This window comes from Notamacropus eugenii, chromosome 3, assembly GCF_028372415.1.
Source record: "Notamacropus eugenii isolate mMacEug1 chromosome 3, mMacEug1.pri_v2, whole genome shotgun sequence".
NCBI classification, from domain to species: domain Eukaryota; kingdom Metazoa; phylum Chordata; class Mammalia; order Diprotodontia; family Macropodidae; genus Notamacropus; species Notamacropus eugenii.
This window is the reverse complement of record NC_092874.1, coordinates 119,724,104-119,856,743: the sequence shown is the minus strand read 5'-3', so window position 1 is coordinate 119,856,743 and position 132,640 is coordinate 119,724,104. Positions and strand designations below refer to the sequence as shown.

The 132,640-nt window shown below is 41.3% G+C and overlaps 4 protein-coding genes across 17 annotated transcripts; 1 reads left to right on the top strand and 3 right to left on the bottom strand.

Annotated features, from left to right (window-relative positions):
• Positions 1-11,074: 11,074 nt before the first annotated feature.
• On the bottom strand, positions 11,075-38,936 carry CEP41 (centrosomal protein 41). The gene is given in 13 exon segments (XM_072652719.1): positions 11,075-13,486; positions 14,203-14,418; positions 14,773-14,887; positions 15,948-16,015; positions 16,426-16,577; positions 19,568-19,706; positions 21,238-21,307; positions 23,018-23,079; positions 27,611-27,658; positions 33,055-33,127; positions 33,129-33,166; positions 34,926-34,989; positions 38,816-38,936. Coding segments are annotated over 13 exon segments (1,263 nt in total). The 5' UTR covers positions 38,849-38,936; the 3' UTR covers positions 11,075-13,301.
• Positions 38,937-40,238: 1,302 nt separating this feature from the next.
• On the bottom strand, positions 40,239-43,423 carry LOC140531886 (uncharacterized). Its single transcript, XM_072650543.1, has 2 exons — positions 43,404-43,423; positions 40,239-41,693 (listed from the first exon to the last, which is right to left on the bottom strand). The coding sequence occupies exons 1-2, from the start codon at positions 43,421-43,423 to the stop codon at positions 41,189-41,191; spliced, it is 525 nt and encodes a 174-aa protein (XP_072506644.1). The 3' UTR covers positions 40,239-41,188.
• MEST (mesoderm specific transcript) lies at positions 41,329-88,735 on the top strand. 11 transcript variants are annotated; one of them, XM_072652731.1, is made up of 13 exons: positions 41,329-41,410; positions 47,876-48,030; positions 56,392-56,471; positions 58,289-58,366; positions 58,445-58,581; positions 59,264-59,322; positions 61,251-61,291; positions 61,990-62,028; positions 64,206-64,276; positions 64,689-64,790; positions 66,193-66,269; positions 67,253-67,316; positions 88,464-88,733. In XM_072652731.1, exons 2-13 carry the CDS (start codon positions 47,877-47,879, stop codon positions 88,645-88,647), a joined length of 1,086 nt encoding a protein of 361 aa, XP_072508832.1. In that variant the 5' UTR covers positions 41,329-41,410; position 47,876; the 3' UTR covers positions 88,648-88,733. The 11 variants fall into 11 exon arrangements, with proteins under 11 accessions (XP_072508832.1, XP_072508828.1, XP_072508822.1 ...); XM_072652721.1 differs by lacking the exon at positions 41,329-41,410 and adding an exon at positions 41,564-41,672 and having other exon boundaries at positions 58,475-58,581; positions 88,464-88,735; XM_072652730.1 differs by lacking the exon at positions 41,329-41,410 and adding an exon at positions 41,564-41,672.
• Positions 69,212-110,382, bottom strand: COPG2 (COPI coat complex subunit gamma 2). 4 transcript variants are annotated; one of them, XM_072652714.1, is made up of 24 exons: positions 110,251-110,382; positions 108,303-108,355; positions 107,633-107,713; positions 101,735-101,806; positions 99,043-99,122; positions 94,615-94,690; positions 91,447-91,539; positions 90,057-90,143; positions 87,594-87,751; positions 86,053-86,186; positions 85,450-85,517; positions 82,618-82,806; positions 81,608-81,703; positions 81,078-81,321; positions 79,942-80,017; positions 78,387-78,490; positions 77,649-77,774; positions 76,261-76,323; positions 74,992-75,131; positions 74,120-74,291; positions 72,194-72,291; positions 70,848-70,986; positions 70,502-70,600; positions 69,212-69,709 (listed from the first exon to the last, which is right to left on the bottom strand). In XM_072652714.1, the coding sequence occupies exons 1-24, from the start codon at positions 110,375-110,377 to the stop codon at positions 69,579-69,581; spliced, it is 2,706 nt and encodes a 901-aa protein (XP_072508815.1). In that variant the 5' UTR covers positions 110,378-110,382; the 3' UTR covers positions 69,212-69,578. The 4 variants fall into 4 exon arrangements, with proteins under 4 accessions (XP_072508815.1, XP_072508816.1, XP_072508819.1 ...); XM_072652715.1 differs by lacking the exon at positions 110,251-110,382 and adding an exon at positions 109,811-109,919; XM_072652718.1 differs by lacking the exon at positions 110,251-110,382 and adding an exon at positions 109,492-109,714.
• Positions 110,383-132,640: the final 22,258 nt, after the last annotated feature.

Sequence of the window (132,640 nt, the reverse complement as noted above, 5' to 3'; positions counted from 1 at the left end):
AAATCCAAAGTTCTTGAGAGAGACCTTGAGTGAGTCCTTGTATCACCTCTTCTGACCACCATGTGATCGCCTACCCCATGAGAGTTCTCCATAAAATAGTCTTTTTGGCAAGCTTACATTTTGCAGTTGAACAACATGGTCAGTCCATTGGAGTTGCGCTCTCTGATGCATAGTTTGAATGCTTGGCAGTTTAGTTTGAGCAAGGATCTCAGTGTTTGATACCTTATCCTGACAGGTGATGTTCAGAAACTCCCTAAGACAGTTCAAATGGAAGTGATTCGGTTTCCTGGCATGGCGCTGGTACACTGTCCATGTTTCACAAGCATACAACAATGAGGTCAGCACAACGGCTCTGTAGATTTTCAGTCTGGTAGTCAGTCTGATACCTCTTCTCTCCCAAACTTTTTTCGGAGCCTCCCAAACACTGAGCTAGCTCTGGCAATGGGTATGCCAACCTCATTGTCAATGTGTACATCCCTGGAAAGTACACTACCAAAATTTTGCAATCAAAACTAATCTAGTCAGCAAGATGCTATGCCTGCCAAAGGGAGTGAATGACAGAGTGAATGACAGGCTCATGACAATGAGACTGTCACTTGCAGGAAAACATCATGCCACCATCATCATGCCTATGCTCCCACCATGATGAACCCTGATTAGATCAAAGAAAAATTTTATGAAAACCTAGAGACCCTTATTGTCAATGTGCCAAAAGAGGACAAGCTTATAATTCTGGGTGATTTTAATGCTAGAATAGGCTCAGACTACCAGACTTGGCAGGGAGTCCTAGGGAGGAATGGAGTTGGAAATAGTAACAGCAACAGTCATTTACTACTGCTGAAGATTTGTGCATTGTGTGACTTTCTCATCACCAACATTGTTTTCCATTTACCTAAATGTGATAAGACTTCATGGATGCACCCTTGCAGCAAATATTGGCATCTGATAAACTATGCAAATGTAAGGAGAAGAGACAGACAAGATGTGAGAGTGACAAAGGCAATGTGTGGTGCAGAGTGCTGGACTAATCATAGACTTATCCTTTCCAAACTAAATATTTGCATTCATCAAAAGTGCCCCCTGCCAAGGCAAAATGACTACCAGAAGAATTAATGTCAACAAATTAGAGCTCTTCTCTGAGCATGAACAGTTTGTTACTAACTTGGAGGGAAAGTTGAGCCAACACACAGTTGACAACAGTGGAACAGAAAAGGAGTGGGCATCTTTCAGAGATTTGGTGTACAGCACTGTATTTGCTCATCTGGGTCAGAACATTCACAAAAACCAAGACTGGTTTGATGAAAACAATGGAAATCCAGAAACTGCTAAATGAAAAATGAGAACTCCACAGGACTTACCAGTAGGATAATTTATCCATCTCTAAGAAGGCAGCATTTAATTCCATCAAAAGTAAAGTACAAGCAAAGCTCAGAGGGATGCAGGATTCCTGGCTCAGTAAGAAGGCAGATGAAATTCAGTTTTATGCTGATAGTGACAATTCAATGAGATTTTATGATTCTCTGAAAGCTATACCCCATTGCCTGTATATCTTATTTCCTAGTTGCATGTAAAAACAATCTTTAACATTTGTTTTTAAAACTTGTTTCTAGGTTAGTTGTCTTTCCAATGAGATATTTCATACTCTCTTCTACTTTTTCATTCTTTTGGTTTTGTTTCATAACTTTTCATAAAGTCATTAACTTCCATTTGCTCCATTCTAATTTTTAAGGAATTATTTTCCTCAGTGAGCTTTTGGACCTCCTTTTCCATTTGGCCAATTCTGCTTTTAAGGTATTCTTTTACTTATTGGCTTTTGCCTCTTTTGCCATTTGGGTTAGTCCATTTTTCAAGGTCTTATTTTCTTCAGAATTTTTTGGGTCTCCTTTAGCAAGCTGTTGACTCATTTTTTCAAGATTTTCTTGTATCACTCTAATTTCTCTTCCCAAATTTTCTTCTACTTCTCTTACTTGATTTTCAAAATTCTTTTTGAGCTCTTCCATGGCCTGAGACCTATTCATGTTTTTCTTGGAGGCTTTGGATGCTGGAGCTTTGACTTTGTTGTCTTTTTATGGTTGTTTGTTTTGATCTTCCTTGTCACCAAGGTAAGATTTCCATAGTTTTTTTTTTTCTGCTGTTTGATCATTTTCCCAGCCAATTATTTGACTTTTTAGTTCTTTGTCAAGGTAGGACTCTGCTTCCCGTGTGGAGGGCATACTGTTCCAAAGTTCAGAGTTTTGTACAGTTGTTTTCAGAGATAATTCTAGGGACCTATAAATTTTCAGTTCTTCCAAGGTGGTGTGATCAAGGGAGAAGTGTTTACTCCTTTTTCCTGGTGTGTGCTCTGGTCTGTGAGTGACCACAAGCACTCTTTTCTGCCTTGGAACTGTGAGGAGGATTCCCTCTCCACCACCACAAACTTTGCCACACCAGCATTCTTCTTCACCCAAGGATGGCCACCCAGCACTCTGACTCAGATCCAGGCACTGTCAAAGTAAGAGAATCCTACCTCAGCCTCAGCAAAGTGATCCCTACAACCCCGCTGTGATCAGCCACTTGATCCCTGCACTGACTGTGGGCAGAGAGCTCCTGGAAGCAGCCACTGCTGCCACTGGTGCTGCCACTATTGCTCCAGGGCTGGGACTGGACCACTTCCTCTCTCACCCAGGTCCAACAGACCTTTCTTATTGATCTTCTAAGCTGTCTTTAGTGTTTGTGGGTTGAGAAGTTTGGAAACCATCATAGCTGCCAGTGATTCAGTGCCTTGAGGCCTGCTCCAATTTTGCTAGGGCCTGGTCTGTGCCATCATGGCCCATACAGGACTGTGCTCTTCTCTCAGACTGGTGCAACAGACCTTTACTGTCATCTTCCAGGCTGCATTGGGCTGGAAATTTGTTTCACTTTGTCATTTTGTTGGTTCTGTTGCTCTAGAATTTGTTTAGAGTAATTTTTTACAGGTATTTGGAGTTTGGGGGAGAGCTCAACCAAGTCCCTGCTTTCACTCTGCCATCTTGGCTCTGCCCCAGGATTACAACTTTTAAGAGCTGTTGTATACACCCACACCAAGCTGTTCACTTGGTCTCTGCAGTGGGACCTCACAGCATTGCTCAGCCACCATATTGCTAACAGCCACCCTTCTTAACTGCTCTACTTTTTGATGCATAAGATTATAGACCTAAGAGCTAGAAGGGACCTTAAAGGCTATTGCTTGGCACAAAATAGGCACTTAATGCATGCTTGTTGATTGGACATTCACTTGAAGACTAGCAAATAAACATAATCCATGGTAGAGGACACGAGCATCTTGAGATATGAAAGCTTGCTGACAGAAGAACTACTGTCTTTCGAACCTTTTAAAGTATAAGAACTAGAAAATAATTCTTTGAGGTTGATATTTTTAAAACCCCTACATGAAAAGTGTCAAAATTTACTCCTTTTCTTCACAACTGTTACATTCTATAATCAAAGGAGCTTCAGGCTAAGGGAGAGTTCCTATCTGCCTAACAATGTCTCAGTTGGGTTAGCAATGTGTTGAGAAATGGAATTAATTTACTTCTAATTTCACATCAGAATAATTCCATTTTTACATATTATAAACCCTCTCTCAGCTTGCAATTTAGGATTTTGTTTTATTTTTTTAAAAGACTTCATTTTGAGATGAGACAAGATAATCTACTTTTGGAGTTTGTGACTATGAGAAATTCTGCTGTTACTAGAATGAGGGATATTAAGAACCTTGAATGGCAAGAGATGTCGGTAAAGCTTCATGGTTAGTAAGGAGTTCAGCGCCCAGAGCCCTGGGCCCTAAATAATTCTTACTACCATACTTCCAGGATCTTTTTCTTTCTTTCTTTCCTTCCTTCCTTTCCTTCTTCCTTTCTCTCTCTCCCTCTTCCTTCCTTCCCTCCTTTCTTTTTCTTCCTTCTTTCCTTCCCTCCTTTCTTTTTCTTTCTCTCACATTTGCCTCAATCTAACCATTTTTTCATTTCATTTCATCCTAATTCTTGTCCTTATTCTGGATCTTGTAATCCTGTGAAATCTCTTTCTCCAACCCTAATTTGTTCCCCTAACCCCAAGGTACGATGGAATTTGTCTACAACAGCAATTAAAACAATTAAAATTAGGTCAGCTAGGTGGGGAAATGGATAGAGCACTTGACCTGGAATCAGGAATTCTTGAGTTCAAATGTGGCCTTGAACACTTACTAGCTGTGTGACCCCGGGCAAATCACTTAACCGGGATGGCCTCAGTTTCCTCATCTGTAAAATGATCTGGAGTAGGAAATGGCAAACCACTTCAATACTTCTGCCAAGAAAACCCCAAATGAGGTCAAGAAGAGTCAGACATGTCTGAGAGAATTGAACATCAAGCAGTATATAAGCAGACCACTACGTAGTCTACATAGTTGGCCCTCACTCCTTTTTGTGTACTGTCTTTTTGCCATTAGCTTGTTAAGTTCCTTGAGGGCAGGGACTTTGCTTGTATCCTCAGTAGTTAGAACACAGTAAGCACTAGCATAGATAGAGCAAGCGTTTAATAAATGCTCATTGTTTCGCATTACTTCTTCTTGAACACATTAGCAAAAAAAAATTTTAAATCCTGTTTAATTTTAATTAAATTCCTTTGTCTTTAGTGGAGCCATGTTAATTTGAGGGCAAAAGTTTGGGGAGGGGTATCTTTCCTTTTTTCCCCCCTATTTTGCACTGTGAAGAAATTGCTGCCATACACTCACTAGGTGGCACTGTGGGAGTGCCTACTGGTCAAATAAAGGCGTCAGAAAGACTTAACAGTATATACTGTCAATCACTCATTGACTCCATTTCCTATGTTACATTCTCTAGGCTCTTGCATAATCTGGAAGAATGTATGTCAATCAGTCCCTTGGCTCACATTCCATCCTACTACTGTGTCCTCCTTTCATGGTGTGTTGTCAATCAAAAGCCTCTAACCAAAGGTCATTATCTTAGCAAGAAATTTAACTGGATTAAATAAGAGGGTAGTAAAAGTAAAATCTTGTTCTCATGTAACACAAGACTATACATTCCAGCCCCTTCCAAAGGAATAAATGCCTTTTGGCTACAGCCCGTCTTTTTCTCATCTCCCAATCTGAAGCCAAGAGCTAACCTAGAGAGGAAGTTCAGTGTTGTGTTTTTAATTTGCTATTTTCTGGAACAGGATATGGATCGTGTTCCCAGAAACTGATGCCCACCTGTCATACATTTAATTCCAACAGTGGTAGAGGGATAGATTCAGCCCTGGTTGAAATTGCATCCCTCCAAATTCCTCTTTCACCTCTAAAGATCAACAAGCAAGCATGTGTATTCTGTATCCCTTTGCCCCACAGGTCCCATCAGTTTTGGCTAACTATGCGGAGGAAGTATCACCAACTGCCTTCCTCTTTGGCATTTCATTCCAGCTGGGTCATGTAGCCAAACTCCTGGCTACAAGGGCATTTGTAGTCAAAAGTAGGTTTGACTATATGGCCTCTGAGGTCCCTTCCAGTCCTTAGAGTCTGACAGAGAGAGCTGAAAGTGGGACAGTCATTGTGGAAATGGTAATGTTTCCAATTTGGAAATTATCCTTTCTGATGTCATCCCTGTCTTTTCCAGCTGCAGCTGGGTTTCACATGAAACCTTTTTATAGATTTGATTACTGATTTCACTTTGGGCATTTCATGTGCTGATGTTCCTCCGCTAGTATCCTCCCATCATTTCTTAGCCTGTTGTAATGGTTTGGGAAACAGCCTGGTGTAAATGATTGGCCAGAAGATCTCTCCTTAACTTTCCCGCAGGGGTTATGGGAAAGGCAGAATGATGTAATAAAGCTAGTGTTCTTCTTGAAAGTCAAGGTATCTGGGTTCAAAAGCCCAGTTCTGTTTACATGGTGTGCATATTTATAGCACACATGCATATATGTGAATACATATATGTATACATATACACATATGTACACACATAATGTCATAATTCATGTTGTCTCCCCCCTCCAGAATGTGAACTGCCTGAGGGCAGGACAATATTTTTGCCTTTGCATCCTAGCACTTAGCTGAGTCCTGGCACACAGCAGGTGCTTAGGAAATGTTAATTATTGTAACATTTATTAGCTGTGTGATTGGGGGCAAGTCAGTTAAGCTCTCCTGATCTGAGTTTTCTCATCTGTATAACAGGATTAATAATATTCGTACTACTTATGGTACCAATTGCTTGGTAAAATGCTACAGATAGGAATGATGAGGCTAATTTTATTTTGAACCTCCAAGGGGATTCCTTTTCCTATCGCCAGAGCATCAAGCATGATTTTCAGTACAGTTGCAGGGGGCATAAATTTTTATTTTATTCACAGTCTTGTATGTAGTATTTGATGGTGACTGTTCTCACAGTTTGGTTTGTGGATCACACAGATGAGCCACAAGGAATCGTCCGGGTGGTCCATGGACTGGTCTAAGGAGAAATGTTTTTACTGTGTCTGTACTTCTGTCTCCAGCATGAGTAAATGGGACCTGTAACATAACCCTAAGAAGGAAATGGCAAACCACTCCAGCATCTCTGCCAAGAAAATCCCAAATGGGATCATGAAGTTGGACACAACTGAAAAACAGCGTAGACAACATAGCACTGGTCTCTCAGCCAAAGTGTGCATTTCCTCTAATTTCTGAGGATCTCTCTGTGCGTGACGTTAAGTGGGGAACACGTGGAGATGTCTGCTGTGACTATAAGGTCCGTGGATTGAAGAAGTTTGAGAATCACCATTCTGTAAATGACTAAAATCTATCAAACTGTTATCATCATGATGACAATAATATTAGCTGGAATTTATATAACACTTTAAGGTTTATAAAGTGCTTTACATATAACTTCATTTAACCTGCACAGTCCTGCTATTGCTATCCCCATTTTACAAATGGAGGATCTGGGTCAGGGAAAGGTTAAGTGTCTTGCCCAAGGTCACACAGCTAGTGAACTTGGGTCTTCCTAACTCCAAGTCCAGTTCTCTGTCCAATGCACCACGAAAGCTTTCAGGGGACCAAGGGACTTTTAAATAATAGCAGTTGTGACAGGGCAGGCAATAGACCCTTCTTCAAAGCTTTCAAGGGATTATCCCTTTGGCAGATTGTGCTGTGGGCATTGCTTAGATCCGTCCCCAGGGACAGACCTCGCCAACCACAGATGAACTGAGAGGAGACTGAGAGTCCTCTGCTCACCACTTAGACTTTCACAAAGTTAATCAAATCATACTTTTGTAGAGTATTTGTGTGTTAACACACATGCAGTTCATAGCAATTTGTTTGCCCCTCTCTATCTCCACAGAAATCCCAGTACATGGTCATCTGCTACTTTGTACCCTGCAGACAAGGAGGTCCTTTGAAGTTACAACACTGATCTTAGAAAAGAAAAGACAAACGTAGATGAAACTGTGATGGTTTATTGCAGCGAACAGTTTGACCTATTAAAAAAGAACAACTTAATCACCAACCCCCCTCCCCCTCATTATCTAGTTAAGACAGCAATTTTTATTTTTAACTCATATTTTAGTAGGTGACCAATATACTCTTTTTATACCAAAAGCACTTGGGGACCCTGTCCTCTGAGACACTGGTCATCATATGCAGTGGGAAAGGGATTTTCTATTGTATAAATGTTTTGAAATGATGTTTGCCCTTTTGTCTGTGTGCTAGTACAAGAGATGGGCTGGAACCAAGGGCCACTAGAGAATGCGGAGGGGACATGAGCAAGGAGCTAATCAAGCACTTTATTCAACAATGTGGTCAGCTCCATCAAGGGAGGATGTGATCCCTCTTACCTGGGGATCTTAAAAATAACATAAACAATTTTCTGTGTGCTGTATTTCCAGTCTGCCAGGCTCAGGGATCTTATGGAAAAACAAACAGTAAAGAAGAGTGTGAAGACCCCCAGGAGGATACTAAAGGCATAAAATAGCTCTGGGATTGCCTCCTCGGGGTAACTGAAGATCTCTGAGGTCACTAATGTATCTCTTCCAAAAGTGTAAGGGGTGACCAAGACCCTTCACTTACTGTTACCATCATACGTGGTTGTCACACCATGATGCACTGGTTCAAACATGACATACATGTTCAAAAATGCTGCCTAGCTGCTTAGTGAATATGGTACCATGGGACTAGTAGATGGGGTAGAAGCATGGTCTTTGCCCCTTGAGGGCAGCAGAACCATAGAGAGAACGTGATCTTTAGTGGAAGCTCCATTTGTGTTGACTTGTGATCTCTTAATCGGTTGGTCAGTTAATATGTTGTTCAGTCCTACGTGACTCTTCGTGAACTACTGGGCTATATCATGTCTGTACTTTCCTCAGGATTTTCTTGGCAAAGTTACCGGAATGGTTTACCATTTTCTTCTCCAGTAAATTAGAGCAAAGAAAGGTTAAGTGACTTTCACATAGCTTGTAAATATCTGAGGCTGGACTGAACTTGGGTCCTCCTGACTCCAGGCCCCAGTGCTCTATCCACTAAGCCATCTAGCTAATGAGATAAGCATTTACTATGTGCCTACGTTTTAACAGTAGACTAGGCATGGGGTGTGTGTGGGGAGTTAACAAGAGGTACAGAAGATAAAGTCATGTTCATATCACTTATACTCTTAATTCAGGAGGAATTTTTAAAAGATGGATATTCTGACATTTATTGCTATAAAGTCATAACCATGCCAGTACTGTGCAATTCACATTTGGCATTGCAGGCTAAATCAGAGGCAGATGAGTTTTTGTCATCACACATTCTACGTTCAAACTGAACAGCATGCTGTTTAGGGGCACTGCAATGTTTTCCTCAATATTTACTATAATGCCAGGGCAATGTTACCATTCAGATTCATTTCAGCTGATAATTCCGAAGCATACAGCGCTAGCCTATTGCTTTCATATTAAAATTATATCCATTCATTAAAAATTAATTGCATTCCATCCAAGCACTTAAACTGTCCACATACTTAAACCAAGTTATAACTGACATGTTTCTGATGTTTCTTCAAAAACAATTAGAGCAGTTACATCCTTGACAGCATTTAGAAGAAAATGAAGACACACGATAACTTTTGGGAACATTTCATTAGTCGAGAAGTTAATTCTAAACAACTTGAATCCTCAAAATAGGGCAGAGTTTGCAATGGATTTTAATCTAGATGAATAGAAATGAACTCTTCTAAAGAGGTCATACAGACCATAATAAAAAGCCATACCTGCCCAATGTCCAAATTATTATGAAGCAGTAAGAGAAAAATCCACCTACATCATTCTTCCTAGTCAAGAGTTGAGTTCGTACATGGAAAGACAATATTTGTAACTCTTGAAACATTTCAGTATCTGGGTACTGGGTGGGAGTACACACACACACACACACATGCACACACGCACACATACATAGAGACAGAGTGCACAGAGTGAATTGAAGAGGATGGGATCATATCTTAAAAAAAAAAATGAAATCAAGCAGTGAGAGAGAAATATTGGGAGGAGAAAGGGAGAAGTTATATGGGGCAAATTATCTCTCATAAAAGAGGCAAGCAAAAGACTTATCAGTGGTTGGATAAAGAGGGGAGGCAAGAGAAAAACATGAGGTCTACTCTCATCACATTCCACTAAAGGAAAGAATATAATGCACACTCATTTTGATAGGAAAACCTATCTCATAATACAGGAGAGTGGGGGACAGGGGCACAAGCAGGGTGGGGGGGAGGATAGAGAGGAGGGCATGGGGAGAATACAATACGAGGTCGACACTCATGGGGAGGGAAAGGACCATAAGAAAACAGAAGTAATGGGGGACAGGATAGGATGGAGGGAAATATAGTTAGTCCTATACAACACAACTAGTATGGAAATCATGTGCAAAACTAAACAGATATGGCCTATATTGAATTGCCTGTCTTCCAAGGGGAAGGGGTGGAGAGGGAGGGAGCTAAAGAAGTTGGAACTCAAAGTGTTAGGACCAAATGTAATGTTCTTACCATGGGGTAACAAGAAATACAGGTTAAGGGGTCAAGAAAGCTATCTGGCCCTACAGGACAAAAGAGAAGATGGAGACAAGGGCAGGGAGGGAGGATAGAGGAGAGAGCAGATAGGTCACAGGGGCAATTAGAAAGCTTGGGTCTGAAGGGGGGGAGGGGATAAAAGGGGAGAAAATTTGTAACCCAAAATTGTGTGAAAATAAATGTTAAAAGTTAAATAAAAAAAAAAAAGAGTTGAGTTCGTTCCCAGCCCACAGTGGGATGTCTCTCCCAGAGAAAGGAAAGGGGTGCGTGTGGAGAGTTTGGCAGTATTTCTTCTGGTAGCCTAAAGAGACTTGAGAATTTTAGTTTGATCCAAAATAGCACCGTGGAAACAAACCCTGAGCATGTAATGAATGAATAAATATATTTATATATATATATTCTCTTTCAATTCTGATTTACTCCTACTCTGATTGTGGATAGTTAGGTGTGGCTTTTTTTAACTAAAAAAGAAAATAACAACTCCAGGTCTAGCTTTTGTTAAAAAACAAAATATGATGAAGAAGAAAGAAGGAAGGAAGGAAGAGGAAGAGGAGGAAGAGGGAAGAAGGAGAAAAAGGAGAAACGTAGGATAAAGTAAAGTACTGTGTTTTTATTTGTTTGTTTGTTTCACTTCCAATTTCACTTTAAAATTACCTAACCAGAAGGCTGAAACTCTGGGTATCACTTTTGCTCAGATGGAGTCATACTCATACTAAGTGCATACTGACAAAGCACCTTCCATCCACGGAGTTTCAATGACAGCTATGAACCACATGGCATATTAAAACACTGACCAAGACAAGTAATAATGAGCTTAAGGCTGCTCTCAGTGGGTGGGTGGGTGAAGGACCATGGTAAAGAGCCTGGAGCTCAGCTTAGTGGATGGGGCCTAAACACACTGGGCTAGCACTGAATCTGGGCTCACCTCTCTAAGCGAGTGCTCCTTTCTAAGCACTAAACAAAACGAAGTACTCCCTCAGATTGCATTAGTCTAATAAGGAAAAAAAAATCATCTCATCATATTGAACAAAGGAGGCTGATAGGTTACAGAATATCAATATCAAACAACAAATTAATTACTGTGCATTGTACTTTAATCTTCAAACAATCTTAATCACACAGAGTATCACTGATCAACTGAACAATAATATAGCACACCATTAAGCTAATGAGGAAACTATTAAAGAAAAACATTAAAAATGGTTGGAACATAGAATGAAAACTTGTCCAGAATGTCTGACAGTAACATTTAAGGTGCAAAATCAGCACAGATCTTCTGAGGCCCAGTTAAATTTAAAAGCCCTTACCAATAGGACCAGAGTACTATTACACCTACACAAAAATATTTATAAAATACATTCAACTCTGTAAATACCTCTGAAATTTAAAACATGCAGCAAACCTAAAAGGTTCTGTTAACATACTATAAAAATATGTACAGATAATAAAGTCTCCAATAATCTAGTGTCATGTGGTCATGGGAGCAAACAGGAAGACACTGATTGACTTTTCAAATGGGGGCAGGAAGGTAAGTAGAACTTCTGACTGGCCATTCTCAAATGGTAGAGTAGTGAGGGGATTTGTTCTGCAGCAAAATAGATTTTTTTTCTTAAAAATTATGTCAAGTGGCTGAAAATCTTGTCAATGCTTGTGACAAGCTGCTTTTCTCAACAGTACATAGGGCTAAAATAAATGTCTTTTTCTATCTGTGCCTTATAAACACTGCAGCATTTTGGCATCGGCTGAAAGGGCGAATGAGGATGTCAGACAACAAGTTTCTAGCAAAATATTGGCTGGATTTTAATAAGACAATTCATGAACATTTTTTCAAGCATGGCTTGACCCGGCCCCCTCCCCTCCCCTTCATAATGTCTTGGATTCCTAAACCCAGGAAAATGCTACTTTCAAGAAATGAAAACAAAGGACTACATTTTAGCAGACCCTAATCCAGATAAGCTGTTTTCTCACAGGCCTCTCTGAAATACTGTCTAACTGTTCATTTGATTCTCTTACCACTGAGGGCCGTGTCCCTGGGGAACTTGACTGTGAAGAGAAAAAAACAGAGGGTCAAGACAAAGCAATGCAAGGAAGACAATTTTTCATTTGGATTTTCAAAAATCACATTGCCATGACAATTATTTCTATATCAAAACTAAAGATTATAGGCCACAAACATTTTGGAATCCCTTACCTTTACCCAAAGTCTTCCTGACAGGCTAAAAGAACTGATTAGTCAATTAGTCAGTTACCGAGCAATTCAGTTAATATTGAATTAAAATTCCAGCCTAAATATAGCCAATACTCTCATAACTCCATAGTCAGAGGTCAATGATAAGAATGAAAAATATGGAAGGAATTGGACAGATTACACAATTCAACTAATACTGTATATTTGGGGCAGGAGGAAGGATGTGGGAGGGCACATAGGATGCAAGCAAGGACTGACAGGAGCTGAAGACTCCGACAAAGAAATACAACCCTTCCCTCTTCAGCCAGAAGCTCTAGCAGAAGAAAAAGTGGCGATGACTTCAAGTAGCCATATTTTCTACTGCCCTAACATGAACGAGCCTAGCAGGAGACTGACATTTAAACCCAATCAACCACTTGAGTTCTTATGCAGTAACAACTCCTCTGTGCTATAATGACTGAGCGCCATTACTAATGCCCACCATGAAGTGAAGAGACAAGTCTTAGGAAGTTCTCAGTGGTTATTCCACTCTGTCCTCAAATGGGCAGATCAATACCCATAGCCCCCAGCCCCCAGATTCATGGCAGGACCTGCATCCTGTGCTGGAAAGGTAGATTGAAAGGAAGTGGCCAACACCTGGTGTGGAGACAGATGGCAATATGGACTCTAAGAATCACTGGGAGCTCCTGGGACAACTCCTAAAGAAGTCATCTTGAAAGCTTGGTTGAAGATTCCTTCATAAAATCAAGAACAGTAGATGGCAAGAAAATATAGTTGGGAGCCACCAACCAGCGGATGAAAATGAAGCATTTACAATAGGAGGGGAAAAATGGGGATACAAATAAGCAGATTGGAGCACAATGAAAACAAAAGACACTAAAGAGAGTTCTTTTCCTATTTAAGTTGATGACTTCAATACTCTGTAAACAGCAGGGAAGACTCTAGAGCCTGTCATGCATCTCTATTTTCTGAGAGGGTCATTTGTTGACAGTCCTCCCCAAGGAGATCATCACATGTGTCACTGTCTGTCCTCTGAAGAAGTTTCTGAAAATTACCAACTTGGGAAGTGCTTAAGGGGTTCCCATAAATGGGAAATAATTTATTTGCCAAGGTCTTTACTTCCAGGGTTTGCTCTGAAGGTAGCCGCTGCTAAGGGAGCGGGGATTCAAGTTGCTGACGGTGTTCCCAGTAGACAGACTCTGACTGCTGCGGCCACTCGTAACCTTGGCATCCCTTCCAGAGGAACTACCACCTGTGACCTTGAGATCCCTCACAGAGGAGTTGCCACGGCTCAGTCGGCCTGGAAAGGAGAAGGAAGAGGCCACAGCTGAAAGCCTGAATCTGAGTACAGCGTGCTGCATAGACTCTTAAGTTAGTGAGGGCCTGAACCCATGGGATCAGGGCTCCACAGTCACCTTGCACTCCCTACTCCCAAAGGAAAGGAGAAAACAGACTAAGAGAAGACAAAGAAGGTAGTAAGAGGATGTGTAGAGAGTGCTCTAACGAGGAAGTAAAACGAAGTTAAAACCTCCCAAAAAAGGAGTCATTAGAAGGCCATTCTGTCTCTTTTCACTCTAACTCAAGACCTGCCTGAAGGATACACATCAAATGAAGCAGTTGAACAAGATGCCCTCTAGGGCCCCGTCCCAAATAGGGCCCCTCCATGATCTTAAGAGACACCTACTCTTGTTTCAAGAGGCATCTCTTGGCCTTTCCACCTGCGTTTTGGGACTGATTCTGGGTGGGGCTATTCCACCTTCCTGACACTGCTCTTCCTGAAACCCCCCTCCCCAAATCCTCTAAGAACCTACATGCTCTGTGAGAGATCAAGCTTTTCCAATATGAAGTCATATTCAATCCTGAAGTACTGTAAAGAGCAAAATGAGAAGAACCCCAGCTACTCCAGCAAACAGCTCATCTGAAGATCGAGGGAAGAAGTAAGATTTGGATGTTTCCTAAGATCATTCCTGGCCCAGCCATGTGTGTGTAGGGTGTGTGCACACATGCACATCTTACCAGGGGTTTCCAGGGGGCCTTGCTCTTCTCCCAGATAATGTTCTATCTTTCTTAGATCTTCTGGGGTCAATCTCCACTTGTTCTCAGCATACAGAGTCTGCACTCTAGGGCTGGATCGTTTTCGGGCAGACCCAGGAGCTGGGGCTTGCTGGCAGTTTGGTGGCAGTGACCCAGTAATCAGTCCCTCGGGGAATTTCTGGGCTAAGACTTTCAGACCTGGGTATAAATCGTTCAAGAAAAAGCACTTGGTATCACAGTACCATGGCAGTCCCTAGAAGAAATTTTACGGGCATTACAGAGCAGAGATGTTTCTCAACGGTTCCAGTATCAAATCAAATACCACCAGACAATGGAAGTTCTTTTTGGCAGTCAGAGGAATTCTAATATCCTTTCCCAGGCCCCAGTTCTTTTGTTCACTGGGCTTCAAGGCCATAGCAATGAGACTTGTAAGAAAATGCAATTCTCAGGGTCAGAGGAAAATGGAATATGGAGGCTTTCAAGGAGGTGTATACAAATATTGTTTGTAGGCCCCAGCAAGAAACTGAACCAAATCAAAACCACTCTGCTCACCTCCAGAGAGCATGAAGAGGTTCTCAAATCCTCGTTCGCACATGGTGGTGGCTGCTTGGCTGGCCAGCCTCTCATCATCATCATAGAGGATGATAATCTTGCCGTGGGCATTTTTCTAAGAGTCAGAGTAGTTAAGATTCTTACAGACTTTAGTGAGCATTTTCTAATTTTAAGTGGAAATCAACCAGACTGACCTCCCCAAAACGCATCAATTGAAAGAAATATTTTAACATCTGGATATTGTAAACAACATAGATTTCCAGGGGAACCTCAAAAAAAGCATCTAGAAAATCTATTTAAGAACCTATTCTGAAAAACCTGTTTCCTGTGAAGACACATTTACTGTAGCTATCTGATTTACTGAGTCATAGCAATCATTCAGGGAAAGGAGACAAGATCATGGCTAGTACTCTGTATCTGTGGTCCACAGTCCACAGCGCAAGATGCATCCTGAGCAAGTGCTGGCCTGGGAACTGGGGATTCAACCCTTTTCCTGACATGCTTCCTAGCTATTTCTCAAGTGAATTAAGTTCACCACCTTAGCAAGAAGCTCAATCTTCACTTAATGCCTTGGACTTAATGCTGGCTCTGAGCAGACACGAGATAACAGTTTTATAATTCTTCTTATCAATTAATCAATCAACAATTATTTATTAAACATCTGCTACATGCTAGGCACCATGCTAGGTTCTGGCAATGCAAGTACAAAGGATGAAACAAGCCCTCCTCATAAAAGAGCTAACATTCTAATGGGGGAGTATATGTCTATGAAGTAGGAAAAAGTGTTTTTGAAGAAAACAACAGGTTGTGAGGGTCAGTCTCTGTCAACACAGCAGTTGGTTTCACCCCTTAAAACATGTTTTTCTGCCTTATTGAGGGAAATTGTTTTGAAAACTATTCTGGGTTGGCTGCCAACGAAGCAGACATTTCCACCTGATTTTGTCCTGAACACAATCAAGAGTGGGGAACAGTAATTCTGCCTGGCACAACATAATCTGAAAGTATCTTGTGAAGACCCAGGAATCTCAAAAGCAGCAGAAACGACCTGAAATTCTTAAATCAATACTAATAGCAACCCCTCCAAGCCCCCACAGCAAGCCCTGGATGTTAATAACAATTACTTCTGACACAACCTGAAGCAATCATCTGGATCCTCAAGAGGCTCTGAAGGATACATACTCAAGAATATCATTTGAATAAGGATTCATGGTTCTAGACAAGGTGGCAATTGGATAACTGTAAGCTGCAATAAAAAGGGAGAAAAGGTTTAGGAAGTTAGTTATTTATCTGAGCACAGTTTAGACCCAGCTGTCTTCCTAGTCAGTTTAAAATTAAAATGCGAAATAGAAAAAATGCCTACTCCAAATTAGCAGGTAATGGACGCAAAACACTTCAGGGAAAGGAATATGATAAGCAAATTCTGAAACCTCCTCAGCTGTGCCCTAATTTACAAAAAAAAAAAAACAAGGCTCCCTGCCCTGAGCTCCTCTTTGGACCATAGGGAAAAATGAATCATACATTTCCTTATGTGCAATTTCCCACAATGTGAGTTTCTTAACTGCTGAGTGAGGGACATTTCAAAGCTTAACTACTGACAACATTAACAACCACATCTGTCCCCTGGACCATGTCACTGTGTGACTTCTTTCATACCTCCAACAATATGGCACTGATTGTAAGAATCTCTATCTCGGACATCTAGCAGCAGGAAGGGACAATCGGGATAAGGTTTATCTTTAGAGTTGGGCTCTGTTTTCTTCAGTGACTCTTTGTCTAGGTCCAGTTCTCCAACACCACTGATGACGCTGAGAAGGGAAAAACAGGCGGTGACCACTGGGGAGTCATTGGCTAAAGTCTCAAAGGCACTCCTTTAGCAGAGAGAGAGATGCTAAATGGCCTCTGGAGGGGGAAAAGGACAGGGCAGTCCAGAAGACTGTAGATTCCCATCCTCTCACCACCGCTGTCCTCAATATCACCACAAAGAGGAATGGGCATCTATGTGGCACCACTTACCTTCAAAGAATGTATGTTATGCCACCAGCGTGATGGGAGGGAACAGACCCTGAAGGGCACATGCTACCACCAGCAACAAGGGCAGCATTTGGAGAAAGAAATGGGAACAATTAATCCAATGGAATTCTGAAGACGTCAGCAAAAAGGAGTAAACAGAGAAGGAGGGGTGTTGAGAGGGAAGGAAAAAATTTTGTAAAAATATAGAAGAGTTTTTATATTTTTGTTCTGTATGACATCGTCTTCTACAAAGGTCTTGCTGTGATGCCTCATCAGGGTACAGAGGTGACCCTTGGTTCTGGGAGGGATTGCCAGGGAAGCCTCAGAGCTCTGGTGGTTCTTGCTAAGCTGGAAAGGAGATGAACGCAATGGACAATGTGCTGTGGCACTTGTTATTCTTGTGAGAGGAGTAGCCTCAATCTTTCAAAGGTATTCTTTCATGGAAGGTTGGTCACCAGAGCAACTGGTGAAATCTCACTTATACAGGGACTAAAAGCTGCGGGAGTGGTAGGAATCCCTAATTTCACAAACCACTGCAGCTTTAAAGTACTGTGAATATCAATAACCACAACAATCTTTTACGTATACATTTATGTGGTATTACCTCTGTATTTGTGTGTGGTCTGGCCAAGTCATATGTAAGTACTCAATATTTGCCACAGATATTTCTACCTAAGAGGTGGCAAGGCAACATAGTGTAGAGAGCGCGGGGCCTAGAGTCAGGAAGACCTGAGCTCCACTCTTGCCTCGGACACTGGCTGCGTGATCCTAGGCCAGTCACTTAACCTCTGTCTGCTTTATTTTCCCAAATATAAAACGGGGATCGTAAAACTGCACCTACTTTGTAGGGCTGTTGTGAGGATTAGATGAAATAAGAGTTGTAAAAGGCTCTTAGCACAGTGCCTGGCACATGACACATGTTTAATAAATGCTCTTTCCCTTCCTTCCCACTTCTTTTCATCATATGAGTAAAGAAATTCTACTTAGCATTCACATAGTGTGTCAAGATTTACAAAGCATTTTACAAATAGCATCTCATTTAGACTGAAACTCCAAAGTGTAAGGTACTTGTGAATCCAGAAAGAGCTGGGATGAGAATTTAAGACATCTCCATTAGGTTTTTCAGCCGAAGTCACAGTCACTACATCATGGGAAGAAAATCTCCCTTGAATGGTCTTTGAATCAATCCTTCAGGTAGCATGAATCAGTGTTCATGTCAGTGCTAGATTCACTTTGTAGCTTCTAATGACCAGATGCTCCAAGTAAAGGATAAGTACTGATATACTTCTTTTGAAACAAAACACAAGGATCATCAATTCCTTGGTGAGGCAGTGGGGTGTAGTTGCTGAGGGGTGGGGAGTGGAACTCAAAATCAGGAAGATATAGATTCAAATCCTGGCTTAGATGCTTACTAGCTGTTTAGGAACTAGCCAGGGAAGTCACTTCACCTCTGTTTGCCTGTTTCTTCATCTGTAAAATGATGGGATTGTACTTGCCCTCAGAAGTTCTTTTCAAATTCTATATCTATTATTCTATGATCCTAGGCAAACTAATAAGATCAATGTATCTATATTTCCCTTCTCATCTTATTGAATCAAAATTCCCACTAAAAATCCAAAAACCTTAAAGATGACATAGTAGTTATGCCTTCAAACACAGCATATGATACATGTTCAGTTGAATCAGCAGTGAACAAACATTCACAGAAAGGGGACTGTAATGCCACTGAACTCTGAGGGCTTATGGCCTCTTCCAATCAATGTTCATTTTTGTAATGGCAGCCGCAGGAACACTAACACCAGCTCTCATCAGTGCAACATTAATTTTCCTGGTCTTTTCACACATCTCATGTGATTTCTGAAATGACGCTGTGAGACTGGCAGATGGGGCAGGAAGTTCTGATTCAAATTTTTCAGAAGAAGCTCAGCTTTGGAAAGATTCAAGGTCACACAGCTAGGAAGTGTGAAGCCAGGATTAGAACAGAGGTTTTTGGGCTCTTAGTCCAGGATTCTTTCCTACCACACCACAGTGTCTCAGATGAAAATGAAGACTCATATTAGCATGATCATATGATGACACAATAAATCCATTATCACTAGGCCCTGTGTTTTTGTTGTTTATCTAAAAATCGAGGTGAGTTTGCACTGTTCCACCAAGAGGGGTCTGTCACCAACATCAAACACATGGTACACCTTCATGACACATGTGATCAGATTTAAGGCTGCCATGTCACAGGAAGATAAGGAAATCAGCATGTATTAAGCACTTCCTATGTGCCAGGCACTGTACAACATGCTTTAAAAACATTCTATCATCTGATCTTGTGAAGTGAATGCTGTTTTCACCCTATTTTGCAGGAGAGAAAACTGAGGCAGACAGAGGTAAAGTGACTTGCCCAGGATTACATTTTCAGTATCTGAGACTGGACTGAAATTTGGGTCTTCCTGACTCCAGGCTCAGTGCCTTCCACGACTCTACCTTGCATGCCTCAAGACAGATTTTAAATGACAAACCAAGAAGCTGCTAGAAACCGAATGGAAAATAGGCCTTGGAATTGAGTTTGACACCAGCTCAGTAGTGTTTACGGGCTGAAAGCTGCTGGCTGACCTGACTCACATTTTGATCAGGCAGGTGCCTGCAGGGCAAAGAGGGGAGGAACAGCCAGAGCTGTGTGCCCAGGCCCAGGCAGCAACCCTTTTCTTCCCCTCTATGAGCTGCAGGAAGCAGAGAGGCTGTGGAAAAGTTTTGGCCAAAGGTAGTGTAGTTGGTGGGAGGAGGGGGGTACCTTTGCAGCGTTGACCGACTTGATTCCCCAGTTCCTATGTTGCTAATGAAGTGGATCGGGCTGGGTGGCTTCTCAGTGGGGCTGCCTTTCCCATTGGTCTTGTCTTCAGCATTAGGAATAGCGAGGGCAGAATTATGATCTATGGAGAATAAAAGTGAGGACATACAGTCAGGTGCAACCTGCAGGTTCCTTGCCCCCTGGACAGCGGGCACCCAAATTGTACTTTCATAGCCACACAAGAGCCAACGTGAAATGGCACCTCCTGGACTTAGTCAGTATTTTTGAAACACCAAACACTACTCACACATCATGGTGTCCTACTTCCTCACAGACTGTTTTCAAAGAAACCTTCATTTCCTTTTACCTTATGTTCTTAGGCTATAATTTCAACATTGAGTTTTAGAACCAAACTTGGGGTTGCATATGTAACTGGAGTTAAAATTGGGCGTCACCCATATGAGGAGACTCCATCATACCTACCTCAACTACAAAGCAGTCTTTATTCCTTTGGAGTGAGTGAGACCCACTTGTTCAAGATAAATCTCTGCCCTTTTCAGAGTCTCTTCAGCCTTTCCAGGGAAATAATACAGAGTAGCACAAACCTAGTGTTTTCTATCAGCTCCTTAGGAAACCTGTTCATAGTCAACTTCCTGGCCTGCATCAGTCTTTAATAACTAAACTCTTTCCCAATAAAAAAGCAGTAGTTTGTTGGCTGCTCCAGGACACAGAGCAGAGATTTCAGTCCTCGGAAGGCACTTGTAGAAGGGTACAACTGATGGATTTTATTCTTTACTCTTCATTTGAGATAAAACATCCAGAACCTATTCTAAGGTAGAAATCTCCAAAAAGTACAGTTACAGAGAGTTTTAAAAGGCATTTAGAAAGAATTGTTAAGTTATCATTTAACACTTTTCTAAGAGTAGGAGGAGATCCTGATGTGAGAGACAACAAACGTTAAGTTTCCACAGAAGTTATTATTAGTTGATGAAGTCATCGAGAATAAGTCAGGTAATAAGAAGGCCAGCAGACTGCAGGTGGGCTCAGCCAAACGGGAGAGAGACAGCGTGGCCTTCACAAAGTTACAAAGTTTTTGATAAAGGAACCAAATCTACAGCTAGCTGGAACTAGCAAGAAAAATGACCTAGAATAACCTGGAGAATGCTTTTGCTTTACTGCGCTTGCCTAATGAACCTCATACATATAAGCAGACACACCCCACATAAAATTATCCCTCCATTTTCTGAACATGGGTCCTATGCTAAAGTATGTTTAGAAGCGGGGAGTCACACCAAGGGTGGTTACGTAATGGGCATGTAGAGAAGATGGTGACCTAATGGAGAACGGACCAATCTGTCTCCTGGTAGGAAGATCTGTCTTGAACTAACAGTATATATAGCTCACTGCACTTCTATAGTCAGTGGTCTTCCTTCCTAAAGCGGGGAGAGGAGGGGGTTTGAGCCTGCTTTTGGCCAAAGGTGTTCAATTCCTCTGCACTCTGCTGCAATAAATTTTCCTTGATACCTTATCAGTCTCAAGCATGTCTCTAACACCATTATAAACAAGCATGTCCTGGTCCAGAATCCCTAATAGCCTTATTACAACAGGGGGGGTCACTGGATGGGTGCTTTTCAGTCAAATGTTGCCCTAAGAGCCAGTCCCATTGTTTTTACCTTCTAGTCTTTGAATCTCTTCTGCTGTCACTTCTAGTGTTTGATCAGACAAGGATGCAACTTGGATGACCTAGCAGAAGAAGAATGAAACTTCTAAGTCCATCTGTTTAGACAGAGTTAAATTTATCTTTTGGAGCAGGTGGAGAAAGGGTCTGATATTAAACCACCCTCTTTGTTAAAAAAAATTCTCAATATCTTCAGGCTGAGACCAAATCCTAAATCCCTAACTCAGTTTTGTTGCCTCATTATGAGGTTCTAGGGATGGTTATTATACTTCATATTACACTTCAAATACCCGAGAATGATCCCTAACACACGAGTCTGACCATGCCACTCTCTCAATCAATAAGCTCCCATGGTTTCCTATTGACTATAGGTTCAAATACAAACATCTCAGTCTAGAATTTAAAGCTTTTCACAACCTGGCTCCAACGTGCTTTTTCTAGACTTACTCTATTCACACACATCATTTCCCTTTACACATGCTATGATCCAGGCAAGCTGGATTTTTCTCATCCAATCTTCCATCTCCCACCTCCAAACCTTTTCCCAGGCTTCTCCACCACCCTTACCCCATGCCTGCCATGTACTTCTTTCCTCATCTTTAACTCCTAGGTTGACCCTACTTCAAGGCTCATCTCCTACACGAAATCTTTCCTGATTTCTTCAATATGACCTTGTATTTTCCTATATTTTGTAAATACGCATACGTTTACATGTTTTCCCAATATAGTATCAGCTCCTTAAGTATAGGAACTGTTTCATTATTATCTTTTTATCTCTAAGACCAAGCCCAATGCCTGGCACTTAATGAATGACTTGTAATTAATTCAAACATTCCACAATAAACTTGAGACACCAAGGAAAGGGATTCCAAAGAAGCAGCACATAAGCAACTTTGCAATTATATTATTTTTTGCATTTTGACTCTAACATAATATTTGCAATGGCATGACAGGATTGCATTCAGTAAATATAATTAAGATTTGGCATTACAGTAAATATAGTTATTATAGTATTATTTGTTCTCACATTTAGCTTTAATTCAAAGATCTCAAAGCACTTTTCAGGCCTTAGCTCAACGGACCTGATAATCCGTACTCAAGAGTCCTATTTTCTCACTCAGGAGGCTGATTCATCCCCATTTTTCAGGCTGAAGAGTTAAGGCATAAAAAATGTAACTTATTGAAAGCGGCAAAACTTACACATGGTAGAAAAAAGAATAAAAAATCTTCACAAAATCAAGGACAATAAAGGAAAAGGCCTTCAGAAATCATCTAGCCTATCTTGATTTAGTAAGACAAATGTCTCATACCAGAGGTATTAAACATGCCAAACATGACCTAAACCAGATTAAGATGTAATTGAGAATTATCTGACAAAATGAACAAAGATACAATAAAACACAGATGACATCACATTTTAAAAACTAATTCAATATGCAGCCCACAGGGATCCATATGTATCAATTAGTGGTCCCTGTTCCTAAGACTTTGATACCACAGTTTTAAATCAACCATGGCAGAATTAGAGACCTAGATTTTAACTATTAACTCTAATGTGCAAGAAAAATGAAAACCTCAAACTCCAAATCAGGCCTCTTTCAAGTTAGAAAGTACAACATTGTACTTCACAAGGTAACAAAAGCAAAGATACAATTACATACACAATATGAAAAAAATGAGTCAGTTCTAGCATTAGATTCCAAATCTGAAAACTCATTTCATGACATTGTACAAACTAGTGATTTTAAAATCCAACAAAAGACAAGCAAACTCACCAACTGGGCAAAAGTTGTAACTTTCAGTCTCTTGAAAAGCTCATCTTTTTTGTACCTATAATCTGAAAAACAAGAATGAACAAGTATTTGGCTAAGTCAATTCTTTGCAGCCATCAAGGTATACCGGAGCACTGTTTCTCAATAAAGACAAGCTTATGAAGCCTGATAATTTAAATTAAATAGCCAAGATCTTAAGAGTGCAAACTCTGCCCATGAGATAGGGTATTATTTATAAATAGGTATTATTTTAAAGCAGCAACTGGTGCTTTGCCAGTATTGGTTTCTCTTATCTCTAATCCCACTTAAGAACCATAAAGGAAGTACCAATACAAATTAACAGGTCTCTTGACAGTTTTGAGCTCAGCAAGTCATAACTGAAAGGCTTATGTGTTTGTAATTTCATCAAATCAAACCAACTACATCCTTTATAGCAGAGTTTCAAGATCCCAAATTCAATCACAGCAAATCTAGCCCACTCCACATAAGTTTAGGTTGGCAAGATGCAGAGCAAACTCCTTTGGGACTTCTTTGATGAACACAGCCATCCTTGAAAGTTTTAAATGTTAAACTCTCCCCCTTTCATGAATTTTTTGCATTTGCCACTGACTCCTTAGACAAGACTGGAGGTCAGTTGAACAATTTCTAATTTTGGCTGGACCACAAATGGTGCATCAATTCAAGGCATAAACTAATAAAGAAGGATTAAAGCTATTTAAGATTATATACCTGGAATTATTAATGCTTCTCAGAGATGGTCTGAAAACCTAGCACAGACATAGCTACTAATATGCAAAAATAGGATACCTACTCTGTATAGAAAATTATAAGGCTAACAACCAGGAAATTATATTAAAAACTGTATTTTTGCTAAAATCTTAAAGCTATTTCTTACTGGAAACTAGAGAACCCTGGCTCCCAAACATCCTAAATGAGCAGTTGCTCCTGCAACTTAGTTTCCTATATTATAGACTAAAAAGTTAAGGTGTAGCCCCTTCTTGATTCAGCAACCTGAATAAAAACAAACTCTTAATTCTTGCCAGAACAGAGGTCCAAAAGGCTGGGCCTCTAAAAAAACACAAGTTACCAAACATACCACTGACTCAGCAAAATCACTGAGGTTAAGTCTTAGTATTGAAATCAATCTATAGAGAAAGTCAGTCACCAGAGCTTTTCAATTAGGTTGCACTGTGGCAGCAGAGATGCTCTTTGGGATGGTAACATAGTTTTGGAATGCTTCTTCCTCACATCCTGAATCCAAAGGACAAACAACTGAAATGTCCTTTAAAGTGAAATGATGATTGCGTCATCCAGAAAACTGACTCAGCCATCCATCCCTCAATGTTTGGCCTCAGAAAAAGAGAATTTTTAAAAACCATTTGCACTTTTTTAGTCAAAAGTACTAGAAAAAAATCATACCGACTTATTTGCATCCTGGCCACATACCTGGTTCTGGTTTAGAAGGACACCCGTCATTTGGACTTTCTGACATTATTACTCAGTTATAAGAGTGAGCTTAAATATTTGCAGTAAATTTAAAACAAAAAAAATTATAACTTGGAAAGCCCCACAACAGTCCGTCCTTCCAAGAGCGACCACAGCTTTAAAAATGGACCTGCTACTAATGTGGCTTCTCTCAAAACTCTGTGTTGAAGACAGATAAACCCACTTTCAGATAACATATCAAGTTTTGATTTTCCAGTAAGTTTGCATTCTAAGTCTGCTACTCTCAAGTTACTGGAAGCACAGGGAATTGATTGTCCGGGGTGTTTCACGCAGCATCCAACCAGTGTCATCTATCCATGAGAAATCAAGGAGAGGCTTTATAAAGAGCCAATAGACACAAAGTCCTTATTTTACCCAGGTACCACTGAAAGTATATTCAAATGACAAAGCGTTTTCTGTGCTTGGAGTGTTCAATTTGAGTTAGCTATTAGAAAAGGGAAATTAGACTCACAGTGGAAGGCTGAAATCAAAGGAAGCAACAGAACAAAGTTTGTGGTCGAGATAGCAACAGAAAGACGTGGCATTTCAAGTAATCGGAGTCAAATGATTAGTTCACAGTGTTGTGAAACGGTAATATTCTCCTCCCTTTCTACTCAAAAGAAAACCTCCAGTTCTAAAAGGGAAAAGTGAAGGAAACACCTTCCTAGACTTAGTTCCAAAAACAGATTTTAGAGTAATTCTAGTCAGGTAATCGGCACGAAGTGGTGTGGAACAAGGTGATATTTACCTCCTGTCTTACTAAAAGGAAACCCCATAACTCTAAAGAGGAAAAGTGAAGGAACTATCTTCATGTACTCAGTTCCAAAGGTATTTCTTTGGGGATATAACTTCCATTTAAAATTTTGTTACAAAAGAAACAATGTTGTAGCAACACTTACAATTGAAATGCTATTTTTTTTTACAGGGATTTAAAGCAATCTAGACAGAAGTAAAAACTCCTATGAAGATAAGGTTTTCATGTGAATTTGAGTACCTTTTCTACAAAGCCTACAGTGAAGTACTTCCAACGGACCACTGAATAAGAGACCACAAGCTTACACTGCTCAACCTGATTTACATCCCACCAGCTGAACTAGGCACGACCAAAAGGAAACAAGGGTGAGTACAAGAAGTTTTGGAAGATGTCATCATTAGAGATGTTCTTAAGGGCATCCTTTTAAATGCTGATCTTAATAATGGCCCCTAAAGAAAAAGATGGCTATGAATGAAAACTATAAAAACAGCTGCCCTCCAGGCAAAGTCAAAACAAGAGCAATCAATATTAAGAAAACACCGAAAAAAGCTTAGAGTGGGGAAAATGAAGTGATTAAAAATTTTGTACTATACCCAATAAATTTCAGTGACAGTACTGGTAAAAAAAAATGTGTATGTACACTGAGACAGAGAGAGAGAGAGAGACAGAGAGAGACAGAGAGAGAGAGAGAGAGAGAGACAGAGAGAGAGAGAGAGGGAGAGAGAGAGAGAGAGAGAACAAGAACAAGGGGGAGATTTTGATATAAAACCAAAACTTTTCAGGTTGTCCTTACTGCTAGTTCTCACAAGAGTATATATCCATAGAACACAGAGCCAGAAGTAGAGGGAGCCTTAGAGGTCATACAGTCGAAGCCCTGCCTTTCACAGAGGAGGAAACTGAGGTTCAGATTTGTTTACTTGTGTGAATACTAAGCGGTGGAGCTGGGAGTCAAACTCAGGTCCTCTGACCTCAAGGGCTTCCCATTTCACAGTGTAAAACAGAAGGAGCAAGTCAAGCTTCTCTCAAGCCCACATCCAATGCCTGGTTTGGCCAAGTCACTAGTAGTTCACCAAGCGCAGAAACAAGTGGACTTTTAAATCTAGAGGTTTTTGTTGAGAGAAAAATAGTCCCTGACTGGACAAGTTTCCTGAAGATGGGTCTAGTTCAGGCCCAGGTCTGGAACTTCCATCAATAAACAAGTTGGCTTTTCTTTCAAGGCATCTCTCTGCTTTGTCTAGCTGACTATTCTTTTGCATTATAAACACGTCAGTGTTCCCACGTGGGAAGTATTAGACTGCCCCCCCACACTCCAAACTTCTGCGTTAACTGTGATCTTGGTGTGTGATATTCTCTAAGAGCTTTGTACCTAGCATGAAAAATCACAGTCCCGTTCAATATACTAGACAGCATCTCACTTTTGCCTAATAATAATAAAAACATGAGGTGGACATGTTCTCAGAGGAAAATTAGACCCAGAATAGAATTAAAAGCAGATAATAATACCTTAAAGGATTTCAAAGCACTTTAGTCATACTTTATGGTTTGTTGTACTAAAAAAAAATCATGAAGGATTATTATCCTTTTCTGGAATATGGAGAAACAGATAGGAGAGTTAAGCAATTAGCTCCAAGCTGCTAAGGCAGTCTTAGACGATGCTGCAATCATTACACCGTCCTCATGATTCCAGTGCTCATTCCAGCAGCCCATAACCTACTTCTCAATATGAATATCCCCCTGTGGAATGAAAGAAAAAAAAGACCAGCAGGCCTTGAGCTGGCAGATCCCCCAATTTTACAGGCTGACATTTTATTCTAGATAACCAGACAGGTGTGGGTTGTTCACTGAGCAGAGACTGTGACACAAAGGCAGAAGACAAAGTCTCTAAGCTGCCCTTGGTCCATACAATGGCTTCCAAGATGCCTACCTCTGGTTCCCAATCTCTGTCTCTTCTCTCTCTTTCCCTTTCTCTCTCCCTCCCCATCTCCTCCTCTTTTTCCCTATTTTTCTCTTTCTTTCTCTACCCCTGACCTCCTCTCTCTCTCCTTCCTTTTCTCCCTCTGCCTCCTTCCCTCCACCTCTGGGTTTCCACAATTTAGTTTATTTGTATACCCCTTTCAGTCTCTAGACTTATGTATCTCAAATTTTCTCCTTCCTTCCTTCATTTTCTCTCTCTCTCTGTCACATAGACACACATATAGACACAGACACAGACACACACAAACACACTCACTCCCTGGACCCCAAACCTGACAATAAGCCCTGGATACATGAATATTCATAGAACCACAATAGTAAGGATGAAAAAGTCAATGGCAATTATAAAACCTCAATTTCCTCTAATTTTCAGTGTTACTTACTTTTTTTAATTTCTTCTAGTTTCTGAGTATATTTGGTCATACTGCTACCTACAAAAAGAGAATAAAGGTTTTAGATGATTTTCAATATAAGAAAATGAGTAATACAATGGAATAAGGGAGGGAGAAACAAAACTGTTCTAAATCTTCTCAACTCTCACTAGAATTCTGAAGAACATAAATTTGCTCAGCTAGGTAAACAATTTTTTTTCTCATGAACTATTCTATTCATTAAAAGGCAGAGGAATGTTTTGAAAAAATATAGCTTGGGGCATAGGTACACAACCTGTGAATATTTAGAGGCCCCAGAGTTATCTCCCTACAGTATATGAAAAATATTACTTAGACAAGTTTTATCTACTTTTTTTTTTTCTGACTTAAAGTTAATTTTTTCCCTTTCATTCTGCCATAGGAGATAGTGGATAGAGAGCAGGCCTTGAAGCCAGGAAAATCAGGCTGGATTCGAGTCCCACCACTGACACAGACTGGCTGTGTGACACCCTCTCCTCAGGCAAAGTCAATTAAAAGCCTCTCAGCACTCTAAGGCAACTAAGACTCTAAATCGAAAAAGAAGTGCCAACCTGCTTAGGCAGAGGAGTTTCCTCACTTGGGAGTACTCCAGAGCAGTGAAGTCACAGGTCCAAGTTGCTTATTCCACAGTAATCATTCTCTGTGGAAATACAGGCCAAGAAAGGAGGACCAGACGTTATCACCCTTTGAATGTCCAGGGTGTTGTCTGCATGCGTGGCCATGCAATCAACATTTCCTGAAGCCTCCTCTGGGTCTGCACATTTTCTCCTTTTCTCTAGAAGTCAGGCTGATGTGATGATCTGAACCACACACAGCCTTGTCAAGCTCACAGAAGACTGGATTTTCTAGGAAACAACAAGGTTTACCACTACAGTGGATCACATCCAGTTCCCTGTAAAGTGTCGGGTCTACAGTATGAAGGGAATGCTAGCCAAGGTGGTTTGGGAAGTTTTCAAATTAAAAGTAGGCCAGCCAGGATCGCTCTAGTGAGTGGGTGGAATCTTTGCTTTCAATCAGATGTTGCCATTTTTTACTGGGTCTGTTTCAAGTCAATTTGGGAAGTATTTATTAGGCCACCTGGAAAGGAAAAAAAGCTTTTGATTTTTTCCCTTTTATAAAGTTTACCTAAGGATAGTTTGTACTCATACCTTTGGGAGACCTAACCAAGCCAAATTTAGAAAAAATAAATGTCTCTAAGATGGTAGTAACTAGACAGCTGAAGAACGCCTCTAAATTAGTCTTCAGGTTTGGGCCAAAGATACACTCCTTGCTCTGAAATTCAGGAGATTCATTAGCCATATACATAAAACAGTCTTCTATTTCAATTATCATTAATACTTCATATTGTTATTTCACAAAATCCAAACTAAAATCAAGTTTTACTACACGTGTTAACACCAAGCCATATGTCCTTACTGGTCCTGGTGCCCAGGGCAGGTTCAGTCTATCTAATCTATAGGTGGATTATAGGGGAAGCAGTGGTTTTAGTTGAGAGAAACCTTGGAAAGTCTGGCCTGGAACTGAGTCATTTCTACTCCAAAGGTTTTTAGAGATACCATCAGTTCTAGTAGTTTCCTGAAGTTTTCAGTCTATTTAGGAGTCCAGTCTAGAATAGGTCTGAACCCCCCCAAACAGAGTCCTAGAATTAACTCTGGTCTTTCCCACTAGGAATGTACTAAAAAATGCTCTAAAGGAATTCAAAGTTGTCCCCAGACAATCTTTTTCCCACCCCATCCCACTGAAGGCAAGGGTGAGTGAGACTGACTCCTACAATGAGGGGAATTGATAATATTCCCAATAGGATCATGGATTTAGGACTGGGACCTTAGAGGTCCAGTTTCCCAACCTTCTCATTTTACAAATGAACTGAGGTCCAGAAAGATTAAATGACTTTCTCAAACTTACAAGGGTTGGCAGTTTAAGAGACAGGGCCAGGTTCTGAAATCAAGTCTTCTGACTCGACATCTAGGGCTGTCTGCATAGCACTACACATTGTGATTTTTAGCCATTTGTAATTATATATCCTGTATTATTCTGCCATGAGGTGAAATATTATAGTTTTATACTTCTTGTATTGAGGAAATCATTAATGGGGAAACTGAGGCACCAGGAGGAGAGGGGTTGAGTGATTCGCTGAGGTTCACATGATTGAGAAGTGGCAGGGCCAGAATCAGAACCCAGAGCCTCTGAGTTTCTAATATGGCTTACTAAATTCATGTTTGTAAAAGAGTTCAGTATCTTATGTACACAATTTTGAAAACTTGCACAGTCTGTGGGACAGCTATGGACAAGCGTTATTATCTCCCTAGCAGTGGGTGAGGGCCACTTTGTACTTAAGCTCCCCAGGACGCATAATAGAAATAAAACAACAGTGAGTGTGATCCTACACAGTCTTTATTACTGAAAGTAATATTTTCCATGATGACTTAAAAAGCATTTTCCACTTACGAAGTATTTTATACCATTGCTGTATCATCTTGTGTTTATTAATTTTATTAAGTGATTGTTAAACAGTTACACAGAGCATTTACATAGCACTTCAAAGTCTACACAATATTTTTACAATCATTTGTAGCAACCTCACAACAACCCTGTGAGTTAGGTTAGCGCTGTTCTGTTATTTTATACAAGGGGGAAGCCAGCAGAGGAGTCTTTCAAAACCATTAAACAACACTGGCAAAACCAAAACCAAAATCTAGGACAAGTGGTCAGAAACTGTTTAGCATTCCCCCAAGGAAACAGAATCTCAGAAACAGTACTGAAGTGAGAGACGAAAAGGTGGTGCAAGTTGTTTCAATTGTAGGACTAAGGAAGGAATCTGGTTTTATCCTGTTTAGTAAGCTGATGTTTACACTGGTTAAAGGTTTACAAAATGCTTTATCTCATTTGATCTCTGTGAGGTTAAGCATAACATCTTTATTTTACAAATAAAGAAACTGAGGCTCAGTGAGGTTAAGCAGCTAAGTACTTATACCAACATAATCTAAAGGTTGGACTCTCGTCTTCCTGAAAAGTGAGATAGCATCCTGCCAGCCTGCCCCACTTAGACTGCTGTTGGCTCTGGGCACAGCCTTGCATACTGGCTCGCAGTTCATTCAAGAGCTTTTTGGTCAGTACATTCTATTAATGAAACTGGCAGTAGGACCCATTTTATGTTAATAGTTGTACAGCCTGTTTTGAGAAAGAGGCATTCCTAAAGTACTGTGCCTGAACTGAGTTTTTTGTCAAATGACTCATATTTTAGTACCTCTGCCCTCCTTCGGGCCCTTGTTACACTGTATCCCAACCGCTGTGATGCCTCCTTCTAACTGGTCTTCTGGTCTCCTGACAACCCTTGCACCCATCTATTCTCCAGACTGTCATTAGATTAATCTTCCTGAAATAACACCCTGGTCCTACTGAGCCCCCTACTCAACACTACTGCCTACTGTAAAAAGCCCAAACCCATCACACCTGACATTCAAGGCTTCCACAATCCAACCCCTACTTATCTTTCCAATTAATTTCCTATCGCTCCTCTATACAAATGCCTGATTAATCTTCCTTCTACGCAGATGAGTCAGGGTATTCCTTTGGTCAAAACTTTCTGAAGGTTCCCTATTGCCTATTTGACAAGTTCTTTGGCTTGGAATTCAAAACTTTCTGCAATATGGTATCCTTCCCACGTTTCCATCTCTCCAAAGGTACTACCTTCCAGGAAAACTGACAACCAACTTATAGACTTCCACAGTTTCCTGCGACTAAAATGATCTCCCTGATCTCCACTCCATGTCTGGAAATTCTATCCATTGAAAATGCCATCTCTTCCTTGAAGACTTTCCCAGTCCTTCCCTGAGCTTTCCCCATTCAGACTGCACATGGTACTCTGTACTTTCCTATGAATTTTCTCATGGTTTTACGTATCTGTCCTATCTTCTCTACTAGACTTTAAGCTCCATGATAAAATGTCTTAGCTAATTTTTGTACAGTACCCCTTATATAATGAGCATTTAACTGAATATCTGATGATAGAATGAATATCTGTTCAATGAATGAAATTTACTACAGAGACAACACACTATATTCAAAGAGGGTCGAACATGGAGTCAGGAGAATTAGATGCAAGTTCTGGGTCTCAAACTAGCTGTGTGGTTGTGGGCAGAGTCAACCTCTATGAGCCAGTTTCCTCATCTGTAAAATGAGGATGGATAAGAATACTTTTACTACCTATACTTTACAGGATTGTAATCATGAAAGCACTTTACAAATGTAAATTGTTATTGTTAAAGTAATTACTTTACTAATACAAGAAAGCAAAAAAATAAAGATTCCACATCCTAAATTACAAGGTATCTAAGTTTGGATTTTTTTATACTGGTGTTTTTTAAAGCTGTGTACAAATTTATAGCATTTTTTAATATGCTAAATTCTCTTGGGCTCTAAAGCAGCCTCAGAATATATAACACAGAATCAGATAATCACAGAATTTTGGAGCTGAAAGGGACCTTAGAAACTGAGACCTTGCTAATAGTCAAAGAGTGAATTACTGCCAAGGTCAAGACTAACAGGTATCCTGATGACCAGTCCAATGGCCTTTCTGGTGACCATCATTTAAGAAGATAAGGCAAATAACAAAATTTTAAAATAAAAATCCACAGAAAAATCTGTCATTTCTCGACTGACTCAGTCAAGGGTGATTCTCATTTATTGGATACATCTAGTCAACACAACTCATTAAATTAGATTCTTTTCTGTTACTTCCTAACATGAATTTCATTTGCATTTTGCTAATACGATAAGAAAGTGTTCCAGGCAATGATGCCCTAACTTGGACAATGTTTTATAAGCCATAACACCAGTGACTGAGATATATTTACATTTCTCTACTTCCCTTCTCTGAAAAGAAGTGTCCTGTTTTGGAGGGGTAGAAATCATGAAAGGTAGAGCAGTTCTCCTTTATTAACTCCAGTTAGCAGACATTTAGACAAAGAAGAAGTGTGGAGATAAAAGTGTAGTGCTGAATAAGAAAGACAAAAGAAAGCAGAAAACTCAAGAAACTAAGTATTTTGGAAAGTCAGAAAAATTCTAAATTAGAAAAAGATAAAAGTGGTGACTAAAGACTTTATGAGTGAGTGGATAATAAGGCTGTAGCTCTGGTCTGAGCTAGGCACCCATGAAAAATAATTAAAACATGAGAACAGTGGAAGGGTAATTGAATAACACACATAAGAAATTTCACTGGGGACTGAGTCCAATTAATGATGCTGTGATAACACTCTGTAAAGTCAGTGATATACTCTTAGGATTATGAAGTACATACGAAAAGAAGAAAAAAAATGGAGGTTCAAAATCTGAGATTTCTGACTGTTTACAAATCAGTATTTAAGTTCCAGTGAACTACAGACTCAGAAAAACAGAGGAAAAAAAGGAATCTTTACCCAGGAAGAAGACTGAGGTCTTTGAAGATTTCGGGAGTAGATTATTTTGTTGAAGACAGGAGGCAACATCACGGGAATTCATAACCTCTTGAGTTGAATTCTGAATCGCCCACTGTTTGTAAGAAAAAATTGAAGACCCATTGATTTAGCCTGGGATTTCAAAACGCTCGGTAAGCCTCCTGCTTCTTTCTACTGCTCTGACTGCAAAGTCTTCTGAAACTCTATAGATTAAATCCATTTATACCTGGAGTTCCAAGTCACTTGAAGCCCACATTTCAGTGTGGCACAAAACTCACAGAGCAATAAAAAAGCTCAAACTAAAGTAAAAACATTCCAATATTTGACTTAGAAAAAAAAAACAACCTGAACTTGAGTTTTAAGCAAAAAATTACATTTGCTTCCCCCAAACCATAATCAAGCTAATTAAAAGATAGTTTATTAGATCATCAAGTGGAAGGATGTAAGGATTTGATGAGCACTACAAAATTCAACTACGAACATCTCCTTTACAAAAAAATTAAGAATTTCACAAACAATGTTATGGAGTTTAAACTTCTGCCTTGATCTCATAGGGGAGAGAAGGAACTTTCCTCCACTAGAAATAATAATTCTGAGACCTTTTTCAGGAAAAAGAAAAATTATGAAAATATAATGACATTGAAATGTAAAGGAAAAAATATCCATCTGAAACTAATCACAACCTTTAAAATTCTGGATGCACAAAATTCCATTATGTTGGCGTATCCCAGAGTAAACAAAGTGTTCTTAATTTGGGTGCAGACCTCACAGAAGGGTTTATTCCAGAAGTGTAGACAAGTGGAGATGGCGTAGTTGATGGTATTGGATGATAGAAGAAATACAGGAAAGGAGAAAACAGCAGAGAAAGTCAAGTATATTGGACTTGAAGGCAGGATTCCTGGGATTCTAGGATTCCTCTGTCCTTGAAATTCTTGTGTTGACTCCTTTTCCTAACATTGGGACTCCAAGTCTCTGGGCCTCAATTTCCAGTTCTTTATAAGTAGGGTTGCTGTTCATCTCTCCATAAACCAGGGATTTTGTAAGGACGAATATTTACAAAGCATCGAATTCCTTGGTTAAAGGCAGAAATTGTATGTTGCAGTAGTACATCCTATTTAAAACACTTAAATCTGTTTAAGTGATGAACTGTGTACATAATTAAGCACTATGAGGAAGAGGCAAACTAGAAGAAAAGATTGAAGTGAACACCTTTGTTTCATGAAGTGTTCTTCCTCAGTCATAGCAGAGGATGGCTGCTGGGAGAGAATCCTAGGTAATGGTAAATGCGCCTCAGTGTGACCATCACTGTGACCATGATCCATCAGAAACGCCATCACAAAGCGATGGTTAATATCTTAACATCATGGGATATTTTCATGCAGCAGACACTCAAATGATTGAAAAGAAAAAAAATATATATACATATCACAGTGTTTCCAATTTAAGGGAAGAAATATGTTAAATATGAAGCAGAAATGTTGAGGAGATCCTTGGATTTTGTTTTAGCTCTTTAACTTAATGAGCATGGTATAAAATTTCATGATGCCTCAGTTTCTCCATCCCTCAAACACCAATACAGGTGCTATCTCTGTAACCACTATATGGGAGAGAATAAAGTGGTTATAATTTGTTTAATTAGTAACTTTTGAAAATGAGGAAATCCCAATCCCACAAAAACATCAAGCATATAGCCTGGGTCAGACTTCAGAAAGGCTAGGTCAGAAAGTTCTAACTGGAAATTCTGCCAGTTATAATTCACTAGCTCCTGCCAATTAGCTGCTCAGCTGACTATTTGTCATTATACAATTTATTAATATGACCATAACTTCTCCAAAGTTCTAATCCCTACTCACCAGTGTCAAGTCTAGTCTTGACATGCTGATACCTTGGGTTCTGTGGAATCCTTTTGGTCAGAAACTGGAAGGAAAGAAAAGCCACATTAATTGGGCTAATGGAAAAATGAAGGTGGAAGGAAAGGGGAGAATGCCAAGGTTTAGGAAATAGCAGCTAAGATTTGGGGCAGGCAAGTCACATATGTCAGGGGACACTGAAGAGAAAGACTATATAGGTTGACAAATAAGTGATAGGTTAACATGAAATCCATACATTTCTCTTAAAATGCAAGGCTTCTTTTTTCTTTTCCCATTATTGCATGTGTCCAGATCTGTGATTTCATCAGAAGAGAGAAATTCTTGTGAGGAAGCTCCCTCTACAAATGCAGATAATCAAATATTCTGTAGCCTAAAAGTTAAAGAGCAGTGGTCCTTAACCTAAGATCTGTAAAGTTGTTCTTGTTTTTTAAACATTCTGAAAACTGTTATTTGAATATAATCTGTTTCCTTTGTAATCCTATGAATTTTATTAATTTAAAAACAGTATTCTGAGAATAGGTCCAAAAGAAACCATTTCCCTGAATGCCCAAGGGCCCCAGGACACAAAAAAGAGTTGTTTGGTATGCTGAGAGGCTAAGTGACTTACTTGTCCAGGGCCACACAGACACTAGGTGTCTCAGTTCTTCCCTGACTCCTAGGGTTAGCTCTCAATTCTCTTTATCACACTGCCTCACTTAATCCACAGTAACTAGTTTAATTTCTGGCTCTTGACCAACCACAATCTAAATACTACTTGTGTTCTATTATTGCTAAAGATCCATAAATTTATCACAGTTCACACTTTTTATAATTCCCTCCAATGAGGGTTTTCTCCCATTCATATAAATGTTCTTTGTGATTGGGAGGCAAAGAAAAGACTGCTCCAAAGAGAGTCAGTTATTCTACAAATATTTCCTGAGGGCCCCAAATACAGAGGACACAAAGACAGATGAAAACATGGCCCTTTTTGGCTGAGCACTTTCAGCTTAATAGGAAAGAGAAAAGTCATCTCTGCATATCCTATGTAGCCTCCAACTGCTCGGCTCAAATAATACCACCACTTCCATGAAGTCTTCCCTAGATCACATCTAATCAAAGTTCCTTCTTTGAAATTCATAATAGTGCCAAAATAATTTTTCTTATGTACATTATTCCTCTGCTGAAAAATTTTCATTGGCCCCTATTGCCTACGAAATAAAATTAAAATTCTTTTACTTTGTTTGAATTCAAGGCCTACAACAATCTGATATTACCCAAAGATACCCACACCTTATTTCTCTATATGTTCTATGCTATATCTGTAATTCAACAACTCTGCCATCAAAGTAGTTGGCCTTCTCTGTACTTATTTATTTGCCCTGCTCTCTCTTCCTGGAATATTCCTTTCTACCCCAGGTTTTATCCATTTAATTCCTACCTAAGCTGTGGAGAAGAAAGTGAGGTTGGTGACCTTGCACAACCTTCCCTCATTCAAATCAAAGTCAACTGCAAGTCATGTCATCACCTTGATGTCATGGTCCTCTTTGAGAACAAAGGACAAACACAACCTGGGAGTGAGTAGCAGCTCCTCTTCTCCTCCTCTGACGTTCTACCCAGGGGAAGGTGCACTCCATGGCCCAAAGCTGCCTTTTTTCCTCTGGGTTTGTTGGCTACATTTCTTGCTCAAAGATCAAGCCTTAAACCCAATTCACTCTGGTGCTCATGGACTGGACAAGTCCCCACCCACCTAGTACAGAGTGAATGTAAATATTAAATGATGACTGTTTCTCTTTTACCCAGGAACCCTGAGGGTCTTCCCCTTCCAGTTTGATTATTTTTTTTTGGATTGAAGGGGGCCATCCCTTGAGTAATTACTTAGAGAAGCCTATTCATTGAATGGGTGTATCTCACTCAAAGTGAGAATGTGATAAGACCTAAGGCTCAAAGGACCAGGGTCTCCCAGTGCATCCTGGGCCATCTCCAGTCATCCTGATGAATATCAGGCCACTGGACCCAGATGGCTCAGGAGAAGAAAGTGAAGCTGGTGACCTTGCAAAGTCCTCCCTCACTCAAATCAAAGTCAACTGCAACTCATGTCATCATCCTGAAGTCACGATCCTTTTCGAGAAGGAAGGGCAAACACAACAACCTATGCTTTAACTCAATTACCACCTCCTCTCCTTTATGAAATGTCCCCTCCTTACCCTGGTTATTAACAACCCATCATCCTTGGGACTTCAAATAGTAATTTGCTTTATACTTCTCTCTAATGTATTTAATCATGAGACTCAGAGGCAAAAGAGATCACTGTCAGGAGATTTCATAAATAAAGATAGATGGCATCCATGTTGACTTCTATAGGATAGAAGTTCATCTGGGAGAAAAGGAGTGGGAGAGGTACCATATTTCAATTGCCATGTTCTGGTTACTGTGAGCAGGCTGTTGAAAGCTTGAGACAGTTTGACTGAAATGAAAAGCTGGTATAGCAGAAAATAAGAGACTGAAAATGGACAAAGTTGTGTAGGGTCTTAAATGTCAGGCTAGGTTTGGATTTTATTCTGTTGGAATTAGTTGGAGGTTTCTCAGTCAGGGAGTAAAGTGATCAAAGTAGCATCTTGAGATTAAACCAGTTTGCTGTAAAAGATGGACTGGTGAAGGGAGTATCTTAACAAAAAGAGACCAGTAAAGCCACTTCAGTAGTCCAGGTAACAAGAGTCTGAATTTAAGACGGTTAAAAGCAAGCAGGAATGGTAAAGATGAGTCAAATACAAGAGATGAGGATCTGGTAACCAATTTACACAGCTCACTGGAAACTGAACCAAAGGGAACTGTTCATTTTAAAAGAGTCTGCAGCCAGTCAAACAGATTTACATTTCCCCAAATTTTAATCACCTCTTCCTTCTTGCCCAAGATTTCTCAACTAGACTTCTGATACTAAGGCAAAGTCCCCTAAGGGAAGTGACTTTTGCACCAATTTAGAAGTGGATCCATTTAAAGCTACCTTATATTAAAAAGTATTTCAGGCGGACAAACTGAAAACACGAAGTGAAAGGCACCCCGTCCTCAAACAGGAGAGTGCTCAGGCCCCGATGTAAAGGTCAGGGCGCGGAGCACGGTCCGTTTTCTGGGCAGGGCGGTCATCATTTACCCCACCAGATCCTCGGTTTTGTCCCTGGAGGTCCTCTTCTACCAAAAGGCCTCCGCACGGGTCTCGACGGCTCCCCGCGCCCCTCTCCAGGCGACCTTGCCGGGCTGCTCCCAAAGCGGTACCCTCAAGCCCAGGCCGGACCCAGGCCGCGCTCTCTGCAGCCCACCCCGCGGCCTTCCAGGCTCCACGTTACTCTCACATCACCCGCTCCTTTCAAGCAGGCGGCGCTCCGCGGGCCCCGAGCTGGGAGGCATTCCCTTCTCACCTCCCTTTTAGACCCCCCAGCTCCCTCCAGCTGCGGCTCCAGCAAAGCTCACCAGTCCCCAGGGGGCCTTCCTGACCCGAGCCGCCGGGAAGCACCCCAGCAAAGACTGCCCTTCTCCGAATCAGCGCCTCCGGCCCCGACCCCCACCCCGCAGAGCCTGAGCTCCTCCAAGGCAGGGTCCGGTTCGTTCTCCTTTGTCTCCTGACTAAAGCTTGCTGAACTGAACTGAGCGGCCTCCCTCCCTCCCTCGCTCAGTCCCCGCTCCCGGCCTCTCCCCTCCTTCTTCCTTTTTCTCCCTCCAGAACCAGCATCCCTTCCCGCCACCGCCGCGGGGCTCGGGACTCCTCGCGTCGCATCACGCCGGCTCTGCCGGAGCCCCCTGTCCACCCAACGGCGCAAGTCCCCAGCAGCCCACGTGGAACCCGCTCCCTGGACGCGGGCCGCAGGCCCTTCCTCCCATCGCCCGAAGCTCCCCCTTACCTCAGGATCCCCAATGTGTCTTCGGGAAGACATCTTCCTCCAACCGACAGACTCCTGGGATTCCAGCCGCTACCGACTCCTCCCCCTTTGCCGCCTCTACTTTCCTCTTCCTACCTCTAACCTCCTCTGCCGGCCTTCCAATGACCTCTCATCTGATTGGTCCGGATTCTCCCGCGGACCAACCGCGGCGCCGCTTGCTCCCGCTCCCGCCGGCTCAGTCCGAGACGCCGCTCAGTGGTTGCCAGGGGCAACGCGAGACGCCGCCCCGGAGATCTCGGCTCTGTGTGCCGGGCCCGGCAGCTGCCACGCAGCCACGGCTGGCGCCCATCGGCGCGGGAAGAGCCGAGGAGCTCGGCGGCGGCCGAGCCCGGGAGCCTGGGGAGCCCGGAGGTGTCGAGAGAGAGAAGTGGGGTTGGGCTTTTGGCTGAGGAGGGCACGCTCAGAACCACCGGCCCTCCCTCCCCAAACGAGGTTCCCGGCATACCCAGGCGCCGGGGAGATTTGCTGTTTTCTTTTTAAAATTAGCATCTTCAGATTAAAGGGGTGTGCAGATGAACAGCTCTGAGCCCAAGGGGGATCCTTAGGACCGCAGGACGGTGGCTGCTGCCAGCAGCCATCTTCTATCTCCGATCCAAGACTCCGGTCCTCTCTGAGGTTCCCTCACTCCAGCCCGGGCAGGGGGTCGTGCAAGGATTAACGCAGAGGAGCCCGGCTCGGAGAGGTGGGGGGCCGTAGTCGGCAGCAGGGACTCAGACCAAGTCCTCGGATTCCAAGTCTAGGGCTCTCTGCAAACGACTCGAAACTATATACTCTACTGTGTTCTCCTGGCAGTGAATTATCCGTTCTACACAGACATATACTTACGTGCATACACACATATGTAACACACCCACCCACCCACGTGGTCAGCTCTTTGACATCAGAGACTTAACTTCCGGGTCTTCGCAGCACGGGCATATTGTTGACTGGCTGATTTATTTCTTTTGCACCAAACTACCTCAGCTTTAAACTGAACGCACACAATTACCACGGCATTTGGGCAGATCTTCACCTACTGCAGATGTCATGCTGTACCTACAAGCTGACTGGACACAGGGACCAGGCCAGAGTAGTGTTCCCTGGGGTTGGGGCGGGGGAGCCCTGGACTTGGACCCTGTGCACATATATGGTCTCCCCCCACCCCTCAGTAGAATGGTGTTACATTTCACACGTTCGACACCTTTTGTTCTTGTTAAATACTCAAACCTTTCATCAAGCTAGGAGACAGAAAAAATGAACCTGAGCCTGCCCTTGAGGAGTTCACTCTCTGCCTTGGAAGAACTCACTCTCTCATCTGGCACATACATAGGGGCATGATTTGGGCACAGAGAACTGAGTTTTAGTATCTTGCTTCACTTGCTGGCTGTGTGACCAAGCAAACCCCTAATCCAGTAAGAATTTATTGAACACCTACTATGTGCAAGGTGCTGGGGATACAAAGATAACGAAGAAACAGTCCTTTGCCCTCGAGGAGCTCACTTTCTGGGGATGCGGTGCGGTAGAAAACACGTAGCCACCAACACAAAGACAAAAGGGAGGGGGATTGGGGCTCGGGGAAGACCCTGCAGGAGCTAGCTGCAGTTCAGCCTTATCTCCATGCAGTAGAGACAGCGGCGGCTTGGGAGTCCGGAGGAGTCTTCAGCTGCCCATTCGGACGTGGCCTGAATACCCAGGTCTTGGGCAAGTTCTCAGGTTTTAGGGCCCCAGTTTTTTTATTCATAAGATGAGGGGCACACCCCGAGTCTAAGGTCCCTTTTATCTCTAGCATCTTTGGATTTGGTAACTTTTAAAAGAGACTAACCGTAGTTTTCCAGAATTCTGTCCACAAAATTCACAAGATTCAACACTTTTTTAATTGTGAAAATACTCGAACCTCAAAGTGCAGTCAACAATTCTTTTTTAAAGACATGTTGAGAAGCGGAAAAAGCAAAGCTTGAAGCCGGGAGCCTTGGGCTTGAACTCCGGCTCTGCTGTTTTGGGACAGGGCAAATCACGTGGGCCTTCCTGGGCCTCAGTTTCCCTCCCTGGAAGACGAGGGGCCGGGCTCAAGGACCGTGAGCCCGAAGTTAGGGCGCTGTGCCTGGCGTGGAAAGGCCCCAGTGCGGGCGCTCCCTCTGACACTCACCACCCTCGTGACGCTGGTAAGTCCCGTCGGTCTCAGCTTCCTCACCGGCGAAGTGGGGGCAACGAGAGCCCTCCTCCCGGGGCTGGCGTGAGGACGAAGCGAGGTCGTAGTCACAACGCGCCCGGCCGGCCTGCAGCGCCGTCCCTCCCAGCTCTAAGTCCCGCCGGCCACGGCCGGGGTAGAAGGCCTGCCGCGGCCTCGCATGGCCGCTAGGTGGCGTCGTCGGCTGGTGACCCGAAGGAGGAAGTAGGCGGCAGGTGGGGCGAGGCGGCAGAGCCGGGCCGCCTCGGCGACGCTCTAGCCCCAGTGCGGAGCTCGGTGGCTCCGCCGGCTCCAGCCCGGGACTGCGCCGAGCCCGGGGAGAGGCTGCTCCCTGGCGGAGCGCGGCGCGTGCGCAGGCGGCGCCCGGCGGGGGCCGGCCCTGAGCTCAGGTGAGCGGCGGGGAGGAGCGCCCCGGGACGGCGGCGTGACGGACGGGGCCAGGGCCGCCTCCCCCTCGGGAGCCCGGCTGCGCCTTGGCCGGGGCGTGCGTGCCAGAGGGCCGTGGCCGAGCCAGGCTGCGGGCGTCTGCGTGGGGGCAGCCGGGCGCGCGGAGCCGCCTGGGGCGTCACGCGGGATCGGGAGACTAAAGGGCTGCCCAGGCCGGCCGGAGCCCACCTCGGACCTCGCGAGGCTGCTGCCTGGAGGAGCCAGGTGGCCACGTAGGCTAGCCCCCTGCCCCCCTGCCCCCTGCTCCCTGCCAGCCTGCCCCCTGCCTCCCTGCCAGCCTGCCCCCTGCCACCCTCCCCCTGCCACCTGCCCCCTGCTCCCTGCCAGCTTGCCCCCTGCCACCTTCCCCCTGCCTCCCTGCCACCTTCCCCCTACCTCCCTGCCAGCCTGCCCCCTGCCACCTGCCCCCTGCCTCCCTGCCAGCCTGCCCCCTGCCACCTTCCTCCTGCCTCCCTGCCAGCCTGCCCCCTGCCACCTTCCCCCTGCCTCCCTGCCACCTTCCCCCTACCTCCCTGCCAGCCTGCCCCCTGCCACCTTCCTCCTGCCTCTCTGCCAGCCTGCTCCCTGCCCCCCTCCCTCTCTGTCCCCTGCTCCCTCTCTCCCTTCTCCTTGTCCTCCTACTCCCCTCCCTCCTCCCTGCTAGTCTCCTGCACCCCACCCTCTCTGCCTGCTCCCTTTCATTCCTTCTCTCCTTGTCCCCTTTCTTCCTTTCTCTGCCCCCTTCTTTTCTCTCCTCCCCCTCTTCTCCCTTGCCCTTTACCTTCTCCCCCTTCCTTTCCCTTCCTTTCCTTTCCTTTTCCCTCCCTTCTTTGTCACTAGGTTTGGGATAGCTTCTGTCTTCTTAGCTGGGTAATACATTTACCCTCTTGGTATAAACTACTCCTTGGCAAGGGCAAAAGGGTGTGTGAGATATGGAATGTGTGTGATAATGCTAAAGGGTGTGTTAATTGATATTACAGATGGCATTTGGTAATACTATGCAGGATTACAGTTAATTCCAGTTATTCAAGGCCAGGGCTTGGACTCTCTGTCCATCATTTGAAGACCAGTCTAGACAAGTTAGGAGAGGCTCGTCTGACTAGAGAGGTTCCCTTCCAAATTACTATTTTTTAATCACAGCAGCTCATGACGACCAACTAATAAGGCATGGAGTATGGACTGTACAGAATTGATCTGCACTGGAGAGGGGAGGGGAAAAAAACGCAAACAAAACAAACAGCAGCAACCAAAAAAACCCCAAACACACCCAAATTCAATTTGGTTTGATTCAGCAAACACTTGATAAGTCCCTACTAGGCGCACTTTGGGGAGTGCTGGAAGCAGTCTCCACCTTCCTCCTACTGAGGGATACAGCATGTCCACAGGTAAGCAAACTAGGTAATTCTGGGTTGGAAAAAGCACTAACAGCAGAGGAAATCAGAGAAAACTGCCCGGAAGAGGTGGTTTTTGAGCTAAACCTTGAAGGAAGATAAAAATGCTGAGAGGTGGAGCTGAGAAGAGGGAGTACATTCCAGGCATGGGGGGAGGCCAGTGCCTCCTGCTTGGATAGAGTGGTGCAGAAGATGGAATGTTGAGTAGGTGGACTGGTAAATGTCTAACAGCTGGTTTTCTGAAAAAATTTTAAAAATTTAATCTGCATTGTTAACATTTTCTCCATTACTTTAAGTTTAGACAATCAAGAAAAAAATAAATCCAGAACTGATTTGTAGCAGTTTTGAGTTGGAAATACTCCCATTGAAAAATTTAACAATTGGCCAGGGTTTAAGCCAGCCCCAGCACACCCCTGCTTGTAGGAATGACTAGTTTGTCTGGAACCTAGAATTCATGTAATGTGAAATAAAGCTGAAAAGGCAAGGTCATGTTAGAATTTTTTTTTTTGAGAAAATAGGAAGCCACTGAGAGTTTTCAAAGGGGAAAGGGAGGTCATGGTCGCACCTGTACTTTAAGAAGGTCATTGTGGAGGATGATTGGAGAGGGGAGGTCCAGGACTTCAGGAGACCAGTTAAGAGGCTGTTTTGATCATTGGAGAGGCATAGTGGAGAAGTGAAGCTGTGTTACCCAGGGCAGATGAGCCAAGCTCTCAGCTTCTGGCTTCTCTAAAGTTGCTGAGAAATTAACTCTCCACCTTGGTAGATGCTAGACACTCCTACACTGATGTGATCACAGGTCTGTAAAAATAAATATCAAAAATCAAACCAACAACCTCAAAATATTCTAGGCTAGAGGCCATGAGGGCTTAAACCCATGTGGTGGCCATGTGAATGGAGAGAAACAGATTTGAGAGCTGTTGTGGTAGCCTTGATGGGACTTGGTGATTGACTGAATATGGGGCAAGGGAAGAATTTGGGGTTCTACAGTGCTTGGTGATTTGGGAGGGTGGTAGCATCCTCAGGTAGAAAATAGGGAAATTTGGAGGAGAGCTAGGTCTGGGGCAATAGTGAGTTCCATTTTAGTTAGTTCCATTTCAAATCCTCATTGAATTTGAGGATATCTGGGTAGAGATTTCTCTTGGCAATGAGGATACACATGTAGGATCTCTTGTCTCCCCAATAGCCCTGTGGGATAGGTAGTACCAAAATTATTACCTCCATTGTTGATGAGATGATTTCCCCGTAAGTGGAATTGACTTGAGGAAATGTTAATTGAACCTATGGAAGCTAAAGGAGAGAGTAAAGAGAAGGCAGAAATACTGACTGTGATACTTGGGGAAATAAATACCCATGACCAGTAGTCTTAGAAAGTGAGCCTATGATGATGATTTGGAGGTAGTGAGTGGCATGCAGAAGAGATACAGGACCATATTTTGAGGGGATGGCAGTCAAGGGAAGGCTTTTTGAAGGATAGAAGAGACCTGAGTATGTTGATAGATAGCTGGGAAGGAACCATCCAGTACAAGGAGGAAATTGAAGATGGGGATGGGGTAGGGTAGGAAAGAATGATCCACCGGGCACACCCTAGGAAGAGAGAGAATCAAAGGCATACATTAGAAGCCTTTACCTAAGCAAGAGGATCGCCTCTTTCTCAGACAATGGAGCATTTTGAAGACTGGTAGAATATAGGGGAGAGGAGAGCCTTTGCACTGGATAGACTAGCTTTTGCGGGGCTAGAGGAGAGGGGGAAAGATTTGAAATAGCCAATATGAAGAGAGCCCCAGAGAACTGACTAGGATTGAATCAAAAAGGATGGCCATGGGGGTTGGCGAGTGCAATTGAAATTAGATAACATGAATTTTTAGAGGAAAGCACACTCATGTGATAAAGTTATACCAGTCATGTTTAGCTCCTCGGGGATGGATTCTGGAAGTATCTCAGGGTTGAGGATTAACAGGATATGAATGGAAGAACAAGGGGGCAAAAGGGGACAAGGGAGTTCAAGGGTGGAAGACTGTGTATAATTGAATGGTAGGAGGGAGGAGTTCAAGGTATAGGTGGGGTGAGAGAACAAGAAGAAATGGAGGTTCTGGTAAAGGCATAAGAGTGAATACTAGGTTTAAGAAGGAGGAGATCTAGGGAGAGGTAGCAGCTTAGCAAGTTATGACCAGAGTTGAAGATCATGGAGGACAAAGGGCTTTGGGTGATGGTGAAGTTGTAGAAGTGAGTGAGCACTCCTAGAGGAGCTGGGGGAGAATGGAGCTGGGGGTGATGGGAGGTGAAGAAGCTGATGCATTGGAGGGCGGGTGCTGAGGCCTCACGATTGCAAATATTGAAGCCATCAAGGGCAGAGACTGGAATGGAGAGAACTCTGGGACAGGAAGAGTGCCCAGGAGACTGGCAGATATCTGCCCATCACAGAGGTCAGGACAGCCATGGGGGCAGAACATGGGTCACCTCCTTCTTCTCTGACTCTACTATATCTCCTTGGATCTCTCCCCTTTTGGAGATTGCTGCAGAAACCAGTGAGTAAGTAGTGAGGGTATTGCAATACCAGAGAAAACTTTGGGTATTTTCTGACTTTATCTGACAGGGAATTCACAGACATACACGACTAAGTGATGGGTGATATCCTCAGGTAGCTGATTATGATTGGAATGACGGCACTCCCCTCTCTTCCTATCACCTTTCCTTCCAATGATTTTCTTGTGGGCTGTGTATATTGGCTTCCTTTTTGTATTGAGGTAAATTTTGTCCATTTTATAGCTTGGGTAAATGAAGAGTGAGACAGGAAATGATTATACCAGAGACATTCTTTAAAGTTTTTGACTAAGGAGCAGGGATGGTTTCATTTTGTTTCTCTATCTGGACCCTACTTCCCTCCTCCCTTTCCCCATCATGGCCAATTGTTCGGTCATATTTCAGTTGTTTCTGACCCTTCGTGACCCCATTTAGGGTTTTCTTGGCAAACATGCTGAAGTGGTTTACCATTTCCTTCTCCAGCTCATTTTACAAATGAGAAAACCAAGGCCAACAGAGTTAGGTGACTTGCCCAGGGTCACCCAGCTTAATGTATGAGGCCACATTTGAACCAAGTCTTGACTCCAGGCCCGTTGTTCTGTCCGTCGTGCCACGTAACTGTCAGAGAAATCAGCTTTTTGCTCGTGGATCAACTTAGCACTTTCCTATACCCCCTCCAGGTGCATTGGGTGAGATGAGGGATTGTTCAGAGTATCAGCTCTGTCTTTGGGAAATCCTAAGAAACTCCGCTTATAGGAGGTTCCTTAAGAGTCGGCCAAGAAAAGAATACTGCTGTGTAATCCACAAACCAGATCTCTTGAGGGATTAGTTACTCACTCTGTGTTGTCATTCCAAAGCTGCTTACTTTAGGATAAATAACAGCCCACTCTGTAATTGGGTAGCCTGTTTTCTTTCTATTTTCTCAGAAGGTAGCGTGAATATTTAGGTAGAGAACATACGCTCTTTACTTCTATCTCAGAATTCCTGGTTTCCTTCAGGACTCGCCTCAAACACCACCTTCTGTATGAGACCTTTCCCAGCCTTAAGTGATAACACTTCTCCCCTTTAATTTCTTTCCTTCCTTCCTTTCCTGCTTCCCTGATGCCCTCCTCCTTCTCTTTCCCTCTCCCCTGGCTAAACTATAAGCTCCTTGAGGTTGGGAACTAGACTGATTTTTATATCTCAAGCACCTAGCTGAATAAATGTTTGTTGATTGATTGGAATGTGATAGGACAGTGGTTTTCGAAGTGTAGTCATCAGACACACTTGAGGGGCTTAGAACCCTCCCAGGTGGTCTCAGAGATCAGAACTATTTTGACATATCAAGTATCAAGTATAATCAAGACATTGTTCATCTATTAAAATACTCCTTTGCCAACTCCATATCTATAGGAGGCCATATCTTCATATATATATATATATATATATATATATATATATATATATATATATATATATATATATATATATATATATATATATATATATACTTCAACTGAAACCACACATTGCAACAGATTAAAGACAGAAACAGATAGGAGAATCCAGTTGTGTTCTGTTAAGCCAGTCTTTCAAAGACTTGCAAAAAATAGGTAAAACAATGCCATTCTTCTCAGTAATTTTTTTAATTTGGGAAAATATAGTTGTTTTTCATTAAAATACATTATTTAGGTTAAATTGTAATGGGCTTGTTGTTTTAAAACTGAAATATTTTAAAGTGTATCAGTTTTAATTGGTAGTTATATCCACACAAAAGCAGAGTGTAAAGGGGTCCTGAGACTGAAAGACATGAGGCCTGGATTTATTAATGTATATTGGAGATACAGCTCTCATTTTAAGATTATCCACTCTTTGATATCTTTACCCTTTTAGCAGGTATAGTACCTGTTAATGGGGGATGTGAAGGGAGGAAGGGAAGAGATTTATGAGCAAGTAAAGGGGAAAGAAGGGGAAAGAATACTTTTTCCTCCTTGGAAGACTTGGTGAAATGCATTAGAAGAGGGTCAGAGAGTGTCTGTATATAGTCCCTTTACTTTAAACAAATAGGTCCATGATACTGGAGAAAGAGACTGTGGGGTCAAATGACCTAAGTTTGAATTTCTTACTTGTATGACCTTGGACAAGTCATTTAGCTGTCCTTTGCCTCAGTTTCTTCTGTCTGAAAAATGAGGGGGCAGACCAGGTGGCCAGCTCTAGATCTGGGGTCCTGTGACTGCAGGCTGGATTTGGTTTTTTGGGGGCTTTTTTGCCTTCAGAGGCAGCCACAAACATGCAGAGGAAATGATGCATAGTGAGACAGATCTCCATCTTGCCTCAGCATAGGGGATTGCAAAGAAAAGTCTATGTAAATGTGGTATGTTACTTGCCACAGACTTCAGAACAGTTCATCGCCTATGATCTGTGGTCAGCCTCTTCCCCCGACCTTCCTCGGAAGGCCTTTGAGATTGCAGCCTGATGGTGTGCAGTGCATGATGACCGCTCTATGTGGCTCACTCTGGATCTCTGCTTTCCCCCTAGGATGAAGGAGTGGTGGATCCAGGTGGGCCTCCTGGGCATTCCTCTTCTTGCTGTCTACCTACACATCCCTCCCCCCCAGCTCTCCTCAGAACTTCACTCCTGGAAGACTTCAGGCAGGTTCTTCTCATACAAGGGCCTGAGCATCTTCTACAAAGGTGAGGTTTAGGATGTGAACTGGTCAGATAAGATGCTTATGACAGATGGATTCAGCTCCAGGGTTCCCAGCTAAGGAGCTGCCTAGAGATTCATTGTGATAGAGGGCAGCTGCCCTCCATACCTCTAATGCCAACATCCTCAAGGGTGAATGTTTTTTACATTTTTAATGGAGTTTAAAAATTTCTTTGGTTTTATTGGGACCTGTGTTTTCATTAAAGTAGGGAGGGAACTCTGAATGATAAGAAATAATAGGTGTTTAATAAGCATTTATTTAACTGAATTTTCAGATTTTTTTTTTAACCAGAATTGTATTTAATTGGCACGAGGAGCTTATATAATGAAATTCTCCTTGCCAATGCACCATCTGCTTATAGTCTTAGAATTGCCTGGGTCACATAATAGATTTTATTATTATTTCTCAATGAATTAATAAATAAAAACTTTGAAAATGTATCAGTTTTAATTTCACTTTGCCCAGAGTCACATGGCAGGTATGTGTTCTGGATTTACCTGGCTTAGAGGAATGTACTTTACCCCCAGTGTCACAATGAGCACGGGCATTGGAATGGGAGGAACTGGGTTTGAATCTTCTAGTTCTGCCACCTTGGGCAGGTTGCTTCCCCTCTCTGGGCTTTGAGTTCCTTAGCTACAAATTAAAGGGCTTGCAGCTGATGACCTCCAAGGTTCCTTCCAGCTCTGAGTCCTGTTACTATGACTTAACGTTCTTGGCTTCCCTTCATAATCTGTTCCAGATCTATCCTCTATTAATTTATCCAAACACTTTTGGAATCTGTTTATATTTTCAGGTCATGTTTCCTTCGGAGATAATAGTTTACTGTGTGAAGGAATATTGCACTTTAATTTTTTAAAACTTTTCCTTTTAGATTTAAAGGGAGTCCCCATGGCATCTGCTGCAGTCCATGTTCTCCGTAGTCATGGCTGTCCTGTCCTTATAGACTTAAAATTCTAGATGTCAGTTATTTGGTCATGATATTATCCCCCTCTGCCTCTTCATGGGGAGTGGGAAAGGAGGAGAAGGGAGCAACGTTTTTCTTCAAGATGAGCTTAGAGGTCACCACCTGCATTCATTCATTCATCCAACAAGCATTTGTTGAGCACCTGCCATCTGCCAGGCCCTGGGGGAGGTAAAGGCAGCAAATAAAACAGCTCCTCTCCTCAAGTAGCTTACATTCTATTGGGAAGAATTAATATATATGTGGATAAGTAAATACTACATGTTTATAATCTCAGGCCCTGGGGGAGGTAAAGGCAGCAAATAAAACAGCTCCTCTCTTCAAGTAGCTTACATTCTATTGGGAAGAATTAATATATATATGGATAAGTAAATACTACATGTTTATAATCTCTCTGTCTAGCTATCTAGCTAGTGTTACCTAGCTAGTACTGTGGAGATAGAACACGAGACCTGGAGTCAGAAAAACCTTGAGTTCAAATCTAGCTTTAGACATTTAGTGGTAGTGTGATTCTGGGCAAGTGCTTAACCTCTGCCTGCCTCAGTTTCCTCATCTGTAAAATGGAGACAATACCTCCCAGGGTTGTTTTGAGGATAAAATGAAATCATAGTTGTAAGTACTAGCTTGTTCTCTCTCCCTTTGTTTCTCCCCTCCTCCCTCCCCCTCTGTCTCTTTTCTTTCTCTCCCTTCCCTCCCCATATATTATGCATGTGTATATATGTGGTGATCCCAGCTGAGCCTTGAAGGAAGCTAGGGATTCTAAGACAGGGAGGTGAGGAGAGAGTGACTTTCAGGCTCAGGGATTGGAAATGAAAGAGTGAAGGTAAGGTCAGCTTGACTGGCATTTACTGTGTGAAGAGGAGCATTTACTTGAGCTTAGAAAGGTAAGCTGGAGCCAGATAAAAAGAGGAAACAGATGGAGAACTTTAATCCTAGGGCACTTGGGGAAACCCTGGATTTCTTGAGCAGGGCAGTGACCTCCTTGGATCTGTGGATGTCAGTGTGGTAATTTCTCAGGTTGGGGAGAGAGGGAACATCTTTCCACCTTGGCACTTTCTTCTTCCTTTCTCACCTTCTGCTTTGTCTTCTACTTTTTTTTGATTCTCCTCTTTTCTGGGCCCTTGTGAGTTTCTTGGGGGTAGGGGAAGTACCTAAGAGTCCTCCAGAGGTCCTCCATGGCACCTCCACTGTGCCTTGGGGTCAGAGCAGCTCACAAAAATGTCCCTTCTTGGGTAGGGGTCATTTCATTCTCTACCATGCCTGTTGCTTTAACCAATGCTTGAATAAATAATGGAACATTTGTTGAATGTTAAATGAGTGAATTAATCCTTACTCTATGATGTCCATGAAATATCCCAAGGCCACACAGAAGAGTATCCATGAACCCGTTAAAGAGGACTTTTTAAACCAAAGGCCATATTGCTAGAAACTTTTTTAGACAAGTATCATGGGATTATGAATTCAGTTTTGGAAGTGGAGTCAGGAAGACCTGACACTATGGGGGAGGGGGGCACCATGGACCAGTCACTTAACTTGTCTGTCTCCTCATCAAGAAAATGGGGATAATAAACCTGTGTTACCTATCTCACAGGGTTGCTGTGGAACTCAATCAGGCAATGAATATTAAAGCCTTTTCACACCTTGTATTTGTGTCAGCTGGTCCCCAGGTGGATTACAGGGAAACTTTGTAACACGAATGAGTACTAACCATGTGTGTGTGTGTTTGCATGCATGAATGCACATGTATATATGTATGTATGTAAATCTCTTTGTGTATATATTTATATATGTACACACATGTATATATATAAAAATCTGTATGTATGTATGCATTTTGTTCATTTTTTCCAGTTGTGTTTGACTCTGACTCCATCTGGGTATTTCTTGGCAGAGAGAGTGGTTTATCATTTCCTTTTCCAGCTTATTTTACAGATGAGGAAACTGAGGCAAATAGAGTTAAATGACTTGCCCAGGGTCACGCAGCTAGTAAATGTCTTAGGCCAGATTTGAACCTAGGAAGTTGTCTTCTAGACTCCTATCCACCGTACCACCTAGGTTCCCTATAATATACATATATGTGTATATTTGAATGAATGAAGAAAACATTGAATGATTCCTGTAAAACACTGTTCTAAACACTGGGGATACACATAGAAATACAAAAACAAGCTAGTCCTTGTCTTCAGGAAGCTCATATTCTGATGGAGGAGATGACACATATGGAATTTTTCAGCTGTAAGTCAAATGGAAAGATCCCACGGTCTTGTTGACAGAATTTTCAATGCATTCCAGACTGGACTGGTCTCTAACCTGGGAATGACCAGAGCCAGGTGTATCAGGAGTCATGTAGTGGTTTCATTTCAGAGTGTAGAATTTGGTTTGAAAAACTGAAGTTCTCCTGAGAAGGAGAGCTCCTCTTGCCTCAGTAAAGGCAAAGTTTATATACATAAATCACAGGTTGGGGAGGGAGGGAGGTGGATGACAACTTAATCATTTCTAGGGCTTGAGCGGTTTTTCATGGCAAGCTCACGAGGATAGGACTATATTGGTGTTCTAGAGTCCTGGAGCAACAGTTCTCAAATCTTGGGGGGTTGTGATTACACGTCGGGGCTCGGAATCAGAGTTCTGTGCTGGGAACGGGTTTTCTAGTCTTTGATTCACCTTACTTAAGGTACCACAAGCACAAGAATGTGGGAACTGTCAGAGTTGATTGCTGACTTTAAGCTGCATTATGAGTCTCTGACTCCCAGGCCAGAATCTGCTGGTGAGATGGTAGCTCTTAAAAATCTAAATTATTAGTATATTCATTTTATATGCTATATCAATTCATATGAAAATCATAAATTCTTTTGTAGTCCTTGGGGTCTGGCAACAAAGCAGATGTTAATGCTTCTTTTTATTGTCATTTCCATTGATAAAATAGCTTCAGTTTCTGATGGTAAACTATTTGAGGATGTCCAGGAATTTGGGGCAAGAACTTCATTTTCTGGGTCTTCAGTAACTGTGGCTTGTTTCCTGGGTTGAAGGCTGAGGGCAGTGGATAGGAAGTGATGCTACCCTCAAGGTCTGGGAGATGAGAGTGAGAAAAAGAGATGTATGTACCTATAATGTATATATTAACGTTCCAGCTATTAATATATATATACACATGTATATGTGTATACACATATAAACACATAATACACACACATGCGCATTAGCATTTATGTACCACTTTCAGGTTTGCAAACCACTTTACAAATATTTTATTTTGTCCTCACAGCAACCTGAGGAGGTAGGTGCTATTATTTTACCCATTTTACAGATGAAGAAATGGAGGCAGGCTGAGGTCGCATGTGGGTATCTGATAGGACAAATTTGAACTCAGGTCTTCCTGACTCCAGCCTGGCACTCTTTTCAGAATGAGCAGTGTCCTTTGTCTCTCTCTTCCTCCCCTTCCCCTCCTTCCCACCAGGCCCCTTTCCCCTCATTTTTCTCTTGATCCCTTCCCACCTCATTCTATCTGGTTCCTTTCTCATTCCTCACTTATCACCTTCTCTGTTTCTCCCTATTTGTCATCTAACTCATGCTCCCCTTTCCCTCCCTCCCTTCTTCCCCTCTCGTCTCTCATTGTAGAAATACAAAAGCCTCACTAACTCAGTGTTTTCTTTGAGTAGTTTCTTTGAATGTGAAGTCCCCAGTGAGATCCCTGTCCCATGACCCAGAATACTCATCACTGTGTGTGCCTTGTGGATAGTGATAAATGGATTTTTTTATCCTTTTTCACCTGGCACCTACTGACAAATGTCTCCTTAGAAGCCTGGGGTGACCCCAGGACAGGTTTTTCTTGTGCCAGGGCTGTGTGTTAGCTAGTTGACTTGTGTTCAGCCAGTCCCTTCTACAGTTCATCTGAGGTTATGTTACATAATTATTTTTGAGAGTAAGCAGGTCAGGACCTAGAAAGAAAGATCTTTTAAAAAATATATATGTAAACATAAAAATAAATAAAAGAAAGATATTTTTAAAGTTTTTACTTCCTAGTAAAACTGAGAAAATGGAAGCAGTCTGTCCTGAACTCTCTCATCTTTCCTAACGCAATCTACAAATCCCTCTGCATCAGGGATTCACCTTTTTTGTTTTATGGATCCCTTGGGAAGAGTGCTGAAAGACCCTTTCTGAGAATTTAAAATGCATAAAATAAAACATGTAGGATTACAAAGGGAGCCAGTTATGCTGAAATATAATTATCAAAATATTAAAAAAACAAAGTTCACAGACCCAAGGTTAATAATCCTTGATCTCTATCTTCCGTCCTTTCCTTTGCTATTTGTCCTCACGTGCCAGCCCTTCTCCACTATAAAGCTAATCCTGTTTTCTCCCATCAGTTCCTCTCCCACCCTTCACCCATATCTCTCTTTCTCTCACCCTCTCTCATCTTGTTTCACTTTACCCACTGGCTTCTTCCCTGATGCCTCAAAGTGGATGGGCTCTCTTGTTTCACAAAGCCCTTTAGTTGACTTTACCCCAAGTTCAGTGTCTCAAGGGCCTAGTACTCAGTTCCTGTCCACTCCTTGACCCCTGGCATCTGACCTTGCCACTGTAGCTGAGGTTACGAGGACTTTCCTACAAGTTAACTCTGAGGGCCTTTTTTCCAGACCTCACCCTTCACTGCCTCCTGACTGTGGGCTTCTCCTTTGCCTTTCTTTTCTCTCTGCTGACCTCTTTTGTTTTCTCTCCATCTCATCTAAAAGATATCTAAGCCTATGTCTGGGCTCTCCCCTCTATCTCCCCTCTTTGCATTCTCATGGACTTCCATGGGCTTAATCATCCCGTACACTGAAGGCTTTGAAATCTCTCTCCCTCTCTCTTTTTCTTCCCGCCTCCCCCTGTACCTTCATACCCTCCCTTCCCCTCTCCCTCCCTCTGTTATTTTCTTCTTTTCTCCCTTCCCTTTCCCTCCTGTTCTTTCTCTCCCCAACCCCCTTCCCTTCTTTCCTCTCTCCCCTTTTCTCCCTGCTTCTTTCCTTTCCCTCCCTCTTTTTTCTGTCTCCCCTCTTCTCCCCATACTTTCTCTCCTCTCCTTTTCTTCCCTCTTTCCCCTCTTCCTGCCCCCTCCCTCTCTGTTTTATTCTCTCTTTCTCTCCCTCTCCTTCACTTCCTCCCCCTCCCATTCTTTCACTATCTCTTTCTTCTTCCTCTCCTCACTCTTTTTTCTCTTCCCCTCGCCCCCCCCCCCCCCCACTCTCTATCCCTTGTCTCTCCCCTGAATAGCCCTGGGTTGGTTCAGTGATCTCTGTGCAGATGATTCTCAAATCTGTTTATCCATCTCTGGAGTCTCCTCTGAGTTTCAGTCTCGAACCATCTGCTGGACATCTCAGACTGTTTGTCCCATAGATATCCCCAACTCCTCCATTCTGTCCATGGCAGAATTCATTATCTTTCCCTTTCAAACCCTCCTCTCTTCTGAACTTCTCAAGCCCTGGCAAGGGCACCAGCACCTTCCCTGTCATCTAGGCTTGGGACCTCAATGTTGTACCAGTTTTCTCCCTTGTGCTAACCCACATCTCTGATCCGCTCCTGAACCTTGTTTCTACCCTTGTAACCTCTCTCATCTACATCCCCAAAGTGGACACCTGGAGCAGGCTGTCATCACCTCTTGTCTGGACTATCACAGTGACTTTCTGGTATCCTTACCTCAAGTATTTCAGTATTACAACCACTCACCCAGTTGTCAGATTTAAGTACAAATCTGACCATATCACCCCTTTCTACTCAATCAGTAACTTCTTGTGACTCCCTGTTGCCTCCTGGATCAAATATAAAATCTTCTGTTTGGTTTTTAAAAGTTTCCACACCTGCCTCCTTCCTACCTTCTCAGTCCTGTTACACCTCCTCCTTTTCACGTACTGGCTGATATTGTGACACCATCTTTTTTGCTGTTCCTTGCACTGAACCCTCCTCTCCTCTTCTGACTGTGTGCCTTCACACTGGCTTTCCTCCATGCCTGGAAAGTCTCTCTTCTCACCTCTGACTGCTAGCTCCCCTGGCTTCCTTCAAGACTGTTCCAGTGTCATCTCCAGGAGGCCTTCTTTGGTACTTCCCATTGCGTGTCCCTTCCCTCTTGGAGATCATCTTACAGTACTCTGTATTTGTCTTAGATGTGTTGTAGTGGTTTGCACATTCTCTCTCCATTGGGCTCTGACCTCCTTGGGGGCCGAGACCGTGCTCTTCACCTTACTTAGTGTCTCCAGTGCTTAACACAATGGCTCTTTGGGGTCAGCAGACACTGGATGATGGGGTTCCAGGGCCGGACTGCTCTTGTACTCTGAATGGCAAAGTCTGAGACGTATCTGGAAGACATCTGCTGATGAACTATGCTTTGGCTTCCCATCTTTAAATCTTCAGCAGCTCTTTTGGCTCCCCAAAGCTTGAGAATCTCCTTTGATTCTGAGACCCTGGTGGGGGCAGATGCCAATGATGGGGTCCCCCAGAGTTAGATTGAATTTGCATGCATTCCTGGCTCCATGGCCCTAGCCTGGGCATGTTTGTTAAGAAGCACGCCCAGAAGACAACCTGGCTTCTCAGTATGAGTCAGGAAGACCTGAGTTCAAATTTAACTCAGACACTTACTAGCTCTGTGACCCTAGATAAGTCACTTAACTTGTGTTTGCCTCAGTTTTCTCATTTGTAAAATGGAGATAACGATAGCCTTGACCTCTCAGGGTTGTGAGGATCAAGTGAAATATCATATGATGTGCTTTGTTGTTGTTGAGTCATTTCAGTTGTATCTGACTTTGCGTCTTCCCCATTTGGGGTTTTCTTGGCAAAGATGCTGGAGTGGTTTGTGATGTCCTTCTCCAGATCATTTTATAGATGAGGAAATGAAGGCAAATGTGGCTAAGTGACTTGCCCAGCTATTTAAGTGTATGAGGCTGGGTTTAAACTCAGGTCGTCCTGACTCCAGGCCTGGCACTCTATCCACCCTGCCACCTAGCAGCCATGTACAGATGTAGGTTATCCACATCATCATGAATTCAGCTTCTGGTGTTTGAGTCTACACTTGATCTGGTAACTGACTTCCTGAGGCTCAGGATCTCAGGGAAGGCAGATTCTGTCAGAGCATTTTGGTAACATGTTTCTAGTCACTATTTGCATTCAGGCCAGTTTCAAATTATTTTTATCTGTTCATTAGTGGAGGAAAAGGAAAACTAGGTACTGAATGCTCTCCTGAACTTGCTGGTAACAAACCTGCATTTATTTCTAAATATTCTAACATTTGGACTCTTCATTGTTCTGGGAGAATACCTGCATCCCTGGCCTGTTCCAAATTAGGGAGATTCCACTGGGTTCATGGTTGCTTTGTGGGATTTCCACCTGACCTTCCCTCCCCTCTCTCTTTCTCCTCAGACTCATGGGGTGCAGTTGGGAGCTCAGAAATAGTGGTGCTTTTACACGGCTTTCCAACCTCTAGCCACGACTGGTACAAGGTGAGATGAGAGACCCAGGGTCAAGGAGGCCACCTTTGGGGCAAAGATGGTTAAAAGAAAATGACAAAAACCAAGCCAAACCTGAGGATGCCCAGGAGTCCATTTGGACAGTTAGACAGTGTTTGAGAAAGGTTCCTTCAAAGTGTATTTCTGTGATCTTTTCACCAGCAACCATTAATCATAAGTCTATCTCATACAGAGATCTGTATTCAGCAATCAATCAGCACACATTTATTGAGCATCTACTGTGTGCCAGATGCTGTGCATGTGCTATAGACTGGAGGTACAAAGTAAAAAATGAAAGTCCTCTAACCATTCTTTTGGGAAAACACATTTACCAATTAGCAAATGTGAAACAAATACCAAGTGATTTGGGGGGAGATCTTGCAAGTGGGGGATCAAGAAGGATCTCTGGTGGAAGGTGGTGCTTGAACTTAGCATGGAGGGTGGGAGGCAGGGTCTAGAGAGGCAAAAGAAGTTGGGTAGTCATCCTTAGCATGGGCTTCCATTCAGATGGAACTGATGGTAGCCATAGGGCTAGTGGAAAGACTGCCAGGTTCATATTCTGGTTTTGCCACTTAGCAGCTGTGTGATCCTGGGTAAGTACTGTAGCATCACTGAGCTTGGGTTTCCTCATCAGTACAATGGAGATGATGATAACTGTGCTTGCTGCCTTGGGGCTGTCGGGAGGATCAAGTAAAATAGTGGTGGTAGGAAGCTTTGCCAACCTCTGTACACTTTGTTTATTTTAATCTCTAAAATGGGGATAATAATGTTACCCACTTGACAGGCTTGCTGTTGGGAAAGTGATTGGTACACTCGAAAGCCTTGTAGAAAAATGGAAATAATTTTGTTTATTTCTCACCCCCTATTCTACCTATCTGCCCTTTCCCCTGCTGAGTCAGGGCCTCTCCTCTTGAGAAGAGAAGCTGTCTCTTTGGTTCTTGGGTAAGCCTAGAAGTAAGGTGGTCATTTTAGCCTTTGCTAAGTAACAAGATGAACAGTAATAGTAAAATAGCTAACACCTATATAGTGCTTACCATGTGCCTGGCAATGTGCTGAGCACTTGATAATTATCCTATTTGACCCTCACAATGACCCTCAGGGGAAAGTGCTTTTGTGATTCCCATTTTCCAGATGAGGAAACTGAGGCAAACAGAGGTTAAGTGACTTTCCCAGAGCTAGTCAGTGTCTGAGGCTGGATTTGAATTCAGCTCTTCCTGCCTCCAAACTTGGCACGCTATCCTCTGCGAAGTAGGTCATGCCATTCACCCATCACCCCAGGAACACAGAGCAGCTGTTGCTGAAACCACCTTCAGTAGGGAATGGGGGACAGTGAATTTGTATGACTGGATTACCATTTCATTTACTCATTTACTCCTTTAGCTCTATGGTTCAACAAAAGACTAGGAGACTCAGAGGTCTTGAGTTTTCAACCCAGTTTTGTCATCAACTCCTTATGAAATTCTGGTCAAGTTGTTTTTTTCTTCTATGAAATGGTTAGAAGAGAAGCATAGTCCTGTCATTGAGATGGTCCCAAAGGCTGTTGCAAATTGGACAAGAGAGTTGGAGATAGCAAAATTAATGTAAGGGGGTAACTCTTTAGCAAACTCTCGAAAAGACTTGTCATGAAAGGTGGGCCATTTTGAAGGAGGGGAATGGTGAACTCCGTCCTACAGAGAGAAGTGTCAGAAATGAAGCTGCTCCTGGGAAGGGGGTCTGATGGGTTGACTTAGTAATGGGATGGTTGTGGTTGGGTGTTGCCATTGGGTAGGTCTGTATGATGGGGTTATAACATGCCCTTGCCTCTCTCACAGATCTGGGAAGGCCTGACCCAGCGGTTTCACCGGGTGATTGCCCTTGATTTCCTTGGTTTTGGCTTCAGTGACAAACCGGTAAGCGGCATCTGTGGCGGGCCTTCAGCAGGTATAGTGCCCATAGGAGGACTCCCACTCAGGCTTTTCTCTTTGTAGAGGCCTCATCATTACTCCATCTTTGAGCAGGCCAGCATCGTGGAGGGGCTGCTGAGACACCTGGGGCTTCAGAATCAGAGAGTTAACCTTCTCTCTCATGACTATGGGGACACCGTAGCTCAGGAGCTGCTTTACAGGTTAGTGAAGTGACACACCTCCTCACTTGCTCTTTTATGTGTGCATTCAGAGAAAAGTCTAGCCCTTCACCCTATTGGACACTGGACTTCAGCTGCTGTACTGAGTCTAGTCCTGGCTTGTTTATTCATTCAGTAACCACTAGGTGCCTATGGCAGTTAGGTGGGGCAGTTGATTGTCAGTGTCAGGCCTGGAGTGGGAAGATTCATGGACTAAGTGTCCTCAGACACTTATTAGCTGTGTGACCCTAAGCAAGTCACTTAACCCTGTTTGCCTCAGTTTCCTCATCTGTCAAATGAGCTGGAGAAGGAAATGCAAACCACTCCAGTATCTTTGCCAAGAAGAATCAGACATGACTGAAATGACTGAACAAGAAGAGCCTCTCATGTACAATGCACTGTGTTTGACGGGTAGAGACATGAGACAATTCCCTGCCCCCATGGAACTGACAATCTAGTATATGGAGCATATAATCTCCTCTCTTTTATAGTTAATCATTTCTGCTTCATATGGTGGTTATTGGTATATGTGCCATGTCCTCAGATTATAACAACCACGCAACCACCAGTAGGATTTTTGTATGCTGCTTGGGTGCCTAGCACAGGGTTCTGCACATAGTAGACCCTTACAAAGTGTTTGTTGAATGGAATGGAATTGAATGGTTTCCCCTTTCCCTGTCCCTAGGTACAAGCATAATCGGACTGGTCGGGTTCTCATCAGCAGCCTTTGTCTGTCAAATGGAGGTAACTGCATGGAGCTGGCAAGGATGAAAACTGGGGAATGGCCTAGCTTAGCCACTTATAGGTGTCACAGTATGTTGCCTAAAAGGCTGTCTGTCTGAGCATGCAGCAGGCATGAGCACTTAGATCTTCCACAGGTGAAATGAAACTCAACTTCATGACTGAAATTTAAATGTTCCCAGAATTCCTTCTGCCAGAAATTCAGTTCAGTTTAATAACCATTTATTAAGCAGGCTACTATGTGCAAGCTGCAGAAAAGGGGTGCTGGGATAGAAAAAACCCTGTGTGATGCACCCTCCTGACTAGGCCGTGACCGCTGAGACACCTTTCCCTTCTCGCTGGCTGGGCATTGGATTGGGATAAGTCCCATGCTTTGGGGTTTCATTTTTGCTGCTTTGGGGGTAAAGTGTCTGCTATTTACTCAGGACTATTACTGGGGAACAATTTTCTTTTTTTATTATTGTTTATTCTTAACCTTAAGAACATTTTTTTTGACTTCCAGATTCTTTCCCTCCTGCTTGCTCTTCCACCTACTGAGGAAGCAAGCAATGTATCAATTAGGGAACAATTTTCAATGCATTTCAACAAACATTTAGCACCTACTGTGTGCAGAGCATCGTGCCAGACCCTGGAAATACAAAGATGTAAAAGGGCATCATGGTTCTTGTCCTCCCAGATCTTACAGTGGGGTGGGTGGATAAGAGACCCAACACTATAATACAGGTTACAGTGACTCATGGAAGGCTTTGTTCAGAAGGTGGCACCTTGGTCACCTGATTTGGATCTTGAGGAAAGATCATAGGGGGTGGACTCTTAAAAGGACCTTATGGATCATTTGATCCAGCCCATTGATTTCATAGATGAGACTTGCTCATGGTTATCCTGCTAATGAGGAGAGCCAAGGTTCAGGCTGTCTTCTTCCTTTCAAGCCTGGCATCTTTTCCTTAAGCTTCCAAAGCAGTCTTTGATGAGTAGTTCATGGTTGTGGGTAGACCTAAGAGTTGGGAGGGAACGTCTGATGCCTTACAGCTGAGGTCACATAGTCAGCAAGTGGCAGAGCCAGACTAGATGGAGGGAATCTGAATGGGGAGGGCTTTTGCACCGACATTTGGTGTCTGGAGAGAACAATTTCCTTCACAATATTTAGGAGAAATAGGAAAACAGAAAGCACCACTTCCTCCCAGGCCTTGTGTATACTAGGAAATCACCCCCTCTTCAGCATGTTTTGCAATGGAAATAATAATGATAATGATTATGAAAGCTAACGTTTGGTGCCTACTGTGTGCCAGGCACTGTACTAAATAAGTGCTTCATAAATACTGTCTCATTTAATCCTCTCAACAACTCTGGGGTGCTGTTATCCCCATTTTACAAATGGGGGAACTGAAGCAAACAGAGATTAAGTGACTTGCCTATGGTCACACTGCTAATAAGTGTCTGAGGTTAGATTTGAACTCAGATCTTCCTGCTTCCAGGCCAAGCACTCTCACAGCTGTGCCACTGAAAGAATTAACAACCTCCTGTATGTAGTAGGAAAAGGGTGTATACTTATAGAGGACTCAGTCATCAGAGCCCTGGAAGAGAGTTGAGTGTTTCTGGAGTGCCATGCTGGCCTTCCTAGCACGTAGGGCAGCCCTAAGCACATGCCTTTTTCTCCCTGGGAGTCTCTTCATCTGAAACAGAGGAAAGTAACCTTGTTCTCTCTGGCTAAAGAGACCAGAGGAAGCAAAAACATCCATCTCTAATGAGAGAGACATAATTGGCTATACAGAGCTCCCTTAAGGCTTGCTAGTTTTTTGTTTTATTGATTTCCTCCCTCCGTGAAATGCCCTAAGGGGAGGAGTCTTGGGAGAAGCAGGTGTGAGGCTTTGAGTGGGGCTGAAGTAGCTGGGGAGTGACTGACTAAGCTAAGTTTTCTGCCTCTCTTGCAGGTATCTTTCCTGAGACTCACCATCCCACCTTACTCCAGAAGGTTGGCCAGTGCACTGGGTGAATCTTTAGTCTGAGACTCTGTATGGACAGGGCTGAGTCTTGTGGGGTCCTTTGGAAAGGCCTGTGGCCTCTGTAATGATGGATAGACACTGAGGAGGTTATTGCCCTCCCTTGGGAAGGAAGGGCAGCTTCTGGGATGCCCATCTTTTACCTTAGACAGACACAGTTGGGTGAAACGCTGGATTCCATTTCCTTTCTTCTTTTTCTCCTGGAAGGGAGTTCAGGGAATGGCCCCCACATAAGACCTGTACAGTTGCTTTTAACATAAACATTTTATTTTAGCATCTGTGGGCAAGTACTGTTATTCTGATATATGGGCAGGTGCATTGGGAAATTTAAAAGACAAACGAAATGCAAAATGAAGCAAGAGATTGTAAATAATTGGGCATGTATGTTTTAGCTTCTTTTAATTCCTGACTTTTAGCTAAAAGGAGATAGTATTGACATAAAAGAAGTGTTCACATCCCATGTTTTTGTAATCCCTTCTTGACCTTTTCTGTCTTTGTAGCATGGATTTGTTGCTGTTAGTTTTTAAGTCAGGGGTTCTTAACTTGAGGTCCGGAAGCTTGTATCTTTTAATATTTTGGTAACAGCATTTGAGTACACTTGGTTTCATCTGTAATCCTATGTATTTTATTTTATGCTTTTAAAAACATGACTCTGAAAGTGGATCCATAGGCTTCACCAGATGTCAAAGGAATCCATGGCCCCAAAAAGGTTAAGAACTCCTGTTTTAACTACCAGTTTGTTGTACTCTGCTTTCTTCTCTCTGTATTCATATAAGTCTTTCCATATGTCTTTGAGTTCTTCCTAATTGCTTCTTATGATGGAACATTACAATATGCATCTTTAACCTATACAAATTCAACTGTAAGAGGAAACGCCATGTAAATAACACCATGGTCTGCCATTTTGCTCACAAATGCATCATTCCACTCAGTGAGTCTACGCTCCAAGTGAGCACAGATGAGAGAGATGCTGGTCCCTCCTAGTCAGTGTCAGGCACTGGGTGCCTCTCAGGAGGTGAGCCAGCTGCCCAGTGGGATTCTACAGTTACCCCCTTCATCCCCAGGGGTTTCCTTGGAGCAGCACAGAATAAACACAGACACACTCATCCTGTTTAGGACGGAGTAGTGATGAAAGAGAAAGCCATGGTTGTCCTTCCTAGTGTTCCTGGTTGTCTGGAAGGCCCCTGTGAACTGCTGTAGGGTCTCTAGCATCCTGACACATCGTGTGAGAAGAAACAGTTATGAGGGGCAGGGGATCTTCCTCTAAGATCATCACACTTAGGTTTCTGGCCCCTTAGAAGAACATTTTTTTCCTAATCATCAGTTTTCCTGTCAACTAAGTCTTTATCAGTTCTCCCCCAGGCCGCATTAGAGAAATGCTGACCCCAGTCTCTTTCCTGATCAGTAGCTGAGCTGGGGAGGTGGGGCGAGAGTAGTGGTAGCAGAAAACGGAATTTATATTCCATCATTTCCATGACAACCACCCCAGATCCAGTTGTTCCCTGAGACTGCCTTTTTTAAAGAACCTCTCCTTCTAGCTACCCCTATTTAAAAATATTGTAACCATAATAGCTATAATTTACGTAGCATTTTAAAGGTTACACAGCACTTCAATGTATATGATCTCATTTGATTTTCTCAGCAGCCTTGGGAATTAAGTGCTATTAATATCCCCATTTTATAGGTGAAAGAAATTGAAGCAGATGAGTGACTTACTCAGGGTTTTACAGCTGTTAAGTGTCTGAGAATGATTTTGGGCTCAGGTCTTCCTGACTCCCTAATCTAGGACTCTTATCTGCGGTGACACCCAGCAATATCGTATGTCATGGGGGATTTTAGGAGTAACGTTTTCTGTGTGCCAGTTTCACTTTAGGTGCCATCTTTAGAGCCTCAATTCCTTGTAAGGGACTGTTATTCCACTGCAGTCGTATACCATGACTGTTCAATTGCTGGATGCTTAAAATCATCTTCAGTTCCTTTGCTCTTACAAACAGTGCTGCTGTGGATATTTTTGTACACACGTACCTTTCTTTCCTTTTCAGTAATGTCTGTGGGCTGTAGTTTCAGAGGTAGGACCCCATGGTCAGACAGTATGTACATTTTTGTAACTTTATAATTTCATATTGATTTCCAAAGAAGTTGGGTCCAGGTTGCAACTAAAGCAGTGATTCAGTGTGCCTGTGTTTTGGTTTTTTTGTTTTTAGCAGTGATGCTAATGTGATTGCGGTCTTTTTGTTGTCTTAGCCAATTTGACAGGTGCCTCAAAGTGATTTTAATGTCTCAGGTTTTTTTAACTTTTTTTTCACATGGTGGGCCTTTCATTTGTATTTCTCCTGAGAATGGCTAGTTTATATCTTTTGACTGTTTGAGAGATTTTTTTTTTTTTAATAAATATGTAGATGAATGTCTGTGGCTGATGAAAAAAAAAAGCCAGTTGACCTCCTCATCCAAGTTCACTAAGCTCAAGTTGGGATTTCAGTATACAAGGGCCAAACCTGAGAGCAGGGATTCTTGAAGTGGGATCCACGGATAGATTTCAGTGAGATTGTAAACTTGGATGGGGAAAAAAAATTACATCTTTATTTCAGTATAATCAGTTTCCTTTGTAATCCTGTATATTTTCTGGATTTAACATGATTCTGTGAATGGGTCTTCATCAGATGCCATGATTCCTAAAAAAGTGAAGGATCCCTACCTTTGAGGGAGTTAGAAATAGGCTGTTCTTTCTCCAAAGGAGGAACGAAGGAAATCCCATTTTCCAGATATAAACAGGGTTAGCCCCATTCCCTCTTGTCCCAGCCAGAGAGAACCACGCCCTGGTAACAAGCCCTTTCTCCTCTTGTTTCATTTCTCACTTTTCTCTCTTTGTTTTTTTTTAACCTACAGCTGCTCAAAGATGGAGGTCCAATGTCTCCCATCCTCACTCGCCTGATGAATTTCTTCTTTTTCGCTCGGGGGTGAGTTACTCATTGCTGAGCTCTGGGGCCACTCTTTGGGAGGCATGAGAGTCAGAAATTGCTGCCAACCTCTATCTTGGCCCCAATATTAGAACCAGGCCCAGGACTGGTTCCTTCTCCTTCCCTCACCTCAGCAGCTCTCACCAAGGCCCCTGACTCATCGGCTGCTTTGAGGAGAGAGAGAAGAGGGACATGTGGGGAGGGTGCATTGGAGTAGTTTGCATTTGCAGAAGAGTAAAGATGCCCCCAATCTCTCCTCCAAAACATAAAGAGTGGCCCAAAGTGTTAGACAGTGTATGTATTAAGTGCTTACATAGCACCTGCTCTGCCTGTGTCCTGGTCTTGAAACTAATACTGGGAAGCTGTACTAATACCTACCTACCCACCTTCTCAAATTTTTGGAATCTTTCAGCCTTGCAGTGGTCTTTGGGCCATACACACGGCCCTCAGAAGCTGAGATGTGGGATATGTGGACTGGGATTCGAACCAATGATGGCAACCTGGTCATAGACAGGTAAAAGGTGCACCATTACTTCAGTATCAGTTGTTTTATTAAAGGGAAAATGACTTTTTTCCTCCCCTGCCCCAGCCTTGTTCCCTCATGGCCCATACCCTTTGACAAGAGGAATACTGGTGAACAAAAACTAGAATTATTGATTTGGCTTTATATCCATTTGAGAACCTGTTGAAGAGACAAAATGGCAACAGATGGAATCATGATGTGGAGGCCTACGTGGTGCAAAAGACTTAGCTATGCAGCTGCAAATTCTAATCTCAATGTGATCTGTGACTTGCTGCCTAACCTCTAATGAAGCTTTCTCCCTCTCTGTGCCTTTGCTAATATTAACCATTTAAAGGTGTTTTATACCCTTTAGAAGAGTTTGCTGTCTCTGCTAAGTGTTATCATATTATAACTTCTTCAGCAGCAACAGGCAGGGAAAGGGATATTGCCATAGGTAGCAAGGTACAAAGGACCCAATGTCTGGATATAAATGAGAGTTTGGCAGTTTTCAGAGAGGGTGCTGATTATTTGGAAATGCTAACGGCTTCCTTTTCTGCCAGGGAGGTCAGTATGGCTTCCACCTTGTCTTGTTAATTCCAAGTTCTAATTGACATCCATGATGGAAATAACAAGTTATGGGTTATTTTCCATATGGATCTGTAAGGTTTTTTTTCAGTTATGGGTTATTTTCCATATGGATCTGTAAGTTTTTTTTTTTTCCAAACATGAGACAGTAAAAGGTTTTTTCTTAATGGGAGAGAGAAAGTATTCATACTAAGAGTTGACAATCCAAATTCACATATACACCAGCTCAGAGTTCAGAGGAAAAGGGATCCAGGTGAGTTTTCTAGTCCAAGATGTGACTGTCTCTTCTGACAATACTGGAAAGGTTTCTTTTCCCTGTCTTCTAGATATCAGTTGAGTCATACAGAGAAGGTTATGCTTGTAATCAAAAGGGATGGCTGGGACCAGAGAGATCATCTGGTACAATTCCCTTCATCTAGTTACCCTAAAAGTCTGACTCTAAATGATCATAGACAGAGGTGATCTTCCTCTTTGTGTCTCTACTGATCAAACTGAATAAAATGGGAAGGATCTGTTTTCCTAACAGCATGAAATATTTGAGAGAGTCTGTTTTTTGTTGCATCTCTGATGAATTAGTCGCTCATATATATAATATTGAGTTGCCTCACATTATTGCCTCAATATACTCCCAGTGCCATTGAATTTTGACTTCACTAAGTGACTATTTGGTTCTGGAGTTTAATAGGAATGGATGTAGCAGTTGGGCAAATGCCAACTTTGCCTATAATCTAATGAAAGGGAGCCTTTGGCTAATGTCTTGCCTTGTGGTCTCAGCAAAGTCTGGCTTTCCTTAGCTTGCACCCCATCTTTCACTCATCTATCCTTACAGTCTCTTACAGTACATCAACCAGAGGAAGAAGCATCGAGATCGCTGGGTGGGGGCTCTCACCGCCATGGCTGTTCCCCGTAAGTGCTTCCTCATTGCCTCCTTGTTAAACTTTAGATCTTAAGGGAGGCATCCTACTTAGAGAAATCAGACAGGTCCTTAAGAGTAAAAATGAGGTGGTAACCCAATACCAGGAGACTCCTATACAAATATACAGTACTGTAAATGGAACCAAGAAGATATTACAACAGCAAAGTACCATTATGTATGGGAATTAGGAAACCCGAAAGTGGACTGGTCTCTTTCGTGTGCATCATTCTGGAGATGTGGCACTGCTGATCAATGATAATGAGGGTTATTAGAGCATGCCCGGGTATTGCTGTCCCTGTCACTAAACTCTCCTATGTGTTGGCTCCCTTGATTTGAGCGTGAGCTCTTTAAGAGGAGGGACAATCTCGATTTTCTATTTGTATTCCCAGGGTTTAGCACACCTGCTTGGCACAAATAATTACTTAATAAATACTTCTTTATTTATTCACTTGTTAGAGTATTACTATAGGCAGTTACTGTAAGTGGCAACCAAACTACGGAGACTTAGCTGGGGTAAGGATCAGTCTCTTCAGCCATAAATACATATATAAAAATTTAAAAAGCAAACCTGCATTCAACAAATACATTTGACCTTACATATATGACCTTACATATAAGGTCAAATCCAACTATTTTAGTGATATAGCAAGGTGTTTTAAAAAATAATGTTAATGTTGGACTTTAAAAGAACCAGAGCTTTACAGAGAGGAGTTATACGTTGCCCAAAGATACAGAATAAATCACTGGAGGGAAGAAAGATTATTATGAATGAGCCACATGGGTTAGCTGCCTCATTGCCAGAAGCTTCTTGTGACCTATTTAATTAAAGACATTGAGTTACCTGTCTTTCTTGGAGGGCAAGAAAAAGGAAGCCAAGATGATGATGAGGAAAAAGCTTTCTTCTGGCTTGGCTTTGGGATGGAGGGTCGAGAGAGAATGCTTTTGCTTTAATTCTTTGCCTGTTCTTTTTCAGTTCATTTCATCTATGGGCCATCAGATCCAGTGAACCCTCATCCAGAATTTATGAATCTGTACAGGTGAGTCACTCTTGGGGACAGCTGTGTGCCAGCCAGGCTCAAGTGCAAAGAGAACAAAACTGATGTTCCATCAGACACGTCCTGGGTTTCCTAGTTGCTCATGAAGGAGAGGTGAAGTTAGGGCTTTCAATAGAAGTAATCTTCCCGTGTGGAATCCAACAGGGCTTGGAAAAATAAAATACAATTCCCTTGACTGCTATTGCCCAGGTCCATAAACACTTCTTGCTCAGTTAGAAAAACTGTTAGCAGACTAGCTGTGGAACATTTGCAGGTAGAGTTGATATTTGTCTGTAGTCAGAATGAAACATGCTAGGAAATTGAGCCTATTGGGGTGCAAGGAGAAACCAAGGATAGTTTTCCTCTGATTGATTAATGTTCTTCCTGTCCAGTCATCTGGAGTGGGTGGGACTGTCTTGTGGGGTTATTCCAGTTATAAAAAACAATACATTTGTGATTAGATCGAGTTGCAAGGTTTGAAACAAGAATTCTTTCATTCTGTTATTCCTGATACAACCTACGAAGTTAACTGATGTCTTACTTCATCCCTGGCTTTAAAGAAATGGGTTTTATTCCTACCTAGAAATTTGTTGCAGGTTTAATTCTTTTTAAGCTTTTGCTTGGATATTGACCATCCAAGTTCAGCTTGAACACTTCACATCCACATTCTCTTCCAATAGGAAAATGTTACCCCAGTCTACAGTGTCAATTCTGGATGATCACATTAGCCATTATCCACAGCTAGAGGATCCTATGGGTTTTCTGAATGCATATTTGAACTTCATCAACTCTTTCTGAGGGGCGAAGAGTTGTTTTCCTTGCTGTTTCCTTTTCCATCATGGTTTCAAATTAAGAACTGATGCCTCAAAGAGGTCATAGGATCATGATTATACTTCACATCACTAAATGGTACACCCAAGTAGCACCACCGGCTTCAACAGCTTTTGTCTCAAGTGTCCCATTCTCTTCCTGAAGTATTTTTTAGGCCAACAGTTGATTAAATGTATGGACTTGGCCGTGTTTACCATGTATTAGAAATTCTCATCAACCATCCCAGATCTCTCAAGCAGGAAACCAGCAACATTCTTTTTCACAAAAGGTTTCAAAGTTATGGACTCTTTAAAATTTGAAGACACTACTTTTTAGTTCAATCCATATAATTATGCAATGTGGAAAGTGGAATGACTTGGAAATCTTCCTAACTTCTCTTAAAATGGCTTGAAAGGCATATAAATGCTTGTATGTTGTATAACCAACATGTAGCAGCATGATAAGCCAGATTCTGTTTTGGTCATGACTTTGGATTTCTTTCACCATCTTGTTGAAGTGTAATTTGTAAGTGAAATAATGCAGTATTAAGTGCATCTTACTATGTAAGACACCTACAAATGTATTTTTTTATAAAGACACTAAACCAGCAGGTATGTTCTGTGGTTGAGTAGTGAATTTCAGGAACTATTAAATGATTAATTTTTGTATAAGTCAAATTAAATCCAAACTATTTCCAACATTACCTAAAATTTTGAGGCATGAAGGATCAATAGTATCTGTGAAGAGCACTACTTAAATTGGCTGATATGTAGGCAATGTATTCTCAGCTAACAGCAGTCTGTTTATACCTCAGTGTTTAGATGGCTATACCAAAAGATGGAATGTAAGTCTTTATCCTGCAAGGGGACTGTCACACAAGCCAACTTGCTCTGTTGAATTCCTTTTATGAAGGTTGCTCAGCTTTCCACAGGCTGGCTCAAGTGGCCTTCTCTTTTAGTTTAGTTTTTTCCTGTGTTTAACAAAAAGGATTTGCAAATGAAAGTTCTGAAAGGCCTTTAAGCAAATGATGCTGAATCCTATGTTTTGTCAGCTACAGTTGCAGTGTCTCAGTGAAGCAGGAACATACATTATTTTAAAGTCTTTTTTTATTAGCAACTTCAAGTATAACAAATTTCAAAACTTGAAACTGGAATAATTGTTTATTTTCTATTAATAAAAATGAATTTTGACAAAAGTGGGCTCTGGATTCCTCCCCTCTCCTGTCTCCACCACTCGGGATACCCCAAGTTCTCAACTCCGCCAGGTACTTTTGGACACAATAAGTTAGAGAAAGGAATGTAAAGAAGTTGAGCAGTTGGAATAAAAACAACGTGCATAAGGACAGACACAAGGACAGACATTTGCTTGGTAGATCTGGCTAGACATTTTTACTTTTCCAAAACCATGAAAAAAGCCAACTGATTGGAGGGTGCATTACAAGGCTTAGGTAAAGACTTATCCAACTGAAGCTAAAATGACATCAACAGGGGTTTCCTCTTTGCTTCTAACAGTCACCTGCATGGTCACCCCATCTCCTAGGGCCAATCTAGACCTCACCAGTAAGTCATAGCCACCTCTGTATACACCTGGTAAGAAAAGTCAAGAAAACCACATAATGCAGTCAGAACAAGCCAACCTCTTCTCTATAAAGACAAAACATATATTTACATTTTTTCTTTATAAATATGCAAAATATAAGTATCTCCATATTTATTTATTTTTTTTATGCAGAGAAACCAAATGCACCATATAATTTTTAAAGCCCCTTCTAGCTCTAAATTCTATGATCAGTTAATATGCCCATAGAACCAGGCAGGTACTCAATACTTGCCCAACCAGTGCAAAAAAGAGGAGAAAAATAGGAGGGTCATTAGAGTAAGCTAACACAAATCTCTTTGGCCAAATAACATTTAGCTGAACGTACTGATTTCAGAAAATAATCTGCAAAGATGATATAAGGGAACAGGGTCAGTTATTCAAATAATTAAATGAATTCAAGTCCAGTTGATTAGATTTCAAATTTTGATTCATGTAATGAAGTGAGTGGGCCTAGCCAAAGTCTTTCCCGTTAACAGAGACCTCTCTTTCAATTCAACGAACATTTAAGAACCTACTGAGTGTTGGTTAACACGCAAAATTGAGATGACACTGATGGAACTTAATCTAACCAGAGGGATGACAATATACACAAAGCTATATAATAAAATACAAAAATGTTTGAGAAAGTACAAACAATACTATTTGAGGTCTGAGTGGGGGAAAATTATTGCTTTCTAGGGAAAAATATATATGAGGCTTCACAGAGAACAGGGCATTTGAGTTGGGTTTTAAATTTTGTAGAAAGAAACAATATGTGGAAAAGAAATGAGAGTTCTTACCGGACAAATAGAGTGTGTGGGAATTTTTATTTTCAGGTACTTTGTCTGACCTCTCACATGGCTGCATGCCCAGAAATGTGACAATGTTGTTGACAGCTTCTGTGTTTGGAAGATGTAAGGCAGAGAATTAGAAATGTTATATTTAGACATTTTTATGAAGTCTGTTCTACTGGAGATATACTGAAAATAGAGGTAGAGAAATTAGGGTTGACTAAACTGTATGGAGAGAAAAGTAGCATGGCCCACTAAATAGGCTACACACTAACAATACTTTTCAAATCCATGGGGACCATGTCAGCTGGATTTGATACAGGCTGAACTCACTAAAGAGAAAGGCTAATCTCACCTTCAAGAGTTTTGGTGGTGCTGAGGGCAAAGGTCTCTTCCTTTTCAAAGTTGTCTCCAACCTCCTCCCAGGCTACAGCAAAGTTGGGCCTGAGCACCTTCTGGATGTGGTCAGACATAGACACCTCGAGATCTTCCAGCTGATGGTCAAGTAAGACTGGTGTCAGTGCACAAGATCTAGCAGAAAGGGAAACTAAGCCCACTGGTTAATAGATGTTAATCTATATTCTATTCTAATTTCTCTATTTACCAGGCACTTAATACTTATGGATAGCAATTCTACTGTATAGTAAAACAGTTATCTCTGGATGTTGGCAAAGAAAAGGTCAACTCCCAGCAGATTATCACAGAATCTCAGAGTTGGAAGGAACCTAAGAAGCTGTCTACTTCAATTCACACTTAAACAGGAAATCTGTCCTCCAACATTTATTAAGCATGTAGTGTGTAAGGTACTAGACAAAACCAGTTTTCTTCCTCATGTCCACAAGTATATTACAAGGAAAATAGAGAAATGAGCACTAATAACTCGGGCGAGAAGATCTCTGAAGACAAGGAAGCATCTACCCAGGACCTGAAATCCTCTAGTGAGGGGGGAGCCAGTTCCTCCTATGGCAGCCCATTCCACTTTTGGATGGCTCTAATTGTTAGGAAGTTTATCCTTACCTCAAACCCAAATATGTCTCTCTGCAGCTCATCCCCCAACCCTCCCAGTACTCACTCATTTTCATTCTGCCCTCTGGGCAGAGAACAAATCTAATACCCACATGATTAATTTGTATAAATCTGTGACCTCATCTATGTGTGTACTCTTTCTACTGGTGAAGACTGCCATCTATCCCTGCCTTGTTCTTCCTCTGATGAATTAACTTCCACATAACAGCCTTTCAATCTGAAGACAGTTATCATGTCCCTCCCCTTCTCAAGTCTGCTCCATGTTAAAACATCCCCAGTTCCTTCACTGATTCTAGGATGGAGTGCTTTCCAGTTTGTTTTTTTTTTACCATCTTGGTTGCTCTTTGATGGTTCTCCAGTTTGTTAACACTTCTAACATGTGGTACCATGAAATGAATGAAGTACTCCAGATGAAGTCTGGTCAGGGCAGGGTATATTAGGAATATCACCTCTCTTATTCTGGACATCACATCTTTTGGGGTTGCACAGGGTCATACTAACTTTTTGGGTAGCAATGTCAATAAACCACATTCACTGTGCAATATATTAAGATTTGGACTCTCTTGCTCAACTACACTGCAAGGTGGCCACCCTTGGACAATGTTATTGTTGGGTATTCCTAACAAAAATAAAAACCACAAAAGGCAAAAGACCATCTGTTCAAGTGAAACTCACCACATACTCATCATCATATCCATCCTCATCTGGAATTCCAGTATTAGGGTCACAGTCCCGAACTGTAAACTTCATTGTGCAGCTAAAGGTGCAAGCAACTAGGGGTGAAAGAAGAAAAGCCAGCTTGTCTGCATCAAGGGATAACAGAATCAGGATTTGCTACCAATATCTTATGTACTAAGCTATGCTCCAAAAAGCAGGTTAGAAGCATTCTCTTATCTTGGATGGAGATTCTCATGATGTGATCTTATAGGCTGGTCAAAAGTGTAAGTCACGCAACAAGAGAATAAAAACATTAATTTACCACAAGAAGTATACAAGCAGACAAAAATGGTCACAATAATGGTAAAAAAAAAAAATACAATCCAGATTAAAGCACACAGACACTAATGCAACCTCTGGGTTCCATATATTCGAAACATTATACCAAATCCTACTCTTAACAGCTTCATAATGAGGTTCCAGTTTACATCACAGAAACTCAGGGCTAGGAGAGACCTTGGAGGCCACCTAGTCCATTCACATGAGCAGCAATCCACTCTATGTCCCTGACAAATGGTCATCCAGCCTCTGCTCAAAGACCATCATAAGGGGGAGCCCACTGTATCCCAAAAGCAGCCAACCTATTTTGGGCAACTCTATTAAAAGGTTTTTTTTGTTGTTGTTGGTTTTTTCCCCAAATTTTAGCTCAAATCTCTGCAAACATGACAGAGTTTAAGAGTTGGCAGGGACCCTGGCAGCCATTCAGTCCAACTCCCACATGAAGAAATTTCCATGATAACATTTCTGACAGACAAATGATCATCCAACTTCTGCTGGAAGATTTCCAAATGAGGGAATCTCACCACCTCTTGAAACAGGCCATTCCTGCCCCATTTTAGATAGCTCTGTTGGGAATTTTTCCTGATGCCAGGCTTAAATTTGCCTCTTTGCACCTTCCTCTCACAGCTCCTAATTCTTTGCCCTGGGGCAAAACACAGAAAGTCTAAGCCCCTTTCCAAAGTTAAATTGTGTTTTATGACACACAAACTATATTCTAGGCTTTTCAAGGAAAGCAACAGAATGGAATAGCATGTCTAGAAGCACAGAGCTTAGGGTAATTCACCCTCTGCTGGTGAAAAGGAATACTCCTTAAAAAAGGGGAAAGACAAACTTAACCTTTTTTATGCCACAGATCCTTTCTCAGAATAATGGTTTTGATGGCATAAAATATACAGGATTATGAAGGAAATCAATTATATTGAAATATAGTTAGTAAAATATTAAAAAAAAAATCAAAGACCTCAGGTTAAGAACTCCTTCTTTAGAAAGACCCAGAGGTTGGCTTAAGATATAGCTTGAGAAAAAACTAAATACAAAAATGACTAAACGTGTAATTCACACAAATTTGCAGGAACCCTGAGGGGTTGGGACAAACTGGGTGACATAGGCAGGGTAGGATTAGAGAGGAGGGAGCAAATTCAGGAGACAAGAAGATGATTTCTGAGAAAGAGATGTACTTCCATTTGCCTTTCATCTCACACAATCAATTTAAAGTTTGGACTTCCTATTATCTTCTACACTTAAAAATTTTAGCCAGTGTCTTGGGAATAATGGTCTAAAATTCTGGACCTTCTGACTATAGTTAGAGGAATGGAAGACATATTCCTTAGCAAGTTATGTCAAGTAAGCTCATGTAAATAAACTAGTGATGGCCACAAGGCCCAAACTGTGATCTGACCCCCATTTTGCTTCTCTAAAATACCATACCAGCAGCAGTCCAGCACTGAATTCGGTCACCTCAAACTGGAAAGATCTGTGCCACTGGGAGCTAACAGAGTGACCCTGCACAAGAACCAGGTTGAATCCTGTACATTTTCTAGCCCTCTCATAAGAGCTCAAATGATGATACTCTTTGCTGTCACGTCCTTCTCCTGTGGGCTGTACCTGCAGTGGGGTCATCATCAGGTAGACGAACAAGAGTGTAACATATCCCTGGCTGGTTATAGGTGAGGCTGGGGGCAGGGATGCAGCAGAGCACGTCATAGGCGTCTGAAGGCTCCATCTGCACTGTCACCTTCTCTAGGAACTGGTCATTGAGGGTATTTGTACAGTCAAACTGAGAAAACAATAAACAAGTATAAAGATGTCAAAGTTTTCTTTGACAAAAAGGTAACAAGAAAAGAATCGCCCTAGGGCAAGGTGTTGCGTCCCAGAAACAATCTACGACTTATTTTCTGATTAAAAGCAATACTTTTCCCCTTTAAATCATGTTGTCGCTTTCTCTTTGAACATCAAAGATTACTATTGCCCTAGAAATATTTTATGTCACACCTCTGCTGAAGGCAGTTCTTTCTAAGATAGATACGGATAATAATACATACTTGCACTAGGGTTAACATGAGGAAAGTCTTTTATGTAGGAAGCTACATCATAAGCAGCATTCTCCTTCTTTTGAGGACCTACCACTTTAGAAGGTACACGTCTCAAGGCTGCACAAGAATCACTGGTCTCATTATCTTGAAAAGCACATTCCAGGAAGTCTCCTTGGAATATACTATGATTTTACATTAAAGTCTTTTCTCAATTGAGCCACGCTGTACCTCTTCTTGGATTTCTATTTTTATACAATCAGGAAATATCACTGCAGCAAAGAAGGCTTAACATAAGGAACAGAAGTGGCTCTCTCAGGCCATGTCTAAAGAAGGGAATGGCACACAGGCCCCCGACAGGGTCACTGTCCTGTATCAGTGGGGACTGTCCAAGCTTTTCAGTTTAACTTTAATCCCTACAACAGTCTGGGGCGGCACCTTCCTCACCTGGAATACAATGTGATTGTTGAACATGTGCTTGACGCAGCGGACAAAATACTCCGTCTCTGCTTCCGTGAGTTGCACAGGCTCAGATGACTTGAATAAAGGCCCTATGTTCTTAAACTCAGGAATGGCAGCCAATTGTTCTGTCCAGGAACAAGGAAAAAAACGGCTAAGAAAGTGAGATATGGGGAGAGAGAGCTGAAGTCTTCCTCATTCTCTCACTCGAAGTACTATAACTCAGGGGGACCCCTTTTCATGCTTTGGCATGCTGCATGGCCTGAGTGTACAGGTCGCAGTGAAGTTGGGCAAGCACCGCTAGAAACAACTGATTCATTGTGCATTTGATTTTTAAATAATTTTTGGTCACTGTGCATTCATAACCTTTACTGTTGCCAAATTTTTCATGACCCCATATGGGGGTCCTTTCTAAGAGGTGACCAACCAGAGCTGTTCTCTGTGCTTCCCAAATCATCTTTCAAGGAGCCCAACCTCTATATTCTATATGTAGTCAAAGAAGCAGCTGGGCCTATCAGTTTTGAGGGAGTTCCCAACCCTTCTCACAAGGCAGGGGAGAGGCGTGTACACAGCACAAGCAGCGAATCTCCAAGGTCTTAATCACTATACACCAAAGAAATTGTACCAGTGCCAACATGCCTGATTTTCAGGCTTCCTTCTGACAGGTACTTTTATAGGGGTTCAGGGATTCTCTTAGACTAGATTGGCACATCTGTAAAAAAAGTATGTGAATAGTTTGTTTAATCTTGCATATAAAGAAATATACCTTTAGGGAGATGGTGGGCTATGTACCCAGGCTCAATATGCCCTCCTGACAGAAATATGTTTTTAACTCTTCTTATCTTGCTTTTTGACATCAATAAATTATAACTATATAAATTTCCTGATCAGAAGCTTGTATCTCTGTCTTAAATCCAGAAACCAACTAACAATTTAATTCTTCCCTCATCAACCAAGCTCTGCTGTCAAAGTAGAACTAGGCCAGCTTGGCACCACCAAGCAACAAGAATAACTCTTCCTCTGAAAAATCGTAACTTTCATTTTATCTGGACACCTAGTAGGTGGTTAATGTTTACTGACTGACTGACTTCCTGACCACAGCAAGAACTATGTGTAGCTCCCATTTAGTCACATGTAGATTTTCTTCAGGAGGTTATGTAATTTATGATACAGATAGTAGGAATTCACTGTATTTGACGTGCCTAGGATCCAAAACCCATTCTTTCTAACACTTCCATGTCAGATTCTGCCTCATACCTTGAAATATGTCTTGTCTGGAAGGAGCCAACTTCTCTGGCTTACTAGCCACAAGTGTGATTTCTACAAAGATAAGAAGGAATCCTATCAGTATCTACACACAAATCTTACAATTCTCCCTACTAAACGAACCAACAGGTATACTATATTAGGCAGTAGAGGGATAAAAAATTTGGATAAAACATGATTCTTCTACTCAGGAAAAAAAAAAGAACCAAATACAGACCCAGTACCATAACAACCAGATAGCATAGGGTGAGGTGTGACAAGAAAAAACAGTTGAGGGATATGTACATCTGTGCATACATAACAATAACACAAAATAATACCCAAGTGCTTTAGAGAAGTACAAAACCAAGTAGTATATAAGGGCCAAGGAAAAAAGATATAATTGACACAGTGATAAGAAAAGATCAGAGACAGCTTTATGGAAAAGTGGTATCTAAAATGGGTTTCAACGTCTGGATCAGAATTCAACAAGCAAATAGATAAGAACAGGGTACATGAGGCAAAGGTGCAGAGGTTGGAAAGTGCAAGGTATTTTTGAGGGACAGAGTAGTCTGACTTATCTAGAGCATAGAGAATACAACACAAACATTATTATTTAAAATAAATTGCAAAAATAGTGCCAGATTGTGAAGGGGCTTAAATGAGAGGTAAAGAAGTCTACCACATAAAGTTGCAAGAGGGAAGCCCTAAGGAATTTTGAGCAGAGGTGTGACATAGCCATATATATGCATAAAAGAGAGCTAGCTTCATGGGAACAAGAAAGCCAGACTAGAGAGGTAAGAGGTAGATTTGGGAGGTTCTGGTAGGGAGTGCTTGCCTGAGCTGGAGAACTGCTAATAAGGGTCTGGCAGTGGGAATAGAGGGCAAGTGGTGTGCCCTTCACCAGGTAAACTGTGGCAGAATAAGGAACTGAATCCAAGACCCCTAGTTTCCAGCTCAAATGTTTTTCCTTTTTTAACCTGAATTTTCAAGTTTCCTGGGTTTATTTGCTTATCTTCTCATTTTTTCCTGCAATATGAGCCTCTTCTAGCAAAACTTAAAGCCAGAAAAATATAGGATGACAAAACAGTGATCTTTGATCTATTTCTGACTTCAGATGCCACATCATTTGGCTTTGAAGACCCCTCCTGTTGGTCACTATCTCTTATTTTCTTGGGTTACATTTCACATTCTTGCCATGTGTAGCAGGGACTAGGAGATGTAACCAATTCAAGATAAAAAAACGTATCTACCAACCTAGATCTCAAAGAATGAGGAATGTGGAGTGATGGGAAGAAACAAATGCATCTGGTGTTTGGGACACTGTGCTATTTACAGAATTGCCACGGAGCTGACGCCATCCTGCCCAGCAACAAGCAGCAAAGCGGCTGCCACATTACCTGCTTTCTGCTCAAAGACAGGGGCAGTAGCAAGAGGGACGGATTTCAGGTCAAAGGGCTTCTCTGAGGGCGTCAATGTGTACTGGTGCAAGGCTTTTTCCATTCCTGGTATCGAGACTGTCAGACCTGTGAAAGAGAGCAGCTAAGCACAGAAGGCCCCAGAATCCAGACTAGCCACAGAGCTGTGACAGTCATCTGAGGCAACCTTCGGGGTCAGGCCTGTCTGTTATCAGAGACTTTGTAGTCCCAATAATGAGAAAAATAAAACAGTTCTAACAAAACACCCCAGCAACCTCAAATATGTAAGCCGAATGTGCATACTTTTTACAATGAGGAAATCTCTCTAGGGTAAGGATGCCCATTTGACATGACAAATATGAGCAAGGGAAAGAGAAGGTATAAGGATTTTAAACTAGGGAGAGAGAGGGGGCTCAAGCTGAACAGTGAGAAGGTGATGAGAGATTCTTAGGACCTTCACACAGTCTGCTTCATTCCAAGGAAATAGGTGGGCTAAATGGACATACTCTAAAGACCAGATTCACAAGGGCTATCAGATTCCATATTATAAGATGCAGTTAATAAGACATTGACCTCCAGAAACCCACATATTAAAAGAAACATATGAAGTGTTTCTCCTAAGGAATTCAGCTTTCTAGAACTCTGAGAAGATTACATTCTCCAAGATAGTGTCTGGGACACAGAGACATGTATCTGATCATGCTGTGGACCTTCACTGACCATTGAAGATATATGCAGCATTCAGTGCCATCTGCTTCTGCTGCAACACATTCAGATAGAAGGTGGCTCGGTCCCGTACCTCGTCATCAGTATCCATCATACACCTGCTCAGGGGAATCAGAGTAGCCATGTCACAGTGCCCCAGAAGCCTCCAAACACTTTCTTACACCATCCAATTTAGAATGTTCAGACTATTTGTTTTTATATGTATAAAAAGCTCAATAACTACAAACAGTAAATCTCAAAGCCACCACAGAAACTAAATACTACTCTGAATTACAGGGCAATTTCATACAAAGTGGAAGAAAATCATCAATAGCTGTCCCTATGTATAAGGCACAAGGATGAATGAATGGCTAGAGCACTAAATACTTGTAAAGGATGTCTTGACTGCCACTGAACCACTAACGTGATCACACACACTGCCGTTAAAAGGCATTAATGTTTCCCACAATATTTAGCTAGAGTGCTATATAAGGATGAATGCAGAAATGTTAACTGCAAGTGTTGTTATTAATTTGTTTTTTTAAAATCTGTTTTGTTTCAAACCAGCCTTCATAAATGAATTAAACCTAATAAGCTCCCTTGCTTCAAATGAAAGGTAAGAAGTCAGCAGGGTGAAAACAAGGTTCAGAAAGTGTTATGCTGCAGTAGTTATGGCTACAGTGAGTTAAAGATATCCAGAAGTAAGTTTTCAAAAATCTGCTCTGATAAGTGAATTGTCTGAGGCCTTGTTGTTCTGTCATTTCAGTCACATCCAACTCTTTGTGACCCCATTTGGGGTTTTCTTGACAAAGATACTGGAGTGGTTTGCCATTTCCTTCTCCAGTTCATTTTACAGATGAGGAAACTGAGGCAAACAGGGTTAAGTGACTTGCCCAGGGTCACAGAGCCAATCAAGTGTGTGAAGATGGATTTAAACTCAGATTTTCCTGATTCTAGACCTGGCATTTTATCCACTGCACCACCAAGCTGCCCAAAAAACTCATCCAATGTGGGGCCTGAATCCACAACCCTGAGATTAAGAGTCTCATCATGCTCTACTAACTGAGCTAGTCAGGCTGTCTCAAGCTTTCTTCCCCTTTCTTCCCCTTCCCCTTTCTTCCCCTAGTAGGCCATACTATAAAAACTAAGGAAGAGTGTAAGTTTAGGTCACATTTTTAGTCACATAAGAGAACCAACAGGATACCTGTATTTAGAAGTTCAACTACCACATGCATTTTAATTTAACTCTCCCTATATCTACTATTTGTAGATAGTGAGAGTAGAATTCAAGTCATACTTATGTAGTGTGGAGGGGAACTTGGGTTCTAAAGGCTAGGTAAGCTCTGGTAGGTCCTACGAAGCTTAAATGGCTTCAAAAGTAGGCCCAGTGATGGATTCTCTCTCTTGTCCAGGATGAAATTATACATCCATTCATTCCTGATCTGTCTGATCATACACATGTAAGACAAAGGAATGTCCCTGCTGCTGACAACACACCAGCCCTACTCAGGGTTCATATGCCATAACCCATTCAGTAACAGATTCCTCCTAGAGAAGGACCACAACTTACCTCTGTAGGAGTACAAGGATACTTGGGAGAAGGTTCTCATTCTGAGCTCCAAATTTGGCTAAAGCACTGACAGCAGCTGAAGCAAAACAAAAAATAGTCGTTAAACAGTGCTACAAAAATAAGCACAGCTTTCCTCTCCTATTCAGTGGCCCAGATTTCCCAATTCATCTTAATACAGAGACTTGTTTGCTTTGCTAAGAGATTCTTTAACTCATTTCTTTGCTACACTACAAAGGTTTAAGGGAATTTAGTAGGGCCAAGGGGCCAGAATGAGCTCAGATAATATAAAAAGAACAAGTCCTATTTATATAGCACTTACACGTTTGTAAACCATTTTTTCCCAATGATCCCATGAGGTAAGGGAAGTCTTCTGTGCAAATAGGAAACACAGATATCACAAACATCATCTTTTTGTTGCCTTCCCTTCCTCTCTTCTTGCACACCCTAGTGAGAGACTTAAATCCTATTCTAAAACAACTAATCCTGGAGGTAGGACAAAAGTCTAGAACTCATGTCTTACAACTGCATATTTCGCAAAACAATGACAAAGTCCTCTCATTTGTCTCAGTAAATGAGAGTTCACATGCTGTTCATTTGGTTACCTGAGGTGCTCAATTCTTTACAAGGAAATCTAACTGTACTCTATGTTAATTTTTATGTGGGTGTGTATACACACACACATAGGTATGTATGTATATGTGTATATGCACACGCACATACACACATACACGTAAAGGTCCCAAATAATCTCATAAGCTTTCGGTGATACTGGTGACTTTAACTCATGCTTCCAGGTAAAAAGCTACCAAACACAACTTTAAGAAATCTATCTGGAAGCAAAGTCTCAGGATTCTGAAAAAATGACTTCACACAATTCCTTCCTATTCCGGGAAGCCAAAGGTAATTCATAGCCTCGTTTGTGAAAGCTGGGTAGAAACCAGAATGGAAAGTGGAAAGGAAAAAAGTCTGTACACCTAGAGCTTAATTTGTAATCCTAGAATGCCTCATATGCGGACATGCTTGTTTCCTTCATTTCACAACTACTTCTCCACCCATCACCTTGAGGGCAAGGGTTAAGCAGTATATCAAAAAAATTAAAGTAGCGACAAAGTGAAGTCAGTTTTCATGTGACTCACCAGCCCTGACAGCTTCATTCTCCAGGACCACCCTATTGAAAATGAAACGAATATATTTGGAGGGAACAGGTGTCCGGGGACCCTCTTTCCCCAACAAATGCAGGATCTTGGTGGCCAGCACAGTGTGTTCACAATCTTCAATGAACTCACAAAGGTGAGCCAGACCTGACTCCTTACTCTCAGGATTCTCTTCCACAATGCTGATTATGCAGTCTACAATGGCTCGTTTATACTTAAAGCCTCCCTGGTAAATGAGAAAACAGACATGCTAAAGTTAGTCCCTGGGGACTAACCTGTACCCTAAAGTTCATGCTTACAACATAGGATTCTCATTTTCTCTTGCCTTAAGAAAAGGACTTATCACTCTAATGGCAAGTTTGATCAAGGAAGCAGCAGTCAGAACTAAGCAGAATAATTGGCAAACAAGGTAGAGATAGGAGAATCCTCTCTCTGCCTAAAATATCACAGTTTCCAAAAGAAGTGAATATAAATCAGCTGTTTTTAACTTAACAAAGAAGTACTTCACCCACATCATCTCGCAGCATATTGGAGAGAAAAGTCATCATGACGCTGTGCTTCCGAGGGTACTTCTGACATAGAGCACTGATAGCCTGGACCACTACCACCTGCCAAGAGCAAAGAACATAGCTTGAGTCACCGTCCACTTTTCCTTCTTCTGAATACAAGCTGGGATTGTGCTATGGTTTCTTAAGCTAAGAAGGCCCTGTAAATGCTAAACCTCAGAATGTCAGATATATTAGCTTAGCTCCTTAATAAAAAATGGTTATATGCCAAGCATGGAGTTTACAAGTTTGGTCATTTAAGTTATTCAGACTTAATGGTCATAAAACTAACTTTTAAATAAGAATGGAAAAAGAAGCCATCCTTCCCTGACTATATAAAACCAGCAAATTTATTTTATTCTCTTTGTTAACATAAATATCAAAATGAGATGAAGAGTTAAAAGACAAATTTTTGAAGAAATTATGCTGAGGAATAAAAAGATTTTTCCTAAAACTTTAATGGAAGTATCAACTCTAGTAAAAGAAAAAAAAAGCAAGCTTATGACATACCTGAATTTAATGAATTCCAAAAGAAACAAGAAGCATAAACTTTCTCATCTTAATTCTGATTTGTATCTGAATCTTAGTTATCAACAGCTTAACAAAACACTTTTTGTTACACCTGAGGGGAAATTCCAGTTTCAAAACCAAAAACAATTCCCTAAGAGTCCCTCTCTTAGCTCTAAAAACCTAAATCTCAATGAATCCTAATTAAATTTAATCTAATGCATTTTTATATGTGAAAAAAATATTCAATAAGCAAGAAATATGTTTTAAAAATTAAGTCCACTAAAAACCTTGTTAGTTACAACACAAAATCTCTGAAGAATCATTTTTGTGTGACTATATCTTTTAAAAATAGCACCAAAGAGATAAGTGCCACCATAAACTGATAACTCTGATAATAAACTAAAAACCTGACAACTGATAACATAGTGGTTGCAGAAGCAGAACTAAGCTAATAGGACATATATTACCTTGAACTCGTCAGAAATCTCAGACACGAAAGATGAAATCTGCTTCATAAGCCTGTCCACGCTGCTCTCACTTCCTGTTTTCAGGAGTGTGGTGATGGCCAGGGTGGCAATGCTGCGGTTTGAGTCTGTGATCAAGTTTTCTAGGTCCAGGTTGCAAGCTGTTACTGCAGAAGGGTGCTTCATGGCTACCTGGAACAAAGGGAAGAAAAGAAAAAAGATCAGTTAAAATGGCCAAGGTTGTTTGTTTTTTTTAAAGAAATTTTTTTTTTTAAAAGGAAAGGTATGACTTTAGTTTAAACTTGCATGAAACAACAGGACACAACCTAGGCTAGGTCCACACAGCAACTACTCCTTGCTTGGCTGGCCTTGCCCCCTTTTGTAGTCCTGAATGAGTTATGGGGGAAAACCCTGCCAGGCAAGGAAAGACTTTGTTTTAACAGATTCACTGTACTGTGAAGCCACAACTAGGGCAACTTTATGCAGTATGTTCAGGCATTATCTATAAAATTTATTTGGTTATGACATGAATTTGTGACATCTTTTGCTAAGACCTTGAACTACTCAAATCTCTTATCAATATTTAATTTTTCACGTTTATTATGTCATCAATTAGATTACTAGTTCTTTATGGATGAAGGGAACCTCTGTACTTTGTACTTCTTCGTATCTAGCATAGTTCCTAGAATATATTAATTGTGGTAGAAAGAATAAGAATAAGAATATCTACCAAGGTCCCCTGCCAAGTAGGTGAAACTTGTTCATCTCCTTAAAAGGTACTGAAATGATCTTCCAGATTTAACTGTTTCAGGACACTCAAGGCTCAGGATATTGATGTTGCTCCCTGGTCACTTGAGTATACCAAAGGACCAGGGCATGAAGAGCCTCAGCTGCTGCTGAACCATCAGGGGCAACACAGAAATAGGGAAGCTGCAATCCTAGGAATCAAGGATGCCTCCTCATGAAATCTCCATTCCTTGCTCTGGCTAAGTAAACCTCTTCTTCTTCCAAGAAGTAAACTTGTCAAGTGCATCACCACTGTTCCGAGGCCCCCAACCTTGATGTCATCCCAGACTACTCATTCTCACACATTCCACATGTCCTGCCATTTCTACCATCACAACTCTTCTCCTCCCCACTCCCACAGCCACCATCCTAGTCCAGGCTCTTTTGGCCTCCCCCTTAGACTATTGCAAGTGGGCTCTACCTGGGCTGCCTCAAGTCTCTCCCGTTCTAAACCATCCACCACACAGCTTCCAAAGGGATTTTTCTGAAAGCACAGATCTGACCATGTCACTTCTGCTATACTTAAACTTCAGTGACTTCTTATTAACTTCCAGATCAAAAGTAAAGTCCTTTGTTTTGCATTTAAAGCTCTTTTCAACCTGGTCCCTTTCCTACAAGGCCAGTTTTCTTACACTTCTTCACTCCTTTCCCTTCCCCACCCCTCCACAACTATCTAGCTTACAGTGACCTACTTGCCGTTCCTAGCATACAACACAAAATCTCGCCATCTCCATGCCTTTGCACTGGCTCTCCCCCATGCCTGGAACACTCTCCTCATCTTTATCTTAGTTTCTCTGCTTTGTTCTAAATTCTAATTTGTTCTAAACTCAGGTAAAATCCTATTTTCTTCTCAGACTTTAGCACAGAGCCTGGTACACAGAAGGCACTTAATAAGTGCTTGTTGTTCTGACCTTTCTGTAGGAGGCCTTTCCTGCTTCCCCAGAAACAAGTGCTTTACTTTTTGAGATCCACCTTTCCTCTACTGTATATATATAGCCTACTATGTAGCTAGCTGTTTATCTATTGTCTTTCTCATTAGAATGTGAACTTCTTGGTGGCAGAGACTAGTTTTGCTTTTCTTTGGATCTCTAGCACTTAGCCAATGCCTGGAACATAGTAAGTGCTAAATAAATACTTGTTAACTGATTGGCTTTTATTTACTCCTAAATGTGAACCTCATCTACCGTTGGCCTACTCTAGAGGGAGGTACTCAATAAACATCTGTAGCTCTGTCTGCTTGGTCTCAGGTGCCCCACCCCCATCAAGTTCTTCCCTAAGCTATTTAACTCAACCTTGCAAATCCTCAACACGTTCCCACCAACCCCAGTCTCCCAAAGCCTTCCTTCATAATGGCCCAGACCTGGGCTTTGTAGCTCATTCCACTTTACCTCAGTAGCTCTGGTCCCAAGGACAAAAGGGGAAGGGGGAATACACCACTCCACTCAAACTTTCCAGCTTCCTCTGGTCTGTTGTCTTCCCCTCCCTTGAGACTGCAAACTCCCTGAGGGCAGGGATGGTCTTCTTTTTTCTTATTTGTATCTCCAGCACTTATGTCAGCACTATATGTCAAGTGCCTGACATATAGTAGGCACTTAACATTTATTAAATTAAAGTACTGAATTTGAGATGAGATAAAGATAAACCAGTCAGCCTTATTTCATCCACATTATGGCTCTTTTAAAATGAGGTTTCTTCTCTCTCCCCCAACACCCTTTCTTCATTTGTCGGCTTTCTGCTCTATGTCTACTGGGAGGATGATATCTATGTTAGGTAAGCATATCCAAGAAGGCCAATACAAGGATGACTTTTAATAGGATATTCTACCATAAGTAAGTTTAGGACAAATTTCATTGTCCTCATTTAATAGATGGTGAACTGGAGACCAAAAGATTCATCCAAGGTCACTGAATAAACTATGAGCAGGAGTCTAAACGTCCTACTCACCAAACTCTTCCAGACAAAGATAAACATGCACATCAATTCTCTATACCCTTTACTTCCAAGATCTAACAATGGAAAGGACCATCGATAAACATAAAGGACAGCTACCTTGTTCAAGGTCCTCACAGCTGCATATCTCAAGGCTGGCTTGGGAGAACTGCAAAAGAGCTGAAGAACTAAAAACAAAGAATTTTAATTATGAGTTTGTTTACCTTAATAGTGAGAGCTCAAAATAAGTACAAAAACAATTTTATTCAGAACAAATCTAGGGGAAAATCTGAACTCATCAACTCCAAACCACATTTTAGCATGCATGCAAAATGATAAGATGCTCTCCTGTTAAACTGAAAAAACTACAAAGCAACAAAACAACATTTATTCTAATAGTTTTGTGTTGCTTTTTTTTAACTGAAAAGGTAAAAATATTTTGAGCTGAGAAGGCACACAAAGGTATGGCAGTAATGGCACTAAGCTGCTCTCTAAATCTTTTTAAAAGTTTACATGTGGGAGAAATGCTAAACAGACAAAGAACTGTTTTCAATAAAATGCAACTCTGGTTCATTATAGAGCATAAACTTCTAACCTGAAGCTTACATATGTATCTAAGGGATAAAGATGCTATGAACCTAAGTCACATAGCTACCACAGCCATGGACCTAAAAATCCAGCATTTTGTGTGTCATACTGCTTCTGTCCAAATCTTCAACAAACCTGAAACAGCAGGTGCCAGTTCCCTCGCAGTACAATTGGGGAGATGGATAATAGCTGATGCAGCTTCATAGATAACCATTTCATGTTTGTTTCGTAGGCAGCTCTCAATAAAATCAAACAGTGGACTTTCATGGCTAAAAGGAAAATGGGCCCGTAATTAAACAGTTGGATTTAACAAGAAAATATTTAACCAGGAAATCTACGCCATGAAAATAACAGGCAGCCCTCATTTAAGGAATTTTTACTTTACTAAGAAGCTAACAAATAAACAACCAGTTTTTAAAAAATTTTTTTATCCCACCCATCCCCTGCAGAGGCTCATTTGCTTTGCAGACATGATTTCCTATCTCTCTCTCATTCTGTTTGGTGTTACGTGTAAAGGGGATATCAACAACAAAGTCAGAAAATCTAAATCCTCCACCAACATTCTGATCATTAAAATTTGCTACTCACTAATGTACTGTCATAGTTTTACTGTGGAATCTCTGCATTCTTGTGCTGTGGTTTATAATTCATCACTGACTCAACATTGTAACGAGTTCTACTATAATTGAGAAAGGAATACCACCTTAAAGGATAATAAAAATGTCCCAACTTAAGCATACTTTTTCAATACTTTCTAAAACCCAAATAGAAATTGTTACTATAAAAAGTTTTGTTTTTGTTTTTGTTTTTTTTTAAATTTTTTTTAAATAAGGAAAAAGAATAGAAAACAACAAAAATTCCAGTTCTGAAGCTCAGACAGGACCTGGAAAAAATACATCCCTAACTTTGTCAAAGAACGGTGAACTGGTAAATGAGGCAGTTTGGGGGCTTCAAGTTCTCCTCTCCCAGTAGGTGGCAGTGTGACTCTGGGCTTCTCACTTCACCTTTCTGTGCTTTAGTTCTCTTGTGATCAGGCAGTTGGGATAGATCCTAAGTTTTTTTAAAGTTTTTTTAAAGTTTTCAAATTCTATGATCCAAGTAGTCTGTGGTCTTTAAACATCTTTACTGATAACAAGTTTGCTTATTATTACTACTTTTAATACTCCAAGTAATTCCATTAACATGGGTACTCCCTTCACCAATACAGATGGCTCATGGGTTCATGGGTTGCCCAAAAGGTTCTGTTGTAGAACCTTTCTGATCATAGCTAGGCATCTTCAGAGAACAGACATACAGTTGGACCTACACCTGAAGTTATTACAGCTAGGTAGGACCTATTAGCAGTGGGATTCCACTGACATACCTTTCAAGAACTCATGGTCACCTCTATAACATGAGGAGGCACTGGAAAAGTACTTTATTTATACTGTAATAATAAACAACTTCTGCTAATCAATAATTGTTAAGTAAGAATCCTGCTATGTTTTTCAAATTCAGACAAAATTATCTTTATGTTACTTGGAAACTTCAGTTTCAGTTTCCAGTTATATGGAATTATTAAAGCAACTTGAAAACTAAAAGATATCTGAAGAATACTCAAGATAGAAAACTAACTCAATGTATTTTTTACTCAAAAGTTGAAATCAGATCTGGTTTAGGTAAAGGCAGCAATTTACCTCTCCTCAGTTTCTTTCAGCAAGCGACTAGCGATTCGGATCAGCATACAGTAAGCAAACTGGGACTTTAGCCCAGATTTGGTGAATTTATTCAACATCTTGGAAACAGCAAGGCGATCATTTTTCCTGAGATGGTACAGGACTCCCAAGGCATGATACTAGGATGATAACAAGGAAGAAAATACAACATGGAGAAAACTAGTCAGAAGCAGGACAAAAAAACTGCCAAAATCATACCAAAATATGTTGATGCTTCTGTATATATAGATCTAGTCATATGAATTACATGATATGGTATATGGTATATGATATGGTCATATGGATTAATGATTTCCTGACAAAAAGAGGCAGTAATACTGTTACTTTCAAGTAAGAATTCCTTTTTTCAATCAAATTAAAATCCAATCAAGATGGAAGTATAACTACATGAAACAACATGGAAAAAGAATTAAATGGAAAAGAATCATTTCTTTTGCCCTACCCACCCTGTTCAATTTATTTCTAGTACAATCTTGGCCTGTAATCCACACTGAGAAAGTTTTAAAGTGTTGACCAAACTGAAGTAGATCTTGGCATTTCCACATGACCTTGCATAGCCCCAGGACCAAGTATCTTAGGAAGTTCTAAGGCTAAATTAGAAGAAAAAGTCTTCTCTAGGGCAAGTTCAATAATCTGGCTTTGCCTGGAAGATACACCTCTTAGAAAAGGCTTGCACAAGTGGAACGAACTGTTTGCAGTGGTTAGCAAAGGAAATTTTTCTTGAAAGATACATATCACTAGTCTATTACCTTCTCAAACAGCTTTCTTATACAAAACAGAAGTCTACATATTTAACATTATATTTTATATCTCTTGCTTCATTTCTTCTAGGTACTTCTGTAGCCTTTGTTCTCTGAGGCTCTACCTGGACTCCCTCACTCAAAACAAAGTCAAGTGCAAGTCATGTCTCCATTCCTCCGATGGCATGGTCTTCTCTGGCAACGAAGGACGAACACAACAGCAACAACCTGGACTTGTTATAGATTACGTTCTTCTTCTGGGTTTACTCCCTTGAGTTTCTCTCAATCCATTGTCATTTCCAATGCGTTTGGCATTTCTTCTGTTTACTAATATCTCAGGAGCCTCAGTTTCTGGTCTGGGGAATTTCTCAAGATTCTATTTCCTTCTGTATTTTTTTGATGGAGTGGGCAGGCTGTGCTTGGTCCAGGACTAGTTTTTGCCTGCTGCAGAATTTCTGGATTTTGGCTCAGTCTCCTAGGTTCAACATAGGTTTGGCCTTGGTTCCTACTGTCTCTTTCCATTTACATAAATCTGAATTTGGAGTTGGCTCTATCCTTGCTGTGATGTTAACAAGTGTCTAAGAAAATGTTGCCAGTTGTGTCTGTGAGCAGGCTTCCAGCAAGACCTGTGGGCTTTGTGCCTCTCAGATGTGCTGTACTACCTGGGCACTGGCCTATGCACCTGCCTCCTGCTGTGTGGCCTGGGTATGGGCTGAGTCCTGAACCATGTGCTTCTTCACATCTCCTCCAGTGAGTTCAGTTACGCACTTTGCCTTCACCTCTCCTGGACTTGTTTTAACTTAAAGTATCTGCAAGACTCTGATAGTCTTTTTTGTCCAGTCATGAACTGGACGGAGAAATTGAGACTTCTTTTTGTTTTTATCATTGCTCCCTCTGGTGCGTTTTTAGAGCTTTATGGAGGTATCTGAGTTCCTCTAGGTCCCAAAATGCCATCATCTTCCCACAATTCAGAAAGCCCAAATATTTAAGGAGATGTAAAATATTTTCCAAATAAGTGGGGTTCTTTACCCACTAACAGCTTAGTGTTGCTTCTTTCAATACAGGGTAACCCTATTAAGTTTCAAAAGAAATAACTGTGGTCCAAATAGAACTCAACTCTGTGGAGAAAAATTTTGTATCATCACAACCTACACATGTATTTTGATGGTGCAGCAATGTGGAATTCTTCTAATTCTTTCAAAATGATTTCAAAATGGCATAGAATTAAGCACTTTTCTTTAGAATCTCTATGATGATGATGACTAGGGTCTAAGAAGTCTGAATGTGGCTCCCTTATAACACCAATGCTAAATTTTTCAGAAAAAAATAGTTGATACAGAATAACAGAATTTTAGAGGTAGAAAAGACCTAAGGAGTGCATCTAAATTGCTATTCCAACAAATACAGGAAGTCCTTCTATGACATCCCTGAAAAGATCATTCAGTCTCTGCTTAAATGACAGAGTTCAGGGCAGGGTAGCACATATCATAATATCAAATGAGAAATTATGAAAATGCTTACTTTAAGAGTTCTCTAGAAGAATAGAGCATTAGAGTGTCTACACACCAAGCAATTATGCCCTTAGCTGTCTAGCATTACTGGGAACAAATGAAATCATAAAAATTACATGCTGAATATACTCTTAGTCCCAGGATGGAACCTGAAAGGGTGTCATGACAAGTACCTGCACCATGATATTATCACTGGAAGCAGCTTCCTGGGCTTCATTAATCCATCGTTTGACCACATCGTAGCTTATCTTCATCATGTGCTGAATACAAAAATTAAGAATTACTGAGGAATTTAAAAAAAAAAGAATGATATTATTAATGCACCTCAAAATCAATACAGCAGAACATTTTTTCTAACAGCATAAAACTGCACACAAAATAGATGACCTGAGTAATGGCTAAACAACCATAAGAAATTATGACTGAAAAATACAGAGAAGTGTGGGAAGACTTTTATGACCCACTGCCAAGTAAGAAGAACCAGGAGGATAACAGACACAAAGATGACAATGATACAAACATAAACAACAAAAAACCCTGAACACTGTGTAATGAGAATGACAAGGCTGACTCAGAGAGAGAAAGGGGAACTGCGGGTACAAAACATGTCAATGGTCAGACTGAGTTAATGTGCTGGTTGGTTTCACTGCATTGCTTTTATTTCCCAGTATTTTTTGAGGGAGGGATATATTGGGAAATGGAATTAGTATAAAAAACAAAAAATCTCAATTATTTTTCAAAAAAGAATGATAATGTCCTCAATGTAACCAACTTCCAAAAAACCTTATACACTGATGGCTTATGTCATTTTTCTAACTATCTACATCACCCCTACTAGCCAGATGCAGACCTTCCTTTCCCTTCTCCCCACCTAAACTCTGTTCTTACAGAGCCCCAGAGAACAGAGATGTCTGCAAAAGTGATGTCTGGGATTAAACATTTGGCCATATGATCATTTCATGTTTTACTACCTGGTAAATTAATTTGGGACGTGGGGGACAAGGACAGCTACCTGGCCAAAAGTACAAAAAAGTCCTTTAATTCAAAATGATCTGCTCCATACATTCCAGCAGGTAGAAGAGATACATTTCACTGACAAGCTTCTCTCTGAGAAGATAAAATAACCCCAGAAGCATTAGGCTTGTAAGTCCAGTGTTTACTGCCTTGATAAGCTAAACTGTACTTTCCCACTGAATAAGAGTTGAAGTGGGGAAAGAGTATAGTGGTTTTGGAGCACAAGTTATTTTCAGGGAGTGGCCTGCCTGGATGAGCGTCAGACTCCTAACTCTCACATGACCCTCACTTCTTTTCTTCCTTCCTTTCCAACTTTAGCATAGATTTCCTTGCTTATTTTCCCAACTCATAGGGACCTAGGGCCTACAGACAGCCTATTAATCTTTCAATTCTTTTTTGGTACAACAAAGAGTGCTTGGGAAAAAAAACAAAACAGAATTTTTTGTACTTATTAAAAGTAAATATTGCACAAGAGAATCATAAGGACACCTTGTTTCAGTAACTACAAACTGATGTAAATCCTAAGTATACTGCTATTTCTCTACTTACTAAAGAAGACACCAATGCTGAACTGGACACACTTGGAACTTTATCCACGATGGCTTGCTTCATGTATCTTTCAATGGCCTGCAACATTGTTCCCTAATGCAATTTGGAAAAAGTAAACACAGTGCTCATTTTCAGAAACAAAACTCTTTTATCTGAAAGTCAATTACACACGCATGTGCGCGCACGAGTACACAAGCACACAAACACACACACATGGAGTTATATTAAGTCCTACTTCGGTTCAATCTAAGGAATAATTCTTTAAGAAGTGAATGAGTTAACTCAGAGCAGTAAATTCCCTGTCACTGCAAATGTTCAAGCAGATCCTATAGAGAAGATGCCTGAACTGGATAAGGAGACTCACTCTAAGGCACCTTCCAACTTTAATTTTCTGTAAGGAGAACTTCCTATTTATCTAGTTCCAAAAAGGTTCTCAGAAGTTCAAATTTAGTTATATAATTTTTACTTACCTTGAAAAGGATCTGAAATAGTCTCAAAGCAGAAAGCAAAGAAAGGGAAAGAAGAGGAGCTCTGAGCATAACAGCTATCTCCAAAGCCTCAGGCTCTCCCTTGGCATCACGCTCAATCTTATTTAACATATAATTATTAACATTCTGAGTCATCTTGTTTCCCAGCTTTCCACAGTGAGGCAGTGCAATTTGAGGAGTTGACACAAAGACAAGCAAAGTCTCACATATGGGAAGAGTCAGAAAAAAATAAATAGCAAATTTCTGTACTACTGCAGATTATGACACTACAATGAGGAGCACATTTATAATATCCACAAGTTGAAAGGATCAAATTATGTTCAGTACCCCATATCCTATTTAAGAAGGACAAGGGAATTTATAATCACTTTTATTAAGATTAAATCCAAAATGATTTTTCAAAAAGGTTTGATGTCTGAAGTTTTAATTATGTAGAAAATTAATTTACATGAAATATCCCATTCTTTCAATTGATATTGCTAGATAAAAGAGTTACTATAGACCATACAATCATGTTTCCTCAGCAACAAACCCTCTTAAAATAAAGTTCCTTTGAGTCAAAGTTAGCCTAGACACAGAATGAACTGGGGAAAATTCTAGTCTCTTTAATGTTAGTGTAGTAGTAGCTGAAGAGGAAAGTATTGTTTCAAGCACAGGGATCCAGTGAGTGAAAGGCTGTTCTCCTGGGGTCAAAAAGGAATCAGTCCTGCTCTGACCATGGTTGTATATGGGCTCTGTGATATTAGGCAGAGGAGAAGGGAGAGTGGGAAGACTTACACGAACTGTTGCAGAGCAAAATGAACATTATCAGAATAATTTATAAGATGACCACAATAATGGAAAGATAAACAACTCTGAAAAACTACAGAAGAATGATCATGACCTCAGAAGACAGATGTCACATACACTACCCAACCTTACACACAGAGATGATGAACTAGAGATGTAGACTGAACCATCCATTTTCAAACATGGCCTATTCTTTTACAAGGGACAACTTCTATTTCATGGGGTTAGTGATCACAGACAGCAATAGAGATATAGGGATGTTTCTAACCCTCCAAAAGAAGAAAATGGTATCAATGAAACATTAAAAATACACAGAAAAAAACAAAGTTCAGAAAGTGACACAAACAGGGCAATTTTGTTACTGCTGCATTAAATTTAATGTACTCTTGAAAAAATCATGTAAGAGAAGTTCATGGTTTCATAAAAAAGACCCTGTTTTGGTCTCTGTATACTGAAATGTTAACGTTTATTGATGACTTAAGTTCATAATAAAAGTTTTAAATTTAAAAAAAAGGTGGAAGTGATAAAGAGAATTGTAACCTTCTACACTTCGTGGAGAAGTTGAAAGATAGGTGAAATACAGAGAACATATGTCTCTGTCTCCCATACAATTTCTACAATTTGAGGAGGTTTCTAACAATGAAGTTTAAAAAGAATTAGACTTTTAAGAGTTTGCTATAATGTGGTTATTCTTCTTTGAATCTCTCCAGTGACTTGCAAGGGATTACATTTCCTATTTACAGACTGGATTTTTTCTACATAACACAAGGTAAGCACAATATAAGCTAAACACAAACATACATAATATTTTACTACAGGAAGAAACAAATTATCAAAGAGCAACCATCTGGTTAACGTCCAAGTGGCACATTCCATGTCAGTGAAATTTGCAGTCTGGTAGGAGGATAGGAAAGATATAATCCCAAAGCTAAATAGGAGTCTAGTCTGGCTGTTTAAGCCAACATGCGTGTTAAAAAAAAAAACTATGATATTTCTTAATAACATGCAGTTATTCTTTAATCAATGTATTCAGTTTGAAAGTTCTAGTTCTAGTCTTTCTATAAAAAGGAAAACTAATATTTAAGTCTTAAACTGTTAAGTTTATTTTTCCAGGAATTATATTTTTTGTTGTTATTGTTCAGTCTCTTCAGGCATGTCTGACTCTCTGTGACCCCATTTGGGGTTTTCTTGGCAAAGACACTGTGGAGTGGTTTGCCATTTCCTTCTCCAGCTCATTTTACAGACAAGGAAACTTAAGAATGACTTGCCCAGAGTCATACAGCTAGTAAATGGCCAGATGTGAACTCAGGGAGATGAGTCTTCCTAACTCAAGGCCTGGTGCTTTATCCACTGTGCCACCCAGCTGCCCAGATGTATATTCCCATTCCATTGCACTTCAAACCAAATTCAGTATTATGATCTCATTTCAAACTGAACACTTGAGATGACAAGCCAATGTCATACTGTTTCAAACATAGGCCATACTAGCCAAATTAGATCACTAGCTGTTCCTCAGCCTCTTCCACACCATATCTCTACACATTTGATGTGTATGCACTGAATGCAGTCAATGATGAACCTTACTTTTCAATGTATACCTCCGTGTATATTTTTTCCTTTCAAGGTAGAGGCTTAGCCTATGGTCAGTAGATGAATATGGTAACTACAAAGCCAATGTAAACAAGTGACATTACAGGCATTTGTGCTATGTCTGTATGTATGCAAATATGTGTATATGTACAGATGTATTATAAACTTATCCATTAAAATGAAACCTTAAGGAAGCCATCTCTTTGTCAGAGTAAAGAGTGCTAATAAAAACTAAACGCTGATCTCTGGGAAACATTTAGAGATACAACATTTCCTACGATACCACACAAATAGAACTTACATCAGTGATTCTGCAGAGGGCCCTGATGGCTGGACCTCGGTACACATCCTCTTTCCCAGTCATATCTTTGGTCAGACTAGAGAAATTGAAATGAGTTAATATGCTATTAATCACGGTAATATGCATTCCTCCACAGACTCCTGCTTGGCTAGTTTTTAGTAACATTCTCCACTTTCAGCCTAATACTGAAAAGAAATTAGGACAAACATTAAAAAAAATAGGCAATGGAAAACAAGATTCCTAACAAATTGAGAACGCTAGGCTAACATTTCTTTAGGCTCCCCAAGCTAATAAAATCTTCTGTCAAACTCTGCTATTGCCCTTAAGATAATATCCTAGGTCTCTCTTCATTACAAAACTTTCAATCTTTCTAGCATCCAGCCCTGTAGGGTGGGGCTTCTATCTATTACTCTGCTCAAACTACAGTGTCTTTTCTCAATCCTTATTTTTCTTGACTGTTCTGAAATGATATTGGTATGGAATCCTTCTCCTCCTTGGTTTCTGTGATTTTGCTCTCCCCTAATTTGCCTGCTCCCTCCTGATCTCCTTTACTGGGGCATCCTTCTCCTCCTCCCGCTGCTCAACAGGTTTGCTTATTCCTCTAAGCCTTTATCACTGGCCCACTTCTCTCTGTTCGGTCCCTTAGTCTCACCAATCCCATGACTTCAATTATTGCATCTAACAGCTAGCTCTAGATGTTCAGCTCCAATCTCCCCCTGCACACCCCTCCTAAGTCTCCAACAACCTGTTGGACATCATCTTCTAGATGTCCTGCTGGCACTTCAAATGAAGTATGTCCAAAATAAATCCATCATCTTTCCCCCTGAAACCTGCCCCTCCTCCCCAGTCACCCAGGGTCAAAATCTCAATGTTACTTGTTAATCTTCCCTCTCTTCCTTTGTCTACCAGTTACTTGGCCCTAGTAATTCTACCTCTACCATCTTTCTCCCATCTGGTTCTTCTGCTATATTCCTGCTGCCACCCCAAAGTTCAGGTCCTTATCACACCTTACCTAGAATCTTATAACATCTTCCTGACCATTCCCTTTGTTTCCTGTCCTTCCAACTGCTAAAATAATCTTCCTAAAGCAGAAGCCTGATCATGTCACACCTCTGATGAAGACCCTTCAGTGACTCCCTGTTGAATTTAGCATCAAATACAAATTCTTTAACTTTAAAAGAACCTTAACAGTCTCTTCTCAGAACTACCAATCTATTTTTACAGCCTGATTTCACATTATTTTACTGCATTCAGTGGTTCAGACAAACTAGATTACTAGCTGATCCCCAATCTCCTACACACCACCTCTATATATTTACATCTATGTAGGCTGTTCAACATGCCTGGAATACGCTGCCTTATCATCTCTGCTTACTGAAGTCTTTCTCTTTTTTCAAGTCCCAGCTTAGGTGCTACTTCCTCAGGGAAGCCTTTCCTAATCATCTTTCCACTCATTCCATTTTCTTGTAACTCTTTGTCTGAATTTCTCCTTTGCCCCTATCACATTCAACAGTATATCACATTTTTCATATACATGTCATATCATTTCATTAGACTACAAGCTCTTTAAGGGTGGGGGCTGTGCCATTTCTTTCATCTTGCATCTCAGGGCCTAGATACTAGAAAAGCATCAGCTACACAGCAGATGTTAATTATCATATCCACTGCCAACTGACCAAAAAATATAAAGAACTGGCTATGTTTTAGGTTCTAGATCCCTTAGTATCTGGATGACATGAAAAGAACTGGCATAAATATTGTACTGCACCCAACATTCCTGTGGGTATAAGTCTACTTCCTAATCTGTTTGTAAACAAGGTTCTCTTTTTAGTGTGCTGTTTCAACTAAAGGATTTTCAAGTACATCTATTACCAGCTGCACACAACTATTTACCTTTACCACGAAGCCAATGTATTATTGCAGATGATGGAAGAAGAAAAGGGCAGAAGGAAAAGAAAAGAGAAGTTTCAAAGTGGAATAGCAAGGGGAAAGAAAAAAGAAATTTTTTTCCCACTCTTTTATAGATTATCTTCCCAACCCCAGAGATTCAGATCTTAAGATTATGGAAGCTAAACTACTTTACATCTCTCTTTTGTCACCTTAACTCTTCAGAAGAAGATCATTAGTAAGAGCAGGGGTTGGGGCAGGTTCAAAGAGCTCCCTTTCCTTTCAGGCCCCATTTTCTAGAGGGAAGCCTGTGGCCCTGCTATAATTCTGGATGGCTCTCTTAAGACACAGGAGTTCTGAAAGGGAGGGACATGGACAGCCTTCAGCAAAATTTCAAGCTGGTCAAGTATGTGACTGCCTCCTTGCCACTTTCTATCTCTGCCCCTCTCTCTTCTATCCCCTGGTATTTATTCTCCTACATTCCCTGTGCCTCATAATGCCCTAAATCTCCCAACTATAGCTATCCATTCAAACACTCCCTTCCTACTGTGTTCCATGTATCAAAATCACAACTCTCTCTTGCCTCTTCAGAATTAGTTTTAATTTACTGACATATACATTCCACTTTAAAAAAAAAAAAAAAGTACACTTGAGTTTTGTGTATCACTACATCAGACTTAGCAAGGGAGAAGGAAGGGGAGCAAAAAAAATCTGCTGGTCCTGAAGGAAGAATGAAAAAGAGGGGAAGAAAAAACTATCATGTAAGGAAGTGTTATACACTCATACAACTGAGAAATAGCTGAACAAATCGTGATGTAAGAATAGAAACAGAACCAAGAGAACAATTTGTAGAGGGACAACAATACTGTAAATAAAAACAACTTTGAAAAACTTCAGAACTCTGATCAAAGCAATGACCAAACACATCTCCAGAGGCTGATGATGAAGCATGTTCTTGATCTGACAAAACAGCAATAGATACAAGGTGTAGAGACACATATTTTTTGGACACAGGCACTGTCGGAATTTGTTTTGTTTGACCACACTTATTTGTTCAAAGATCTTTGTTTATTCCTCCCTTCCTCTTTGTTGATAGTGGGGAGGGAGAAGGAGAGTAAGGAATAGTGATGCAAAAGACAGAAGGCCATTCAAACATTTTAAAAAATGCACAGAAGATATTCAGAAGGAAGCACAGATAAGCAGAACAGTTTTGAAAGTGTAGAACATATTAGTTTTTACAAAGCAAGTGGTGTGAAATACAGATCTGTAGTTTCACAAAAAATACTCTTTTTGGGTCCCACTGGATATGTGGAAATGCTCTTTTTTTGGTATTTAAGTTCAGAATTCTAAAAAAAGATAGCAGAAAAGGAAATGGCTATTGCTCACACCAATTCTCCCTCTCTGTCTCATGTCTCCTAATGCCCTCCAAAAGGTACTGTTATCACGCAGAGGAGCTGAGTCCCAAAATTCTTGAGCTACCTCCTGCCAAAGAACTACATAGGCCCTACTATCTGGAATCCCTTGGCTAATAATTTAGGTCTTTAAAGAAACCTCAGCATCTTCCCGCCCCATCAATCTTCCTTTCCCCAATGCTATCTGATCCCATAAACACTCTCCTGATTCTAGCCCCTAGAGCCATTCCTAGGTCAGTCTCACTCTTCTGAAAACTGGACAGACTTACTGGGTAACCTGGGCTTCATTTATCTGTCCCAGGTCACTGTATAGGATGAAACAGGAACCATCCCTTAGGACCAACTACTGAATGTCCCATCCCTGGGAAAAGTCTGTTGTTTTTAGCCCTGATGGGTTAGACCAGATCTTAGTTATGGCTTTTGGGAACTGAGGTGTCCTTCCCTATCACCTTTATCATGAAGCCACTTTAATCTGCAAAGACCATATTAGTTAGTAGAAGGCCAGAAAAAAGCAAAAGCTACCAACAGTAAAAAAAAAAAAAAAGGGACCAGAAAGGGATCTCAGAGGCTACTTAGTTCAGCCAAAATCTGAATGAGAATCCCTTCAAACTCTCATTCTATGATTCTCCAAATAGTCACCCAGCTTTTGTTCAAAAACCTTTAATGATGGGAAATCCACTATTAATCTCTTGAGGCAGTACATTCTATTTTTCGATAACTCTAACTACTAGTTTTTTCTTTTAACCAGATGAAATCTTTTTTTTTTTTTTAAATAGATATACTTCTTTTTACCCTCTGGGACCAAAAAGAACAAGTGTAATAATCCCTTTTTCACTAACACCCCTTCAAAAATTTTAAGTGAGGTTTCCCATCCCCACTAAAACTTCTCTTTTCCAGGGTAAACATCTTCAGATTCTTCATCTGATCCCTATGTACCATAACATCAAGGTTCTTTACCATCCTGATTGTCCTTGTGTGGACATTTCCAACTTACCAATGTCTGCTTAACATTCCCACTTTTCAGGAAGAGTGATTTACCAGTGATTTATCGACTAGTCAAAATGTAAAACTAATTATACTTCTATTAGTATATAATAATCCCCACCTAGGTTTCTTCACCTTCACATACCTGCTTGTGACAATAATCACATCCTCAGAGATGTTGGCCATTTCTTTGATGGTGAGGTAGCACATTCTTCTCAGTGTTTGCTGGGAAAAGTCATTTGTAAAAGGCAACATGTTATTGCTAAGGATACTGTTATACAAGCTACACAAATTAAAGTTCTGCTGAGGATTTCAGTGATAACTAAACATCTAGATAACAATCCTAAATATCTCATGGCACCACTGAAAAGCAAACCAATTCTGTGCCAGCATAGCACTTATCATCTGAAAGAATGCTGAAAAATTCAACCATTTATCCAGACATTTCCAAATATCAGAATGTTTAACTTTAGAGAAAGTCAACTTAAATTCATTCTGGTGGTGTCATAAGCATAATGAACTACAAAGAAATGGACCCACTTCCCCACACCCCACAGGGAGGAAGCCTTCTGAACTAGAAAAATTGCTACAAATGAATAGAGGATCAGAGTGATTAAAAAGGTAGATGGAATCTAAAGTGTAGAGGGTTTTGAGATTAAGATGACATAGATTTAATTTAACATAAGATTTCATTAAAAGAATATAAACAATATACTAAGGATGCCACAGCTAAACAATCAAAAGACAGATTTTTTCCTTCTATTCTTCACTTCACTAAAGCAAGGATAGTTCTTCTAGATGCCTGGTGCTTTTTTGTCAATTTTAATCAGAATTTCTTAACATATTCAAATGAACAATTTCAACCAAACACTAAGAAAACTACACGATTCCTAACTAGCTCTCACTGAGTCTTTATTTTATGCCTCCTACAGTGTACAGGACACAGAAGCCTAACTTCCTGTAGCCTGGCCATTCTTACACACCAGGCAGGCTTTGCTTTTTTGATCCACGTACTTACTCTTTACTACTTGGATCTCAATCCCTAACTCTGTTCACCCCCTTTGGCTTTAGTGTAGCTGTCTCTGCCCATCCTGGCACTCACCACTGCCCCTAGACTGGATTTTGACACTAATGATGACAGACCACTACTACAACAGTGACATTATGAATGACTCTCTCAAGGACCTCAGCAGCCATCTAGTCCAACTCATACCTGGAAAGGAATCCTGCTATAACACATCCAACAACCTTTCACCCAGCCTCTGCCCGAAGACTTCTAAGGAAGGGGTACTTACCACCTCCCAATGCAGCCCATTCCACTTTGGGACAGCTCCAACTATTAGGAAGTTATTCTTAATATCAAGCACATATTTGCCTCTTTGCTACTTATACCACATTATTTCTGGTTCTGCCCTCTGGGACCAAACAGAACAAATCTCATCTCTCTCATATTACATTCCTTACAATATGTGAATATAGCTATCATGTCCACTCTCTTCTCCAGGCTCAACCTGCCCAGTTCCTTCACAACTGAACCTCATATGACATGAATGTAAGACCCTTCCTCATTTGTGTTGCTCCCCAGGTTATCAATATCCTTCTTAAACTGTAACCCCCAGAACAGAACACTATATTCCAGATGAAGTCTAATGAGAGCTGAATTACAGAAGGACTATTATCTCCTTATTCCTAGATGCAATTAATAATAATTAATAACAAGATCACAATAGCTTATTAGTTTTAGGGGCAACCATAATACAATGACTTATATTGAACTGGTAGTACACTATTCTCTACATAACTATTCTCTACACATCTTTCATAAAAAATGCTATCTAACCATACCTCCACCATCCTGTACTTGTGAAACTGATTTCCTAACCCAACATTTCTTTTATTCCTATTGAATTTCATCTTATTAGATTTAAGATCTTACCTCAATTGCTATCCCTACTGGCTTAGGATCATCTGCAATTTTTATAAGCATACTTTTCTATGTCTTTTTCCAATAACTGATTAAAAATATTCAACAGCACAGGGCTAAGAATAGATTCTGAGGACTCCACTGGAGATCTCTTACCACTTGCCATTGTATTATTAACAACTATTTTTTAAGTCTAGTCATTCAACCAGTTCTAAATTCATCTAACTGTATTACTGTCAAGTCAGCGTGGCAAGTGAAGCTGATGGCAATCAGTGAGTGAGGCAAAAATCAACAGGGGCAAGGAAGAAGTCAAAATCAAGGGAATATGGTCAGAGGAGAAGTCAAAGCTAGGAGAGAAGGTGGCACAAAATTCTCCAATCTACCTTCCCTACCAGAATCGTTATACATTTGAATGCATCCTGGCCCTTTGAAATTATAGATACAGATATAAAATGGAGACATTCTGTCCAAATCATGTTGAATAAAATTATTTCATTTAATTGTTTTCTTATTATGTAAGCCTTCTAAAAAAGGGTTTTCCCCCTAATTATATTGGCTAACACAATGTAGGTTGTTGACTAAATAATCCTCAAACGGTTTAGAATTAAGGTATGTTTCAAAGTGATTCGTTAACTCAATTATGTTATGAAAAAAGCTGTTGAACAAAGAGTGAATTTTTCATCTGAAATATCAATCACAAACACATTATTAAAGCCTATGACATGGTTATATGGGAAATGTTTTCCAAGTTGAACTCAACCTTTAAGTCACTGGACGTATTTAAAGCCCACCTACACACGAAGAACCCAAAGTCCTGGACAAGGGTTAATTATATCTGTGGAAATAATTAACTCACTTCTTATCAATGCAAACAGAAAAAAAAACTAATTTAGTTTAAAAAGTAAAGACTTACATCATTAGACTGAAATAATCGAGTCATTGCAAAGAAGGCTTCAGTGGCTTCAGTAGTTCCAAAGTGTTCACCCTAACCAAAATAAAAGTCAATTAAAAAAAAATCTGTTAACCTGATTGGGGATTTTCCTCTAAAACTTCTAATACTTTATATGTCCTTTTAGAGTCTTGGGAAAGCCATCATTTATGTAAATCTTCCTCCATATTCCAATTTTTCAAATGTCAATTTTCTCTTTTTCTGAGTATGTAACAACATAGCAATTTTTAAAAAAATTTTTAAGTATTTATTAACCAAGCAAAAGTCTATTGAACATGAAGTTTTATCATTCCTAGCACACACAGTTACTTAGAGACACGTCTGCCCATCAAGAAATGAATATCCAAAGTCCCAGTAGGTGTTGTTCAGATCTCTTTGATTTAAACTGTTTTATCTCAGTCATTCCTTCATTCTCAGAACCCCCTGGGTAATTTCTTTTTTTAAAACCCGGTTCGATTGGGGGAGGCCTTTAGCCATATCTGTTTCAAAATGCTTTCCTCACAGCAATTCCTTAGGGTAGTAAAAACTAAAATTTAGAGGTGTATTGTCCTTTACCCAAGCTCACTCAGCCATGCTGTCTGACTCTAAGAATAGTGCTCTTTCCATTGGATCATACTGAATCTTTTTTTTAAATGTTAAATTAGAGTTTATTGGAGAAACTCGAATGCATAGTAAGAGTAGCACAATCATTGTTCAAATCACGTTCTGAAATTGAAGAAAAAATTGTTAGCTTTCCTTATGTCCTTGTCTGTTAACTTTTATTTTCAGTTAGTTGGTTGGAAGCTGTATGTGAATTCTTCTGTATGTTATTATTAAGCCATACTTCAGGATTTTATTATAGGTATTTTTAGTGTTTTCCCTCTTTGACCTTAGAAGAACTCTGGTGTAGTAAGTGTCCTACAGAAAAGAAGAGGATGCTTGCTGTTTGATTAGAATGAATGTCCAAATAGGCTTCATGAAACCTATTTCTTTAGGTATTGATAATCAGGTATAAAGGGTTTGTGCATCTGATAAAGTAGTGCAAACAATTCCATATTCTGCAGCTAATTAAGTTACAACATAGCAATTTTGCACATTTTTTTTTATTTGAAAAATCAGTACTATTATGCAACTCAATTCTAGAACAGCAGTTCCAACTCTTTTGTGCAGAAGATCTACTCTTCTTTATTTTTCTAAAGCCTTGACCTTATGAGGATGGGTAAAGTTTAGAAGATAAACTCCTTTTTATACTGAAGGTAAAGCATCTTAGCAAAGGGGAGGGAGTACCTAAAAGTGACTATGCCCCCTCTTACTAAGAATCCCAGTAAATCACAGAAAAGAATACGGTGGGGACAATCCAGCTTGAAAGATCTACCAAGAGATCTGAAAACTAATTAGAGTGGACCTGTTTTACAAAGAGAGAGAGAGAGAGAGAGAGAAAGAGAGAGAGAGAGAGAGAGTGTGTGTGTGTGTGTGTGTGTGTGTGTGTGTGTGTGTGTGTGTGTGTATTCACTAAGACTAAAACCACAATAGATATTGGGTTAATAGGAACTATCAATATCTCAGTGTTTATTGACTCAAAACAGCACTGGTTCATTCACCCTTCAGAATTCAGACTTCTATAAAAATCTCACTACTACTAGAACTGCATCTTATTAATAAAAGAACAGAGTTAAATGAAATGCTCTGAATGCCTAAGATGAAATGTAATAAAAGTTTAATGTAATAAAAGTTTAGAACATTTAATTGAAATGTAACTTGTACATTATTTTAGAGAGAGGGTATCTGGCCTACACATTTGTAATAGCTTGCTCATTACTTTATAAAAGAATTACTGAATATCTTCAGGGCATATGAATTTTTAACCAAAATTTATGAATCTTATTGCCTTACTAATCTCTGAAAATATATGGAAAAGCAAATTTTGGTACAATGTTTTAAAAGTATCACTCCAGGAGGAGCCAAGATGGTGGAAAAGAAAGACACACATATGCTAGCTCCGAACCCACAGTCCCATAAAATATCTGTAAAGAAGAACTCCCAACAAATTCTGGAGCAGCAGAAGCCATAGAACAATGGAGCAGACAAGATTTCTGTTCCAGAGAGCCCAGAAAACCTCTCGCAAACGGTCCTTTGCGCTGCGGACCCCGGAGCCAAGCCCAGCCCTGTCTTGGCCGCGGACACTGAGAGGAGCAGATCTGAGCGGGCTTCAGGGACAGAATCTCCAGCAGCCATGCAGGTCCCTCCACCCACAGGTGACAAGGGTGGGTAAGAGGGTCTCTTTAGATGGTCGAGAGGGGACTCAGGCCATAACTCAGCCCCCTTCGGGAGGCAGCAGCAGGAGAGGGCGGGGGGGGGGCACAGCAGACAGGGGCTCCCCAAGCAGGCAGGAGCCTGGATCCATTGTTGAAGGTCTCTGCATAAACCCGCTGAGGGAACTGAGCCCCTTGTGGCAGCCCTGCTCCCACCAGTGCACCTGAACTTAATCTCACACTGAATAGCAGTCCTGCCCCCACCCAAAGCCCTGAGGCTGGGAAGCAGCATTTGAATCTCAGACCCCAAGTGCTGGCTGGGCGGATCTGGAGGCGAGGTGGGTATGAAAAGGAAGCTCAGAAGTCAAGTCACTGGCTGGGAAAATGCCCAGAAAAGGGAAAAAAAATTAGACTATAGAAGGTTACTTTCTTGGTGAACAGATAATTCCTCCCTTCCTTTCAGATGAGGAAGATCAATGCTCATCAGGGAAAGACATAGAAGTCAAGGCTTCTGTATCCCACACATCCAAAATAAATATACCACGGGCTCAGGCCATGGAAGAGCTCAAAAAGGATTTTGAAAATCAAGTAAGAGAGGTGGAGGAAAAACTGGGAAGAGAAATGAGAGAGATGAAAGAAAAGCATGAAAAGCAGGTAACACCTTGCTAAAGGAGACCCCAAAAAATGCTGAAGAAAATAACACTTTGAAAAATAGGCTAAATCAATTGGCAAATGAGGTTCAAAAAGCCAATGAGAAGAATGCTTTCAAAAGCAGAATTAACCAAATGGAAAAGGAGGTTCAAAAGCTCACTGAAGAAAATAGTTCTTTCAAAATTAGAATGGAACAGATGGAGGCTAATGACTTTATAAGAAACCAAGAAATCACAAAACAAAACCAAAAGAATGAAAAAATGGAAAATAATGTGAAATATCTCATTGGAAAAACAACTGACCTGGAAAATAGATCCAGGAGAGACAATTTAAAAATTATGGGCCTACCTGAAAGCCATGATCAAAAAAAGAGCCTAGACATCATCTTTCATGAAATTATCAAGGAAAACTGCCCTGAGATTCTAGAACCAGAGGGCAAAATAAGTATTCAAGGAATCCACCGATCACCGCCTGAAAGAGATCCAAAAAGAGAAACTCCTAGGAACATTGTGGCCAAATTCCAGAGTTCCCTGGTCAAGGAGAAAATATTGCAAGCAGCTAGAAAGAAACAATTCAAGTATTGTGGAAATACAATCAGGATAACACAAGATCTAGCAGCTTCTACATTAAGGGATTGAAGGGCATGGAATAGGATATTCCAGAAGTCAAAGGAACTAGGACTAAAAGCAAGAATCACCTACCCAGCAAAACTGAGTATAATACTTCAGGGGAAAAAATGGTCTTTCAATGAAATTGGGGACTTTCAAGCATTCTTGATGAAAAGACCAGAGCTGAAAAGAAAATTTGACTTTCAAACACAAGAATGAAGAGAAGCATGAAAAGGTAAACAGCAAAGAGAAGTCATAAGGGACTTACTAAAGTTGAACTGTTTACATTCCTACATGGAAAGACAATATTTGTAACTCTTGAAACTTTTCAGTATCTGGGTAGTTGGTGGGATTACACACACACAGAGACAGAGACAGAGACAGAGAGGACAGAGAGCACAGAGAGCACATTGAATAGGATGGGATCATATCTTAAAAAAATGAAATTAAGCAGTGAGAGAGAAAGGGAGAAATGGAATGGGGCAAATTATCTCTCATAAAAGAGGCAAGCAAAAGATTTTTTAGTGGAGGGAAAAAGAAGGGAGGTGAGAGAAAAACATGAAATTTACTCTCATCACATTCCACTAAAGGAGGGAATAAAATGCACACTCATTTTTGTATGAAAACCTATCTTACAATACAGGAAAGTGGGGGAGAAGGGGATAAGCAGGGTGGGGGGGAGGATGGAAGGGAGGGCAATGGGAGGAGGGAGCAATTTGAAGTCAACACTCTTGGGGAGGTTCCGGATAAAAAGAGAGAACAGAAGCAATGGGGGGGCAGGATAGGATGGAGGGAAATATAATTAGTCTTACACAACATGACTGTTATGGAAGTCATTTGCAAAACTACACAGATATGGCCTATATTGAATTGCTTGCCTTCCAAAGGGAATGGGTAGGGAGGGAGGGATGAAGAGAAGTTGGAACTCAAAGTTTTAGGAACAACTGTCAAGTACTGTTCTTGCTACTAGGAAACAAGAAATACAGGTAAAGGGGTACAGAAAGTTATTTGGCCCTACAGTACAAAAGAGAAGATGGAGACAAGAGCAGAGAGGGTTGATAGAAGAGAGGGCAGATTGGTGACAGGGGCAATTAGAATGCTCGGTGTTTTGGGGTGGCAGGAGGGGACAAATGGGGAGAAAATTTGGAACCCAAAATTTTGTGAAAATGAATGTTAAAAGTGAAATAAATTAATTTTTAAAAAAAGAGAAAAAAAAGAAGAAAAAAAAATAAAAGTATCACTCCATAAACCAGGAACTAGGTAAACTGACAAAAAAATTATCTACATGCATGTGAGTACAACATCAATTGCACTAACCAGATAGCAAATGAAAGTGCCTTCTGATCAAAACTGATCTAGTCAAAATTCTGCCTCCATGATGGGCAGAGATTCACAATTGTGATTTTTTAAAAAGGCAAATTAAAAAAGCAAATTAAAACTTTGCTTTCCATTTACATGTTTTAATGTTTTTTCTATACATCATATTATTGACCCACCACAAATAGAGTATGGGTTTTTAGGTTTTTTTCAATATCAGTGTTAAGTTTGTAATTATCCATATTTTCATACAACCAATGACACAAATTTGTTAAATAGCTGACTAGAATGAGGAGTATAAGGCTTGGTCTAGATGGAGTGAAACAAAAATACTTCCATGAAATTAAACTGTTAACCTCAGTCTTACTAACAAGTGAGTTTAACCATCACAATGGCCATCTTTTGATAATGACTGAGAGTGACATTTACTAATGTTCTAGATCCCCTGCCCCAGGTTTTTCTGAGATAAAAACTTCTCTCAGCATTTGAAAAATTAAACTTTGGAGTATGACATACATTACCTAATCTACAGGGAGGCTGATAAATCTATAAGAAATCTGTTTACTTTTTTAATTATATTTTGAAAGAAACATAAAAACCTCTGAACAAATGTAGTCAAAATATTTCTAAAATAAATTACTCTTTATTCATTTCAAACTAAAATTTATTTGAGTGCCTGTCCTATATGGTTAGCAGCGCATTCAAGATCACTGAGGTCAAAGACTGATTTTTGTCCGTGTCCCCAGCACAAAGTATTTGGCCTAGTACAGTGTAGTGCTTAATATATACTTGATAAACTGATATGGGAGAATACCAAAAAGGTACATAATATGGTCTCTGCCCTCAAGGACTTTTCAATCTTGTTATTCAATTAAAATAAACTTTCTGGATTTTAAAAAAGCTTACTTTTAAAAACGACAAATTTTGAAAGAATAAAAAACCATAGGACTTAAGCAGTCAAAGAGATCTTTAAAGTTCATCTAGTCAAACCCTTTCATTCTATGGATTAGGAAAACTGAGCCCCAGAAAGAACTGCTTCCCTAAGTTTCATTTACCTGGTTCAGTAAATAAAGGATCTTGGTCAGAATATGTAGACATCGTCTTGGATTGATAGGAGTCTCATTGAAGATACGAGCCTGGGGGAGCAAAGCAAATACATAGTACCTTTTCCTTCTCAATCACAAATCTCAATAAATTGTCTTCAACAAATTAATGATGTTGTCAAACTCTTTTATCATAAAGTCTAAGTAATATTAGTTAAATGAAGCATTTAGTTTATTATATTAGAAAAATGAACTAGGAAATATGTCTCTATATTATACTATTCCACTCTTTCCCTTCGGTTTAATTTCAGAATTTCATTTTTCAAAATAAGAATCACAATATTAAGGTAACTCAAAAAGCTGGTATGAAATTTAACATTTATAACTTCTGTCAGCAGCTTTATACAAAGTACCTGTTTGACATCTTTCATACCAAAATTTTCATGGCATCACAGCATATTTATGTTCTTCTAACATCCAATGACAAAACATTGTTCTTTTTTTCCTTTAGGCTGCATTATTTTATCTCATTCATTATATGCTTTAATTCAATACTAGGCAAACATTTTTCAGTCATGATAACTACAACATAAACTCTGAATGTCTCCAATGTCTCCTAGAGATGTTCTGATCCCACTCTGGGGAAAACAAACATAAAAGACAATATACTTCTAAGTCATACCTCCTGCAAAACAGCACTCTTCTCCAGATGCTGAAAAGGGTTAGAGCCACTCCCTAAAAAAGAAAACAAAATAGTATTGAGAACTAGCCACAGGCAAATTCATTTACCAACAATTAAGCAACACTGGAAACAAAATTTTAAAAATCGAAACAAATTCAGGAAAACTTTTATAAGAGCCTGAGCATCTGGATACCACAATGGCAGGCATTACTAAGTTGCTGGTAGATGAAATGAAGTGACCTTGGTTCTATGTCTAGCTCTGCTGACATACCTCCCGACTTTGGAACACTTACCAAAAATCTGACTTAAATAAGAATTATATTATGGTGTAAATGGTGGAGTGCCGGGCTTTGAAATAGGAACACAAAAGTTCAGATCCTAGCTGGGATTCTTACTTGTGTGACCTCTCTGTAACTCAGTTTCTATTTCTGTAAAAAGTGTGCGTGGAGGAAGAGGAGGTTGAATTTGATAGCCTCTAATATCCCTTCCATTTTTTAAATGTATGCCCCTATAGCCCTAGGGTAAGGTGGTAGGGGCTGAAAGCCCAAGCTATAAAACAAGTTTCCTGGAACAAATTCTTCTGAGATTTTCTGGGACAAAACTGGGAACTATCAAATAAGTAGGAATTACTAGGTGTAGACTGAAAGCACTTCCTATCCATTGAAGGCATCCAAAAGAAGAGAGTGAGATCCGTGAGCTTCTTGTCGCTATTCATATCTCACTTTCTCATCTTAAAAATGAAGGAGTTGGTCTAGCTGGCAGGGGGTCTTCTCAATGAGACTCATGACAGACTGCACGGGCTTCAAGGTCCCTTCCAACTCCATGGGCCTTTGTGACAAGCATGCATCAAACTGTTGTAGCACTTTGAGCTCTTTAACTAAGTACTCATTTCAGTAACTTTGCAACAAGGAAAACTGAGGGGAAACTTCCCAGAGTCAGGAGGCCCCGCCTCCGCTCCAGCCAAGATGCAGGCCTGAGTTCCCCCCGGGAGTCTAGGTCAAAGGCGCCGTTCTGCCACCAGGTGTTGGAGTCTGCCCCCTTTCAGCTGGGGGCCGGGGTCTCCAGCGCCCTCCACGTCCCCCAAGAGGGAGATCCACCGTGTCCTAGGCCGGCCCTGGCCCACTTGGGGCAGCCCTGATCGTGGGCAACTCCTCTCCACCGACGCCAAGTTACTCCTGACAAGAGACACCTTTGGGTCTGAGGGCAAGCGGGGAGGTTCTAATCCGTCTTCCACGAGAGGGCCCTTCAAATCCAGCCGCGATCCCGTCCCTCCTTCCTAAACCTTCCATTTTCCCACCCTCAGCTTCCCCGGCCCCAAAGCCCGGAGCTGGGCTGGACGGCCCACGAGGGAAGTCGGGGCCCCGGGCGTGTACGAACTCTCGCTTCCCCCCGAGAATGTGAACCAAGGAGCAACGGCCCTAGGTTTCAGAGATCCGGGGGTTCTCACGCTTCTTACCCTCGCCCCCCACCCCCTCCCACGCCGCCCCTTCGCCCCCTCCCCTGCTCACTTCGACCGCCTCCAGCCATGGCCCCGCCTCCTCTCCGCCACCAACCCCCGGGGCCGGAGGGGCAGGGCTGCGAGGGGCAGCGCAGCGGGAGCATGCGCCCGAGGGCCGGCCAGGGGAGGGCTCCCGTGCGCCGGGGCCGAGGGGCGGGGCGGGTGGTGTGGGGCAGGCCAGGCGCGGCGCACGCGGCCGGACCCGGAGGGGGAGAAGGGGGAAGGCAGGGTCTCGAGTTGGGGGAGGGGCCACGCGACGGACTCGCCCTGGTGGAGGAGGAGGGACTCCAGCTCCGAGCCGCTCTCAGCCCCGCGCGCTCCTCCCCCCTTCCCTCCGTCCAGCTCTCAGGGGGAGGAAGACGCGCGGCCCCCGCCCCTCCGCCCCCGCACTACGAGGAGGAAGCGCTGGAAAGTGGGGGTCGGAGGCGTTCCCCAGGTCCCTGCGTGTACCAGACTCTTCGTCCTTCTTGTCGAATTTTTTAATCATCTCCCGCGACAACTGATCCCTAGGCCAACCGGAACCGTCGGAGCCGACACCGCCGAGAGGAACAGGCTCCACCGGAAGCCCGGCCCCCATCCCTCCAGCTGGCTGGGCAGTTCGCCCGTCACTCCAGCAGAAACCCCGCCCCTTTCCCCTGCCGCGCGGTGTCAGCCCCGCCCCGCCCTGCCGGTAGTCACGCCTTCCCCTCCGTGCTAACACTCCCTTCCCTCCGTGCGCACAGATGCACTCGAACACGCGTATAGAGAGCACAAGTGGGTCGATTCTGCACCGACAGCTCCCATTGCAGAGCCGCGGAGTGACAGACACACGAGGTCCTTTGGGCTGGCGCTCCTAGTCACGCGGAGGCCCCGAGTGCGGGCCCGACCGTGGCAGTGGGTGCCGCGCCTCGGGAGCTCGCGTGACTCAGTCAGGAACCGCGGTCGTGTTTATGAACCACTGCGTGGCCCTCCCGTAGCGGAAGGGGCTCTCTCCTGGCAAGGGCACGGTCAGCGTGGGCTTCTCCTCCAGGAGGGTCGCGAGGGTCAGGGGCTCCCAGGTTACCACGGAGATCTTCCGTCTGCTCCTCGCTTCCCTTGCGGCTGCAGGCAAGCAGAGAAAGCCGTGAGAAGGTGGTGCCTCCGGGAGTGGGGCGCTTGGACCGTCCGACCGAGGAGAAGGTCCCTGCACCTCCGGGATGCTGCCCTCCAGCTGCCAGCCCACCTCCCGCCAGAAGTCCTTCCCAGCCCTCCTGATTCTAAGTGCCTCTCTCTGCTCATTCTGTCCGATTTATCCTGTACATAGCTTGCTGTGTCTGTATTTGTGTGCGCGCTGTCCTCCACCCGTTAGGTTGTAAACTTCTTGAGAACAGGGGCTGTTCTTTTGCCTCCCTTTATATCCCCAGCGCTTAGCACATGGAAGGCACTTAATGCTTACTGACTCTGCATTAGGAGGAAGGAGGCACTCTGTATTCCCAAGTCATGAGGCTCATTTCTACCCCCTTCTTTTCCATGATTTGTCAGTCAACATCAGTGAGATATTCTTGAGATCATATTGTCCTCCCCCTTTCTCTGTACGTTCTACTCCTCTGCCCTTAGTCAAAAAACACTGATTAAGAGCCCACTATATGACAGGCATTCTGTACCTGTGTATCCCCAACCATCGCTAGGGATACGAAGAAAAGCAGAAAACAGCCCCTGTTCTCAAAGAGCTTCTTGTCTGATGTGGGAGACAGCTTGCAAATAACTAAGTACATGTGAGATAGAGACAAGATAAATTATTTGGCAGTCTCCGAGGGAAGGCACTAAGATGAAGGACTGGAAGAGGCTTCTTGCAGGAGGTGGGACATTAGCTGAAACTTGAGGGAAGTCAGCTAGGAGGAGGCAGAAGTAAGGAGTGTTTCAGGCATGGGGGACAGCCAAGCTTTGAACCCACTTGGACTGCCCTTCTTTCCCCCTCTGCCTATCTATACGTCTCCACTCAGAACCACAGAGTCTTAAGAATCAGAAAAGATTTACTCCAATGACTGTCTAGTTTTACCCCTACCTGAAACAGAATCCCAAGGAGTCCTTCTCTAGCCTTTGTTTGAAGGCTTCTAGTGAGGGGAAAACTCCCATTCCACTTTTGAGCAGTTTTAATTGTAAAGAAATTTTTCCTTCCATTACTCATAAATCTGCTTTCTATAACTTCAACCCAAGTTCATCTCTCTGAGGCCAAATAGAATTAGATGAATCCTCAATTCTATGACAGCCACTGATTTGTGTGAACATTGTTCTTCATTGAGCAAAGAGGGAAATCTCAAAGGTTTGTTTAGTTTGCCTTTGGAATCTGGAGATTAAAGGAGATTTAGAGGTGAAAGGATTATAGGATCATAGGTTTAGAGCTTGGAAAGGACTTTACAATTCAAGAAGTCCAACTTTCTCATTTTACAGTTCTTGAAACTGAGGCACAAAAAGGTTTAAGTCACTTGCAGGTGGTCACACAGCCAGTAAAGATCTGAGCTGGGATTTGAATCCAAGACTTTCTAACTCCAAGTCCAACGCCATAGCAACTTCACACTGCTAAAAGGACTTTCAGAGGCCATCTTGTCCAACTCCTTTATTTTACAAATGGAGTTAACTGGTCCAAGGTCATACAGGTAGTAGTCATAAAGTTGGGATTTGAACCTGATCTTCTGCTGCTTTGATCCCCATTGTGTATGAACAAGTGACAGGCAAGTTTACTCTGGACATTCATCAAACCTCTTTTTACCTGTTCTCTAAACAAGTTCTAGTGTTTACTTGCATCCAGCCCCCAAAACAATGCTTTAATAGAGAGGGAGGAGAACTTCGACATCTTTCTTCTTACCTGACCTAAAATCTGGAACAAAGGAAAGTTCAGGATACTTTTCCTGCTGCTTCTTTAGGGCATGGAACTTTGAAAACTTGGCTTCACCCTTGAAATCAGCATTGGTGGAAAACCTTAACAGGGAAAATTCATTTAGTGGAGCCAGAGTCAAGGGTCATGATAGAAGGGAATCTGTCAGTTAAAAGTTAATTCCATTGTCTGGGTTTTAGAGAGGAAAGGAGCCTATGATTAATGGCGTTTGAAAGAAAAGAGGTTTATGGAATCTTAGAGGGTGTTACTAGGAGTTGGCCCTATAGGACTTATGAGCACATAAAGGAAGGTGGGAAGGAAAGGGGAATAGAGGGCGGAAGAAAAGAAGGGAAGAAGGAGAAAAGGAAGGGAAGTAGTTAAGGAGGTTGAACAAAAGTAACAAGTATTTATTAAGCAATTATGTTCTAGGGTAAGTGCTAAGTGCTTTATAAATCTCCTTAGATCCCCATAACAATCCTAGAAGGTAGGTACTATTATTATCCCTATTTTTCAGTTGAGGAAACTGAGGCAAACAGGTGAAGTGACTTGTCTAGGGTCACAAAGCTAGTAAGTGTCTGAAGCTGGATCTGAACCCAGGTCTTTCTGACTCCAGGCCCAGCACTCTCCACTACTGTGCTATATGGTATAGCAGTTCCAGAGTCACCTTTCTCTCTAGTTGGCCTCTGTACCAGGCTCCAAATCCAACACAGTGCTCAAACACATGAACAAGGGAGGCTTAGTAAGGGAAAGTGCTGGGGCTTCACCTGTACCACTGTTCCCGCTTAGGTATAGCATCCTCCAATATTGCTACAGGAAAGGGAGTCCTGGGTTCAGTCTTTAATTTCTTCTTCATCAGCGGGAGACCAGCATGAGTTGTGATTTTCTGTTGTTCTTGTGGCTGAAGAAGGGAAAATGATAGTGTTGTGGTTTACGGATGTGTTGTGGAGGAACCATCTCAAAGAATTCAGTCAAAACACCTCTCATCCAAGTATAGGCATTTATTGAGATTGGTGCCTCTCATTAAGTGGGCTAAGTTCCAAGAAGAACTATCAACTTTAGGAAAGCAAGATGGATTTTTATAGGGTAAAGATGCAGTTATGTAACAAAAATTATGAATATTAAAAAGGCAGGAGGAGTTTATTAAGGGATTAGATAATAAGGGAGGGCTCCCAACCTCAGTGGAACTGCACATGCGATTACTCACAATGCTACAGAAAAAAACCCATAAGGGGTTATGTATGTATGATAATGATATTATAATAAACCTCTCTATGTCATAAGTTCATCTAAAGGACAGCTTTTGCTATTTCTGCATAGGTGCCCACTTAGGGAAAGTCCCTTCTATTGTTTTGGGGTCCACATCCAGCTTGGTCATCCTGGTGCTGCTGCTTTCTGATTGGCTGACTACTGTGGTCCTGTCTGAGACTTGATGGATGCGGTTGTGGTTGAGTGCATGGATACACCTGCTGTTTCTGTGGGAAATATGAGGAGTGGGTCTGGGGGCAGTGGCTGGTGTCCTTTCACATGGACACGCCTGCTGTTCTGTGAGAAGAGGGAGTTCATGGACTCTTCTGTTGTTCTAGTGAGCAGTGATGCATATATGAAGAAGATAGGAGTACTGAGTGTGAGTGGGGGGCAGTGGCTAGGGAGGGGCAGTGGGCCTGCTGTTCAGTAGGGCCCAAAAGGAAGTTAGAATATTGGGGCTGGGGGTAGCTTTATTAGGATTACATCAATAGTATGTGAAAAGGCAAGATTGGCACATTGGGCTTTTAAGGTTGTGGAACTGGAACCTGGATTGGGTTCCAGTTCCACCCAAAGAAGTTGACAGAAAGTAACACCTGAAATAGTGTGATTTCAGCATCCATCCAAAGTAGCACTGTTCCCCAGAAGGAGTGGCAAAACCTCAGACTCAGAACCTTAGAGTTGGAAGGGGCATCAGAATCCACTAAATCTAACCCATATTTGAACAAGAGCTTCCCCTTAGATCATACCCAACCAGTAGTTATCCAGCCTTTGCTTGAAGACTTCTAGTAAGGGAGGTCAATCACCTACTTCCAGAGGTAGCCCATTCTACTTATGATTAGCTTTAATTGCCAGAAATTTTTTCTTAAATCAAGCCTATTCTGCCTCTACAACTTCCATCCAACGCTCCTACTTGTTCCCTCTGAGGCCAAGTGAAAAAAAAATCTAACCTCTCTTCTATGTGACAGCCCTTTGAATACTTGAGAGTCATGGCAGCCCACAGCAAGTTTTTTTTTTTCCCAGACTAAACATCTCTACTTCCTTCAACCAGTACTCGTGTAGTATGACCTAAAGACCTTTCTTAATCTATGTTACTTTCTTCTGGATATTTTACACCTTATCAAGGCTCATCCTAAAATGTGCTTCCCAGAAATGATCACAATAATCCTGAGATGATTTGTTTAGAGCAACTGCAATAGTACTTTTATTTCCTTAGCTCTGGACACTGTTCCTCTATTAAAGTGGCCTAAGGTTATATTAAGGTTTTAAGGTCTTTTGTTAGCATACTTGGCTCACAATAAATTTGCAACCTACTAAATCCCCTAAAGTCAGGAGGTGTTCACCTTGTTTGGGAGCCAAGGAGCCTTTTGGTAGCCTGGTGAAGCTTATCAACCCCTTTTCAGAATTATATTTTTAAACAAATAAAATACATAGGATTACAAAAGATGCTAATTGTATTGAAGCACAGGTACAGATATTTTTAAAAAGTTAGTGGACCCCAAGTTAAGAATTCCTTACCGCTTAACCTTTTTCAGATAAACTATGTCTAGTGTCTTGTACCTATGATATTGAGTTTTTGAATCCAAGGACAAGATATAACATTTATCTCTATTAAATGTAATCTTATTTGATCCAACCCAGTGTTGTGACCTGTCAGAAATATTTTCTTGAAGCTGATTTTCATCCAGCAAATTAGCTATCCTGCCTAGCTTTTTGTCACCTGTAAATTTGATAAGCATGCCTTTAGCCAAGTCATGGATAAAAAAATTTTTTAACAGTGTAGGACCAAGCACTGATCCCTAGGGCAGTCCTCTAGAAACCTCCTTTTCAACTAACCTTGACTCATTTATGAAAACTTTTTAGGTCAGGTCATTTAAGAAGTTCCAAATCCACCTAATTTATTGAGCACACATCGCTCCATCTTCTCCATAAGAACAATGTGAGGAATTCTGTTAAATATCTTAGAAAATCTAGGCAAACTATATTTAGTTTACATTTAGTTAGTTCCCCTGATTTTACCAATTTAGTATCCCTGTCAAAAAAAAAAATGAATCTAGTCTTATACGGAATATTCTTGATGAAATTATGCTAGCCAGCACTTTGAGATCACCATTTCCTTTTCCAGATGTACATGAAATCCCTTTAATAACACACTTTAGAATTTTGTTGGGAACCAGAGAAAACAGAACTCACTGATCTCTAATTCTCAGACTCTTCCCTTTTTTGAAAATTAAGACATTTGCTCTTTTGGCCTGCTGTGATCTCTCAAAGACCATTAACTTATGTGTTTCTGTTGCCCAATGCCCAATGCCTTACAGGGCTACTCAGTAACTGATTGAACCTTGAGTAGGCTCTCTAAGGTGAGTATAGCTGACCAGGTCATCTGTTTTGTAGAGCAGTAGTCAGGTGGTTATTTGCCCAAAGAAAGAGAAAAATTTGGTAGAAATAGTAGGAGGTGTAAAAAACCCAGCACTTACAGTGCCTGGCACATAGTAGGTGCTTACTACATGTTTATGATTGATCACTCTCTCATAGGCTGGTCCAACTAGCGTGCTGATATTGCTTTCCTTTGGTAGCGTCTAAAGGAAACTTTAGAGCCATAGATCTGTGGTGTGAATTATTTCTCATTTCCAGCAACAAGATCTTGGGGATGCTGCGACAAAAACCAGGTGTTTGGAAGAATGAAGTCTGTCCACAGAATTAGAAGACGAGAATGATTGAAAGGGTCTCTGCCAAAGAGCCTTCCTTTGACAGTATTGAAAGATACTTGTACAAGTAAGAGAAAGAGCTCAGAATTTTCTTTCCTAAGCTTCAGAAATAGCTTTGATCCTCTGCTCCTTTCCCTTCAGAATGCTTCTTTCTGTTTACTCCTCCTAAGAAAGGTTTTCTACCTCATTCCCAGCTGGGAAGAAGTGTCTGTTTAAATTGTGGAACCCCAAACATTGCAGACATACCCTTCTTGCAAACTAAGGCTCTCCAGTTGGATCAGGGATTGTTCTCTACTGAGCTTTTGCACTCCTTACATTTGGAGGAGTGAGCAGTATCAGCACCCCTACTAGCAACTGCTGTGGCTCAGTGGAGTCATTTCCATCTCAGAGGACTGTGAGTGACAATTGAAAACTACAGTATGGCAATTCCAGAGAATTCATGATGACAAATACCACCTACCACCAGAGAGGGAACTGAGGGACTCTGAGTGCAGATTGAAGCATATTTTCTTCACTTACTTTCTATTTATTCCTGCTTTTTTTTTTTTTTTTGCAACATGGCTAATCTGAAAGTATATCTTGTATAACTTCCCATGTATTAGTGATATCATATTGCTTTCCTTCTCAATGAATGGGGGTGAACTGGAGGGAGAGAGAGAATTTGGAACTCAAAATGTTAGAAAAAAGAATGTTAAAATAAAGTATAATTATTTAAAAAAAGAAAACTACAGTCTATTTAATTTTCACACAACCTAATTTCTCTACCCAGTACTTTCTCATTGTACTTATCATAAAGGAGACCAGGAGCCTCCTCAGATACAGTTTATTACCTTGACAAGCAGCTCCTTGGAAAAGTAGCAGGGTGGCTTATCCTTTCCTTGCCAATTGACTGGGCTAGGAGGTGGGTTGTTGGTCATAATCAGTAAGGTCTTATTCTGGTCAAACTCTGTCACTCGGGACATGAATCTTTTGATTTTTTGGTTTCCACCCAATAACTTGTGCGGTTCTGTGACCTTGAGAGGTTCGTAATACTGGATCTGAGCAGAGGGAAGAGCAGGTAAAAGATGTTAGAGGAAGACTGGATATGTGGGGAAAGGACGTGTGCCAAGTAGAAGCCAGAAGATCTGGTCTACAGCTTACCAGAGTGAGTATAAAATACAGTAGAAAGAGGGCTGGATTTGAAATTAGAGGCTTGGGTCCAAATCCTAGTTCTATTTCTATGTATGTGGCTTTGGACAAGACCTTTCACCTCTGGCCAGTTTCTTCATTTGTAAAATAAAGAAATTGGAACAGATACTCTCTGAGGCTGAGCTTATGATGCTAAGGCATACCAAAAATGTTAGGGAATTTTAGGAATTCTAGGAAAAAGAAACAAGAAGAAATGACTCCTATGAAGCAGGTGGCTGCCCAGGAGGAGACTTTTATTTTCTCTCGTTCATATTTTTTTTCCATAGTCAAAAAAAATAAAATATCCTTTAAAGCTACATTTAGTATTTAGTAAATATGAGAGAGACACTATGGCACAGAGGTATTGTAAGACAGACATGTTTGGAATTATAGATCTGAAGCAGGAGAGATCTCCGAGACAGTTTAGTTCAACCCTACATTTTCTGGATGAAGAACAATCTCAGAGAAGTTAGGTGAATGACTTGTGCCCACACAGGTCCCACAGGGGATAGGTGGCCAGAGCCAGGATCTGCACACTGCTCCTCTGACTCGAAATGTTGCACTCATGCATCCTAAACTGTAGAGTCTATTTCCCCAATCTCTCCCTTCTCTACTGCCCATCTCTCCCATCTTCCCTAGAGCTTTTTGCTAACAACTGCCTCATTTCCAATGTGGGAATAAGTACAGAATGATTATCTCTGAAATAACTAATAAATTTCTTTTTTTGAAAGAAATTATCCAAAGAATGAAGGCAGACTTCAAGTGATTATTTCTACTAACACCACTTTGAAAGACAGAAAAAAATAATTTCTCAGTGTATTTGTGGCACCAGAAAAATGGATTTTTACTACTGGGAAGTTGAAAGACTTCAGGCCACTGGCCTTGGCTTCTGGAAATCTGCTCCCTTTAACCACATCCTGTTACCAAATAGTTTCTCCATTCAGAGTCTCAAAAGGGTCTTGGATAAGGCAGCAGAAATCCCTGGGGCCCATCACATGTGTAATATGAATGGGTCCATGTGCCAAACTTTGGGGAAATGAATCCTAACAAAAAAGGTGGAATCATGACTTCTGTTTAAACGGCGGTTTGGAGTCTCCAATGTGTTCTGAACCATCTTGCATTTGACGGTTCAAAGGTGTCCCTTCAGGTTTCCCATAGTAAGAACTTCCAGGCAAATCATTTCACTATGGCAGAGCAGAAGAAAGGATAGGCACCCAGGATCCTCAAGGATTATCACTTGACAGGGTCATCCCTAAGAGACATGTCTGAGCCAGAGCAAATCAAACTATATGGATCACTCTTCTCACTGCCCCCTCCCCTCCCCCCAAATATTTTTAGCTTGGTGAAATAAAAGGAATATACAAAGTAGCATAGTACAATGGAAAGAACCTTGGTTCTGGGGTCAAAGGGCATGGATTCAAATCCCACTTCTGAGACTAACCTCTTGTCTGATCTTGAACAAGTCACTTAAATTCCCTGGGCTCAGTTTTCTCATCTGTACAAATGAGGGAGTTGGACTAGTTGAACTCTAAAGTCTCTTCCATCCCTAGTCTATGATCTGAAAAGGCAACTTGAGTTTGGAAATAACACGTTACGAAAGGGTGACAAGAAGCCTGCGTGTGTGGTATTTGTAGAAGCAGAGAGGAGCTCTTTGCATGATAGCTAGGTGAGATAACCAGATAAGACAATATTTTGCACATAGCTGGTGCTGAATAAATGTTGGATGAATGAATTCTGTGTGCATCTAACTTTTTTTTTAAACATGAGTTGACAGGAAAGCCTCCTTCTGCTTCCTTAATTATCATCCAGTTACAGCAGGTCAGAAGCTGATGGCCACACCAGAAGGATAGAACCAAGAATTTAGAGCTCAAGGGGTTTTCTTTCATTTTACAAAGGAGGAAACTGAGGTCCAGAGAGGGTAAGTGAAAAATATACTTTAAAATTACATTTAGCATTCAGAAAAAAAAAAAAAAGAAATTGTGGCCTGAGGAATTGAATCCCCACCACTTAGCATAGTGCCTGACACGTAATAGGTACTAAATCTTATAGCAATGCTTACTTCTTTTAGACCACTTTTCTTTTATGAATGTTTAGAATCATAAATTTGAAGGAGGAAAGAATCTCAGGGATGATTTAGCCCAGTCTCTACCCAAGGTCACACTGAGAATAGCTAAGCTGGGATTTGAATCCAGAGCCTTTGATTCCAATGCTTTTTCCAGTACATTAGGATTTTGCTTTTGGACTGGAAATAATCTAATCTGCAGAGAAATAGGGAAGGAGAAAATGTGTTGGAAAGTATTTTTTTGCTCCTTTTCAGTGATTCAGTCTTTGGGATGCTATCATCCACTGTTAGAAGAATTATCAACATTGATGGGATGAAAAGATATAGGATATTAAAAAAAATTCACCTCTGCTTGCATGTAAGTAAAGCAAAATCCTTTTGAATGAGAGGCTGTAGTGTGTACTTAATGGTGAGCCTGAGTTTTGAAAATAGCTTATTTTATTTTTTTTAAAGAGAGAAAGAAATCATGGATGCAAATAATAAAAAAAAGAAAGAGGTCAGCCCTGCAGTAGCTGGGGAGGTGATATTAGGAAGGGCCACGTTCAGCATCATAATTACACCCTTGCTTGACTCCTGAGGGAGAAGGGGAAGTGAAGCGTAGGGAACATGCCTTCCCACCTACCAAATTTGGGTGGACTGTGTAGTGCTCAAGGTTCGCTAGGACAAACTTTGACTTCCCTTCATCACCTGAAACAAAGAACAAAAGCAAGCATTAGTGATTTGTACACAGATCATGGTTACATAGTAAACCATGGAGGGACCAGCTACCATTACAGGTAACTCTTTTTCCCACTTTCCAAGCACAAGAGGGACCATCACAACCTTTCCACACCTCAGGCAAGTCATCCTATTCCCATCTGCTCTCTAGAGGACTGGCAACTGGGCTGAGCATTCTCTAAAACTACAAATTCAGAGTACTTCCCTACAATGGGGCCTGGGCCTCAGTGCAAGAGTGTGATGTTTCTTGGTGAAGTGATCCCCTTAAACAAAGGTAGTTCCTGGACCAAACTGATGAAGAATGAGCCTAGTACATTGTGGGGAGGACATGTTTATGTTGTGATTCGCGCAGGCCCTCTCAAGCAATGTGCTCAGTCAAGGAGCCAAGGAAATAGGAAACAGAAGGGTTCAGTGGTGAGAAAATTGTTGAAAGAACCAAATCCAACCCCTCTTCTCTTCTCACCCTGAAAGCCATCCCAGTGAATCCCCTTTATCTAAAACTAAACAGAATTGGACCTCTGAGTACAGCATCAAATGAGGAAATTGAGGCCCAGGGACCTACTCCGGATTCATAGAAGAAAAGTGGTCCGAAAGGAGTAAGCATTGCTATAATACTGAATGATGATGCTTATAACTGGAGACCATTGATGACTAGTCTTTGTGATCAGGATTGGAGAAATAAAAAATTAAATCTTTTTGGTCCAAAATTGGACAAGCATGGGAGAATCTTCAATCTAGATTATCATCTAATTCCCCATGTTTACTGTAGTCCTGGACACTGGGTGTTTAACCTGATAGTAACAAAACATTTCTTGGAAAAGAGAGACACTCACTCTACCTTCTGCTAACAGAAATGTGGATGAATTGGATGAAAAAGGTCTTATACCTAGAGACCTTAAGAACACTCTGGAATTGGAATTAGGCCATCTTCAGAGCTAAATGCCAATGGAATAGAAATGCTGCTCCCTTACTCAACACGGGACTCTGTGATTGGCTGATTTGATCCCAGCTGTCCCTGTTCCCTCAAGTTGTAACTATTACTTGAACAGAACAACAACAACAAAAATAGAAGTGTTCCAGGAATTCCTCAAGGACAGTTGGCTAAAGGGTTTCATCTATCCCTTCTCTATCCCTTTAAGCTGGTGCTAACATATCCAGACCCATGAAAGTCCAATGTTCCACAGATGCCTCCACCCTAACAATAAGAATAATAGCTGGCACTTAGATAGCACCTTTTTTTGTGTTTGCAAAACCCTCTACTTAATTTTAACTCCTTGGATGATCACAACATTCTTAGAAGAGATGTGGTATATAACTGTTATCTCCATTATTTCCATTCTTACATTTTTGCACTTTTTCTTCTCCCAGGCTGCCCTCTCCCCTGAGGTAGTTCAATTTTCTTCTCTGTTTATTATTCATAAATAATTTATAACCAGTAAAAACTATACCATTTGAGGAAAAGAGCATGTAAAGTTCATTTCCATCACCACTAATTTAGCTAGATTATAAAAGTTTGGGGTATCTAAGAGGATGGAAAACTCAACTAGTAACAGATAAAGAGGTCACTTTTCTCTAGTTAATTTAATTTTTCTATAGCATATATTCCAGGTCATCATAATTACTGAGAAGATACCCTTTAATCAAAGCTGGAATAGTTTCTACCTCATCCCTTAGCCACCTATGCATGTAATAGTAAGTTTGAAGGATCTTGCAATCAAGCAACCCAAATTAAATCTCAAGTTAATTCAACATTAGACATGAGACTCCTGCTTGCATACTCAGATGTCCACCATCTAAGCAAGAGAGACACTCTAATTCCCCCAAATTGGGAGGGATCGTAGCCCATAGGATGCTTTATCTGTGATCAATGGTATAATTGTCCTTTGGGGAAGGTTAGTATATGGTATTAAGAATGCCATGACAGACTGGTAGCCCCATCTCTCCCACCTGGTAGATTCATCTCTTCCCTGGTACACATATATCAGACTCTGCAATCTGGTAGCCCCATCTCAATCTGATATTGGAAGTTTACCTACAGAGTGTGAGCACATGTAAATGACCCTTTAGAGAAATCATCTCAGTGACCCTGAGCATCTGTAACAATGGACTAGTGTCAGAGAGCTGTCTGTAATCCTACATAGTGGTGATGGTAGACAACTTTCACAAAATTAGTATCCTTAATCTTCTTCACTGGTTTCCCTAAAGTACCTATGATTTACTCAAGAAAATCTTCTACCAGAATTTGGAATTCAGAGTTTTAGAAACAAATATTAAAAATTATTTTTATATATAACTGGGGAAAATACTAAGTAAAGGTTTTTAAAAATCCTCTACCAGAAGATGTGGGAAAATTGGAACACTAATGTATTGTTGGTGGAGTTGTGAACTGATCCAACCATTGATCTGGAGAGCAGTTAGGAACTCTGCCCAAAGGGCTATAAAACTGTGCATACTCTTTGATCCAACAATACCACTACTAGGTCTGTATCCCAAAGAGATCATAAAAAGGGGAAAGGGCCCACATATACAAAAATATTTATGGCAGCTCTTTTTGTGGTGGCAAAGAATTATATTTTCATAGTGTTCTTAAAGGACCATTTTATCCCAAATTAAACATGTCCCGTATTAAAATATAATGTCTTTGAGGGAATGTCCATCAATTGGGGAATGGCTGAACTAGTTGTGGTATATGAATATAATGGAATATTATTGTATGATAAGCTTGCATATATGATAAGTAAGCAGATCTCAGAAAAACCTGGAAAGACTTACATGAACATGATGCTGAGTGAAGTGAGCAGAGCCAGGAGAACGTTGTACACAGCAACAGCAACACTGTGTGATGATTAATTATAATAGACTTAGCTCTTCTCAGCAACACAACGATCCAAGACAATCCCAAAAGACTCATGATGGAAAATGCCATCCACATCCAGAGAAAGAACTTTGGAGTCTGAATGCAGATCAAAACCTACAACTTTCACTTTTTTTCCCTTTTGTTCTGATTGCTCTTTCACAGCATGATTAATGTGGAAATTTGTTTAACATGATTGTACATGCCTATATCAGATAGCTTACTATCTTTGGAAACGAGGGAAGAAGAAAAATTTGGAACTCAAAATTTTACAAAAGTGAATGTTGAAAACTCTTTACATGTAATTGGAAAAAATACTATTAAAAGAAAAAAAAAATCCTTCACCAGTGTAGCCTCCCATCCTATTTCACATCAGATTGAGGCTCCTCAATTCTTGTCATAGTTTTTGGTCTACCTTATTCTATAGTTACCATGTATATTATTCCAAATGCAATAGAGAAGACCAAAGGAACCTATAGGACACTAGAATGCATCCATTATCACACCTCCTACCAACAGAACAACAAGTCTCCTTACATTAACAGAATTCAGTATATCTTGATTCACTTTTCCACAGCATGCCTCTTTATTTTTCCCTCCCAAACTATGGTTTTTATCCTTTTCTTTTTCTCATTCTCTGAACCTTGTACCAGTGGTAGGGGTGGGAGCGGGATAGGGGGCTAACCAGAAGCCACCAATTGATAAGATAATTTACACTCAGTCAAGGAGATCTCAAAGGTTCAAGTGTAGAAGCACAGAACGTTGGAGAGCCTTTGTAAATAGGGCACCAGGTTTTCCCAAACATACAGGCCTTTAAGACTGACAGACCTTCAAAGATGGTGGCAGGTCAAGGACCCCTACTCATTTGCAAGTAGTAAGCCAAATGGCCTGCAGATGACAGTTCAATTTGTCTGTATGCATTCACCCTAAATTTCACTGGTCTTTGCTCTACTACACATACATCGACACAGCTTTACACCTGAGGAACCTTCCTAGTACTGATCAAAGGGCAAGAAAAAATTCTCAGTGAAGAAAAACATTAATTCTTATTGATGCAGAGATCACCTCCAAACAGGTCTTAGTGGAAAGGCTATGGACCAGAAATGAAAACCTGGGAGCTAGCTCCTCACCTTCATGCCCCAGAACTGGCAAAAGCTTTCCATCAGCACCTTCTCCTCAACTCTAGGGCCCAGAAAGCCCTTCTGTAGAGGGCAGTGAGCCCTATGGCTCTGCAACTTCCATGGAGATAAGTTAACAGTATGACAGTATGCAGTATGACAAGAGTTTAAGTGAATTTGGAGAGTGAAGTCAGCTGGCACATGGACAGATTTACAACTTCAGTGTGCCATGTGATTACTGTTACAAATCTTTAGCTCAATTTCTTGATTGTGACTTGTCACTGAATAATAGAAAATATTTATCTGGTACTTAAGATTTACAGAGTTTAAAGTTGTGGCTATGTTCTGGCCCATCTTGGACAACTGCTATCTGTGTCCTCCCAGCTTTCTTTGCTTTCTTCTGATGTCACAATGGCATCAATGGAGTGTTCAGGCTGTCCACTTTCATCCCTCAACCTCCCACATGATCAGCCCATCTTTTCCTATTATAGTTCCAAGTTCCTCATTGGTTAAAATGTTGCAGCCTGTTCATACTGTTCATATTCATCATGACCTCTGTGATACGTTTTCAGTTCTTTGGAGATTGTTGTCTTCCATGCCTTACATCCTTTCAAGAACACTTACAGAATATATTTTTTGGTAGGCAACTAGGTGAAGTTACTTGCCTAGGGTCACACAACTAGTAAGAGTCCCAGCCTGATTTTTGAACTCAGATCCTCCTGACTCCAGGGCTGGTGCTGTATTCACTGCACCACCTAGCTGCCTCTGCACCTGATATTGGCATTAAAATGATGAGCCTTTGTTTCTGGAAGAAACTGGGGTGGGGGGAGCTCATTAAAGGAGTTTTGTAATTTAAAAGCAATCTCCTGTTTAGTTTTGGATACTATATGCATAGGGCAGATAGATGGTACAATGGATAAAGTTCTGTGCTTGGAGTCGGGAAGGCTCACGTTCCTGAGTTTAAATCTGACCTCAGACACTAGTTGTGTGACCTTGGGCGAGTCACCTAACCCTGTTTGCCTTAGTTTCCTCATGTATAAAATAAGTGGGAGAAGGAAATGGCAAACTGCTCCAGTATCTTTGCCAAGAAAATCCTAAATGGGGTCAAAAACAGACATAATTGAAATGATTGAACAATAACAACAACATGTCCTGATGGACAAACTTTATAGGTTTATGGAAGCTGTAACGGTACAGGACCTGTCTACGGACAGGTAGAGGACCTGGAGTCAGGAGTTAAAATCTGACCTTAAAACTTATTAGTGGTGTGATTCTGCTTGCCTCAGTTTCCTCATCTGTAGAATGGGGATAACCCCTACCTTCCAATGTAGTTGTGAAGATCAAATGAGATAATTATAAAGCACTTAGCACAGTGCCTGGCACGTAAGAGGCACTATGTAAATATTAGCTATTATTATTAGACATCATAGGCTCTCCAGCCCTGTCATAATCTGGGGGGTAGCCATCTTTCATCCACTTTGTGTTTCCTGTAGTCAGGATACAGGGGATTCTTGTAGTGTTTCTGGGCTTCAGCCAACCAGCATCATGAGGCAGCTAAGTGGAAGAGTAGTTAAGAGTGTTGGGTCTGGAGTCAGGAACACCTGAATTCCAGGTTCAAATGTGACCTCACACACACTTAATAGTTGTGTGACTCTGGCCAAGTCATTTAACCTTTGTTTGCCTCAGTTTCCTCGACTGTAAGTGAAGAAAATGCCAGCACCTACCTCTTAGTGCTATTGTAAGGATCAAAAGAGACAATATTGTTAAAGCATTTAGCACAGTACCTGGCACATAGTAGGTGCTATGTAAATGGTTATTCCCTTCCCCCTTTTATCTGGAGGATCTTAGATCCATGTTGTTGTTGTTCAGTCATTTCAGTCATCTCTGACTCTTTGTGACCCCATTCGGGGTTTTCTTGGCAAAGATACTGGAGTGGTTTGACATTTCCATCTCCAGCTCATTTTACAGATGAGCAAACTGAAACAAACAGGGTTAAATGACTTGCCCATGATCACATGTTTAATAAATGCCTGAGATTAGATTTGAACTCAGGAAGATGAGTCTTCCTGATTCCAGGCTCGACGCTCTGTCTGCTATACCACCTAGCTGCTCCTAGCTAATTATCTGTAGGGAATCATTTTTTCTTCACTGGATCATCTCCATTACCATAACAAACATCCATTTCCCAATTATTTCCCAGTAAATTCCTCAACTTCCCAATGTTTCTGATTAGAGAGTGTTTAACAGTTGTTCTATTGTTATATCCCTCAAGGAATCTTGAATGATTTTTATGTGTGAGTAGGAGACGTGTTATTGTAAGAAAGCTTTGTAGGCAATATTCTGCTCTACTGAATCAAATACTTTTTCTTATTCTGAAAACAAGAAACACTGTGTAATTTTATGTTCTCTACATTTTTGTCAATTTGAGGATGCCCTCAATGTATGTGTAGATAAATCTCATACATATTTTATGTTAATAAATTATAAAGAAGAAAGTAGGAAGAAGTAGTTATTCAGATCAGTAGTTATTGATGTTCTCTCAGTCACTTTTTTTCTCAGTTCTAATAAAGGTCAAACTTTTTCCCATGCCTTCCTCCTGGTACCTTCCTCCTCTCCAGATACCTTGTGACTTTGTCCCTTACTATTTCCACTATGGTGTTGTGTACAGCTTGGATATCCTCTACATACATTTAATCTAACATGGCTAATTTTCTTGGGTTTGTTCCTTTTTGTACCATTTCTACCTCCTCTAAAAGCACATCTGGGACTTTGATGTTACCATCCAAGTATAGTGACGGTATTGTTAATCATGAAAACAGGGAGTTCTAAAAATCTTTTAAGGTCTTCTCCATTTTTCCTGTGTTTATTTTCGTCTTTAAATGCCATATAGATGACTTTACTTAGTTTGATCTCTTGTCAGGCTTTCTATAAACTGAATTTGCCCTCCATAGCCTCTGTTTTATAATTATAAGAATGAGATGGGTACTGTTTGTATCATTAACTTAATTTTACAGAAGAGGAAACTGAGTCTCAGGGAGGTTACATGAGTTAATCAGTTTCAGAAGGTTATTGTGTCAAGTGTTGGAATTTGAGCCCAGGTCTTTCCCAGCTCTGGCTCTTATACATCTCAGTGACGCCAGAGAGACTAAAAAAGTGTATCTTACCTTCCTGTATTAGAGGGCTATGGATTTTGGCTTTAGTCTTGATGATCTGCATCTTGATGTTGGCTTTTTGCCAAGCTTTTCTGCCCAGCATTTTTGTGGGGACCCCTTCACTTCTCTCCAAATCACAGGGAATTTCAGTTTCCTGGGCACTGTCTCTTGACTTTGGCCTTCTCCAGGTTGTGAGCCTAGCGACCCGCATCTTAATATTGGCCTTTTGCCAACCACTTCTACTTTCTGTCTTTGTGGGGACCTCTCTGCTGCTCTCCAAACCAGAATGAGTTTCAGTTTCTTGGACGTGGTCTCTTGACTTTGGCTCTCTCCAGGTGGTAGGCCTGGCAACCCGCATCTTAACATTGGCCCTTTGCCAAGCACTTCTACTCTCTTTCTTTGTGGGGACCTCTCTGCTAGTCTCCGAAGCAGAAGGAGTATCAGTTTCTTCAACGTGGTCTCTTGACTCTGACCTTCTCCAGGTTGTAGGCCTGGCAACCCGCATCTTAATATTGGTCCTTTGCCAGACACTTCTACTCTCTGTCTTTGTGGGGACCTCTCTGCTTCTCTCCAAACCAGAATGAGTTTCAGTTTCTTGGACATGGTCTCTTGACTTTGGCTTTCTCCGGGTTGTAGGCCTGGCAACCCGCCTCTTAATATTGGTCCTTTGCCAACCACTTCTACTCTCTGTTTTTGTGGGGACCTCTCTGCTTCTCCCCAAACCAGAATGAGTTTCAGTTTCTTGGGCATTGTCTCTTGACTTTGGCCCTCTCCGGGTTGTAGGACTGGCAACCCGCCTCTTAATATTGGTCCTTTGCCAGCCACTTCTACTCTCTGTCTTTGTGGGGACCTCTCTGCTTCTCCCCAAACCAGAATGAGTTTCAGTTTCTTGGACATTGTCTCTTGACTTTGGCTTTCTCCGGGTTGTGGGACTGGCAACCCGCATCTTAATATTGGATTTTTGCCAACCACTTCTACTCTCCATTTTTGCTGGGACTTCTCTGCTACTTTTCTTCTTGCTCCCCAAACAGGGGAGAGTTCAATCAGCACCATGGACCCTGCCCGGCCACGGTCTTTGTCAGACCCCAACCCAAACCCCAGCCTGGCCTCTACCCAGGTGCAGGGCTGGATTTACCAGTCCACAGTCGTTGCAAACAGGACTAAGAAACTAAATCCTTGTGGACCCAGTTTGGGAAATACAGGGAGCACTTCACCCACGATATTGGTTGATCTCTTCTGTTTCCAGTAGTCCTAAGGATTGAGTTCTCGATATGACCTAACCTGGGAATGTCTTGGAACACAAGGTCAGTTAGGTTCTATTATGCCTATAAATAGAACCGTACAAGGAGACAGCAAGCCAAGCAACCAATCCAGAAACAAAGACCATGCTACATTCTTCTTTGCTGACAACACAGAACAGTTAAGTTTCAGTGCCAGCAAGGTAAGAGAACCTCATCCTTTCTGATTTTACATTAAATTAGCCACATGTACCACCACTTTCTCACACTGGATTTTCTTTTCTTGACCTGGTCTAAGAAGGAATCACTTCATGAGTTCCTTAAGGGAAAAAATATGAAAGCCTTTATCCTTCCCTCCAACTCCCCATTGGGAAGCTAAAAATGAAGGAATAGTACCTCTTCACTCTTACCCCTGATCTGTCACAGCAGCTGTATCAGGAGGCCGTTTGTCTTTGAAGCCTATAGTTTTTTTTCAGATCCATAAGAATGATAACTGGAAAGATATTTTTTTGAATTGGGGGGGTCAGTTCAAGGAGAAGGTCAGGAATAAATAGTTGGGGGTTTTTTGGTGTTACTTGAACTCATCAGAGACTGAGTGTGTTTTTGTGAAATTCTGATTTATTCTTGGTACTCCAAATAGCATGCTCCCTTGGTTGGTACTTGAAAGTAACATGTTGAATTTGTCATATGCTTAAGGCAAATTGTACCTAAGAGAGATTTATAGTTTTACATATAATCTTATTTTGTGGTTCTACTTTGGGGGTGTTCAGAATAATACTTCAGAATAGGAAAAAATCTTCTGAAACATTACTGTCCTTAAGTATCTATATCAGGGCTAACTATTCACGAAGTTGGGGAAATGTAAATTTTAGCAAGAGAAACTATAGCTCTTGGGACCCGTGATGAATAAGTTGTGGTCCATGTACTGGGGAAGGCTGGGGTACAGGATGAATAAACCTCTGACAGGTAGAGGTACAGTGAGGAGTAATTGTGAGTAATATATCCGTCAATAGGATATCCATCAATTTCTGAGATATCTGGGCTATTACCATCACTTTATCCCACGTTTCTTCTCTGTTTTTTCCTTTCCCTCTGTATTATTAGTATCTTCCTTCTGTTGATTATGTCTAATTTATCCTGGTTTTTTTGGGGGGGCATATGGTTGTTTTCACGTGTTTTTTCCCCATTAGACTTTGAGCTATCTGAAGGCAAAAGCCTTTCCTTCAATCACCAGGGCTTGACACAGTGCCTAGAGCATAGTAGATGCTTAATAAATACTTGATGACTGACTGAACCAATCTTCTTTGGCACCCAGAGACTTAAAGAGTCTCACAGAAAATCAGAGCTAGGAGGGACTGTAGTGAACCTAAAGTCCAACCTCCCCCATTTCATAGATGAGGAAACTGAGGCCCAGAGATGATAAATGGTTTTCCCAAAATTATACAGTAAGTTACTGGAAGAATTGTGATTTCAGTCAGGTCATCTAACTCCCAAATCCATTGTAGTTCATATGGGCCACTGATGCTGAAAATGCTTTCAGGGAATTAAGGAATTTCCTAAAGTGCTAGTCTGACAACATCACCACCAATTTAACAAGCTCCTGTGGCTCCTTGTCACCTCTAAGATCAAATATAAGACCCTCTGTTTGTGCTCAAAGCCCTTCATAACCTAGCACCCCACCCCCTACCTTTCCAGTCCTCCTACACCTTATGCTCTTTCCTCTTGCTCTCATGGACTTTTTTTATTCAGTGACACTGGTCATCGTGTTATTCCTTGAACAAGACATTCCATCTTTCTGCCCTGGGCATTTTCACTAGTTGTTTCTCATGCATGAAAAGTTGTCCCTCCTCATCTTTACCTCCTGCTTTTCTTTGCTTTCTTCAAGTCCCACCTAAAATTCCACCTTCTACAGGATGCCTTTATTCCAGTTTATCCTGCATATAGCTTGTTTCTTATGATTGTTTGCATGTTGTCTCCCCCATTACGTGGTGAACTCCTTGAGGGCAGGAATTCTCTCTTACCTTTCTCTGTTCCTCATTTCTTAATACAATGTGTGGCACAGAGTAAACATTTAAGTCACTGACTGATTTATCAGAGCCTTTGTGATGATATTACTATACTTTCAAAAACTCAGTATCATAAAGACAGATCTTATCCCAAGTGGGTTTTTCCTGTCAGATACTTCTTTCGACCTTCCTTTCTCTAATTTTTAAACTCTTATCCATTGACTTCTTCCCTATTATCTACAAATATACCCTGATAACTCCACATCACTTTATTCTATCATGCTCTATCTCTCATCTTTTTCACAGCCAAACTCTTAGCAAAAAGGAATATACACTCATTGTCTTCACTTCCTTACCTTCTTGCTCCTTTACAGTTTGGTTTCCAATCTCATCATTGGACCAAAACTGTTCTCTCCAATTTCTTAATTGCTAAATCTGCCAGCTTTTTAAAAAAGTGCTCTCTGTAGTTTTTGATACTGTTGACTTTCTGCTTGTCTTTCATATTCTCTCCTACCTGGGTCTTCATGACACTCTTCTCTTGGTTCTCCTCCTGTTGTTCAATTATTCCTCAGCCTCCTTTGTTGGATCTTCATTCATGTCCCATGTAGCTATATCCGCAGGTCTGAAGCTGGATCTTCTCACTCTACACCTTCTCTCTTACTGAGCTCATCAGCTTTTACATGTTCGAAGATCATCTCTATACGGATGACTCCCAAATCTACATAATCAGTCCTCATTTCTTTCCTGAACACAAATCTTGCATTTCCAATTTCACAAAAGACACCTTCAAGTCCAAAACACAGCTTAAACCCAACATGTCCAAGTTGGAGCTCATTATATTTCCTCCTAAAACCACACCTGTTTCTAACTTCCCTTTTTTTGGAGGGAACAGGCAAACTTTCAGGCATATAAGTTTATAGCTTCAGAGTCATTCTCAACCCTAATGCCACCCTTCGCATCTTTTTCTTCAATCAGCTTCCAAGTTTTATTGATTTTATCTCTATAGTAGCTCTCATATCTATTCCCTTCTTCCCTTTCATTCAGTCAAAACCCTGATGAGGACCTTGTCACCTAATACTGCGATAGCCTCCTCATAGATCTCCCTGTCTCCAGTCTCTTCTCTTTGTAATTCATCCTGAATACAACAGTCAAATTGATATACTTGACCAAGTCATCCCTCTGCCCAAGAAACTTTACAGACTTTTCAGTTTGGCCTTTAAAATCTTGTATAATCTGGCTCCAGTACAGGATATTTTTCCAGACTGATTTTATTATTCCTCACACAGTCTATGTTCTGGTCGTTGTCCAACTTGCTCTTCTCTATACACAACATTACACCTGCCATCTCCATGTTTTTGCATAGCTCTGGAATGCTTTGAGATCTCATTTTTTTAGTTCTAAAATCCTTAGTTCTCTTTCTTGTTGTTGTTTGTCCTTCATTTTTGAAGAAAACCAATGACTTGAGTATGAATTGGACATTTAAGTGAGGCAGAGTTGTGCAAAGTCATCAGTCTCACTCTCTTTTCTGGAGTCATCAAAATCCAGTGGCAGGACAAAAGTCAAGATGACTGGAAATGGTCTGAGATGCAGTGGTTGCCCTTGGCATCTTCCATGTCTGACCAAGCTCTAAGTGCTCCACAGCTTCTACTTCAGCCACCTTCATGGCCATTGGAACAAATTGTTCTCATCTGCCCATTCTGCTGGGAGAAGTCTTCCCATTAGGAAAATATTTCCTTTCAATTA

Excerpts from the sequence above, each read along its gene's own strand:
- MEST (XM_072652731.1), top strand. The coding sequence starts at position 47,877 with ATGAAGGAGTGGTGGATCCAGGTGGGCCTCCTGGGCATTCCTCTTCTT. Across the intron at positions 64,277-64,688 it reads TTCTTCTTTTTCGCTCGGGG|CCTTGCAGTGGTCTTTGGGC; the intron begins GTGAGTTACTCA and ends GGAATCTTTCAG. Across the intron at positions 67,317-88,463 it reads GAATTTATGAATCTGTACAG|GTACTTCTGTAGCCTTTGTT; the intron begins GTGAGTCACTCT and ends CATTTCTTCTAG.
- COPG2 (XM_072652714.1), bottom strand. The coding sequence starts at position 110,377 with ATGGGGGCCGGGCTTCCGGTGGAGCCTGTTCCTCTCGGCGGTGTCGGC. Across the intron at positions 94,691-99,042 it reads GTGATTATTGTCACAAGCAG|TCTGACCAAAGATATGACTG; the intron begins GTATGTGAAGGT and ends CAATTTCTCTAG. Across the intron at positions 80,018-81,077 it reads GAATGAAGCTGTCAGGGCTG|CTGCTGTCAGTGCTTTAGCC; the intron begins GTGAGTCACATG and ends GTTTTGCTTCAG.
- LOC140531886 (XM_072650543.1), bottom strand. The coding sequence starts at position 43,423 with ATGACCTTCTTAAAGTACAG. Across the intron at positions 41,694-43,403 it reads ATGACCTTCTTAAAGTACAG|GGGGCTAGCCTACGTGGCCA; the intron begins GTGCGACCATGA and ends GCAGGGGGGCAG.